At 47.5% G+C, this 140,415-nt stretch overlaps 6 protein-coding genes and 1 long non-coding RNA gene across 14 annotated transcripts; 2 read left to right on the plus strand and 5 right to left on the minus strand.

The window, feature by feature from the left end:
* Positions 1 to 3,034: 3,034 nt before the first annotated feature.
* On the plus strand, positions 3,035 to 33,518 carry LOC123653196. The gene is made up of 3 exons (XR_006742856.1): positions 3,035 to 3,186; positions 24,534 to 24,537; positions 33,468 to 33,518. It is a non-coding gene; the product is annotated as an uncharacterized LOC123653196 (long non-coding RNA).
* Positions 8,785 to 16,368, minus strand: LOC118728246 (retinol dehydrogenase 16). Of its 5 annotated transcripts, none has more exons than XM_036454552.2 (5): positions 16,238 to 16,368; positions 14,047 to 14,426; positions 10,696 to 10,954; positions 9,682 to 9,845; positions 8,785 to 9,133 (listed from the first exon to the last, which is right to left on the minus strand). In XM_036454552.2, the coding sequence occupies exons 2-5, from the start codon at positions 14,357 to 14,359 to the stop codon at positions 8,916 to 8,918; spliced, it is 954 nt and encodes a 317-aa protein (XP_036310445.1). In that variant the 5' UTR covers positions 14,360 to 14,426; positions 16,238 to 16,368; the 3' UTR covers positions 8,785 to 8,915. The 5 variants fall into 5 exon arrangements, with proteins under 5 accessions (XP_036310445.1, XP_045444098.1, XP_045444099.1 ...); XM_045588142.1 differs by lacking the exon at positions 16,238 to 16,368 and adding an exon at positions 14,878 to 14,929; XM_045588143.1 differs by lacking the exons at positions 14,047 to 14,426; positions 16,238 to 16,368 and adding an exon at positions 12,039 to 12,264.
* A 1,805-nt stretch (positions 33,519 to 35,323) lies between the features above and the next one.
* Positions 35,324 to 37,472, plus strand: GPR182 (G protein-coupled receptor 182). Of its 2 annotated transcripts, none has more exons than XM_036454547.2 (2): positions 35,324 to 35,539; positions 36,114 to 37,472. In XM_036454547.2, exon 2 carries the CDS (start codon positions 36,130 to 36,132, stop codon positions 37,327 to 37,329), a length of 1,200 nt encoding a protein of 399 aa, XP_036310440.1. In that variant the 5' UTR covers positions 35,324 to 35,539; positions 36,114 to 36,129; the 3' UTR covers positions 37,330 to 37,472. The 2 variants fall into 2 exon arrangements, with proteins under 2 accessions (XP_036310440.1, XP_036310439.1); XM_036454546.2 differs by having other exon boundaries at positions 35,325 to 35,539; positions 36,005 to 37,472.
* Positions 37,473 to 42,076: 4,604 nt separating this feature from the next.
* On the minus strand, positions 42,077 to 48,054 carry ZBTB39 (zinc finger and BTB domain containing 39). Its single transcript, XM_036454545.2, has 2 exons — positions 47,903 to 48,054; positions 42,077 to 46,584 (listed from the first exon to the last, which is right to left on the minus strand). Exon 2 carries the CDS (start codon positions 46,538 to 46,540, stop codon positions 44,399 to 44,401), a length of 2,142 nt encoding a protein of 713 aa, XP_036310438.1. The 5' UTR covers positions 46,541 to 46,584; positions 47,903 to 48,054; the 3' UTR covers positions 42,077 to 44,398.
* Positions 48,055 to 54,277: 6,223 nt separating this feature from the next.
* TAC3 (tachykinin precursor 3) lies at positions 54,278 to 62,383 on the minus strand. The gene is made up of 7 exons (XM_045587430.1): positions 62,208 to 62,383; positions 61,517 to 61,628; positions 58,466 to 58,568; positions 58,255 to 58,284; positions 58,080 to 58,133; positions 57,620 to 57,700; positions 54,278 to 54,563 (listed from the first exon to the last, which is right to left on the minus strand). The coding sequence occupies exons 2-6, from the start codon at positions 61,622 to 61,624 to the stop codon at positions 57,621 to 57,623; spliced, it is 375 nt and encodes a 124-aa protein (XP_045443386.1). The 5' UTR covers positions 61,625 to 61,628; positions 62,208 to 62,383; the 3' UTR covers positions 54,278 to 54,563; position 57,620.
* Positions 62,384 to 75,426: 13,043 nt separating this feature from the next.
* MYO1A (myosin IA) lies at positions 75,427 to 98,167 on the minus strand. 2 transcript variants are annotated; one of them, XM_036456614.2, is made up of 28 exons: positions 97,801 to 98,151; positions 96,345 to 96,473; positions 96,132 to 96,247; positions 95,793 to 95,887; positions 95,485 to 95,589; positions 95,222 to 95,268; positions 95,019 to 95,082; positions 94,718 to 94,816; positions 92,749 to 92,852; positions 92,473 to 92,620; positions 91,691 to 91,809; positions 91,526 to 91,612; positions 89,904 to 89,969; positions 89,656 to 89,760; positions 87,771 to 87,833; positions 87,406 to 87,606; positions 87,032 to 87,258; positions 86,501 to 86,701; positions 85,993 to 86,089; positions 85,376 to 85,525; positions 85,198 to 85,266; positions 84,722 to 84,796; positions 79,924 to 80,058; positions 77,112 to 77,218; positions 76,602 to 76,734; positions 76,357 to 76,509; positions 76,065 to 76,192; positions 75,427 to 75,781 (listed from the first exon to the last, which is right to left on the minus strand). In XM_036456614.2, exons 2-28 carry the CDS (start codon positions 96,456 to 96,458, stop codon positions 75,658 to 75,660), a joined length of 3,132 nt encoding a protein of 1,043 aa, XP_036312507.1. In that variant the 5' UTR covers positions 96,459 to 96,473; positions 97,801 to 98,151; the 3' UTR covers positions 75,427 to 75,657. The 2 variants fall into 2 exon arrangements, with proteins under 2 accessions (XP_036312507.1, XP_036312508.1); XM_036456615.2 differs by lacking the exon at positions 75,427 to 75,781 and having other exon boundaries at positions 76,063 to 76,192; positions 76,357 to 76,460; positions 97,801 to 98,167.
* Positions 98,168 to 101,835: 3,668 nt separating this feature from the next.
* On the minus strand, positions 101,836 to 130,690 carry NEMP1 (nuclear envelope integral membrane protein 1). 2 transcript variants are annotated; one of them, XM_036456616.2, is made up of 9 exons: positions 130,537 to 130,690; positions 120,443 to 120,561; positions 118,703 to 118,922; positions 113,740 to 113,812; positions 112,080 to 112,173; positions 110,910 to 111,024; positions 108,417 to 108,642; positions 107,091 to 107,264; positions 101,836 to 106,372 (listed from the first exon to the last, which is right to left on the minus strand). In XM_036456616.2, the coding sequence occupies exons 1-9, from the start codon at positions 130,661 to 130,663 to the stop codon at positions 106,192 to 106,194; spliced, it is 1,329 nt and encodes a 442-aa protein (XP_036312509.1). In that variant the 5' UTR covers positions 130,664 to 130,690; the 3' UTR covers positions 101,836 to 106,191. The 2 variants fall into 2 exon arrangements, with proteins under 2 accessions (XP_036312509.1, XP_036312510.1); XM_036456617.2 differs by lacking the exon at positions 107,091 to 107,264.
* Positions 130,691 to 140,415: the final 9,725 nt, after the last annotated feature.

The following is a 140,415-nucleotide window of genomic DNA, read 5'->3' on the forward strand; positions in this document are numbered from 1 at the left end:
CACATTCAGAGCCATCCTCTGTCCTCCAGCCAGTGGGTTCTCTAGAGGCTGATCTGACAAAGTAGCTCCTCTGATTTAATATTTTCCATGGGGTTGCGCTGCCACCAACAGCATGAAGGTCCATGGCCTATGCAGGGCCACACCCTCGGGAGCCCATCTTTCCAGCATCCTTCCTGCCAGGCCAGGCCTAGATGTTTATCCCTGGTGGACCCACAACAGAGGCAGGCAATCATTACTCACCTTACTTCCCTCAGTCAGAAAGCCTTCACTCTACTTTGCCTGGTTGCAAAGTTCAGTTCTTCACTCCTCAGCTCAGACCCTTCTCCATGACCCTTCCCCATTCATTGGCTACCACGCCACCATGGCTTACATGGTCTCAACCATCACAAGTGATGGCCGTACCATTTCTGTGTCTCTTGTCCCTTTCTCAGCTGTCAGAGATTCTAGGCCAGGGACAAACCTTGTTATCCTCAGACATTAATTGAGCCCTTACAGATGTGCCCAGAAGTATCTGTAGAGTTGAGTCAAATGCTCTACCCCAGTTCAAAGATTCCCTGAACTGACTATCCTGGGGGTTAAGGACATGGACTCTGCAGCCAAGTTATTCAGGTTCTAATTCTGCCTTAGCCACTTTCTAACTCTGAGTCTTCCTCAGGGACAGAGTTAGGTTAAACCAAATTTTATAGACCTGGGGCCCATCCTGATCCCCAAAAGATAAAAAAGTGCTTCCTAAGGAATGTGTGACACAAAGCAAGAGAGAGGAATCTGGAAGGAAAAGCCTCTGAAGCTGTGTGAATGAATTCCCTGGAAAAGTCCTCCCCAGAAGCACAGAAGCAGGAGGACTGAGAGAGGGCCCCTGTCCCAGCCTAAGCCCTGAAGGAGTCAGAGAAGACCTCAACACTGTATTGGAGATGCAATCCCCCCACCATACACGGACACACCCAAGATGCTGGAGACATTGACTACACTGTCCCGTGCCTATGTCACCAGGGGCAGCAGACTCAGGGTCGCCTGGACCTTCCCCAACAGGTTCACACTGAGCATTGTTATGAAGTCTTGTTTGGTCAGCCATTCACTGGGTGCCGTGGGTACAGACATGCCAATTATTCACCAGGCCCCAGAGTCCTGAGCCCAGTAGGAGTAAGAGAGCAACACTGTGCTGTGACCCTGTAGGGACAACACATGTGTGATTCCAGTTAAGTTTATTTTTTTAAGTCAACAAAAGTGTGATGCATGCTATAAGGAAAAAGAGTGTAGGAGAGGAAACAGGAACATGGTGGTTACAGGGAGTCAGAGTTTGCAAACGTGTAGCTACTAAATGGCAGAGATGGTCCTTCTCATTTTTCTGCTCCTCAGTGCCTAGTACACAATAGGCAATAAGCCCATCTTTGTTAAGTTCTTGGACAGAGTTTGAGATGAAGTAGTATTCAACACTATCTTATAGGTCTCATATAGACAGGTAGAGAGAAATGGGTAAGAGACAGTAATGAAGGGAAAACTAGAGAAGAGAAAGGAAACCAGGGTGGGGAGAGATGGAGGCAGGGAATGAGAAAAAGAAAAACCATGAATAATTCTTTTCCACACCCTGGTTGTGAAAGATACACTTGAAATTCCAGAACTAAGGTTAATAGAGACATACCTACATTGAACATCAAGAGACTAGCTTTGAAACAACCTGCATCAATCCTAAGGCTAAATATCTGCTCAGGAAGTCAAGATCATTTATGCCTGGGAATTCCAAGTTTCACCCTGGAGTGAATGCTCAGGGTAGGCTTTGGGAAAAGGTGAGGATGCTCTTGCCACACTTAGTGCAGACTGCACCCTTGGCTCCAGGGAGTGACACTGTTAGATCTCCTCTCACCCTCCCAAAGGCCATCCTTGCCCCATCTTCCCAAGTCCCAAGCCCACTCAACTTGCAGGAAACTTCTCTGGAAGAGACAGGGGCAGACACTGCAAGGATTGTAAGACCAACACACAGACCTCATTGGCAGGGGCAGGTGTTACTGCTGAAAACAGGTGCATTTGTGCTGTTGAGAGAAAAGAGTTTCAAAAGGCACACGTGTGGTGAAGGTTAAATGTGATGGGAAAAAATCTATAATAATAAAAGTATAATATGCTAATTAGACCAGACATCCTTCCAGACGGCCTTCTGGACCAAGCCAGGGCTGTGAAGGCCAAGCCCCTTGCATGAATTTCGGGCCTCGGGCCTCTAGTAAATACATAAATGTGAAGGCAAGATTTTATTTGAGGTTAAGAGCATTAAGACTAGGGCACCCTCAGGGACATAGAGGGTGGGCAGGATCTAGAAGGAACAGTCTCAGGGTTGTTGCTTCTGGATCCCGTTTGCTCCTTCCTTATATTAATTAATAACTAGCTAAAATTCTCCATATTTCCTTGGTTCACAGTAAAGAACAAGCTGTCATTCAGTTCATCCCCAGCTTGTGAGGGATGGTGGGGAGCAAGTAAGTGCTCCTCCCAACCAAGCCCTTTCCTGGACCCACTGGGGTTCCACGCCCTCTAACCAATCTGATCACCTTCCCAGTTTTTCCCAGGCTAGGCTCTGCCCCTCTGGCATCACCCTGGCTCTCACTGAGCATGCCCAGAAGGAAACACCTCCCTCTTGTGCTAACAACTTTTATTGTGCATGTCCATCATCTGGTTTCTACTGCTCACGTGCCCAGCAGAGGAATTTCCCCTCCTCCTTCCCCTGGGAATCCAGTGTGGGTGTGCAGGGCAGCACCTGGGGTGATCTTCCTGTCAGCTTTGTGGATTAGGTATCCTCAATGGCAGTCCCCTGGAGTGTGTGAATGAGTTTCTTTATGCTATAGCTTCCCTGCAAACTCATTGGAATGCTGTCCTAATATCTGCTTCAGCTTCCCAGTTTATTCAGCTTAATGTTTGATTATTAAGCTTCTTATCTTATTCCCATTTGCTTTCTTACTTATATTGATAACTAGCTAATTATGGTGATAACATAGGATTTTTGCTGAATTGTGATGGTGAAGGGGCTGGCAGAATATCAGGTGAGAGGACAGGGCGGGGCAAGGCTAATTCATGACTCCATTTTGTACTGTGGGGCAGGGCAGAGCTATCCTCCATTTTGTGTAACTGGACCCTAGCCCTCACCCAACCAATCGGGGTCAGCCAAAGCAGTGACATCATCACCCCTATAAAATCCATTGAACTGTTGAAATTCTTTCTCTCTTCTGCCACACTGTAGGCATGGGTGGGACAGAGCCCATGCTGGCATGGAATTCAGGCTTTCTGCAATTGCATCGGACTTGGCTCCCTGGTGGTTCTTGGGGATCACGAGGTCTGGGAGTAACATTTGGGAACTCATGTGGGATCCCCAAGACCCTGAGAGACTCCGATCCGGAGAGCCTGACTGGCGTGGTAAGTGTGTGTGTGTCTGTGTGCTTGTGTGAGCGCTCTGGAGGGATGAGGAAACCCCTTGGGTCAGTGGTGCCTGAAGAGGTCTAGATCAGTGTTTTTCAACCTTTTCTGGGCAAAGGCACACTTGTTTCATGAAAAAAATCACGAGGCACACCACCATTAGAAAATGTTAAAAAATTTAACTCTGTGCCTATATTGACTATATATAAAGTAATTCTCTTGAATAGGAATCAAATAAACACAAAGAAAGTATTTTATAATTACTTTATTATGAAATATTAAGTAAACAAAATAGTGAAAAAATATAAAGTTCTTGTCTTGTCTGCACCTACGGCACACCAGGCAACATCTCGCGGCACACTAGTGTGCCACGGAACAGCGGTTGAAAAACGCTGGTCTAGATGGACGCATTGCTGGAAGACCATGGGCCGGAGGATTCAGAAGGCATTTCGACCTCCCAGGACGAGGTGAGCGGCTGAGGCCAAAGTCTCTCAGGCCGGAGGGGGGTGGAGCCTCTCCCAGGGGTAGTTTTGAGTTGGGGCGTTCATGTTGGGCGCCCTTTTCTTGTTGGTTGTTGTGTTAGTGTGGAGGTCCGGAAGGGCCAATGGCAGACTTATTGTTCTAGGTAGGGGTGTCGAACTCAATCAGAGAAGGGGCCAAAATCTAAAATCCAGCCTAAATCGCGGGCCGAATGGTTTACTGAACAGTCATAAACTGTCATTGTGATGGAAACGCAGCGGAGTGCAGTGATGACAGCGTGGTGCGGGCCACATTGCAAGGCCTGGCTGGACGGATTTGGCCCGCGGGCCTTGTGTTTGACACATGTGCTTTAAAGAATGTGTTCATTTGCATTTGAATGGCTATGCTAGCCAAGAGACAAGTTTACATGTGAATGGCTCTCATGTGAATAGCAGAGAAAAAAAACAACATGGTTTAATTGTTGGATTTTGAAACTTGTTCTTGAAAATATAAAGGTTTATTAATGGGGAGTTGCTGGATGTTTGACTTGCGAGTGCTGAAGGTTTTGGGATTCGGATATGCTTAAAGAATGTGGTTTCTTGTTCAAATTAAGATCTTAGTTTGTATTTGGAATTTAAAATCTGTAATAAGGCCAGCTTTAAAAGTTCAAAGTATAAATTAAATTGGGAGAAGTTATATAAATGTGGTAACTAAAAGCCTAGAGTTAATAATTAAGAATTCAAGATATACCGTGTTTTCCCGAAAATAAGACATCCTCCGAAAACAAGACCTACTTACAGATTTTCTTCTGAGTGAAATATAAGGCATCCCCTGAAAATAAGGCCCCCCTAGGCTAAACATGAGAGATTCTGAAAGAAATGGAGTCATGGGAAATTCACCAGGAAATTCAGGAATTGGATTACTGTATTATGATGATGTTCCAGAAGATGATGACATGATTGTCATTGAATAAATGAGTAAATTCTTGATACTGTAGGATTCACAATTTGTCTGGTTTGTGTTGACAACTACTGTACTACCGTACCGTATACAGGTAATAAATTTCCTTTAATTTCATTTAACAATAAATGTGTACCATATTCTTCTTCATGGAAAAATAAGACATCCCCTGAAAATAAGACTTAGTGCATCTTTGGGAGCAAAAATTAATATAAGACACTGTCTTATTTTCGGGGAAACAGGGTATTACTTGTTTGGTATGTCTATGTTTATTAATTTGAAAGTATGAAGTTGTAACAATTGTGGTATTGTGGTCCAAAAAGTTAAAAGCAGAGACCAAATTCTAAAGTTAACTACTGTTTGTCTCAATTGGCCATTTAAGTTTGATGTGATTAATGATTACAGTACATTGTAAAATCTTTAGAAGAAATAACCTCAAGCAGAGGGGCTTTTCAGAAAATTCAGGGAGTCTGATTGCAACGTAGGGGTCACCGTTCCCCCTACTAGCAGGAGGTAAGCACCTTTCCCAGTGGGAACAGAGAGTGGACTGCACCTCCTTCGCCATCTGGGACCTGCACCATGCTCCCTGCCTCTGCCTACCCAGCATCCATCCCCCTCCAGGGGTTGTTTTGAGTAGCGGTGGCAGGGACACGGAGAAACATTCCCTTGTGACCCTCTGCCCCCTAATGAGACTGTTATAGTTATTAGTGTGACGTTTGATTTATATTTTAAGGATTTAAAACAGTGTGAGAATAATTATTTGTGTGATTTAACCCCCGGCGACTGCTTGGACACTTTTCACCGAGTTTTGTTAGGGGGCTTAGAGGCGCAGTTAGAAATTCCCCCATTCCCCTTTTTCAGGCTTATCAAAATCTGAGATCTGTATCTGTAGGAAAAATGTGGCATTTTAAATTTCAAGTGGCTGGAGGCCTGGGAACAGGGTACTGGACCTGCTCCCTCCTCCCTTGCCTTTTCTATAAGATTTGAGGTATGGTTACTATGTATTTTTGAAGGATATAGAAAGTTTAAAAGTTAATTTGAAAGGTTGTACATATGATGAAAAAGGAGAGCACAGAAAGAGAATGTACTGACAGGTTAGCTAGGAGAGGCAAACCTGTTAGTTTCCTGGTGGTCACTGGGGCAGAGCTTGACAGAGCTGATGGGACCCATTCATCAGTCCAGGGAGCCACCAGACAAACTGTCTGTTTTCCTTGGACATCAAGGACTGTGGACCGCGGAAGGAACACGTATTGGGGGAATGCAGCTGCTGAACTGGACCGAAGTGGAACAACGAGCCTTTGAGGAGCTATAGAAGGCTCTCATCTCAGCACCTGCCCTAGCCTTGCCAGACATCGCAAAGCCCTTCCACCTCTACGTGAATGAGGTAAGGGGCATTGCCAAAGGGATTTTCACTCAGACTCTAGGTCCCTGGAAGAGACCTGTTGCCTAAGATACTGTGGCAGCAGGGTGGCCAGCGTGCCTCTGGGTAGTGGCCACCACAGCATTGCTGGTGAAGGAGACAGATAAACAGACTCTGGGCCAGGAGCTGCCGGCCTGCTTCTGGATGATGGTCCAGAGGAGCCCATTCGTGGCTGCATGGAGGTGAGGCAGTACTGCCATCATCACAAGACGAGGTAGAGGCAGCGGTAGTCACCCTGGACCACACCATTTGGGCAGAGTTCTTGAACTTTTGGCCTTTATCCAGGCACTTAGATGGGGACAGTGTGCCATCCACAGAGAAAGAGGGTTACAAACTGCAACCGGAAGGAATTGGCTGAACAGAAGCAAGCCACCAAAGGACCAGATGATTGGTGGACCCTCCAGATGACAGACTGTTGGTCCCAGAGGCTCTAGGTCAGACATTAGAAGCCCAGTGACACCAGATTACCCACTTAGGTGTCACCAAGACTTCTGAGCTTCTGTGAGGCAGAGTTGCTAGAAGTACTGTCTGTGCACAGGTAAATGCTAAGCAAGGTAAGGGGGTCCCCCTGGAAATTTGGGTCCCAGGGAACTTCCCCAGGAGAGCATTGGTAGGTGGATTTTAGAGATTAAGCCACCAGCATTTTTTTAAAATAAATTTTTATTGTTCTTATTATTACAAATGTTCCTTCCTCCCCCTCTCCCCTCCATTGCTCTCCTCCATCAGGTTCCCACCCCACCCTCTGCCCTTTCCCCATCCCCCATTGTCCTCATCCATAGGTGCACAGTTTATGTTCAGTCTCTTCCCACATCCCCCTCTCCCCTTTTCCCCAAGAATCGTCAGTTTACTCGCCTTCCATACCTCTGATTCTATTATGTTCAACAGTTAATACTGTTCATCAGATCTTTTTTTTAATTTCCTTGGTTTTTAGAATCACTTGTTGATAGTTACATATTTGTTGTTCATAATTTTTATCTTTATTCACTTTCTCTTCTGAAAGAACCCCCTTCAGCAATTCATATAATTCTGGTTTGGTGTGATGAATTCCTTTAGCTTTTTTTTTTATGAGTGAAGCTCTTTATCTAACCTTCGATTCTGAGTGATAGCTTTGCTGGATAGATTATCTTTGGCTGTAAGTTCTTACTATTCATCACCTTGAATATTTCTTGCCATTCCTGTCCGGCCTGCATGGTTTCTGTTGAGAAATCAGCTGACAATCGTATAGGTGCTCCTTTAAAGGTAACTACCAAGCCACCAGCATAAAGGTCTAGTTTTTGTAGACACTTCAGATTAGGTTGAAGTATACCCCACTGGGACAGGAACTGCCTCTATAGTTGTCAGGAGATTGCTCCAGGAGATTATACCTAGATTCAGACTGCCAGTAGTCATAGGATCAGATAATAGCCCAACCTTTGTAGCCAAGGTATCTCAAAGTATAGCTCAAGCCTTAGGACAGGCATAAGCAGGACTCTAAAAAGGAGTTTAACTAAATGTGTCCTAGAACCGGTGAAAATTGGACCAATCCCTGCCCTTCGCCCTCTTATGGGCCAGGTGTACCCCCTACTGGGATGGGTCCCCCCCCACTTTTTGGGATCATGTATGGTAAAACTGGAATTCATAACCATTCCCTTGCTCAAGTCCTTACAGGCTCTGCAGTTTGCTTGTTCTACATGCACTGCCAGTGCCCACCACAGACCCTGTACCCCGGGAACTCAGTGTGGGTAAAGAAATTCACTGCCCAAGGACTCAAAGGGACACTACGCTGTTATCCTGAGCACGCCCACGGCTGTTGAAGTAGACATCACCCAGACCTACTACATGACTCCCAGCTCCTGCATGGCCTGGATCCTGGCAACTAGTGGCCTCACCTATGAGGTCCCCAGCCTGGGCTCCACTCAGGCCAGGAGGAGACTTGATGCCTGCAGGAGGGGAACTGGACTTCAGTGAGGACAATACTCATGGGAACTGTGGTACTAAGGGTCTTGGTAACTATATTTGTTGTTTATGCTGATTCTTACTCATGTTGTCAAGAACGTTTTTACTAGCCAGTGACAAAGTCCAGGGCTAAGTAAGAATAGATAACAGAACAGCGAATGCCCTAAAAGGAAGTAGGCTAAGTCAATGATTTGACTCATGCACATAAGACAAGGTGGGAATGAGAGGGCATGGCAGGGTGAGGCTAATTCCTGACTCCATTTTATACTGTGCGGCAGGGCAGAGCTATCCTCCATTTTGTGTAACTGGACCCTAGCCCTCACACAACCAATTGGGTTCAGCCAAAGTAGTGACATCACCACCCCTATAAAACCCATTGAACTATTGAAATTCGTCCTCTCTTCTGCCACACTGTCGGCATGGGTGGGACAGAGCCCATGCTGGCATGGAATTCAGGCTTTCTGCAATTGCATCGGACTTGGCTCCCTGGTGGTCCTTGGGGATCACGAAGTCAGGGCGTAACATTAAGAATATTGGAAAGAACAAGGTTCTGCAACATTAATCCCTGTCCTGCTCAGAAACCTTCCCTGGCTTTAAAGAAATGTATATTCTTTGAATCAATTATTTAATTGTACTTTAATAATAGTATTTGAGAATATGAACAAAAATGCACCATACTTCTCTCTACAGATGCAACTCCTCCCTCACACAGTACCCAATTCCCCCTATTATGCACCACAATCTTGGGTCACATGGCCTTAGCAGGTCTTGAGCTACTCAAGTTGACCAAGGCATCCACCAGGAAGGTGGGCATGTAGCTCATGGGAAGGTAGATGAGCTTGGCATCCCAGCCAGATGAGTATCGGGTGCGGGGATGGCAGGCGGTCAGAGCATGTTCCATGCAGTTCGTCACCAAGGAAAGATCTTGTGAGCACATTTTATCCAACAATCCAATTACTTTCAGGCCTGTCCAGAATGAGAAAGGAACCAGATGTATTCCCAACTCCAACCATGAAGATCAACTTACAGAATGAGTTTCTAGACTTCCTGGTCCCCTACATTGAATCTAACTAAATTCCTTAGAGGGCGCCTCTCTCCTCCCCCAGGAACAACTGTTTCACTCTCATCCACCTCTGGCTTTATTCCTAGGAACATGTGGAACACACAACTGAAGGTCTGTCTCCCAGACACTAGTAATCTAAGTGCCTGAAAGCCAGCTGCTCTCATACTCGTTAACCAGCAGTCCATGGTGTCTTTTCTCTCTGGCTTTAGTTTCATCCTCAACAAAATGAGAAGGTCACATAAGACAGTGGTGCCACATCTAACAAGCCTGGATCCCTTCCTTAGGTTACCAGTTGACAACATAGGACCACGGAGATAGAATTAAAGGTCCCATGTTTGTGGGTGAGACAGAGCACAGAGGCTGGACCTGAGACTAAGGTGGTACTAACTATGAATCTAGATTTCAGGAAAATGGTTTGCTTCTATCCCCATGAACCACAAAGCTCACTCACTGTGTGCCAGAAACCTCTCCCCATAGGCCTCCTTGACCTCTGGGCTGGCCTTTTCCCAGGCCTCTTGGAAGTTCCTAGAAATCACCGGAGTACTGGTCACAAAAGTCTTGAAGAAACCGGGCTCAATTATAGCCACTTTCACCCCAAAGTGGGAGAGCTCCCTCCTGCAAGGCAAACCAACAGAGAGCAAAGACTTCAGAGGTCTTAGAAAAGAAAACAACACCTGGGGAGAAAACCCAACCCAATAGAACACCAATATAAGATTGTAGTAGATTAATCTCACAAGTGCAGGGAGTTGTGAAGTGCAGCAGACAGGAGGTAAAAATTTATGATGATAGTATTGCCTCTCTACAGAGTTTGAGTATTTTTACGAGTATTTGCATACTTTTGCTTATAACTCTAAATCCTACCATTTCTGCTGAAAGGCACCACTTAAATTCTATCCCCTTGTATTTCTGTCACATGCAATAAAAATCTGGGCTATGCCAGTTTTATCTTTCCCATGTTCTTCAAACCGCTGCCTATTCGTTCCCACCCAGGTCAACCCCCAGCCCTCTGTCCTCTAAGGAGCTGCCTGTGGTCTCATCTCGCCCCTTGTCCCCCTATCACAGCCATCCTCAGCCCTGTAGCCAGTGCAGTCTCTACTGCTGATGTGATGAAGAAGTTCCCTGAAGAAAGTGCTTCCCTGGGCCTTCACTGACAACAGGACCCTGGAACCCAATTCCCATAGCAGTTATGTATGTGGATGGGCTGAGCAGTGAACTCGGATGAGTTCCAATTCTGCCTCAGATGCTTTATGACTGTGAGCAGAGACTGGTAGAATCAACTCCATTGCCCTGAGACCCATACAGACCTCTAGAAGATAAAAAAGTGGTTCCCAATGAATACCTGGCAAAAAGCAAGAGAGAAGGATCTGGAAGGAAGAGCCTCTGAGGCTGTGTAAAATCAACCCCTTAAAAAAGGCTTCCCCAGAAGCAGAAGAACCAGGGGAGGGTCCCTGTCCCTGTCCAATACCTGAGGGAGTCTGAGAAGGCCTCGACACCATACTTAGAGATGCAGTAGCCTCCACCAATGAAGGCCACACGACCAAAGATGCTGGAGACATTGACCACTCGGCCCTTTGCCTTCCTCACCAGGGGCAGCAGACTCAGGGTCACCTCGATCACCCCCAGCAGGTTCACGTTGAGTATCTTCACGAAGTCTTGTTTGGTCAGCCACTCATTGGGTGCCGTGGGCACAGAGATGCCAGCATTATTCACCAGGCCCCAGAGTCCTGGGCACACAGAGGGGAGAGAGGAAGACTGTGCTGAGACTGTGCAGTGAGGACAAGGCTATGGTTCCAATTCACCTTCCAACTGAGTGAGGAGAGCATGAGGAGGCAACATGGGGAGTGGGTAGAACAGAGAACTACATGCTGTCTGTAGGGTTTGGGGCAGGGCAGACCCTGTGAGCTGTGGTGACAGAGTCAGCCTTCCTCCTGGTTTATTCCTAGTGCCCACCCCGCTGCCTGGCAGAGGCGATTTGATGAGACAGGACTGATGCTGAGGAAATCAAGTGAGTCCACAGTGTGGATCACACAGAGCCATGTTCGAGTTTTCATGCATCAATGCTGTCCCCATGAGGGAAAGAGAGAGACACAGGCAGAGAACAAAGAATGAAAGGGGGGGGGGGGCAATGGCAAGATATGTACACAGATAATAATTTAATAAATAAATAAATAAAAATGGAGAGGGGGAAAAGAACAAAACCACTTTGTGTAATGACAAAAAGATAAGAGACAGTGAACACCTAAGAACACTTTGGTTGGGTAAAAAAGATATGAAATCTCAGGTGGGTGAAGTGGAGAATAGGCCTTGGTTGTCACACATCAGTGTTCTCCCCGCAGACAATGTGAATATTCACCCACATTTTCAGATTTCTGGACAGCTTCCATAGTGAGCACTCAACAACTATCATTGAGGGAAAGAGAGAGACAATGACAGAGAGATAATGAAGAATGGAGGGGAGAGAGAAAAACACACACATTGAACAAAAGACAATACTATAAATATGGCTAATATTTGGGAACACAGCTTGGGTAAAAAATACCTAAAATCCCAAATATGAGGAAACATGAACAAGTCTGTGGTTGACTTCAGGTCACTGACCTTGACACAATCTGCATCATCATTGAACTATGATCCTGCAAGAGCTCTGAGAATCCCAAGGACAGGTTCTGAGGGGGGCCCTTGACTGCCCCTCCCCTACTTCAGGCACAGACTTCACCATCAGTCCCAGAGAGTGCTACCCTCTCCTCCCACTTGTACAATAGGCCACTCTCCTCCACCCCCACAGCAGCCCCCTGGCTGATCATTTACCCAGTTTCCTGGAAATCTCTCTGCAAGAGCAAAGATAGACCTCAGGATTTAAAAATTTACCAACCAACAACCTCAGGACAGCGGGAGCAGGGAGCAGTAGGACACAGGGCAAGGGCTGGTGATGGGAATCTGTAAATATTGACCCAAAGAGTGGAGTCCCTGGCCTGCTCAGCCCTACTCTGCCCTTACAGGGGTCATATTTTTCTACCATGTATTTCCCTTCTAAGAACCAAATCCATGCACATAGTTATAGAGATTTGGGTTAAAAAAATAAAAAATAAAAAAAAAGTTTCCCAAAGCATCATTTATGTTGAATAAAATATAGAAAACAATTCCATATCATATCATAAGATACTGCTTTATAACTGGTTTTTGTTTTCTGTAATACATTGTGGACAGATCACGAGAATTCCCATTTTTCTGTTCTAAGCCTTATGGCCAATCACAAGAATTCTCAGATTTTCATTGTTGTCACTTAGAGAAAGACAGTAATGGACAATGCATTTGCTGAAATTAAAAATTACAAAAGAATTAAAAATAATTAGTCTGCTGTCATTAATAGTAAAAATAACTTTTTTATATCAATTTGATATTTTTAAACTGCTCAGTAACCATGGATATTGATGAAGAACATGATAAAATTCTGGATATATTTGTTGACAATTTATCAGATATTCCAAGTGAAGGTGATGAAAGCTTTGACAGAGGCAGTGATATGGTTATTCAATCAACAAGGCAAAAAATAGTAATTTCAAGTGATTCCAAAACTGAAAATTCTATCAATTCCATACATGACTTTGAGTGTAATTTGCGTTTTGGTTGCTGAGATAATGACTGGTCAAAATAGGACTTTCAACCTAATTTAAAGAATATTGAAGGTAATTCTGGAGTTACATTTATATAATCTGATTCTAAGAGCATCATTGAAGTCATCAACTTGATTTCTGATAATGATCTATTTGAACTATTATTTTGTCATCAATCAAACATATATTATAACCAAAATTTAGGAAAGCACAACATTTTGAAAGTAATAAATTATAAAATAGTCACTGAGAGTAAGTGCAACATATAAAATAGGTCAGTATTGTAATAATTATGTATAGTACAAGGTGGGTACTAGATTTATTGAAGGATCACTTTATAAGTCATATAAATGTCTGACAACAATGCTGTACACCTGAAACTAAAATAATGTCAACTGTAATTGATTTTTTTAATTTCTTAATTAATGTTTTTTAAGAAATTTCATTATGTTGTATAATTGTTCATCTTCTATTAATGCACAGAATAGGATACAAACTATGGACAAAATATATGTCAAAATGTTAACAGCATTATTTCTAGGTTGTGAGATCATGGGTGAGTTTTCTCTAACCCTGTGTTTTCCATATTTTCTACATTGATCATGATTTACATTTCTTAGATAAATGAAATCACTGTCTTTTTTCTTCCCCCTTAACTTGACAGGCACAATTGTAGTAAAAGAGAGAGAGGACAGAACACCTATTACATTTCTGACTTCCCTTTCTGACTCTCCTGAAATCTCAAGGTTGTCACCTGAAAATAGGTGGCATCAACTCCCTGATTGATGATTATGACTCACCAACAAGAACATGGAAATGTGCCGAGAACACAGCCCAGCTCCAGCGCTGCCCCCCAGCCACCCATTTAAGCTTCAGGCTAGTGCTCCCTTCTCCACCCCTCCTCCAGAAAGTGGGCCCTGATCTCCCCGGGGCACTCACTCAGCATCTAGACATTCAGAGACACAGACAGGAATTCTGCAGGGACCAGTTCTCCTCAGCACAGACTCTCCTCAAACTACAGAGCTGCAAAGTCAGAGGCGAGGGCAGGGGACTGAGAAGAGGCTCAGCTGGAATGCTGGGTGAGGTGAAGAGAGCTAGTATGACCTCAAGTCCTAGAAAACACGTTGGGAACCTTCCCCAGGTAGAAAGGGGCCTTCTGGTGACAGGAGAGAAGGAACAGACTGGAGAAACCTGTGTGATACCTCTGTCCCCCATGCGCTCCTTCACCCACTGGGTGGCTGCAGCGATGCTCTCTGTGCTGGTCACATCCAGGATCACCGTCTCCAGCCTGTCTGACGTCTTGCCCCTCAGTTGCTCGGCCCCCTTCTCTGTCAGACATGCAGCCAGCACCCTCAAGCCTCGTAGGTCCAGCTGCCTGGCCAGCAGGTTCCCAAAGCCCGAGTCACAGCCCGTGATGAAGACATACTTGTCCTGGAGGTGGCTCACCACCTGTCTCTCCCGGTACCTGCGCAGAAGGTAGCACAGGCCCAAGAGGATGGCCAGATACAGCCACATGGCTTTGCAGGGACAGGCGGTAGGCAAGAGTGAAATGAGAACGTGGCCAGTGTTCAGTCAGGAGGATCTAAGAACACAGGATGTAAGTTAGCAAACCAGCCTCCAGATCTCTGAAATGGAGTCCTCAAGGCTTTTCTGTTCATCTTGTTTAGTGAGTATTTGTTTGTGTAGTGCGTATGATTGATGCCCAATTTTGTATGATCTTTGGTACACTTACACCATTTCTAATAGATAACATTTCATTGCTCAAGAAATCCTTGACCTAATGATAGTTTTCCCAGCTACCTGATCTTGTTCTCCCACTCCTCCCTCTTTCCCTTCTCTCTTCTTTTCCCCATCTACCTGCCCTAAATTGGAGCCCACTATGGTCATGGTCTCATGGTCCAGAACTGTCTTCTTCCCCCTTTCCTGCTCAAGTCTGGAACCTTGCCTCCCTGATCTACTGGAGAGTTTCACAAAGAGAACGCACTTTGAATCCAGACACACGTGAGTTCAATATCGAGCTCTGCTCCACCTACCTTGTGACTTTGGCAGTGGGCGGAGCACCTCAGGTTCTTCTCACTTGGCTCAGCACAGAATTCATTCCTAAGAAAACTGAGCTCTGAATGGAAGACTAAGTTTTGGATTAGAAAGAGAGGGAAAGGGGTATCCTGTCCCCTGATGATGCAGAAGCTCTCAGGGGCAGAAAGGTGATCTGGAGACAAGAGGGTGTCTGACTACCTCAGAGGCAAAGAGGGGAAGAAGGGAATGGGGTAACCACACTCTGGGAAACTTCTCTTAGCACCTGGGAGGGTGGAAAGGAAGGACCTATGGGAAAAAGGCCTAACAGCTGCCCCCTCACTCCATGAAGACGCCCTGTCCCCAACCCTGGCCCTCTGCCTGGTGCTGAGGCTCTCCCCTGCCAGCCGCACGTGCTGAATCCTGACCCAGACCCAGACTCCAAAGGAAGAAAGAATCCGCTTAACAGGGACCAAGGCTGGGTCCATAACACCCCATCAGGGAGGCTGTAAACCCCAGTAACCACAAAGGCCTCTGTGAATTGTATGAAGGGAATAATGGGGAGGTGGAGACACCTGCCCTCTCAGGAGACTAAGGAAAGGACTAGACCCTGGGGCCCAGACCAGCTGTCCGTGAGGGACATCAGAGTGAGATGAGGAAACCATCTCATAAAAGGGGGTGGACCACCAGGTGGACAGTGACAGAAGAAGCCAGTTTCAAGCTCTGGGGCCTCCCTCACTGTCCACAGATTCACAGTTCTGACTGGTAAGCATGGAAGACTAGAGGCACTGTGAGAGGGGAGAGGTTTCCCTGAAGAAAGCAGACTCAAATGACTGGACATAAGCCAGCAAGCAGAAGAGACAGACAGGGGCAGACTCAGACTTCAGCTTTAACTCCTGTCTGCAGAGAGCTACTGTAAAGATCTGAGAGTGTTTGTCCCTTATGTTGGGAGGCAGCAGCAGGATGGCACCTGCTGGCCCTGCAGAAACCAGCCTGTCCCTGCTTCCTGGGATGACTGCCAGCACCCAGTTGCAAAACTTTCCCAAGATAATGAAGGAGGAAAGCAAGGAGGGAGGGAGGAGCCCTCAGGGAGCCAAGGGGCATGCAAACCCTGCTAAGGGGAAAATTTGTGGTTTCTTGGAAGCAACTGGAGATTTCATTTTTTATTAAACATTCCTTCAACCTCAAAGTCTCAAGCACTAGAGGCAGAGAAATCTCCCAGCCCACGTGAGGGGTGCTTCACTCTTGTGAATCCTAAGAGCTATATAACTGCTTGGGGATTGCCAGGAGTTTCAGAGTCCATCCAGTTGGGAACAATCACAGGAAGTTCAGGAGAGAGCAGTTAAGAGAGAAACGAGAATCTGGGTGACAGTCACTCACCTGGAAGCTACAGGGGCTAGAAACAGAAATCCTTCCGAAGAGTCCAAGAGACCCAGTCTCACACCAGTGAGTCTCTGTAGTAGATCTTTAACAGTAAGTAAAAGGGCAGGTCAGCTTGGCTAGGCTCCAGGGCACCACTGCTTTTGAAACCTGAGAGCTGAAAAAGAGACACCCGCCCCCTGGTGTCTCCACAGAGTCTTAGCAGAGACTTCTGTCAAAAACACCTTCTATTACTTGTATGGGTCTCTAAGAAGGGATTACATGGTACATGAAAAGGGGCTCTGGAAAAGGTATGGAGTGAGGGTCAGTTGTACAAGCTTGCTTTCAATTTTATAGGTATGCAGCCCCATTGCCTGGTTGTGGATCCAAAAATGTTGAGATGCATCCCTGCATTTAAGTGTGAAGATCCGGCACTGGAGGGGATGAGTGTTACCGGTGGAAAGTCATTGAGCCTGCACTCCTCATAAAGGTCCAAGGCAGTAATAGCAAAAGTGAGGGCAGTGTCCTAGGGGCTGTCTCATAGCATGGGTCCCAGCCCCTGATGGGTTCATCACCCCGGCCCTGGCTCCCTCCCCAATGATGGAGCCCAGGAGGAGGACGGATGGGACTTTTTGGAGAGTCTGAGGTGAAGATTTGGGCTGATTTGCATTGGATTTCCTTGTTGTTGTTCCACCTTCAGAGTTGGCCCCCTGGAGTCACAGTCCACATTTGGGGCCACTGGACCCATCTGGAGCAGCTCTGCCCCAGGTAGAACCTAGCATGAAGGGCCAAGGGTTTATAACCCCACAGTTCTCTGACACTCTGGAGAGCACTCTTTGGGGTGAATCCAAACCTTCTGAACAAACACTTTTAAGGCCAAAGTATTATGTATATCAATGATTCTTTATTTTTTCAGTTTGTTTGGTGTGCCTGTCTATGTATGTGTGTAAAGAATATTGTGCAAATCCAGAGACTGCAGATTAAGCATGAAGTTCTTGCTTGGCCTTTGATTGGGAGACATGCATTGACCTTGAGTCAGCTGACACCAGAGCTTTGAAGAATGCAGAGATCCTTGAGGATCCTTGTGGTCATCTCTGTGTCCTCAGCAGTCTCTCGTTTCACACCAAGCTCTCACTAATGTTTGAGACTGAATAGCCCTGCAACATCCCACCTCCCTCTCTGTATCACGAAGAACAGAGAGATTGTTCTACAACATGAGGTTCCCCTGAAAGCACCATATTCATGATTTTAAACCAAAGGAAGAAAACTAAGACACCTGGCAAGTACTCCCCAACTCCAATTTGTACTCAGCCCATGAATATCTTTCACTATGTGCAAATGCCCACTCTCTCTTTAGTCCACTCTCAGAAATAGTCAGAACCCTTGAGGCAAATGTTGGGGCCTCAGCAAGCACTGCAAAATTAAGGGAACTCCTGCCAAGAATACAGTAAGTGCTCAATAAAAGTTTTAGAAATTAAAGAAACCAAGATGGAAGCATAGGTAAACACCTATACTGCTCCTTCACACAACAATTTCAAAACTGCAACTGGAAGACAGAGCAGACATCGTCCAAAACCACCAAAAAGCTATCTGAGTGGAAATCCTACAACTATAAGGGAAGATAAAAGGACAGTGAGACCCATAGGAGCAGCAGAGGACAGAGATGCAGAGATCCACAGGTGCAGAAAGGTTGGACGGCTAAATAAGTGGCTGGCTTACTTTCGGCATTCAGAAAGGGCGGGCAGCAAATAGGCTGCTATCATTCTCATTCAAGAGGGAAACAAAACCTCCCGATTACACTGAAATCAGTCCTTGGTGAGACTTTGGGTACCCAGATTCATTCAGGGAGAAACCGGATTGTCTGGAAGAGGGCAAAACTCAAGAGCAGCCGTCTCTCAGAGGTGCATGCAGCTATTTCTGTGGGACAGCCTCGTAGGATGGGTCTGATGGGAAACCAAGGCTGTGTGTTCAGCCCTGAGACTCCATCACATCCAAGCTGAGCACAGAAGCTCTCCCAGCGTAGACACAGCTAATCCTCACAGCCAATTGGCCTGGAGGTCAAGTCCCCACAGTGATACTAACAACAAGTTCGAAGCTTAACTACAAGACTCACACACAGTACACAAAGAGGCATACCAAGCATGTCCACCTCTGGTAATTAGGGAGGCTGAGCCACTGGGCCCTGCTAGGACACCTAGCACACCAAGCCACCCCAGCAACTCAGGGAAGCAGTCAAAGAGGCAGGTCATGAATGAAGAAACTGGAAGAAAATAAATGACTGGATCTATAGTTCAAAACCATAGTAATAAGGTTTGTCAAGAATTTCCTAGAAAATGCCAATATATTTAATGAGACCCTCAAGGATATGAAAAAGGATCAACTAGAAATTAAGCATACACTGACTGATATAAAAAATATTATACAGAGATCTAACAACAGACTAGAGGATTGCAAGAACCAAGTGAAAGATTTGGAATACAAAGAAGCAATAGTCAACCAGAAAAGCAAAAATAAAAAAGAATCCAAAAAGTTCAAGATAGTGTAAGAAGCCTCTGGGACAATTTCAAGCGTACCAACATCAGAATTATGGGAGTCCCAAAAGAAAAAGAGAGAGTAACATACTGGAAACTTATTTGAAAAAATAGTGACCAAAAACTTCCCCCACCTGGTGAAATAAATAGACTCACAAGTCCATGAAGCACACAGAACCCCAAACAAAAAGAATCCAAAGAGGATCACACCCAGATACATCATAATTAAAATAGCAAGAGCAAAAGACAAAAAGGGAATATTAAAAGCGGCAAGAGAAAAACAGTAAGTTACCTACAAGGGAGCACCTATACGACTGTCAGCTGATTTCTCAACAGAAACTATGCAGACCAGAGGGAGTGGCAAAAAATATTCAAAGTGACGAATAGCAAGAAACTACAAGCAAGATCACTCTACCCAGCAAAGCTATCATTCAAAATTGAAGGTCAGATAAAGAGCTTCACAGATTTAAAAAAAAAAAAAAAAAAAAAAAAAACTAAAGGAGTTCATCACCACCAAACCAGTATTATATGAAATGCTGAAAGGTACTCTTTAAGAAGATGAAGAAGAGAACTGCGAAATGCGACAACAAAATAGATCACAAACGAAAGAAATGGAGGACAAAAAGCGTCTGGATATAGAGTTCAAATCTACGCTTATAAGGTTTTTCAAGAATTTCCTAGAAAAGATGGATAAGGCGTATGAGGATATGAAAAGAGGTCAACTAGAATTAATAAGGAGTCATCGAGAAATGATAAGGGATCAACAAGAAATAAAGAATACATTGTCTGAAATAAAAAATATTTTACAGAGTCCTAAAAACAGAAGGGAAGATCACAAGAATCAAGTCAAAGATTTGGAACATAAAGAGCCAGAAGACACTCCTCCACAGAAGCTAGAAGGCAAGAGAATCCAGAAAATTGAAGATAATGTAAGAAACCTCTGGGACAACTTCAAGCAAACCAACATCAGAATTATGGGGGTCCCAGAAGATGAGAGAGAGCAAGATATCGAAAACATACTGAAAGAAATAGTGACAGAAAACTTCCCCCATCTGGTGAAAGAATTAGACTTACAAGTCCAGGAAGCGCACAGAACTCCAAACAAAAGGAATCCAAAGAGGACCACACCGAGACACATCATTATTAAAATTCCAAGAGCAAAAGACAAAGAGAGAATATTAAAAGAAGCAAGAGCAAAGAAGGTAGTAATCTATAAAGGAGCACCTATACGATTGTCAGCTGACTTCTCAACAGAAACCCTGCAGGCCAGAAGGGAATGGCAAGAAATATTCAAGGTGATGAATAGCAAGAACCTACAGCCAAAAATAATCTACCCAGCAAACCTATCACTCAGAATTGAAGGCCAGATAAAGAGCTTCACTAATAAAAAAAAGCTAAAGGAGTTCATCACCGCCAAACCAGAATTATATGAATTGCTGAAGGGGGTTCTTTTAGAAGAGAAAGTAAACAAAGATAAAAATTATGAACAACAAATACGTAACTATCAACAAGTGAATCTAAAAACCAAGGAAATTTAAAAAATCTGATGAACAATATTAACTATTGAATATAATAGAATCAGAGGTATGGAAGGGGAGTGAACTGACGATTCTTGGGGAAAAGGGGAGAGGGGGGCGTGGGAAGAGACTGAACATAAACTGTGTACCTATGGATGAGGACAATGGGGAGAGGGGAAAGGGCAGAGGGTGGGGTGGGAACCTGGTGGAGGAGAGCAATGGTGGGGGGGGGGGGGGAGGAACATTTGTAATAATATGAACAATAAAAACTTATAAAAAAAACAAACAAAAAAAAACACAAAGAACCACAAAAAAAAAAAAAGAAGAAGAGGAAGAAGAACAAAAAGGTAAATATAAAAATTATGAACAATAAATATGTATCCATCAATAAGTGAATCTAAAAACCAAGAGAATAAAAAATCTGATGAATAGTATTAACTGGTGAATATAATAGAATCAGGGGCATAGAAAGGGAGTGGACTGACAATTCTTGGGGGGAAAGGGGCATGGGGGTGCGGGAAGAGACTGAACAAAAAGCATACACCTATGGATGAGGACAGTGGTGGGGAGATAAGGGAATAGGGTGGGGTCGGAACCTAGTGGAAGGTAGCTATGGGGGGGGGGGGGGGGGAGAAGAGGAACAATTCTAATAATCTAAACAATAAAGATTTATTCAATTTTAAAAAGAGTTTCAGAAAATGAAAGTCTAGGATCCAGAGGTGATTCTACTCTCCTCCACTCGACAAGTTCAGGATGGGATCTGGGCAGGGAACATGGTGTAGTCACAGACAATGGGGGCTCACAGGACTCTACAAGAGGGGACAGACACTCCACAGCTGGCTCCTGCAACCGATGCAGCAGGCTGATGGCTGTGCTTTTCACCTCTGCGTCTGTCCACAGGCTGGTGGGAGGTGGGGAAGAGACCTGAGGCATCCAGGGAAGTGTTGGGTCCTGCCAGGGCCTCAGGATTTGTTTGTCCATCCCTATACCTCATCCAGTGACTCCACAATTCTTAACAAATCCTGGAGAGGAGACAATAGCCCCTCGGCTCTCTGGAATGAAGGAAGGGATTTCACTTCCCTCTTCAAATTTCTACCCAGGTCATTCCATCCATCTGTGTACCATCCTTAAAACCCTGACTCTTCCTGTCATCTACCCACACCCCACTGCTCCCGAAGGCCACAGTTTCACTACCTGGGCCTCAGTAAAGTTTCAACTTTAAGGCAAAAATAATCAGTGGAAATCCATGTTTTCAAGACAAATCAATAACTGGTTTTGGTGTCCTTTCTCAGGATCCCTGTTGAGACACAACCTTCCAGCCAAGATTTGCTGAGTTGGCCGCTGAGGCTGATGGGTCATGGCTATGCCCCTTTTTATCTTTCCCGTATTCCTGAATCCCGTGCCTTCTGTCTCCTACCCAGGTCAACTCTCAGGCCATCTGGAGAGCTCTCTCTGCCTGTGGTCTCAACTCCTGCCCCTGCCACCCATCCTCAGCCCTGTAGCCAGTGCAGTCTCTACTGCTGATGTGATGATGTGATGAAGAAGCTCCCTGAATAAAGTGCTTCTCTGGGGCTTCACTCACAACAGGACCCCTGGAACCCAATTCCCATAGCAGTTATGTATGAGGATGGGCTGCACAGTTCCAATTCTGCCTCAGATGTTTTCTGGCAGGGCCCAGGGACAGGTTGAATCAAACTAATTGTGTGGGGCCAAACTAATACGTAGAACAGAAACAACAAAAAGGTGCTTCCAGTCCTAGCCAGGTGACTCAGTGGGTTGGAGTGTCATCCCATACACCAAAAGATTGTGGGTTCAATCTTATGTCAGGATGTGTATGAGAAGCAACCAATCAATGTTCCTCTTTCTCTCTCTCTCTCTCTCTCTCTCTCTCTCTCTCTCTCTCTCTCTCTCTCTCTCTCTCTCTCTCTCTCTCTCTCTCTCTCTCTCTCTCTCCCTCTCTCTAATAAAAACATATCCTCAGGCAACGATTTTCTTTTTTTTTTTAAGGTGCCTCCCAATGAAAATCCCTGGCAAAAAGCAAGAGAGAACTATCTGGAAGAGAAAGCCTCTGAGGCTGTGTGAAATCAACCCCTTGGAAAAGGCTCCCCCGGAAGCAGAAGAACCAAAGGAGGGCCTCTCAGTCCAAACCTGAGGGAGTCCGAGAAGGCCTTGATGCCATACTTAGTGATGCAGTAGCCCCCACCTGAAACACTCAACCTGCCCAAGACACCCACATGGTCTGGTGCCTTCCTCCCCAGGGGCAGCAGACTCAGGGTCACCTCAATCACCCCCAGCAGGTTCACATTGAGTATCTTTTTTTTTTTTTAATAAATCTTCATTGTTCAGATTATTACAGGTGTTCCTCTCCCCCAGCTCCCCTCTTGGCTTCCCCTCCACCTGATTCCCAACCCAGCCCCACACCCTTACCCCCACCACTGTCTTCATCCATAGATGTAAGATTTTCCTCCACTCTCGTCCCGCACCCCTCAGACCCCCTTTCCCCTGTGAATTGTTAGTCCAATCCCTTTCTATGTTCCTGATTCTATTATATTCACCAATCCATTTTGTTCTTCCGATTTTTTTTTTTTATTCTCTTGATTTTTAGATTCGCTTGTTGGTAAGTGTGTATTTGATGCCTTTTTGTTGTTCATAATTTTTTACCTTTACCTTTTTCTTCTTCTTCTGCTTCTTAAAGAATACCCTTCAACATAATCCTGGTTTGGTGTTGATGAACTCCTTTAACTTTTTCTTGTCTGTGAAGCTCTTTCTTTTCTTTTTTTAATAAAAATATATATTTTATTGATTTTTTTTACAGAGAGGAAGAGAGAGGGATAGAGAGTTAGAAACATCGATGAGAGAGAAGCATCTATTAGCTGCCTCTTGCACACCCCCTACTGGGGATATGCCCGCAACCAAGGTACATGTCCTTGACCGGAATCGAACCCGGGACCTTTCAGTCCGCAGGCCGACACTCTATCCATTGAGCCAAACCGGTTTCGGCTGAGCCAAACCGGTTTCAGCCTGTGAAGCTCTTTATCTGACCTTCAATTCTGAATGATATCTTTGCTGGGTACAGTAATCTTGGTTGTAGGTTCTTGTTGTTCATCATTTTGAATATTTCTTGCCACTCCCTTCTGGCCTGCATAGTTTCTGTTGAGAAATCAGCTGACAGTCGTATGGGTACTCCCTTGTAGGTAACTAGTTGTTTTTCTCTTGCTGCTTGTAAGATTTTCTCTTTGTCTTTTGCTCTTGGCATCTTAATTATGATGTTTCTTGGTGTATTCCTTTTTGGATTCCTCCTGTTTGGGGTCCTGTGTGCTTCCTGAATTTGTAAGTCTATTTCTTTCACCAGGTAGGGAAAGTTTTCTGTCATTATTTCTTCCATTAAGCCTTCAATATTCTACTCACTCTCTTCTTCTGGCACCCCAAAAATCCGGATGTTGGTATGTTTTAAGCCATCCCGGAAGCTCCTTACATTATTCTCACACTTTTGGACTCTTTTATCCTTTTGCTTCTCTGTTTGGATGAGTTTTGCTTTCTTATATTCCAGTTCTTTGGTTTGATTCTTAGGACTTGTTGATCTATAGTTGAGTTTCTGTATATTCTTTATTTCAGACTGTGTATGCTTAATTTCTGGCTGGTCCTTTTCCTTTTTTTTTTTTTTTTTTTTTTTTTTTTTTTTTTTTTTTTTTTTTTTTTTTTTTTTTTTTTTTCCTCATTAAGGTCCTTGAAGGTCTCACCAAGCTTCTTGGAGGTCTCATCAAGTTTCTCAAAGGTTTTTAGAAGATTCTTGAGTAATCTTATAAATGTGATTCTGAACTGTGTGTCATCCATTTGTTTATTCTCTTCCATCTCTCCCATTCGTGTCATGCTTCTGTGTTTCCTCATTTTGGCTATCTCCCTGTGTTGATAGAGTGGCTTTATGTGGTCACTGGCCTATAGGGGTCAGTAGACTGGCTTCCCCAATCACCTGAGGTGGTTGCTTTTGCTATATCCCTTTGTGGGCTTAGTGCACAGTCTTGGTGTAATTAAGCCTTGATTGCTGTTGGTATACTGGAGGAATTGACCTCCAGGCCAATTGTCTGTGAGGATCCGCTATGTCTATAAAGGAAGAACTTCTGCGCTGGAGACACACTTGTTTCAGTGGGGCTTTGATGCTCACTGTAACAGTCTCCCTAATGTGTCACTTATGAGTGTGAGGTATTGAAACTGAGCACTAGAACTCTGGTTTCTGGGTCTCAATGAGGTACAGTTCAGCTACTGTCTGAGGCCAGTACTGTTGCAAAAGCTACAGCGTGAACTACAGTCCTTTTCTCCTTGGATCTGTTTGCCCCAGGTTGCAATTTTGCTAAACCGCAACAGAGAGGGCCATTCATATGCAAAGTCCGCTGCTTGTAGATTGGATGTGCTGTGAGGGGCAGAGTCTCAGGGCGGAGTCTCAGGGCATCACTAGGCTGGGGCGCAGACAACAGTAATGGCTACCCGGCCGCTTCTTGGATGGTGTCCCCGCATCTCCCTGCATCTCGCACCAAGCACAGTAAATGATCTCAGCTCTGCAAGCAAGCCAGCCTCACTTTCTGACCAGATGGCAGACAGTCTAGCCTCTCCCCAGAAACTGGATTTCAGAGAGATCAGGCGCTTGTCTCTCTTCGGGTTGAAGAAAGAACCGCCCTCAGTGCGCCGGGATCCTCCGCCAGTCTGTATGGCGTCCTCGCCCTCCTACCTCAGTTTTTCAGCTCGTATGCCCTGGATTCTCCTCTTTCTGTTTCAGTCTAGATGTAGGGCTTCCTCTCAGCCAGCTTTCGTTTGGTTTAGGGGAGATAGACGTTTGTTTTATAGTTTTTCCTCGGACTTGTTGTCCCCGGTGGCTGTTTAGGAGTGTTTACCCAGCGCCATCTTTGTTTTCCACGTTCAGTATCTTTACGAAGTCTTGTTTGGTCAGCCACTCATTGGGTGCCGTGGGCACAGAGATGCTAGCATTATTCATCAGGACCCAGAGTCCTGGGCACACAGAGGGGAGAGAGAAAGACTGTGCTGAGACTGTGCAGTGAGGAGAGGGCTATGGTTCCAACTCACCTTCCAACTGAGTGAGGACATTAGGAGTAGGTGACATGGGGACTGGGTAGAACAGATAACTACATGCTGTCTGCAGGGTTTGGGGCAGTGCAGACCCTGTAAGCTGTGGTGACAGAGTCAGCCTTCCTCCTGGTTTATTCCTAGTGCCCAGCCCGCTGCCTGGCAGAGGAGATTTGATGAGACAGGACTGATTCTAAGGAAATCTAGTGAGTCCACAGTATGGATCTCACAGAGCCCTGTTTGCATTTCACACATCAGTGCTGTCCCCATGAGGGAAAGAGAGAGACACAGACAGAGAGAGAATGAAGAATGGAGAGGAAGAGAGGAACAAAACCACTTTGTATAAATGGGAAAAAGATGATAGTGAACACCTAAGAACACATTGGTTGGGTAAGAAAGATCTGAAATCTCAGGTGGGTGAAGTGGAGAATAGGCCTTGGCTGTCACACATCAGTGTTCTCCCCGCAGACATTGTAAAATTCACCCACATTTTCAGATTTCTGGACAGCTTCCATAGTGAGCGCTCAACAACTATCAATGAGGGAAAGAGGGAGACAATGACAGAGAGATAATGAAGAATGGAGGGGAGAGAGAAAAACACACATACATTGAACACAAGACAAAAGTATAAATATGGCTAATATTTGGGGACACAAGCTGGGTAAAATAGACCTGAAATCCCAGGTGTGAGGAAACCTGATGAACAAGTCTGTGGTTGACCTCAGGTCACTGACCTTGACACAATCTGCATCATCATAGAACTATGATCCTGCAAGAGCTCTTTGAAGGACAGGCTTTGAGGGGGGCCCAAGGCTACCGCTCCCCAACTGCAGCACAGACCCTGAGCCCCATTCAATGCCATTCTCCCTTTGCACTTTCACAGAAGGCCCTCTCCTCCGACTCCCCTGGGCTCACAGTTCATCCAGCTTCTTAGAAATCTCTCTGCAAGATTCAAAGACATCAAGGTTTTTAAACCACAGGCCTCAGGACAGCAGGAGTAGGGTTAGGAGGTGGCCTGGAGAGTGGGATGAAGCTGGAAGTGGGGCAGCTTCCTCATGGCCCCCCTGATTGAGACTCGGCCCTGCTCACACCCACAGGAATAGACCAGACGCCCCCTGCCCCCATGAAAAGAGGGCAGTGGGGCTGGCAAAGACTCTGAGGGACTTTGAGGGTGGGTTACATTGGACCTCTTTGGGCAACGCCCCCCCCCCCCCCCCCCGTTGCAGGCCTGGTGGAGCCCTGCAGTAAGCATCAGTGATTTGTGTCCTCCCAGAAGTACAACCATAGATCATAGACCTAAGCAGTCCACAGCCCCCTGACCTGCTGCAGAGGATTCTGGGAGGTGGGCCCAAATCTCTTGAACACCTTTCCCCGAGGGCTACAAAGTGTCTCAATGATCATTGTTTTGGGGGCAGAGAAATGACAAAACCAGAAGCTCCAGGTTAAGCCTGACACAATGGTTTCATTTTAATGAAGCAAAGTGGCCTGTGCCTGAATGGGCTAAACACGAGAACGTTGACTCTAAGCCTCCGGAAGGCAGGGACTGAGTCTCATCGTTTTGATAGTTCCAACACCTGGCCATGCCTAGCATCTAACAGACACATGAATGCTGAGGGAGATGACACTGCAATGTCCTGCTTCATCTTCCATTTTCACCTGCATTTCTTACATTGTCTGACAATAGGAGCTTCCCCAAAGCCTCCACCCCCTTCACTATATAATGAGGAAGGAGAATCAAGAAGACTTCAGTGAGTCCTGCTGACTCCAACTCTCAGGAAGTCTAAGAATCCACAATCTGTAATCAAAACGGTAAAACCTCAGGAGGCTTTGAGAAGCACTGGAGCATTCAAGAGGAATTTCTGTCCAGCACACATCAGGTGCTCAACAAAAGTTAATGGAAACTGAATAAATGTGGAGTCAGCAAGGGACTGAGCACATCTGCAGAGACCTGGGGGGAGAGTGTGGGAGGTTTGAGAGAACAAAAGGGATAGGAAACCAAAGGAGGGGGAAGAGCTGAGGCACACTGGGAGGCTGCCAGTTTCCCTGGGAAAATGGTACCCAGGGCCTTTCCAGTCTAATCTGTCCAAGTTTCCTCTCCTTAGACAAATGTTGCACATGTCCTACACACACACACACACACACACACACACACACACACACACGTATGCCCTACCTCCCCCCCCCCTTTTTTTTTATCCTAGCCACTGTCCTTGAGATGCTCTTCTAATGCGGTCATTTTAACCTTTTGGACACCATGGACCTCTTTGGAAATCTAAGGAAGGTTCTAAGCCCCATCAAAACAACTTGGCAAACAAGATTTGTATATACTTTTCAGGGAGCTCACAGACCATCTAAAGCCAAGAGCCCAGTCAAGAATCACTGTCATAGGAATTTACTGAACTACTAGCAGACAAGTAGTCAAACCTCTCTGTGCCTCCATTTCTTTGCCTTCCACAGTACCCACCTGGTTGAGTTATGATGATTAAATGAAGTGATACATAACAAGTACCTTGCCCCTGCCTGGTGTGGCTCAGTGGTTGAGCATTGACCTAGGAACTAGGTGGTCGTGGTTCAATTCCCAGTAGGGCACCTGCCCGGGTTGCGGCTTGATCCCCAGTGTGGGGCGTGCAGGAGGCAGCTGATCAAAGATTCTCTCTCATCATTGATGTTTCTCTCTCTCCCTCCTTCTCCCTTCCTCTCTGAAATCAATAAAAATATATTCTAAAAAAAAAAAAAATTAACTATCTAAAAGTACCTTGGAGCCGAAACCGGTTTGGCTCAATGGATAAAGCATTGGCTTGGGGACTGAAGGGACCCAGGTTCGATCCCGGTCAAGGGCATGTACCTTGGTTGCGGGCATATCCCCAGTAGGGGGTGTGCAAGAGGCAGCTGATCGATGACTCTCTCTCTCATCGATGTTTCTAACTCTCTATCTCTCTCCCTTCCTCTCTGTACAAAATCAATAAAATATATATATATATATATATATATATATATATATATTTTAAATAAATAAATAAATAAAAGTACCTTGGAATCCTCCCTGGTAAATGGTGAGTATCCAGTAGCTATTATTACTGCATCTCTTCCATGGCAATTCATAGTGGCATGTGGGGATGTTTTTGACCTTCTATGTAAGAAACACAACACCAAACAAATAAAAGAGGAAGCTGGTTTTGATCCATTTCAGAGAAAAAGGCTGGTCATAGTAGGACTTGGGAGAGGTATCTCAAAATCAATTCCACAATAGGGTCTCTTCTTCCTCATTACCACCTCCCAGAAGTAGAAAAGGGCCATGCTTATGCCCAGCACTTTACATGTTTTACCTCATGTATCCCATACAGTAGCCCTGTGAAGGCAGCATCGTTGTCCTCACTTTACATATAAAGAGTTGGGGACTCAGAAAGGTAGAGTGACTTGCATGATGTCACACAGCTACTATGTGGTGGAAAAAGGTGTCAGAGCCAAGTCTGGTCTCCACACAAGTGTTTACCTCCACCATGTCTTCGTAAAAGCATGAGTGAGCAGGAAAGGGCTGAGTGGTGCCAAGGACAGGGTCCCTGGGCCACATCCTTCTTTGGGGAGCCCCTTATCTGATACTGCCGGGCAGATACGGCTGCCTCCCTTACAGGGGGAAGCCGAGGCCAGGGGGCAAAACAACTTCTGTAGTCTGATTTCGCTTCTGCACTTGGTGGCCTTCGGGAGCTCAGGCTGAGCATGAGAGTGCAATTGTTGCCAAACGCCTCAGTCTTGACCTGTTCACTATCCACCTGCCCTGCCACACAAGGTAGGGTCCTAGGCCTCAAGGCCACAGGGTTGGGTGGAGGTTCCTGAGACAGCCTGCCTTGCCTCTTCCTCTAGGGTCCAGCCACAAGCCCTTAGACCCTCTGACCCTAGGAAGCTGCCTGCCTTTATCTGTGACTTACAATAATTCCTCCCTGGTACCTTCCTTCCTTTCAGATTGTTGATTATAATGTCTTGTCTACATGTTTTTTCAAAACAAAAGGGGGAGGGTGGAAGGAGGAAGAAGAAAGAGTAAGTTTCCAGGAATTGTTTCACTGCTGTCACTCCTCTTGCTTGCAGCAAAGCTGTTTGGCCCCCACTTCTTTTGCCCAGATTGGGAAGGAGCCTGGGCTCCTGTGCCTCCCTGTTACGTTTCCTTCCAGACTCTCTCTTCCCAGCTGCCCACTTCCTCCCTCAAAAAATAAACACCCACATGAAACTGCAGAGCTGTCACTTATTTCTTCCTGAGGGAGCAGATTGCCCTGTGCTTCTGCCAGGAGGGAACACCATCACCTCCTCCGGCTGCACATACACACTAGGCCATGTGAGGGCTGGGGGCTGGGTTGCAGGTGGAGGTGAGGGGACAGGAGTGGGTGATGTCGCCATACCGAGTGGAAGATTCAGGAGCACAGAGCCACCAGCCACTAAAATGCAGGCTGTAGAGGAATAGAAATGGCCATGGGTCAAAATGTGTGGTCCACGTGGAGAGAACAGAGACCAGAACTAGGGGGGCCCTAAATGGTTTGGCTCAGTGGATAGAGCATTGGCCTGCAGACTCTAGGGTCCCAGGTTGGATTCCAGTCAAGGGCATATACGTTGATTGCGGGCACATCCCCAGGAGGGGATGTGCAGAAGGCAACTAATTAATCTTTCTCTCTCATCGATGTTTCAAACTCTCTATTCCTCTCCCTTCCTCTCTGTAAAAAAAAATCAATAAAATAAAATAAAATAAAAAAGAACTAAGGAGCTGAAACCGGTTTGGCTCAGTGGTAGAGCGTCAGTCTGCGGACTGAAAGATCCCGGGTTCGATTCCGGTCAAGGGCATGTGCCTGGGTTGCAGGCACGTCCCCAGTGGGGGATGTGCAGGAGGCAGCTGGTTGATGTTTCTCTCCATCGACGTTTCTAGCTCTCTATCTCTCTCCCTTCCTCTCTGAAAAAAATCAATAAAATATATTTTTTAAAAAAAAGAAAGAAAAGAACTAAGGGGCTTGGTCCAGTGGAATCTCTATCTGTATGTCTCAAAGGCATGGAGAAGGAAGCAAAGATTCTTTTAAGACTCCTTACTGAAAAGATACATCTCCAGGCTAGAAACTGAGATGTGTGTGTGTGTGTGTGTGTGTGTGTGTGTGTGTGTAAGAGAGAGAGAGAGAAACTGCCTGAAAACTTGAAGTAAACCACATTTTATTTATTTACTTTTAATTTATTTTTTTAATCCTTATCCAAGCATATTTTCTATTGATTCTTAAAGAAACTGGAAGAGAGAGGGAGAAACAGAGAAACGTTGATGTGAGAGAAACACATTCATTGGTTGTCTCCTGCACACGCCCTAACCAGGGCCCAGGCCGAGGAGGATCCTACAACTGAGGTACTGCGTGCCATGGGCAGGAATCTGGGACCCTTCAGTCCACAGACCAATGCCCTATCCACTGAACCAAACCAGCTAGGGCTAAACCACATTTATATTCTCATAGGTCATCATGACAAATTTAATGATCTCTGTCCCAGCTCCTGGGTAATAGGAGCATCTCCTCTTGTAATGAGGTGACTCTAGTGGAATCCTGGACAGCTTCGGGATGGGGCTGGCCAGCAGAAAGAGCAGGCCTTGATTAGAAGCTGGAACTGTCAGCCTCACTCGCCATCCTACAGGGAAAGTGTGGGCTGGATATGAAATTAATAATCAAACTTGCCTCTGTGAGGAAGGCTCCACCAACTCTGAACTCTGAGGTTCAGAGATCTTCTTCATTGGTGAACACATCCACAGTTGGGGTGTGGTGCACCCCAGTTCCATGGGGACAGAGGCTCATGACCCTTCCTGACCTCTCCCCCTGGACTTTACCTGGCTGTTCATTATAAACTGGTAAAGGTAAGCAGACATTTCCCCGAGCTCTGTGAGCCATTCCAGCAAATTATTGAAACTGAGGGGCGTTTTCAAGAATCCCTGACTTTGGAGCCATGTTGGACAGAAATACGGATACCCGGGGGATCAAGTGCTTGCGACTGGCCCCTAACGTGAGGACGATCTTGGGGACGGAGTCCTTGCACCTGTGGAGTCTGACACTCGCTCCAGGTGGTTGGTGTCAGAATTGAATTAAATGATAGGATACCCAGTTGGTGTTTGGAGAGTTGGAAAGTTGGTTGGTATGGGGGGAAATCCCTACACTTAGTGTCAAAGTATTGTGAGAAGAGAACCAGTCTTTCTAAAGGAGGCTTTAAGAAAACTGCAAAATTGTCTGAGCCAGTGTGGCTCAGTTGATTGGAGCAACATCCACAACATGAAAAGGTGGCGTGTTCGATTCTGGGTCAGCACACATACCTAGGTTGTGGGTTTGATCCCAGGTCAGAGCATGTTTGGGAGGCAACCGATTGATGTTTCCCTCTCTCTCTCCCTTCTTCCTGTCTCAAAAATCAATTTAAAAGGGGCCGAAACCAGTTTGGCTCAGTGGATACAGTGTCAACCTGTGGACTGAAAGGTCTGCTAGAAGGAACTTAATTCTATTTCCTTAAGACAGAGTTGCTTGTCTCAACTCTGATGGCTCCCAACACTTGGGTTTCCCCAGCAATGGAGGAAGCCAAGCTTCCCCACAGACTCTGGCAGGCTATGGACTCCACTCAAGGCTACAAAGATTCAATTATAGAAGATAAATAAATCCCAGATACCAGGGCCTCCACTTGGGTCACCAGGAGGTGTGGCTGGCTTGCAAACCACCTCAGGCTCCTCACCTAGGCTGCCCCATGACCCAAGGGAACCCTCACCCTGATCCGGGACACCCTTCAGGGCAAACCAGCCGGCCCCCACCCATGCACCAGTCCTCTATCCCAGTGTTTTTCAACCTTTTTTGGGCAAAGGCACACTTGTTTCATGAAAAAAATCACGAGGCACACCACCATTAGAAAATGTTAAAAAATTTAACTCTGTGCCTATATTGACTATATATAAAGTAATTCTCTTGAATAGGAATCAAATAAACACAAAGAAAGTATTTTATAATTACTTTATTATGAAATATTAAGTAAACAAAATAGTGAAAAATTATAAAATTCTTGTCTTGTCTGCACCTACGGCACACCAGGCAACATCTTGCGGCACACTAGTGTGCCACGGAACAGCGGTTGAAAAACGCTGCTCTATCCTATCTAATAAAAGATAATATGCAAATTGACCATCACTCCAACACAAGGTGACTTCCCCTATGTGGTCAAAGATGGCTGCTCTCATGTGTACATAAGATGGCCACCACAAGATGGCCAGCAGAAGAGGGCAATTGGGAGGAATTAAGCCAGCAGGGAAGGGAAGTTAGGGGCAACTGAGCCTGCAGGGAAGGGCAGTTGGGGGTGACCAGGCCTGCAAGGGAGGGCAGTTAGGGGCAATTAGGCTGGCAGGGGAGCATTTAGGCATCAATCAAGCTGGCAGGGGAGTGATTAGGGTGTGATCAGGCTGAAGCAGTTAGGGGCAATCAGGAAGACAGACAGGTGAGTAATTGGGAGCCAGCAGTCCTGGATTGTGAGAGGGATGTCCAACTGCCCATTTAGGCCCAATCCTACTGGACATCCTAAACAGGCAGTTGGACATCCCTCAGGGGGTTCCATATTGGAGAGGGTGCAGGCTGGACTGAGGGACACACATCCCCGTGCACAAATTTTGTGCACCAGGCCTCTAGTCTATATGTATAAAGCTCTCGCTGGTGCAATCCTATGCATGTGTTTTAATCTGTCATTGTTGATCATGAATTTGGTTAACACTTCTATTATAGAGAAAGGGCAAATAGTGATATTAAAATATTTCTTCCAATTAATTTTTTTTCAATGTGCATGAATTCATGCAGCAGACCATTAGTGTTAAATAAAATTAATTTAAAAATTAATTAGCAAACTCAAAAAAAAAAAAAGTCCCCTCCCTGTGCCCTAACCAGTTTGGCTCAGTGGATAGAGTGTTGGCCTGTGAACTCGAGGGTCCCAGGTTCGATTCCAGTCAAGGATATATACCTTGGTTGCAGGCACATCCCCAGTAAGGGGTGTGCAGGAGGCAGCTGATCGATGTTTCTCTCTCATCAATGTTTCTCTCTATCCTTCTCCCTTCCTCTCTGTAAAAAAAATCAATCATATTTAAAATCCCCTCCCTGGCAGAGACCGGTTTGGCTCAATGGATAGAGCATCGGCTTGGGGACTGAAGGGTCCTGGGTTCGATTCCAGTCAAGGGCATGTACATTGGTTGCCGGCACATCCCCAGTAGGGGGTGTGCAAGAGGCAGCTGGTCGATGATTCTCTCTCATCGATGTTTCTAACTCGCTATCTCTCTCCCTTCCTCTCTGTAAAAAAATCAATAAAATATATTTTAAAAAATAATAATAAAATCCCCTCCCTGAATGGATAAAGAATATGTATTATATTCATGCAATGGACTATTACTCACCCATAAAAAGGAATGATGAACTGATTTATACTACAATGTAGAGAAACCTCAAAACCATTATGCTAAGTGAAAAAACCAAACACAAAGTCACACATTGTATGATTCCATTTATATTGAATATCCCTGGGCGAAATCCACAGCGGCAGAAAGCAGAATGCAGGCTGCCGGGAACTAGGCAAAGGGGGAAGGGAATGTGTGCTGAATGGGTATGGGGTTTCTTTTGGGGCGATGACATGTTTTGGGACTAGAAAGAGGTGGTAGTTGCACAACAAAATGAGTGTACTACATGCCACCGATTTTACACTCTAAAATGGTTGACATTGTTATGGGAATTTCACCTCCATTAAATATATATCTAATCCCCTCCAGTACATCCTACAAAACAAAGACCAACTCCAGGTGACTCTGCCATCTCCAGTGTGTAAGACGGGCAACCTCTGTGGGCCTCACAGGGGATAAGGAAGCCCATCCTCCCGCCCCCAGGGGCACCTCCCCACAGGGATCAAATGATTAGCTGAGGTGAAAGTGCGCTGAAAGCAGGAAGCTCTGTGGACACAAGATATTCCAACAACACAATCCATGCTGTGAGCCTCGGCCTATGGTGGAGGGAGAGAGAAGCTCAGTGATTTTCAATCTCCCACTCTCTCTCTCTCTCTCTCTATCTCTCTCTCTCTGTGTGTGACTTTCAATCTCTCTCTCTCTCTCTCTCTCTCTCTCTCTCTCTCTCTCTCTCTCTCTCTCTCAGTGACTTTCAATCTCTCTCTCTCTCCCTCTCTCTCTCTCCTCTTCCATACACATACTTCATGAGGAATACGGAGCCATGGAGAAAAGAAGCTGTTCTCCTCCTCTCCATCCAGGACTCTCCCTGAAGCTCAGTGCTGCCCCTCCCCACCCCAGATCCAGTCTTTCCTCTCTTTCCAGATTCTCAACTCAAATCTCCAAAGGAAGGCTGGGAGAATGGCAAGGTGGGAGGGGGAGTCAGCGGAGGAAGGGCCAGAGCGATTAAGAGTCTGACTGATTTTTACACTATTTTAGCCCTCCCACCCTGTCCAGTTCTGCATCAGTAGGAATGAAGACAGACGTGGGAGAGAGGAATTCCAAGCTGATTTAGAGTGGAAAACACTTGCAAATGTAAAGCATTAAACACAGATCCAGCTCCGCACTAAGCACTTCGCCTCGGTGGCTCATTTATTCTCACACACATACTCTTGTCATTTGGCTCAGGGGATAGAGTGTCAACCTGTGGCCTGAAGGGTCCTGGGTTCAATACCCATCAAGGGCTCGTACTTCAGTAGCAAGTTTGAGCCCCAGCCCTGGTTGGGTATGCGCAGGAGGCAATTAATCAATGGGTCTCTATGAGCTCTCTCCCCGTCCCTTCCACTATCTCTAAAAATAAATGGGAAAATATCCTCAGGTGAGAATTTACAAAACTAACTGAATAAATAAAGGAATTTTTTTTTTTCCCTAAAAGAGGTAAATTCGCACTGTTGGTGAGTGAGGAATCTGGATTTTAATGCTGCAGCCTGACTCCTCCCCACCACTGGCCCACTGGGTCTTTTTCCGTGACTTCCCCTCTAACTGGATTGGGGGAAGGCAGGAAAACTCCCGGTCCTTTCCCACAGAGCCTCAGCCAGTGATACTGCTTCCCGGATGAGAAGGGCAGCCCTGAGGCCGAAGCACAGGCAGCCGCAAGGCCCGCAAGGCCGTCGTCCCTCCAGCCTCCTTGCAGCTCCCCGAGAGTCCAGACCCTCTGCCTCCAGGACCGAGGTGCCCCAAGGAAACTCAGGTGAGTGCTGCCCTCTCTCAGGGAAGCAGGGAATGGGGCTTGGAGATAACTGCCTTTCCTGCAAGATCCACAGATGAGAGAGGGGGCGAGACAGAGAGAGAGAGAGAGAGAGAGAGAGAGAGAGAGAGAGAGAGAGAGAGAGAGAGAGAGAGAGAGAGAGAGAGAGAGAGAGAGGGAGGGAGAGGGCGTGCGAGCGAGAGCGCGCACGCAGTGCATCCAAAGCCCACATGACAAGACAGCCAAGAGCCTCCTGAGGAGCGGTGTGGGCGTGTGAGCGGAGGTGGGAGCAGCCAGCCCACCTGAGGCTGGAGAAGGGGGGCCTGGCAGGCTGGGCAGAGATCTGGCCTGTCCCACCACTGAGGCCCCTTAGCGACGTATCTCCGCTCTTGGGTCAAAGCTGAGAAGTAAGTTGTGTGCTATTTACTCACAGTTTGAACGTTCACTTCCCCTTTCTTGCCTCTTCAGACCCAGGATCTTTCCCCAAAGCCTCCTGGTCCCGGAGCCCTGCGACCTAGGGGACACAGAGCTGCTTTCCAACCTCCTTTCTCCTCCAGCACTCCCTTCTCCCCGCCAGGCATTTGCTGGTCCTCATGTCGGTCACGGCCAGCATGGAGGCCGGGCCCTCCGTCGGGGTCGCTGCGGGGCCCACGAGCGACCTTGGCGAGGTCCACAACTGGACCGACCTGCTCTACTTCTTCAACCACTCTCTGCCCGAGTGCCAGGTGGAGCTCAGCGAGAGCACCAAGCGGGTGGCCCTCTTTGTCCTCTACCTGGCCATCTTCGTGGTGGGGCTGGTGGAGAACCTCCTGGTGATCTGCGTCAACTGGCGCCGCTCGGGCCGGGCGGGCCTGCTGAGCCTCTACGTCCTCCACATGGCCATCGCGGACCTGGGCGTCGTCCTGTCCCTGCCCGTGTGGATGCTGGAGGTCACGCTGGACTACACCTGGCTCTGGGGCAGCTTCTCCTGCCGCTTCAGCCACTACTTCTACTTCGCCAACATGTACAGCAGCATCTTCTTCCTGGTGTGCCTCAGCATCGACCGCTACGTGACCCTGGCCGGTACCTCGCCCGCCTGGCAGCGCCACCAGCACCAGGCGCGGCGGGCGGTGTGTGCGGGCGTCTGGGTGCTCTCGGCCATCATCCCGCTGCCCGAGGTGGTCCACATGGAGCTGGTGGAGAGCTCCGAGCCCATGTGCCTCTTCATGGCACCCTTTGAAAGCTACAGCGCGTGGGCCCTGGCGGTGACCCTGTCCACCACCGTCCTGGGCTTCCTGCTGCCCTTCCCTCTCATCACGGTCTTCAACGCGCTCACGGCCTGGCGGCTGAGGCGGGCGGGGCGGCCCGAGAGCCGGCGCCACTGCCTGCTGGTGTGCGCCTACATCGCCGTCTTTGCCGTCTGCTGGCTGCCCTACCACGTGAGCCTGCTGCTGCTCTCGCTGCACGGGGCCGACATCTACCTCCACTGCTACCTGGCCCACCTGCTCTTCTTCTTCTACGACGTCATCGACTGCTTCTCCATGCTCCACTGCGTCCTCAACCCCATCCTGTACAACTTCCTCAGCCCCGGCTTCCGGGGCCGGCTGCTGAGTGCCGTGGTCCACTACCTTCCCAAGGCCCAGCCCGGGGCGGGCAGACGGGCCTCGTCTTCCTCCTCCTCCACGCAGCATTCCATCATCATCACCGTGGAGGGCGCCGGGCCCACGGCTGCGGGCCCCCACCACCCCAGCCTGCACTTCCAGGCACCAGACACCTCACCCATCTCCGCTCCTCAGTCTCTTACAGCCAGCTGAGGTGGGTCTCGCTCTCCTCCCCCATGAAGTAGAAAGCTGGAGGTGTCGGTGAGAGATTGGGGGGGGCGGGGGGGAGACGGGGGAACAGGGAAAAGGGTCAAAGTACTCATGGTCGGTCCACTGGAGTCTACCTTATACCTGGAGGCGGGGAGAGGGGGAAGGGGCAGAGAGGGATCAGGAATGGGTCCTTGGTGTTGTCCTATTTGTCTCAGTCCTTGTGTCCAAGGCAGACGCATGCACAGGAGAAAGGGTGAAATAAATAATAGAGCCAGCCGTGACTCTGGATCTCTAAAAGGCTGCACTTGCAGCTGTGAGCGGGAAAGGAGCTAAGGCTAAACAGATGCTCAGCAGAAAGCACACGCGCTGCAGAAATCACCCCGGGGGGAAGAGTGAGCTCTGCAAGAACCCCTCAAAACTTTCCTGTGCATGTGTGTGTGTGTGTGTGTGTGTGTGTGTGTGTGTGCGCGCGCGCTTGCCGATCTCCCAGCGCACCACGCACCACACAGGCTGTGGGGACAAGAGGCCAGAGGCCAAGAAAACAGAAGGTCTCAGCAGGACGTTTCTGGGCAGCAACCTCGGTGCTGTGGGAGTCCGGGGAGCGGGGAAGAGGGCAGGGTGAGGCCGAGGTCTGCATGGACACCCCGCAGCTGGCCTGGCAGGATGGTCCTCCACCCCCTTCCACCATCCAGGAAGTTCTCCATTTCCTTGTTGACACTCTCCCCTCCGCTTGTCCATCCGGCGCCCCTTCCCCCAGAGCAGAGGAGCTGCCCCAGGGTAATTGCTCCTCACAGCTCGCCCCTCTCCTCCCAGCTTTGGATCTAGGACATTTCGGATCTAAACTGGATGCTCTCAGAAACCCACCCCTGTTCCTCCCTTTCTCCCCAGACCGTAGAAAAATAACAAGAGACATCCATTCTGGGAGCAGGCCCTGGGACAGCCAGCTGCAAGCACTGACAGATGCTCTGGCCCCTGCACAGGACAGGATGCAGTAATTTCCCAATTCTGTCACCGGCCGGGGTTCTGGTATTCTTCTCTCAGTTCCCATCCTTGTACTTCTTTCTCCCGGGTGTAGTCTTTTCACGATTTACCTGTCCAGCAACTTACTTCTGGTAACACTTGTCTACCGGTAGGACGAGAAGTCCTCTTGGTCAGCGGTCGCCAACCTTTCGGACTTCACGGACCTCCAGTGGTCCACGGACCACCAGTTGGCGACCGTTGCTCTTGATAACAAGCAGATCTTCTGGAAAGGCTGTCAGTCTGGAAAACTAGGACCATGTCCACGAACTCTGGTGGAAGCAAAGCCTAAGAGCAGGTTCAAGTCCACAGGTTCCTTGGTCTCTGTCCTGTCGGTGGAGACCGGAGGGCCCAGAGACACAATCGCTGAGACCTCTGTCCTGCCCAGGGCTGTGCGTCTGGGATGTTTAACTTGGAATAAGTCATTGGCCCGGGGTGCTGTCTCCTCTGCTTTCAGAAATCTGAACCTGCATTCAGCAGATGCATAAACATGCGCTCCAATGGTGTGTGCCCGTGGGTCAGAAGCAGGGGGAAATCGGTATCTATGATCCACCTGTGCACTGGGCCCAACCTTAAAGGTTCTTAAGCTACAAACAACTGCTCGGTGGCACAGAGCTGAAGGCTTTCTGATAGATCCTCCCTTCCTCCAACTGATGGAAAGATGCAAACTCCATCTGCAGCCGGACATTCCTGAGCATTGAACCACCAATCAGCACCTGCCAAATACCCTAAGCCCCCCTACGTCCCTAATCATAGGCCTTACATGAAACCACCCATCAGCGTGTGCTGAGTGCCCTAAGCCCCGTCCCCTATCCTCCTAAAAAGTGCTTGTACCCCGGCCCTCGCTCTCTTCCGCTCCTCTCTCTGGAAGCAGCCGGCAGTGGTCCTCTTCTCTTCAATAAAGCCTATGACCTGGCATCCCGGTCTCCGGCCCTCTCCATTTCATCTTTCATTCTGGCACTTTCCACCCGGGAGAGTCCAGGGTGTACAGTAAGGGCTTCCCCCAATGCAGGAAACACAGTGAAAACTTTCTTCCCTTATGCCCCCGTAAAAACCAAGCCAGCACCTGATGCCCATATCACTGCCTTCCCTGACTCGGGCTCCAAGTTTCCTAAGAAAACCCAGTTTTATATCTGCCACATCCCAGGTTACCCGAGTCCACTTCCCCAAGGTTGTGGTCTTCTCACGGTTTCACTCCCACAACCAGTTATCTCCCTGGCAGCGCATTTCCTCAGGGCCTTGGGAGGAGGGAACAGGCAGTGCTGACGGCAGCAAGGCTGCTCAGCTCAGCACTTACTGCGCAGACGGGGCCAGGGCCAGGCAGGAGCTGAGACCAAATGGGCCACATCGCACCCTTCCCTGTCGGGAAATTATGCCAAACCTCTGCCTCCTCTGTCTGACCTGCCTCTCCCCACTCCGACGTCCCCTGTCACAGGGCATTAGATGGCACTGGCAAGACAACTTATTGCCAATTTTCAAGTCCACTAGACATTGGCTGAGTTCCACTTCACTCTCTGGGCCGACAGATCCCCTCAGGGATGGTCCCCCTGAAAAAGTTGGGTCATTGACTTAATTTCCCACTAAAAACCGGTCAAGCCCTAGCCAGTTTGGCTACGTGGATAGAGCATCGGTCTGTGGACTGAAGGATCCCAGGTTCGATTCCGGTCAAGGGCATATGTCTGGGTGTGGGCTCAGTCCCTGGTAGGGGGTGTGTAAGAGGCAGCCAATCTGTGATTCTCTCTCATCACTGATGTTTCTCTCTCGCTCGCTCTCTCTCTCTCTCTCTCTCTCTCTCTCTCTCTCTCTCTCTGCCTTCCTCTCTGAAATGAATAAAAATTTATTTGAAAAACAAACAAACAAAAACTGTCAACAAGTTAACTCTGGGGAATTCCAGCTGCAGGGAAGGAAAAGGTCTGGGAGGGATCGCTCAGGCTTGAAAAAGCCTAAATCTGCTGAGCAGATTACTGACACTCAACGGGTGACTGTCCAGATCTTCCAACTCAAGGGATGAGCATGATCACAGTAAACAGGAAAAGAACTCCCATGTCCAATTTCCTTTTTTTATTCTAAATAAAAACCACACTTTGTGCCGAACAATGGAATATAAAAGAATCAGATGTACAACGATTTTAGACATCTACTATTTGGGGGGGAAATGTTTACAAAATATACAAAACTTTACAGCAATAGATAGTAAACACTTAAATATTAGGAGGTCAGTACTCATTAATTTAATGGAAGGAGTTACACATCAACAACTGTTCTCCATTTTGTAAGAGACTTTAGCTAGTAGAAGTGGGAGGGGAGGGTGGACTGGACAAAGGAAGGGTGTTAAAGAAATACTGAAATCCAAACAATTCCATCTTCATCCTGATGTCAACTTACGATAACCACATTGAAATGAATGCTGTGTACCCTCCCTCCTCCTTCAGTGCGGGCTAGGGAAAAGGAGGTGTAACGACTCCCATATGGGCACAGATTCTCCACATAGCCTACTCCCATGGCAATAAGTTCAGTGTCCATCCATAGAGGAATTTAAATTCATTTCCACAGTAGAGTCATCTGGGAAAACAAAGGGCACAGCACGAGACCAGAAGAGGGAGAAAAATCATCAGTAGCAAAACCTCACTGGGAGAAGGTATTTAAGCCCCAAGACTTGTCCTGGAGACAAAGGGTGCTGACAGGTCAGAAGAGAAGTCAGAAAGAACTTTTACCCATGCTGAAACCAGTTTGGCTCAGTGGACAGAGCGTCAGCATGTGGACTGAAGGGTTCCAGGTTCGATTCCGGTCAAGGGCATGCATGTGCCTTGGTTTCGGACACATCCCCAGTAGGGAGTGTACAGGAGGCAGCTGATTGATGTTTCTCTCTCATCGATGTTTCTAACTCTCTATCCCTCTCCCTTCCTCTCTGTTAAAAAAAAAAAAAAATCAATAGAATAATTTTTAAAAAGAACTTTTACCCATTTTTCTGGTTCTTAGGGGCCACCTAGGCCAGAGCCCCACCCCCACCTCCTTTCTTCCCAATTAGCCATGAACTAGGCACTCCATGGAGTCTTAACATTTAGGGCCCAATGAGGGCCCAGCAGAGCCTCCCGGCGGGCAGCAGGCACAGAAGAGCCGGGATGATGGTCCCCTCCTCTGGCCACAAGCAGCCTCTCTCTTTAACCCAGGGCGCCGTCCAAGGAGCCCCTCTCCCGGGGAAGCAGGCTGAGAACAGCCTCACGCTCCGTTTAATGCTCTACCATTGCCATCGGAAAATTCTTAAACATCATTTTTAAGTAAAGGGCTTTGCCAATTACGTAGCCAGTCTGGCGTACAGAACAAGAAAAAGGAGGACACGGGAGAAGACATTCAAGGGTCAAACAGAACCTCAAAAGGAAACAGCAGGAGACAGTGCTAAACGGAGTTCCGTGACAAAATCAAACAAAGGTTGAAAAAATAAAAAACTCAAAATAAAATGAGTATCTTCCACTAGGTATCCTAGAGTGCCCTTTGCCACACGCTAGTGTTTCAAGTAAAACAGTTCAGAAAAGGGGGAGCTGGAGGCAGGGGCAGCAAACGTGACTGAACGGAGGGAGGGGTTGGGTGTGAGTCCAGGGGACAAGTGGAGAAACAGGGTTTGGTCATTGAGCCTCATGAGCTACTGACCCTGCTACATGCCTGTCTGCAACCACCTGGCCGCCCTGATCACCACGTGGCCTCAGGGGGACCAGGGAGTGCAGTGTGTTGTTTATAGTGTTTCAGGGGCAAAGTTTCAAGGATTTGCTTTTTGGTTTACTGGCAAAAAGGGAATACTTCACAGTTTCAGGTTAAGTATACAGACTACCCAGCATCCATGACGCCCTCTGATAAGGAAAAGGGTCTGTCCAGCACACTCGCTGGGTTCCAGTACCAGCTCCCTCAAATCTGGCCCTTCAGAAACCAGTCCTCACCTACCGTCTGGGCGGGATGGCTCAGGCTTGAGAAGCTTAGCAAACACTTGACGGTAGGCTTTTGCACATTTTCTTTCTTAACTTTCTAAAGGTCAGTGTGGGAAAAGGAGACGCTCTCAGAGATGAACAGTCTCAGCACTGCTCTCCTGACAAGCGTGTTTCCAGGGAAGATTCGTAAGTTGGGTTTAGATGGTGAAAGGGGGCCATGTGTACAAGTCCCTTCATGGAGTGGCCAGCAGAGAGCCATGCCCTCCAAGTCAGAGGCTGGGGAAGTCCAGGGCTGGGGAGAGGCAGCAGGTGCACCAAAGATGAAGCTTCGGTTTGCCTGTATGTCTTCATATAGTGTTCCGAGTTTAGGAGGGATGAGAAAATGTGCAAAAAGGTCCTTCATGTGACTTGGTCCCCCCAGACCGGTCCCCAGTCTACTCCATCACAGGACGGGAGGAGGAGGAAAGGCCTAGGAACTTAACAAGCCCCAACTTTCTGGTTTCTTACATCAGCTGCCCCTGGGTACATTCTGTAAGAGCCTGTCTGGGGAGAACAAAAAGAATTTGCCCTGTTTAAAGGCTTGAAACGTTCTCTCCCAGTTCTCGCCTACTTCCCACATTTCTGGCCAGGATCCTCCCGCGGATATGGCTCCTTGCTGGGGAGAAACTCATTTTCCTGAAGTCTCTTATCCAAGAGATGCTGGGTAATATGCATACAAAAATAAAAATAAATAAATATTCATGTCCAAAAAAGGCTTTGTGAGTTCATTAAAAACCACTTGCTGCCGAGTCCCACCAGGAGCAGGGTCGGGGCCTAGCTCAGGGACCCCCAGCGCTGGCCTGAGCAGGTGAGGTAGTGTGTACTGAGGTGAGCCGATGAGGACGTGAGATCAAGGGCCCCCTCAAAAGCCAACTAACAACAAAGCCCCCGGAGCTGGGCAGAAATGTCTCCCAGTCAAGGGAAGGCCCTGAACTAGCTGTCAGCCAATAGCGCCCACTGGCGGCAACACAAAGACAGATCAGGATAAATTCCAGCAGGTCAAAAGTCAACTGCCAATGCTCCTGCCCCAGTGCACAAAACAGGTTACCCAGCTGGGGCAGAGAGGCCTCCGCTGCACACCACCAGTTACTCAGTCCCTTCCATCCTGAAGGGCTTCCAGTCCATCACCCCCCTCATGGGTCTTCTCATCTACACGACAGGTCAAACACACTTCTAGGCGGGAGACAGGATATAAATTAAGGCAAGGCTGCTGCTGTCAGAGACATCCCCACTTCTCCAACAGAAAATTCACGGTGGGTGGAGGTGGCCAGAGGACGCAGAACCGACTATATCCTCCCTGTCCTCTTGGCCCCCCGCCCCCGGGAAGGCCTGACGTCCTGGGCCATCACTCCATGAAACCGTGTTTCTTTGGAATTGAGGAGAAAAGAGAAACCTCCCTTCCTGTCCATCCAGGCTGCCACTTCTGGTGGCCCCGGCCAGGATTCACCCCAAAGCTTTCTGATCTAAATAGAAAGCTCAGTCCCCAGTTTGGATCTAGCTTCCAAAAGATCTGACTGTCCAGTCAGCAGATTAGAGGCGTGGAAGAGCAACAGGCACCTCCATCCCTGTTGCCTTTTCTCTGCTGAGGGCCTGGAATGGAACCTGAGGTGAGCTGCCCTGCTGACTAGTCTTTTCTAAGCGACCACACTGCCAGACTCGCTCACGGCTGGTTGTCCCAGACGGAGGTCTGGCAGTTCTACCCACAGTGAGAACGCTCCCCGCCTCCTCTATTCAGTGAGACTGTTGGTTGGATTCTTAGCAGCATAAAACTCGGGAGGCTGGGGGAGGGGGATCTGGCTGACACCAACTACCTGATGAGATCCCAAGATCAGCCTCAAAAGAATAAAAAAAACACGGCCCTTCATGAGCAAGAACAGGTAAGGAGGTAAACATGATAGGGCCGCTGCTTCTCTGAAACAGTAACAGCTCATGTGCTATTTCTTCTTTTTTTTTTTTTCTTCTTTAAACGCAAGAGGACAGAATTCCTAGCAAGGCAGAACTGTAACTTCAGCTAGGGGTGGGATGAACAGCCACTAGGAGAAAACCGATGTCCTGGCTGCCACCTGGGGGCGCCCCCGGGCTCCGGTGGGACCCAGTCAGCTGTCCGGGCTCTTCTCCGCCTCTTTGGAATGGATGATGTACATGAAGGTCTGCTCGATGGTGAAGTCGGGCGGGAGGCTGCCTTTGTGCACGCCCACGTGCTTGCTCATGAGGTTCAGGGTGGAGCTGTAGTGGCCACAGACGGTGCAGCGGTACATGAGGGCCCCCGAGTGCGTCTTCAGGTGGCACTTGATGGTCGAGCGGCCTCGGAAGAACTTGTGGCAGACCTTACACTGGTACGGCTTCTCGCCCGTGTGGATCCGCCGGTGGTAGTTGAACTCGCTCGTGTGGGCAAACCTTTTGCCACAGACCTTGCAGCTGTACTTGCTGTTCCCAGGCTGGCCCTGCAGCGCCAGCTCCTCGCTCAGGAACTCCTCCGCTGGCAGCTTCCGCTTCGGGAGGGCGGGGTGCTGCAGCCCAAAGCCGGGCCGGGGGTCGAGGCCGCCGCCGCCGCCGCATTTGTGCTGGCTGACGTGGTAGCGGTAGGCGGCCTCCGACTTGAAGCTCTGGCTGCACAAGTGGCAGCGGAAGAGGGTGTCTTCCAGGCTTTGGTGCACGGCCATGTGCTTCTCCAGGAGGTGCCAGTCCACGAAGCTGTTGGCGCAGACGGAGCAGGAGAAGACCGAGATGCCGAGGTGGGAGAGCATGTGCCACATGAGGCTGCAGAGGTTGAGGTGGCGCTGGTCGCAGACACTGCAGGCCTGGCCCTTCAAGGTCAGATGGTCCAGGATGTGGCCCCGGACCACGTGGAAATCTTTGGCCAGCGCCTTCCCGCAGGCCGCACACTTCAGTTCCGCGGAGGCCGCCCCCGGAAACAGGCCCAGCTTCCCGGGCAGGGGGTCGCTGGGGTGGACGATGATGTTGTTCTCGAATATCCCATCCCGTCGGTGCAGCGTCAGCTGCCACTGGGTGAAGAACTTCGTCTCACACATGTCGCAGGAGAAGAGGAAAATGCCGATGTGAGACAGAACGTGGGTCACCCGGGAGTTTCGGTCCTGGAAGTGGGTCTCACACACCTTGCAGTTGCCTGTCAGCAGGTCCACGTGGTCCCGGGCGTGCTGCCGGATCAGCTGGATGTTGGGCTCGAGGACCTTCTTGCACACCTGGCAGGGCATGGCCTTGTTCTCTCGGTTGTCGCTGTCCCCGAAAGTCAGCTCGTCCTCGCTGTCATCACTCAGCTCGATCACCTCCTCCGCCGTGCCCATCTCCTCGGCGGGGTCTTCAAACTGCAGGTCGTCCTCCCCCAGGTCCTCCAGCTGGAGGTCATCCATCTGCTCGAAGCCCGGGTCTTTGGAGTGGTCGCTGTTGCTCAGACAGGAGTTGGTCCCCGTGGTGATGTCTATCGCATTGTCCGGGGGGAAGAAGCTGTTTTTGCCGAAGTCCCCGTTGCTCTGAAGCTTGTACGGCTGGCAGGAGCTTGTGCTGGTTTGGATGGCCATGCTGACCGTGCCCAGGGCTGGCTGGGCCGCCACACTGGGTACAGAGGTGAAAGGAGCAGGAGCATCGTGGTCTTCGGTCTTTGGCGGCAGTGGCTGCTGCGGCAGAGGCAGGCTGTGGTTAGAGTCACCGGTAACGTTTCTCTCTTCGTCTTTATAGCTTCCCCCAGCATCGCCAGGTAAAACATAGTTTCTCTCAGGACCGAAGTGCCCCCCGCCACCCCGGAGTTCTCCGAGGGGATGGGCGGGTTCCGCCGAGCCGCAGCCCAGGGTGCCCGCGTGGCTCTCGCCGGTGCTGGTCAGGGACTTGGCCGCGGCAGTGCCCTCCAGGTCAGGGAAGGTGGAGTGGCAGGCCCGGAGGAGGTCCTCCATGCCCAGGCGCTCGGCGACCTCGTAGATGACCCCGACGTTGATCAGGTCTGTGAAGAGCTCGGACGTGTAGACAAAGCTCAGGATCTTCTCGAAGTTGGCGGGGGTGATGAAGTCCACCACGTAGGTCCTGGCGGCATCGAGCCCGGTGTTCAGGAAGAGGTTCTGGAAGTAGCCGGCCGCGCAGGCCAGCACAGCTTTGTGGGCCGGGAAGGAGCGGCTCCCCACCACGATGGTGACGTCGCACATGGTCTCCGAGAGCCGGCACTTGTTGAGTTCCTTCAGCAGGTTGTTGGGGTGGTTGGTGCTTTGTAGTTTGATCCTCATGCCCATCTTCGCAGCTCCTGTGAAGTGGCCTCCTTGTCAGCACGGGTAATCTGGGGACAGCAAAGAGAGGAGACGGATGGCCAAACACATCCCTGCCGGCCTGGGGGTCCCCACACCTCACATGGGGAGCAGGGGGAGCAGACATGGAGAGCTGCTCCATTCTGCTGAGAGCAAGGAGAGCAAACATGACAGGACCATCACCCCGCTCCCTGCATAGACCAAATACAGAGCTGTCACACCCAGAGCCAAAACCACTGAAACAAATCGGAGAGCTCGGTCTTGAAGAGAGAGTCAGTGAGAGAGGTTGTAGGCCTCGGAGCCAAGCTAGGGGTATCCTCTCTGACACAACCTTATGCTTCATGACCAGAGCAACTGGCTCCAATGAGTTTCCTCCTAACTACAGCTGTCCTATCTCACTACATCATACACACATGTAAACAGTTAGCAAAAGCCCTTTTAGCTGCTGGGGAAAAGGTAAGGATGCTCCCTCTGCCTTTCAGTTTTCTAACGTTGCTTGTCCTTTCAGTCCCTCAGTAAACCTCCTGCTCATTCTTGAGTTCCCGTCTCTCCCTACCTGCACCACCTGCCTCCTCTCTCCTCTCCATGACCCAGAGCCATTCCGACACTGACCTCCTGCCTTCTCTGTAAGCTATGAAGTTAGAATACTTTAGAACTCAAAGGAGTAAAGCAAAGTAGAACCTAACTGTGGTATTTAGTATTTCTTAAATATGCTTGATTTTTTTTCCCCACCGCCCTTTCCCGGGTTAGATACTTATGTTGACACGAACTAAGAGGTTTACTTGCTGCCACGAGAAAACATCTAATGGTGCGGGTCAAAGGCTGGCCCCATGGCCCTCTTCCCCCTGGGAGCCCGCACCCTGAGGGGAGGGCGGGAGCACCGGTCCGCCCCCGCCCACCTCGCTCACTCCGCCAGCTCCCACTCCCGCGGCCGGGCGCCCCGGCATTGTCTGGTGCCAGCCCGGCACCCCCGGGCCCTGCGGCCACCCTCCGCCGCCGGCAGGTCGGGGCGCCGGGCGGCCTGAGCGCGGGCAGGAGGGGGCAGGCTCCGAACTTGCGAGGGGGCGCCCCCACCATCCCGGGGCGCCGGTCTCCCCCCCGGAGGCCGGCCCGGGAGAAGGCACCGGATCGGGCCGGGGCACTCCGTTCGGGGGACACGGAGCACCTCGGCCCCTCCTCCCCCAGGAGCCCGGAGTCCCCGGGGGCGGGGGCGCGGGGCCGCCGGAGGCCGGGGGCGCCGGGGAGGTGGGTCCGGCGGGGGGAGCGGGCGGCAGGGCGCCCCCGAGGGCGAGGAGGCCAGGGCGGGGGTCGCGCCCCGGCGAGGGCAGCCCTCGGCCCGGCCGCGCTTACCCGGCTCCGCGGGGCCCCAGCACCATCGCCGCCGCCGCCGCCTCACACAAAGGCCCCGGCCCGCCGTGCCCGGCCCGACGAGGAGGCGGCGCCGCCGGCCGCGGCCAGAGTCTCCATCCGCCGCGCCGCTCGCCGCGCCGGCCCGGGCCGCCCCCGCCGCCCGGCCCGCAGCGCCCCCCGCCGTCCCGGAGGAGGCAGCGCCCCCCGCCGCTCGGGCGCAGCGCCCCGCCCGGCGGGCCCGGAGCGAGGAGCGCGGGGCGCAGAGCCGCCGAGCCCGGAGGGGCTCCGCGCGGCCCGGGACCCCCTCCGCTCCGGGCGCCGGGACAGCCGGCCGCCCCGCGAGCAGTTGTGGGTGTTCCCAACCTCCCCACCTCAGTTTCGGCTTCTCTGCAGCGCTGATGCCCGGGAGGAGGACGCTCCCTCCTCCCTGCTGCCCGGGGAAGCCAAAACCCGACCCCAACTCCAAGCTCCCGTCCACGCTCTGGCCGCCTCCCCTGTTCTCTGCTCTCCTCCCCGGGACGCAGAGCTCCCCGGGCTCCGGGCCCTTCTGGTCCGGCCTCTCTCCTATCTCAGCGCGGAGATAGGAGGCCGCTGCACAAACCCCCACGCAGGCACAGGGGAGGGCACGGTGTGGATGGAGGGATGGAGGGGTGGTGGATGGGTGGATGGATGGGAAGAGGAACACACAGGATGATGCCAAGGGATCTAAGCCGGTTTGGCTGTTCAGCAATCATCAGTTAGTTTGTGTCTCCTTTCCCACAATCTGACTGACTGGTGGTAGGTTATAATGAAAGCAAGCATTCTACCAAATGCTACCAAACATGAACAGGGGATGCAAAAACCGCCCTGCAACTCCTTCCTGGAGTTTGGGGTCAGGCAGTACCAAACAGTGCTGAAAGAGGCTCAGTTGAATACATAAAGCTACCACCAAATGCCCTGAAGTGGAGCATCAGACAAGCAACAGACTCCCAACCTCCAGCAAAACTCAGACACCGGGCGGCAAGGCTTGCAAGTTTAGCCTTTCCAACCAACTACTTTAACAACCTGGAGAGAGAGGGAGAGAGAGGGAAAGGGAGGGAGAGAGGGAGGGAGGGAGGGAGGGAGGGAGGGAGGGAGGGAGGGAGGGAGAGAAGAGAGAAAACTGGGCCTAAATGGAGTCCCTTGTGCTAAAAGCACATTAACAAACCAATTGCCGTTTCAGCAATAACGAAGCTAGTTGCAGTCTCAGCCTCTCCCAGGAATGTAATCTTAACCAGTCAGTCTGGAATTTCCTGGTCAGCACTAGTGAGGAAATTTGCCTGATAGGCCAATGCCGCCCCAGAGGCTGGTAACCTTGTCTAAAACAGCCCACTCCCCCGCTCTGCGTGGCTCAGTGGTGGAGTCTGAACCCAGGAGGCCATGGTGCCATTTCCCATCAAGCACAGGCCTAGGTTTCGGGCTTGATCCCCAGGAGGGGGCCTGCAGGAGGCAGCCGATCAAAGATTCTCTCTCATCATTGATGTTTCTCTGTCTCCCTCTCCCTTCCTCTCTCTGAAATAAATAAAAATAAATAAAAACAACCCACTCTTTGCTAAATCATTTCCTTGCCCCACCCCCTTTCTGCCTTTAAATCCTTTCCTTTTCTACAACTCTCCTGAGCTCCTTTCTATTTGCCACATGGAATTGGTGGCCTAATTCATGAATCGTTAAATAAAGCCAATTTGATTGTTACATTTACTTGGTTGAATTTTGATTTTTAATGGTAGCAACCTTGCATCAAGCAAATCTATCAGCACCGTTTTCCCAACAGGCTCAGATGATGATTAGCATTTTTTGACAATAAAGTTTTCTAAAATATATTCTTGATTTCAGAGAGGAAGGGAGAGGGAGAGATAGAAACATCAATAATGAGAGAGAATCATTGATCGGCTGCCTCCTGCACGCCACCTACAGGGGATCGAGCCTGCAACCCAGGCATGTGCCCTTGACCGGAAGCTGATCCTCTATCCACTGAGCCACACTGGCCAGAGTGGCAATGAAGTATTTTTAAATTAAGGTTTGTACATCAGACATAATGTTATTGCATACTTAGTAGACTACAGTATAGTGTGAACATAACTTTTATATGCACTGGAAAAACAAAGTATTTAACTCACTTTACTGCAGTAGTCTGAAAGCAAACCCGCAGTATCTCCAAGGTAGGCCTGTATGTATTTGGTCTTCATCACTAGTCCAGGCATAGTGTTCCTAAAAACCTTGAAATTTCTTAAGCGATTGGGAGCCATAAAGATGTCTTTTGTTATATTAATGAGGCTCTGGACTGAACTTCAGGATGGCAGCTGATTGCCAGGAGAGCCAATCTTATGATTAGGTGGTTGGAACTTTCAGTCCCACCTCCCCCCACCCCTTACCCCCAACCCAACCTCCAGGGAGGGGAGAGCAGGAACTGGAGATTGAATCAATCACCAATATTCAATGATCTAATCAATCATGCTGTCAAGTGACCTCAAAAAGAGTCTGAAGGCTTTGGCTAGAAATAAATGTTAAAGAGTTATTCAAAGGTCCTAGGGTTTGCACACCAGAAACACAACGAGGCAATACTCAGAGTAGTCTGAAGAAGAAAGAAAAGCTCTAAGTTCCTACAGTGAAAAGTACATTCTTGTCCTGGATGATTTGGTTCCATGGATAGAGCATCAGCCTGTGGACTGAGGGTCCTGGGTTCGATTCCAGTCAAGGGCACGTGCCCAAGTTGCAGGATTGATGCCCAGTGGGGGGCATGCAGAAGGCAACCAAGCAGTGATTCTCTCTCATCATTGATGTTTCTATCTCTCTCTAGCTTTCCCTTCCTCTTTGATATCAATAAAAATATACATTTTTAAAACGTTCCAGTTAAAAAAAAAAAAAGTACATTCTTGAGAAGAATCAGTCTGATATTCTGAACCTCTGCATTGGTCCAAGATGGTAATTCTCAAGATGGCATAGTGGCTGGATAATGGATGTCAGGAGGTGTGGATACAGGAATATTCTATCCTTAGTCTTTTCAGGGCAATCAGAGACTTATTTGGAGGTCTGATGTATATCCAGGCATTGATGAAGGACTGGAATTTCAAAACTTGAAGTTCCCAGCCTAGTTAAAACAAGGATAGGATCATTTCCTCATGCTTCAACCTACTTGATTTTAGTAATTTAGCAGCTTAACTATATGACTTCATTTTATTCCTTCTCTACTGTATTTTCACTGATGAAAAGGGTCACACACTAAACCTGACGAGCTCAGGGGGGCCGGCATGGTGGGCCTTACAAACTCAGAGGCCTACAGGATGGTCTGAAATTAAAACGTGCTAACGAGAGGACTCTTCCCCCTCCCCACGTGGGAGTCTGTACTTGTTCTTCAATAAATTCCCACCTCTGCAATAATAATAAAAATAATAAATAAATAAATAAATAAATAAATAAATAAAGAGACTTGCTAGCTAAACTTGACTCATGGGAACAGTCATGTCCTAGGCCAGTATCTTCTTGACAAAGGTCAATCTTACCTGAATCTATGCCCTTTTTGCATCTATGATAACAAACCTTTGGAATGTCAGACTAATCCCCTTTTCCAGTCCCCTCAGGGTGAAATCTCCACCAGAACACAGAAACCCTCACTGTTACTTTGTTCTCCTGCATACAATCTCTATGTGCTGTAAAAGTTACTTTTTAACTATCCTGTGCCCTCTACTGTAAAAGAAGTATTTGTCTCTTCATTTTGGTTTGTATCCAATGTCAGAGATTTCCCCCGCTTTGCTTTCTCTCGCCTCCCTAATCTATTGTCAGCAGATTTCACATAACCCTCCTTAGGCCTCCTCCTTTGATTGTAATGAATCAAATAAAGTGTAAAATTGTCGTCCTCGGAGCATTTTCTCCACCGTTGATATTTTGCTTCCCAGAAATTGTCAGTTTGGCTCAAATAAACTCATAAAAATTCTTAGAGGTTTGGATGTTTCCTATGTTGAAACTTTGTCATCAAGTCTCCGTAAAAAACAAACGGCAGTTCAGAGAGCTCCTGGGTTGGCGGACGCTGAGGGGTTCGGGAGAGGAGAGTGCAGAGAGAACAGAGAAGCTCTGTGCCACTCTCCCCGTGCCTTGCTCTATGCACCCCTCCCACTGGCTATTCCCGAGTTATTTCCTTTTATAACAAACTGGTCACCTAGTGAGCACATGGGTTTCCCGAGTTCTGCTCTAGCAAATTAATGGAACCCAGGGCATAGGTCCTGGGAAACTCCATTCTGCAGCTGACCTGGGCCTGGATTGTCATCTGAAGTTGGGGGGCAGTCTTGTCAGAATAAGCCCTCATGGAATCGGATATCATCCCTCGGTAGCTAGTGTCAGAGCACGGCTTGCTGGTGTGGGAAAACCTCCTACACACGGGCTGGAATTGGGCTCAGAACCTTTAGGACTGAAGTCCTTTCAAAGTAAGTCACCGTGCAGTCACAACCGCACATGCGCAAAGCTACAGTACACGGAGAAGGGCTGAAAATTCCATCAAGGTCTTGTTGACCAGGTATTTGGGGGGCCTCAACCTCTTTACCTCAGGAAAATGAGGGCCAGGATTACCTCACGAATTCTCCAAGCACAAAACTGGAATCTGACTTAAAATCTGTCTCCAGCTCAGCCAGTCTGGCTCAGTGATTTATGAACCAGAAAGTCATGGTTCGATTCCCAGTCAGGGCACATGCCTGGCTTGTGAGCTCGATCCCCAGGGTGGGTCGTGCAAGAGGTGGCTGATCAATGGTTCTGTCATCATTGATGTTTCTCTCTTCTTCCTCTTCTTCTTCTTCTTCTTCTTCTTCTTCTTCTTCTTCTTCTTCAAAATCAATAAAAATATTTTCTAAATATGTTAATTAATTAAATAAAATGTCTGTTTGTCCTGGAATCCTCAGTACTGCCACCAGAGAGCAGCCTTTCTACATTTTTGCTCAGCACACGACACTCAAGTGTGAGAACCAGCTCCTAAGCTTTCGTGACCCACATAAAGTCCCCAGGCTGCACACAATTAAACCCTCTGGATAGGAGATTCTGAAAAGCCAACAAGATGACTCACCGAAGGAAGGCTTGAGGATCTGGGGTGGGGACACTCTTTGACCTCTAGCAATAAACCTGATGCCAAAGACACTGAGGTGAGCTCTTCCTCCTGCCCAGCCCTCCAGTGCAGCTACGGGTCCAAAGGTGCCCGGCCAGGCTCTGGAAGGGGAGAGCTTTTCCTGGGAAGAAGCGGCCGCAGGGAGTGGCCTCTGGCTCCGTGGCCCTCTCCCTGTGCTCCTTTGGGAGAGCTGACTGTGGACCTATATCAGGGCAGTTCAGGGGCTTGGCCAAGGCCCCTGCTCCAGGCTAAACTAGGGAGCCTGGGGACCTCCTAGGCTGTTCCATTGGGGCACAGGAGCCCCTTGGGACCGTGGGCTGATAGCTAGAACAGCAGATTAATAAAAGACACCCACATACACCTCATTGAAATGCCTCACACATGGACCTCTCAGCTGGTTACAGGCTGGTAACCGCAGCATTATAGAGGAGTCTGAAATAAGTGTTTCCCTTGCCGAAACCGGTTTGGCTCAGTGGATAGAGCATTGGCCTGTGGACTGAAAGGTCCCAAGTTTGATTCCGGTCAGGGGCATGTACCCCGGTTGCAGGCGCAACCCCAGTAGGGGGTGTGCAAGAGGCAGCTGATGGATGATTCTCTTTCATCGATGTTTCTCTCTATCCCTCTCTCTTCCTCTCTGTAAAAACTCAATAAAATATATTTTTTAAATAGTTTTTCCCTTTATGACAACTAAAGTGGCCAGTTATCATTGTAAACTCTGTGTCTGGGTCACATCTCACCCCCAGCCCCAGTGCAGAGCCCATGCTTGACGTTTGGGGCCGAACGATGACACAGCGCTAGATGCCTCCTCCTCGGTGGCTGGGTCTTTGCACGGCCTTGATCCCCGCTCCCTCCTCTAAGGAGAGTCAGATTCAGAGAACAATGTCTCCTGGGCCCATCCTAGAAATTCAGATGAAGCACTTCAGAATATGTTTATTGACCTGAAGCTCGTTTGTGAAATTCATTGAGTGCAGGAAACCGTCTTCCAAATTCATTTATCTATGCTTTCAATCACTAAATAATCTTCTGGTACTAATTGTATGAAACACTGAGTAAGGCACTGTTGGGAAAATTGCTGTGTACAAAATAAAGATAACTCTAGTTAGATATGATATATCCGTGTGTGTGTGCATATCATATGTACTTATGTATGTATGACGTGGTTGGAAGAGATAAGGAAGAGGAAAAAACACACACACCAATCCACCAACCAAACAAATACATCACTCTCGGCCATATGTAAAAATCCTTTATTGTGGAGGCGGCCAGGGGAATATATGTCAATGCCAGCTGGAAGTGGGGGGTCACAGTGCACTGTCCACAGCAGCGTTGGGTAGAGGGACGGGGAAGGAGGCTCCGCACAAGGGTGCAGGCTGGGGAGAGAAGGGAAGTTGGAGAGCATGCACTTGGGGATTAGGAGGGGGTGACGGGGGTTGTTCACGATGCAGCCAGGAGAATGGAAACAGAGTGCCGAGGACCAAAAAAGTGAAATCACATCTTCTGTCTGGTAACACTCCCACCAACCGCCAGCTGGGGGAGCAGAGGAGACGGGAGGGGCATCTGTGAGGGGGAAGGAGAGAGAACAGAAGTCATAGCACAGCTGTCCCCAGCCTTTGAACTAGAGACTAACTCTCCGAGCTGCAGGTGCTTGCCCTTTTCCAGCCGTGTCATGCTGATGCTCCTTATAAACACCTGTGCTCGTGGTCTATGGAGGCTCACATAAAAGATGCAGTGACAGCCCCAGTTTGGCTCAGTGGAGAGAGCGTCGGCCTATGGACTGAAGGGTACTGAGTTCCATTCCGGTAAAGGTTAGGAGGCAGCTGACCAACAAGTCTCCTCATCATGGATGTTTCTATCTCTCCCTTCCTCTCTGAAATCAATTTAAAAAAATATATTTTTTAAATGTAGCGACAGAAATGAAGTTTATTTTTTTATTTTATATTTTATTGATTTTTTTTAATAGAGAGAAAGAGAGAGGGATAGTTAGAAACATCGATGAGAGAGAATCATCCATCAGCTGCCTGCACACCCCCTACTGGGGATGTGCCCGCAACCAAGGTATGTGCCCTTGACCGGAATCGAACCCAGCACCCTTCAGTCCACAGGCAGATGCTCTATCCACTGAGCCAAACCGGTTTTGGCTGAAATGAAGTTTATATTATCCTAGCATCCTCATGAGCCAGGCATACAGGCAGCCCTGGTGCTGACGCTCCTCCGGCCTCACCCAGTCCGTCCTCCTCTCTCCAGAACCCCTCCCTCCCGCTTCCTGGCAGGGACAGGCCCAGAGACCACTTCCTCTTTCCGCAGTTTCACATGAATGAAATCAGATGGTACAGTGATCTTTGCTGATTCATTTCACCTAATCCCTTTAAATGCCAGCCACCAGGGACCTTGTGTCCTGTTCCTCCTGGCACCGCGCAGGTAGAGAATGCTCGGCAGCGGAGAGATTATGAAGGCTGCAATTATGGGCCTGGTCCCTCTGAAAGAGCCTGGCCTCACCAGCAAGCAGTGAAAGTAGATTTCCACAATGCACTTGTTTCTGCTATTTGTATAAAATACTATGGCAAAAATTGCACTGTAATTATCTTTATGGCTGATGCACAACGCCGGGGGAGAGGGTGCCATCCAGATATAGTTGCCCGTGTAATTATCTGGCGGTCGGCAGGATTGAAATAACCATCTAATGAGAGCAAAATGATACGGCAAGTACCATGTAATCAGTGAGTTACGATTATTATGGCTCTTTGCGCCCTCTCACCCCACACTGCACGGGGGGGCTGGACCCCGTCTCTGGGCCCAGGGAGTCTTGCACAGGCAGCGTGAGCCACAGCCAGCTCCTGGGCCTGGTGTCTCCCTCGAGACCAAAGAGTGTGGGTGATAGGAAGGCAGGCAGGGCCCCCCTGTGATAAGGGGGGGGCAAAGGAGAGGCTTCCGAGTCCCTCTCGTTCCCCCGGCTTCCCCGCCTGCCCCCGCCTCTGTCTTTGGAGCCAACGCAGCAGTTGAGCCGCTATTGCCGTGCGTGGGAGGGGGTGTCCAGGCGGAAGGCTGTGTTTTGACTGGACACTTCCCGGGGGATCACACCTGCATGGCCAGTGAGAGATCTCAGCCCACTCAGGCCTGGTGCAGCGCAGACCGCTCCGGGCGGACCCCACGGTCACAGCAAGACCCGCACGGAGGCTGTCCCGGCGCGTTCTGAACCCAGGGCTTAAGGTCCTCGCAGCCCAGCTCCGCCACGCCCTGTGCTCACCCGCCTGAGGCGGGGAGGTGAGGCTCAGGGGGCATAGTGAGGGCTGGACCCCATTCAGACTCAGCCCACGCCCGTCTCCGCGAAGGACCCAGGGCGGCTGAGGTGCGGCTCCCAGCCCCGCCCCCTTCCCCCTGAGCCTTCCCGAGTTCCTGGCGTTCCTTCCCCTCCCTCTTGGCAGCACCGCACACGGCCCTGCGATGGAGATGGAGATGGAGATGGAGATGGAGATGGAGAGGCGGAGCACCCGGCTCAGCTGCCTGGGGGCACACCCCTTCCCTGTGGCCGGGAGGTGGCACCTGTGATTACCGATGGCGATCTCTCCCTTTGGCACCGATCAGGAGAGAACGGAGTTTAAACAGCAGAGGCTGTCCATCGAAAAGCAGCAGGGGACCGAGATGAGATGAAAGAGAGGCCGTGTGTGTGTGTGTGTGTGTGTGTGTGTGTGTGTGTGGTGTGTGTGGTGTGTGTGTGGTCTGTATGTGTGTGAGTGTGTGGTGTGTGTGATATCTGGGGGGGGGGGTGTGTGTGTGTGTGGTCTGTGTGTCTGTGTGTGGGGTGTGTGTGTGTATGTGTGTGTGTGTGTGTGTGGTGTGTGTGTCTGTGTGTGGTGTGTGTGTGGTGTGTGTGTCTGTGTATGTATGTGTGGTGTGTGTGTGTGTGTGGTGTGTGTGGTATGTGGTGTGTGGTGTGTGTGTCTGTGTGTGTGTTGTGTGTATGTGTGTGTGTGGTGTGTGTGTGGTGTGTGTGGTATGTGGTGTGTGTGTGTGTCTCTGTGTGTGTGTGTTGTGTGTATGTGTGTGTGTGTGTGTGTGTGTGTGTGTGTGTCTGTGTGTGTCTGTGTGTGTGTGTGGTGTGTGTGTTTGTGTATGTATGTGTGGTGTGTGTGTGTGTGTGGTGTGTGTGGTGTGTGGTGTGTGGTGTGTGTGTGTGTCTGTGTGTGTGTGGTGTGTGTATGTGTGTGTGTGGTGTGTGTGTGGTGTGTGTGGTATGTGGTGTGTGTGTGTGTGGTGTGTGTGTGTCTCTGTGTGTGTGTGTTGTGTGTATGTGTGTGTGAGTGTATGTGTGTGTGTGTCTGTGTGTGTCTGTGTGTGTGTGGTGTGTGTGTGTCTGCGTGTGTGTGTGTCTGTGTGTGGTGTGTGTGTGTGTGTGTGTGTGTGTGTGTGTGTGTGTGTGTGTGTGTCTGTGTGTGGTGTGTGTCTGTGTGTGTGTGTGGTGTCTCGGACAAGCAGGTGCCTCTCAGCGTCGGTGTGTTTGGCAGTGCACAGGGCTGGGCAGTGTGTTTTATGCGCACCAATGCCTGCGGCACCAGAGGCAATGCTTCTCGGCAGCTGCCTGCCCACAGTCCGGCCCTCCCGCCCACCGCCCTCACCTCATTCCACGTTGGCGTTGGCGGGGTACGGGAGGCTGCCGGAGCGCGGGGCGCCCTCGGGGGTCCCCTCAGCAGGCGGGCCTGGGTGAGGAAAACAGTGTCCTTAGAGGGATTTTTCTGGGTGTGACCTTCACCCTGAATCACAGCGAAGGGCTGGCGACAGGGCAGCCCTGGAAGGCAGAGCTGGAAGGAAGCTCGGTGTGGGAGACGGGGGTGAGGGGGGGCCAGAGCCTCCCTAACCCACCCCCCACCCCCCGCCCCCCAAGGCTGCAGCAGGGCCGGCGTGTTGGAGTCCCAGGGCGGCTCCTGGGAGCCCTGCGCTGGATCCAGGCTGACCGGGTAGACAGGGCCTGGAACCCCTGAGGCTCAGAGAAGCCTGTCGGTCCCTCTGAGGACAGACACGCGGCTCCGGGCTCCCGAGTCTCCGGCCCGGCCCGGCCCCTCCGCCCCGCGCACGCACCTGGCTGGCCGTTCCTCTTGCCCATGAGCCCCACGAAGAAGTCGTGCATGTCGCCTGCGGGAAAGGCAGCACGTCCTGTGGCCGCCCGGCCGGGCCCCACGCCCTCCGAGCTCCGGGCAAGTGGCTGGCAGAGGGCCGGGGGGGGGGGGGGGGGGGGGGGGGAGAGGCTACTCACGTTTCTGGAGAAAGGACCGTTTCTTAGGATCTGTGGAAACAAGAACAAGTGTGTGGGGTCTGGAAAGGGGTGATGAGGGAGCTTCAGATCACAACTCTCCATTATTCACTGAGCCGTCCCGAAGGGGTCTCCCAGGCCGACCTAGTCCCCGGAATCCTGCCCCCCAAACCCACCCCGTCCCCCACATCCCTCTCCCTAGGCTGCTGCGTACTCTTGCTCGCCTGGCTCAGAGCCTTGAGCAGTTCATCCACCACGGAGACGGAGTTGTGGTTAGTGAGCACCTTGAGCAGCTCCTCGATGTTCGGGACCTTCTTCTGGCGGAGAGAAACGGAGGGCTGAGGCAGGGGGCTCACACCCAGGCCCCTCACTCTCTTCCCACAAGACAGAGATTTCTCTGGAGTCCATCACAGCTGACCCCGACAGCTTGTTTCTCTCAGGATTTCCTCCGGCGGGGAGGGAAGAGAAGCAGGCTCTCTCAGGCTTCGGTCTGTGGGCCCGGGGACCAGCGGGGACGCGTCAGAGATGCCCACCTCCGCCCTCGCCGGCCTGCACGTTAACCAGGCTCCGGGGGCTCATACGCACAGCAAGAAGCTCAGAAGCCCTGGAAAAGGGGACGCACCGGGCATCCCTGTAGCCGGGCCCATCCCGTTTGCCCGAGACGAAAGGCCTTCCTGGGGGGTGGCTTTCCCCGCTCACGGTGAGCAGACCTGAGCAAAACGGAGACAGTGGCCAGCTGTCCCCATGCCCCAGGGCCCCGTGAGCCTCTTCCTGGGGCCCTGCCCAGCTGCTCCCACCCCTCAGTGCGAAGGGCCAAAGATGGGGTTACCCCCCTGGGGGAGCAAGTATGGGACTGCCCTCTAGGACTCCCCCCACTCACAGGAAAGGCCCTTCCGACAGAGCAGGTGTCCTCTGATTGTGCCCCGTGACGGAGCCACAGATGGCACTCCCCCTGGGGCGGGCCGGGTGGGAAGGGGGACACCTCTGCAACCCTGCAGTCCCCCGCTCTGTGCGATGTCTGCGGGTGGCTCTTTTATTATTATTATTATTATTATTATTATTGATTTTTTACAGAGAGGAAGGGAGAGAGTTAGAAACATTGATGAGAGAGAAACATGGACCAGCCGCCTCCTGCACACCCCCCACAGGGCATGTGCCCGCAACCAAGGTACATGCCCTTGACCGGAATGGAACCTGGGACTCTTCAGCCCGCAGGCCGACGCTCTATCCACTGAGCCAAACCGGTTTAGGCTGTGGAAGGCTCTCTCCCCGTGGCTCCCTCCCACTGCCTCTTGATCTCTTTTCTTCCCCGTGGGTTTCTGCCTCAGGTTCTCTTCCCCTCGCCCCTGACCGCCCTGGCCTCGGAGCTCCAGGAAGGCACCGCTTCTCCCCCTCCTGCAGGGAACCCCAGAGTCCAAGCAGGCGTTCTTAATTGTCCTGGTGATTTATTTTCAGTAACTTGGGCGCAGCAGGTGGTCGGTGGGCACGCCCCACACCCCAGGCTACTTAGCTGCAGAGACAATGACAGTGACCATGCTTGGAGGGTCTCACTTTGAATCTCACAGGCGCCTCTCTCTCCAGAGTCCGAGGGTCCCTGGGCTGCAGACCCCACACGGAGGCACAGTGACAGGATGCGGCCACTCACACCAGCCCAGCCTCCGAGGCACTCGTACTTCCTCCCCCTTCCCTCCCCAGTCTCCCTGGTTCTCAGACCTGCAGGAGAAGGGATGGGGTAGCAATCTCTCTCGCTCGCTGACGAGGAGGGGCAGGGACTCAGAAGCAAGTTCGCCTCAGAAGAATAGGCCCAGATATCCTGCCCACCTCGAGCTGGGACTCTGGGCTCTGGACACGGTGTCCAGCCCATGTTTGGTAATCCCTATGTGTTTTTACAATCTGGTTCTTTTTTTTTTTTTTAATTAAAAATAAATTTTTAATTAAAAATGTTTTTAAATTGATTTCAGAGAGGAAGAGAGAGGGAGAGAGAAACATCAATGATGAGAGAGAATCATTGATGGGCCACCGCCTGCACACCCCCCACTGGGGAACAAGCCCCCAACCTGAGCACGTGCCCTGACCAGGAATCCAACCGTGACCTCCTGGTTCATAGGCTGACGCTCAGCCACTGAGTCAAGCCGCCAGGCTGAACCGGTTCTGGTCTTTTGAATGCGGTACAACTACTGCCACTGGGAGGCTGCCAGCCTGCGGTGCCCTGACCCGCTCAGAGCTGGAGGAAGGTTGGCCCCTCCCCGCCCAGCGCCCAGTTCCCTGGCAGCCCCTTCCCCCGACTGTCCCCACACTCTGCCCGCTGCCTGCAGTGAGATGCTAAACAGACATGAGCTGGAAACGCAGTTAGACTTCACACACTGAATTTGTAATAAGTTCCACCTCTAATCATCGTAAAAGCTTTTTTTTTGTACCAATGTAATCGCTATCGTCCCAAAACCTTAAAACGACTTTCTCCCCGTGGCCTGACAAGTTCTATTCCTTTTCTTGGAGGAGCTTTGGAAACTGGGGCCTAGCCCTTATTGTGTTTGTTTTTTGTTATTATTTTTCTATCCTGACGAAGCAGAGACCGGAGGAGGGCGAGGAGAGGAAGAGGGAAGGGCTGGGATCTTAGGACCACCTGAAGTTACGGGGTGAACGAGAGAGTTTATTCAAATTTTGAAAACAAAATAATACATGTAATTGATCAGTAAAACAGCACACAAATGACCATGTGCGGGAGAAATTCTGACTGTGTTTCATAACCTCCAGGGAGTACATAGAATCCCCTCAGCATCCCCACCTCTCACCCCCCCGCCCGCCGCCCGCCGCCCACCGACACCACCACACACACACACACACACACACACACACACACACCTCAAAGGAACAGACCCTGAACTTGAGCTGGACCATAGGGAACCTTAGACCAACCTGCCCCCACCCCCACCCTTGCCTACCCCTGGAAGTACCATCTAATCACCAAGCCAGCAGTCAATCAGACGAGTAGGGCACTTTTTATATGCAAGGTGTCAAACCTGTGCAGAGGGACAGACATCCTTTCAGACATGCCCAAGACAGTGAGCACATGGGCTGAGCAGATAAGCAGGGAAGAAACACACACACACACTCTCCCTCACCCCCCATCCCGGTAACTCCCAACCCACCGGCCGCACCTCCCCACCACCCCTTCCCCTACAGCTTTTGGAACCAGCAAAGCTGTTGCTCCCATGATGTTGCCCAGCACTCTGCCAAGGCAGGCCCAGCCGGGGGTATGCCTTACCTCTTTGTGGTCCCTATTGGGTACCACCTGCTCCTGTGACTCCTCACCGACGGCCCCGAGAGCCAGGCTGAGGGCCAGGACGGCTGCCAGCAGCAGGGCGCTCCGCATGGTGCTAAGAGTGCAAAGAGACAGGCAGGGGAGGCGGGAGGAGGACGTAAGACGAGGGAGAACACAGGAAACGTTCCCCACCAGCAGCCTAGCCAGACCCTGCCTCCCAGCCCCCGACGCTCCTGCCCCAGCCCTCGTCTGGAGAGGGTACCTCTGAGCAGGGAGACGTCCCTGGGCTGGTTTCCCTGCTCCCCCATCAGACACATCTCCCCAGGATGTGCTCCTGGCAGCAAGGAGCAAAGTGCAACAGTGCCGGGACTCGAGGCTCCGAAGGGAGAGGATGGGTTTATAGGACGTGTGGGGTCTGTTTCCTGCCTCAGCTGCAGGAGGGGCCCTGGACTCTCTTTCCCAGCACGAGGCAACCCCTAGACTGAGGCAAAACTTTCTCGTACAGAACCACCAGTCCACAGCCACAGGCTGCGAACATCACTAGCTCCCAACCCCTTTCTTCCTGCCTCCTTCTCACTGCCCAGCGCCCGGCTCCCGGATCAAAGGCGGATCAAAGGCGGCCACTTCCTCTACTTCTCCCGACTGTCCTTCAGTGCCAGCCTCAGTCCTTCCCACCTTTTCCCGCTCTGCCTACCTGTGGAGCCGCGTGGTGCCTACCGCGGGAGGGTCTAGCAGAATCAGGGAGCTGGCCGGATTACTGCCCTGATCTCCACAAAGCTGCTGCCGCCGCCGCTGTGAAGAGAGAAGCGGGAGTAGAGGGGATCTGGGAATGTGGCAGGATCAGCTCCCTGATAAAGGCTCTGGGAGGGTCTGGGGGAGCCGGGGGAGGGGCCGAGAACCACCAATCCCAGGATGGCTGGAGGGGAGGGGAGAGGCTGGTGGGAAGGAGGGCCTAGGCTGCAGCCACACACACACACACACACACACACACACACACACACCTAACTCTTCAGTGCGCTGGGGTTATCCAGCAGGCCACTTGCAATAGCCCCTCAGCGGGGCACGCTAAGGGATCATTGGTGTGTGGTTTGCATGCCTGGTCCAACTCAATAGGCGTGGTCCCTGGGCCTCCTGCTCCTCCTGTTCACGCCCCCAGCTCCTTGCCTTTTAACCCTTCGGGCAGAACAATTCCAGGGGGTGCTCCCACCCCCAAGACAGCCAGGACAGCCAGGGACAGGCCCCCGAGGACAGGAGGTGATCCCGCATCCCCTCTAGCCCTCACATCCAGTGTTCTCTCCTCAGCTGGAGGGAGCCTAGCACCTTAGTCCTCAGATCAAAGGAGGGTCAGTGCTTCTCCTGCCATTGAATGCAGAGACCTGTAGGTGTCTGGCTCCATCAACGCCTCTCCAGGACTGGTGCCTCTCCCCTCAGGCGCCGACCCCACTCTTTCCTGACTCGAGTCAGCCTGCCTTGGTTGCATCCTTCTAGAGCTCTAACTTCCGGTCCTCCTACTCTCAGAAAGGAAGCATACCACCACAGCGAGGCCAGCCTCGGTCTCTTGATTGCTTCTTTTCTCCTCGCAGTTACATGTCCCCCCTTCTCATCTGTGTCCCTGAGGCTCAGGCCCCTTCTCCCCTGACCTCTCAAGCTCCTGTTCGTGGCCCACACTGTTGAGGAGGCTCCTGCTGTTTATCTCACACCCAAGGTGGAGCCAGAGTCATGGCCAGGATGCCCAGAGACCCGGAGAGAAAAGGTGCTGCTGATGGAGATTGGGGAGCGGCCCAGTGGAAGCCACTCGTTGCTCCCATCATCTACAATGGGAGCAGGATTTACATGTTGGCAAGGTTGGCACAGAACCATTCATTTGATTTTCATTGCCACCACCATGTGAGTAGGAAATGGTCCCATTTCTCAGATGAGGAAATTGAGGCTCCAAACGTTCACATGCTCCAGGACCTACAACTCCTGGAGAAAAGCCTCGGGTTCGGGTTTTGTCGCTCTTAAGCCTCCCCTGGTCTGGGCTTTGACCAGCCAGGGAATGGCTAACTCTCTCAGAGGAAGTGGTGGCCCGCCTCTCCAAGGAGACTTGGGGGTTTGGGACCTTGGACTCTTCCACATCTTGAGGTTGGGGAGTGTCACAACCTTTTTACGGCGGAGGTTCAGGATCTGAAGGAGGGGAGGACACACAAATGAAAACACCAGACAAGAAATATGAATTTAGAAGGCATATGAATTTAGGGGCCAGGTGGAGACTTCTCTCTTGTGTTAGAAATTCTGTAACTGGTTTGGCTCAGTAGATAGAGTGTTGGCCTGAGGACTGAAAGGTGTGGTTTGATTCCGGTCAAGGGCATGTACCTTGGTGTGCAGGAGGCAGCTGATCGATGTTTCTACAATAACTCTCTTTCCCTCTCCCTTCCTCTCTGTAAAAAATCAATAAAAAAAAATTTTTTTTTAAAGAAAGAAGGTGAGCCCCCAAATTCAGGGGTCCTGATAGAACACAACACATACTTGGGAGCCAGGCAGCAAGGCAAACATCTCTACTTCTACGTAGAAGGGTGTGCACACATGGTCTGGAAGCACACGCACTCTGAGCAAGCGGTCTGCTCAGATTTATAATCCTGACACATGTGACCTGTCTCTCACTCTTGATTGGAGCTCAGGTGCACAGTCTTTCGTGATTGGCTAATCCAAGGGGAGGGGCTGGCCTTTTCTGTTTCAAGATGGCAGTCCCCAGGGGAGCTGCAGACCATGCAGCCAAAATGGCGGCTGTCTGACCTGCTTTTTGACAGAAAAGATTACTTGTTTCTTCTCAATTCCCCCCTTTCCTTTACCTAACCTCTTTTTTCTTCAAACTCGGCTGACACTCATTGACTTTCATGCTCTACAGCAGAGGTCGGCAAACTGCGGCTGGCGAACCACATGCGGCTCTTTGGCCCCTTGAGTTTTTAGCAAAGGCCCGTTTAATTAAGTTAATAACAACGTACCTACTTATAGAGTTTAAGGTTAAAATATTTTGGTTCTCAAAAGAAATTTCAATCGTACTGTTGATATTTTGGCTTTGTTGACTAATGAGTTTGCCGACCCCTGCTCTACAGTGTCTAGGACACATGTGTCAAACACAAGGCCCGCGGGCCAAATCCGTCCCGCCAGGCCTTGCAATGTGGCCCGCACCGCGCTGTCATCACTGCACTCCGCTGCGTTTCCATCACAATGACAGTTTATGACTGTTCAGTAAACCATTCGGCCCGCGATTTAGGGTGGATTTTAGATTTTGGCCCCTTCTCTGATTGAGTTCGACACCCCTAGTCTAGGAGAAGACTAACTTGCTGTTTGGTCAATGTGGTTTCAATTAACCATTGGATAAGACCCCCTCCTGCATATATGAGATTATATAACATCTTATCACTGTAATTTATAATAATTAAAGGGGTGAATGTGGACACCACCGCTCCCTTCCCCTTTCCAAACCACTGCTCTAGTGAATCGAAGAAAGGACCAGGTTCCAGCTCCGTCATCAGCTAAAGCTGCCAGGGCCTTAGTGGCTCAGGATGGTCTATCTGCTGTGTTGTCAGGGATGAATGTACACACTGACCCCAACATTACACAAATTCCTTTTTTTTCTGCCAGAATCAGATCCAGGGCCAAGCTGTTCTCCCAGGTCATCCTGTTGGTGGCATCTAGTTGTTCAGCTATTCCTTTAGCTGAGTCTGGTTATAGTAAATATAATTAATCTAACCAAATCCTTACTTACAGTGGGCCGCCAGCACAGCACAGACTCAAGCTCTGCAGCAATCTCATGCCTAGCCTTAAAGTCACCTGGCACTCCTCCCGGAACCCCGATGGATCTGTGAGTGTATAGGGATCAAAGGAGCCCCCTAGACTCCCTCTCCTCTTCCTAGTTGTCTGTCCATTGAAAAAGGTTTATGATATGCCAATGTGAAAGGGATAGCCAATTATATCAGAGCACAAGTTCCACTCATTTGCTGGGCACGGCCGCAAGTCAGGGTCCCCCATGACACCACCAGACATCAGCACGGGGTATCGACAGTGCAGCATGATGGGCTTCTGAGGGTACTTGGGCATTTACGTATCCGAATAAATTTCTCATAAACTCCAAGCACTGTTCCCCCCCTTGAGAGGCAGGAGGTATAGTTTACGTCGGAGGACAGGCCAAGTCTTTGAGGGGGAGAGGAGGGGGGGGTGGGGGGGGGTGGGGATCTTAGCTCTTCACCTCTGTTGGTGGGAACAACAGGGCAAGAGTCTCATAGGAAGCGTTTCCCCAGGCGGTTTCCTCCTGACACAGGGCAAGCACCCATTCCATCCTGTTCCTGTCTGAGGTCCATCTGAGTAGAAAAGAGACCACTTGAGCCTCTAGCCTTCCTGCTGCACAAGCATAACAGTAGCTTTTATGAGGGCACCTATACCTATAGAATATTTAATCCATTCCACCCAGGCATTCGTTCCCTTATATCCTACTTCTATTTGCATGGTGGTGGCAGTGGTCTATGGGATTTGTCCTGTGATATCTACTCCTAAATCTAGTCCTAGCCAATCTTTTTTACCTAAAGGCTAAAATATCCAAGTCATTCAAGTTATCTATAATCAATAACTTAACCTGGTAAGCATCATCCAGATTATACACATTTCTCCAGCCCACATTTGTAAGCCTGAAACTTGTCAGATCCCTAAAGCAAATAGAGCCCAGTACATGATGGTTATTAAGACAGCTCACAGTTTTTGTTGTTGTTCTTATGTTTGTTTGCTTGTTTTTTACCTTTAAAAAAATATATATATATATTTTTTTTTACAGAGAGGAAGGGAGAGGGATAGTGAGTTAGAAACATTGATGAGAGAGATACGTCAATCAGCTGCCTCCTACACATACTGGGGATGTGCCCACAACCAAAGTACAGGCCCTTGACCGGAATCAAAACTGGGACCCTTAGGTCCACAGGCCAACGCTCTACCCACTGAGCCAAACCGGTTAGGGCATAGCTCAGTTTTTAACATCAGTTTCAAGGGGACATGTCCTGATATGGCAGTTCAGGTTGTGGTATGTCCTCCCTTAACACATGTGTGATGGTTCCAACCTTGCTCTGCAGTCTTAACAGCAGTCTCTGTGGTAAACAAGACAGGAGGGTTCCAACTTGCTTCCCTTCTAAATCTGGATTAGAACAAACTTTGTCTTCTGGTCTATGGTGATGAACTGGAAACTCAAGAGGGCTTTGGGTCAGAAGGCCTTCTAACCTGAGAAAGATTAGAGTAGAAGAGATACCCAATATTTAGTTCTTAAGAAATTGGTCCCTAATTTCCATTGAAGAAAGATCTTGAGGCATTCTAGGGCCTATTGGAATTACCTACAGCCAATTCTAGGTAAAACAAATAAAAATAACAACAACAAAAAAAACAGATAAACAAAATACTTTTCTTATTTAATCAATTTTCTTTTTAACATTTCTTTCTACAAAATTCCTATAACTTCCACAGGCATTCTTACAACTTTCAAAACCATTTTTACAACTTCCAGAAATAACCACCTTCTTTTTCCTTCAAAATGCATAACCATGCCTCAGTCCTTCCATTAAGTATTTCTATTCTAATATTCTTGTTTTCTGTCATACCATTAGCAACTTGTACAGTTGCTTTAAAATGTATTAGAATTCTTCATTCTTAGAAACCTTAATTTTTCAATTACTAAAAAGTAAACAGCCAGCATTTCTTAGATTAACACTTATGAACATACTTTAAAATGAACTTTTACTTTCAAGAAAATATACCTTCAACAAAGTACAAGAGATCTTCTGTGATGAAAACTAAGAGCAGGCAAATTAAAACGTGTCTAGCAATTAATGTTTCAGTTTTAAATATATATATATATTTAGATGTTTATCATTTAACCCAGCAGGGCTCCAAAGCCTTTAAGTTAATTAAGACTTTGGGGAAATTATGTCTAGGCATATGAGGCTAGAGAAAAGGCAGGGGAAAGAGGGAGCAGTCTGTTCCCAGGCCTCTAGCTGCTTGGATTAAAACTGCCAGACTTTTCCTTAGAGATAACACGTTAAGGTTACTGCTGTGACTTCTGTTTCTGGGTCAGCCTTTGCCTAGGCCACTTGTTTTAAAATTATGTTAGTTTTCTGTTTTTGCCTTTCTTATTTTTATGTACATAGATCTTCTAAGCCTCTTTTAACAGCTTTTCTACACGTCTATCATTCCAGTTCTCTACCTTTGTAGTTTTCTTGAAATGTCAGAACGACTATTGGTGACAAAATCTAATTTTTAATATTTCTTGGCCCAACAGGTCCTCAGGGTCTGGCCCAGAGTACTTTCTCATTTGATCTTTTAGTCCTGGACCCTTCTTTAGTCAGAAGATCCTTCTCTGCTTTGCTGAATGCTGAAGGCCTTTTTTAGGTTCTGAGACCCTCTGGGACTCCTGAGTTTGGAAATCTTACAGCTGCTGAAAGTGCAGCCGAGCCAGCCAGGTGCTCCCTTTCCCAGGCAGCCACAGCTGACTTCCAAACCATCTCCCTGGTCACATAGGGAAGGGAAGGCAGGACAAGAGTCTCATTCCTGCCGAAACTGGTTTGGCTTAATGGATAGAGCATCGGCCTGCGGACTGAAGGGTCCCAGGTTCAATTCCAGTCATGGGCAGGTACACTGGTTGCGGGCACATCCCCAGTGGGGGTGTGCAGGAGGCAGCTGATCGATGACTCTCTCTCATCGATGTTTCTAACTCTTTATCTCTCTCCCTTCCTCTCTGTAAAAAAAATCAATTAAAATAAATAAATAAATAAATAAATAAATAAATAAATAAATAAAAGAGTCTCATTCCTGTCTGCCCTTATTTTCTTTTAGGCATTTTTTTTTAACAGGCTGGCTCCTTCCTCCAACAGAGAGCACAGTCATTCCCTCTTAAATGACTGGACTTTCATTATTAACATATTTGTAATTATTACTGAAAAGGCTTTATCCAAATTCTTCATTTTAGTTACAAATATTTATTATATGTTAACAACTTTGACATTTTAAAGCCAATTACTACCTAAAGGATTTTCTTGACCAATAACCAGGATTGCCCTTTCTGTTCAAAGAAAGGTCATGATAATCTGGCTGGGAGTCATATGCCCCTGAGCAAGAATTGTGCCTTATCAAGGAAGCATTAATCTTGTTACCCAATCCAGCCTGTATAGCTTACTTCCTTGTGTAATTTCAAGTACATTGTATTGGTCTAATTTAGTTCAAAAATATTTCTTTTTAGGGAGAGAGTAGATCTTTGTGTCACCGCAGAGCCCTGGAGATGTCACAAATCCGTCTCTCAGTTAAATTCTCGAAATATTACATTTGGAAAAGCTGTCAAATATACCCAATTTAAAGATTATTAAAACTTAAACTAGCCGAGACCGGTTTGGCTCAATGGATAGAGTGTCAGCTTGGGGACTGAAGGGTCCCAGGTTCGATTCTGGTCAAGGGCATGTACCTTGGTTGCGGGCATATCCCCAGTAGGGGGTGTGCAAGAGGCAGCTGATCGATGACCCTTTCATCGATGTTTCTAACTCTCTGTTTCTCTCCCTTCCTCTCTGAACAAAATCAATAAAATATATTTAAAAAAAGAAAAAGAGAAAAACTTAAACCAGTTGTAACATTAAAGATTTGGTCTTTGACCACAGAATTAATTCTTTTCAAGTTGGCTATTAAATTTTTTATATTTTAGTAACGTCACAAATACGATATTCAAAGAGAAAACACTAGGAGGACATGCCTACCACTCACCCATCTCCTTGCTGCCCTACCCTCAAGGGCACAGGAGCCACAACGTTGTGGCTGCTTCATAGCCAGCCTCAGTTCCGCCTCGGCTGGCCTGCACAGGTTTGTGACATCACAAACAGGCACAGGACACCTGCTTCCCTTCCTGGTCCTGTTCTGGTCCCTGTCCCTGTCAATACCAACGCTGCCAACTGGATGTTTAATGGACATGATGTTGAGTGGGGTTTTACAAATTTCTCCAACCTGCCAAGTTCGGCAAGTTTAGCCTCCCTTTCTGCCGCTTGGAAACCTGTGGACTTTTGCTCAGAGTAAAATGTCCTTCTTCTTCTTCTTCTTCTTCTTTTTTTTTTCCTTCCCTTCCACTTTGCCTCAGGTGGGGAAGATAATGATTTGTTAGGCTTAGAATTAGCTGGCCTATGTTTTCACTTCCCTGGGTTGCACATTCACAAATTTTACACTTTTAACCTTAGAATCTTAAATTTTTAACCCAGCACAGCAAAATCATAAATCAGGAAAGAGCAAATTAAAGTCCCTAAAAGTTAGCCAAAATTGCATCACAGACATACAGACAGAAATCTCACTAAGAGTTTCTGGCGGGCCAACACCCTGCCAGGGAAAGCAGGATGAATCTCCAAGAATGAGGATTCTTGGCAGCTGCTGGGATGTCCTGTAATCTGTCATGTGTTCAGCCTCCCCACACATAACTGGGCTTCCCCAAAGTGGGACTTGCTCCATCTTTAAGCAAATTAAACAAAAAACATGGAGACATAAAACATCAACAAACATTCTCATATAGGCAACACACAACACTAAAAGTTTACACCATGAGCAATGTCTTCTGTCCCTGGTTCCTGAACTTGCCTCCCCAGAATCTCATCATTCTCCCAATGAACTATTTCAGGGGAATGTAATTCCATAGGCCTAGAATTTTTGTCTCCCATCCTTGGCAGGTCCTTTGTGACTATGTACTCAACCCCCATGTTGGAGGTTTCTCATACTCCCTGAGATGTGCTTCATCCCCCTCTGGCTGTTTCCCTTGCAGGAGAACAAAACCACAGATCAGAACTCTACACTCGCTTTATGTCCAAGACACATCCCAGTCACATATGCCTGACCTCTGAAGATACCCGATCACCAAAATAGTACTCAATCCAATTTCCCACCGTGGGTTATGCATGAGGTTACCTGATTGCCCTTCCTTCGTTGCTGGCTGACTTCTTGATCCCGAGCTCCTAGCCTGCCCAGGGGTAATGGCTGTCCCTCCTCACCAACGTCACCACAACTTGGCAACGGGGCACACCTCCTCAGGAGAGGGGTTCAATGTCCCTGTGATGATAAACAGTATCGGACGAGCCCCAAAATTATTAGAAATAAGGTGAGCCCCCAAATTCAGGGGTCCTGAAAAACACAGGCAGCAAGGCAAATATCTTTACTTCTACATAGAAGGGTGTGCACACCTGGTCTGGAAGCACACGCATACCAAGCAGGTGATCTGCTCAGCTTTATAATCCCTGATGCATGTGACCAGTCCCTCACTTTTGAAAGGAGCTCAGGCACACAGTCTTTCATGATTGGTTAATTTAAGGGAAGTGGGTGGCCTTCGCTGTTCCAAGATGGTGGTCCCCAGTAGAGTTGCAAACCATGGGGCCAATATGGCAGCTGCCAAGTTACACAGGCCAAAATGGTGACTGTCTGAACTGCTTTCTGACAGAAAATATGACTTGTTTCTTCTCATAGAGACATTTCTCTTGGATAGGCACACTGAAACCTGGCCTTATCCACTTTTTTTTTTTTTTTTAATATATTTTATTGATTTTGTACAGAGAGGAAGGGAGAGAGATCGAGAGTTAGAAACATCGATCAGCTGCCTCTTGCACACCCCCTACTGGGGATATGCCCGCAACCAAGGTACATGCCCTTGACCGGAATCGAACCCGGGACCCTTCAGTCCCCAAGCCAACGCTCTATCCATTGAGCCAAACTGGTTTCGGCCTTATCCACTTTTTATTCAATTTTTAAATATACAACTTGCCCTCAGTAAAGCATGGCAAACAGGTAACAGACAAACCATCTCTAAGGTCAATAAAGATCAGTAAACATCAGTAAAGTCCATTTGCTTTGAGGTTATCAGATCAGGAAACTGTTTTGAGCCACCGCTGTGTCACCGTAACAAGAGTGCATGGCATTAGCCCTGCTAATTGTCCAAGGCCCATCAGCCTTCCGTGTTCGTTGGTGCACTCTCATGATAGTATCGACAGTGGATGGCTTCCCACAGGGGGGAGAACCATAGCTCTGTTGTGCATTTACTACAAAGCCTCCTGCTCACCAACACCTTCCCCAATCACCCTATTTGAAATTCTACCATTTCATACTCCATATCGCCCACCCGTTTCTTTTCTTCATGCACTGACTACATCCAACATGCTAAATATCTACCCCAGCCTGCACCAGAATGGCAGCATCATAAGGGCAAGGACTTTTGTCTGTTCTGTTTGCTTTGGATCCCTAGCTTCCTAATGTTTGGCATATAATAGGTGCTTGATAAAATTTTCTTTATTAAACAAAAAAGAAAGCTTGAGCCCAGCTTCTTGCATTGCAATTCACGATGTGGATCCTCCATAGAGGACTGTGCAGTGCAGTTAGGGTCCAAAAATGTGTAGCTCCCACTCCCGGCACCCCACCCACCCTGGGACTTGGGTCATATTAAAAAAAAAAAGTCATTCTGGCTGCACAGGGCCCCACCCATGCTCACCCCTGAGTGAGGGCAGCAACTGGGTCAAAGCCCCTTTATTATGTGGAAGGCTTATGGAGCCTCCTCCAAAGCTAACCATTACCCACCTGACAGGGTCAGGACCATTTGGGAGCCTTTGATGGGATGGGGGAGGGAAGAGGGAGGCTGTTGTCGTGTAAATGGTGACTGGCTCATGTCTCTGAGAAGCCCAGGGGCTGCGCTAATTGGACCTCGCCATCTCCCACCCGTTCCCTCCCATCAATCTGGAGGAGGTCCAGGCAGGGCGGGCTGGAGAGAATTGGGAATGCAGTTAGAAAGTCAAAGCCTCGTGGGTCCCAGCTCTGCATCAGCTGCCCTCCCTCACCCACCCATCCAACCCTGCCCCCAAGCCCTGGCACCAGGGAAGCTGGGCTTCAGCAAAGGTTCACCATGAATAATGTCCTTTGATGATGTAGCGTCTCCCGGAGTTCGGCAGGAGCCAAGGGTGGGGGCAGCAAGGGAATGGCAGGAAGAACGGATCACCCCTTGATCTCCGGGATTAGCAGGGACTTGAAAGAGGTGATGAAGGAGGACATCTTTGGGGGTGCCCGCCAAGCAAAAATGTATCGGGGGCTTTGCTAGAATTAGACAATGTTTTATTCAAGGGTCTTAAGATTGCTAATTGAAGAGGAACAAAACAAAACACTTCCAGTTTAACACCCAGAGTGTCCTGAGGAAAATAGTTGAGAGTTCTTATAGTAAGAAGCACATTCTTGAGAAAAACCAGTTCTGCATTCTTAGCCTCTGGATTGGCCCAAGACGATAACCCTCCAGATGTCCCGTGGTCTAGATAAGGTGGTCTGGACATGGGAGCGTTCTTCCCTAAGCTCTTCCGAGGGCTGTCTGTAGGAATTTTTTCTATCTCCAGGCATGGATGCATCACTGAAATGTTTAAGTTCTCAGGCTAGTTAAAATAAAACAAAATCTACTCCTCCTGCTTCAGCCCATTCTGATTTAAGTAACTGTTAGCGTGGCTATGGTGACTCCATTTGGTTTCCTCCCTCTTCTCAGATGCTCAGGGCAGGCGGGAGGCTTCATTTTGCTCACAAATCACACGCAAATGGCATGTGAAGTGGGGCTGCGGCTACAGAGCACCGAGGTGCTTTTTCCGTTGACCACCATTCTTTATTTGAGCCACATCTCAGATGCTGTTACTGGCCTAGGGGGCAGGGTCCCACGCAGGTCCTCCCTCTGCAGTTCCCTCCTTCACTGCTGGGCAGGGCTGAGGGTGAGGCCAGGAAAAGGTGTGAGCAGTTGAGCAGAGATGAGGCAGCTTAGTTGGCTGTTCCCAGGGGGTAGAGGTGAAGGCCAGCTCAGCACGTGCTTATGTACACAAGGACCTGCATACGCCCACCACATGCACAACCTGGCTGCCCCCCTGGAGGGGTGCTTTGAGTAGGGAGGAGGGGCCGAGTCCATAGGGGACACTGGCTGGAGATACCAGTGAAGAGTGGAGCTCTGCAGCCAGGAGACAGCGGGGGGGAGGCCACCCACAGAGCAAGGGTCTCACAGAGCCCTCCGAGCCTGGGAAGAAGTGGTGGAGCCGGAGGCTGAGTGAGAGCTGGTGTGAGCTGTGAGATGCTGGAAAGGAGTCCTGGGGAACTCCAGGATGGTTAGTGCCCCTCCGAGGCGGAAACAATTAGACTGAGAATGCTGGGCTGGCAGAGTGGGTGGGCTCAGGGCTGCAGAACTCCAGGTTCTCTCAGCACCAGGGCCAAGTGGAGCCTCTAACACAGCGGGGAAACTGAGCCCCTATTGGCTTCCGAAGGGGAAAACACACTCCTGGGCTCCACAAAAGAAGACAGGCAGAGACAGAAGAGAGGAAGAGATGGAGAGTAAAGAAGGAGAGGAGCCCCTCCGTCCATCCATCTGATTGAGGGGGGACAGAGGGAGGACAGGGATCCTGGTCCCTCCCACGCCCTCCACCCCCAGCCCAGGAAGCTGACAGCGCCTTCAGCCCCGGGGACAGGAAAAGCAGGGTAAAGAGCAGCAGCTGCACATTCTCCTGAAATTGCCTCTGAAATGACCAGACACTTCATTGGAAAAGTGGCGACAATGTGGGCCCTGGGAGCAGGAGATGAGGGGAGAGCGGGGGCGGCCAGGCTGTGGCCACCACCCCCGCAGTCACAGGGGATCGCCTCCGTCTGATTCTGAGAAGTCAGGGATGGAGGGAGGTGCTGGAGGTGGCAGAAGATTGGCCAGAGATACCACCACCATCACCACAACCCCCCCAATCCCCCTCTGGACACAGCCCCTCACCCTGGGTCCTATCTCAGCTCAGAACACGTGGCTTGTGCTCCGAGAGCAAGATTACCCTCCAGGCAAGAAGAGAAGTGAACCGGTCTCCTGAAGCATGATTGCCTGGGACCCCCAGCTGCCTGCAGGTGGAGGGAAGTGGGGAGGAGGGAGACCTCGGCTTTAAGGGGCAGTGAGCTCAGTGGTGAGGCAGGAAAGGCAGAGGCTGTGAAAGGAAGGGGGGGGGGAGGGGGGAGAAGCAGAAACAGAGGCAGCCGTTTGTACCGGCAGAGCACAGACCTAAATTTTACTGCGAATACAGGAGCTGCTTCTTCCCTGAAGGCAGACACTGGGCTGGGAGAAGCTGAGACCAGACAGTCTGTGAGGAAATACATAGGAAGGGACAGGGGGTGTTTAAAGCATTCTACAAAAAATCATGTCTTAGTATTAGTCAGAGCCCACAGCGGGAGCGGGGACAGTGCGATGGTGTGAGACAGCCGGAAACTGAGAAAAAGTGAGGATGACACAGGGAAATAAACGAAGACGGGAGGGAAGGGGTCAGTCAGAAGGACGGGGGACTCGGGGAGGGGGGAGCCTCCCTGTCAAATGCCACCAGCTGAGGCCCCAGCTGCGGACACTGATTACCAAGACAACCGCTGGCAGCAGCCTGGCCTTTCTGGTGTTTGGAAAGGAAGGGGGTGCCAGGCTGGGGCAGGTGTGATGAGCCAGTGCTGAGCCTGGGGAGGGAGGGGTCTGGAGCTCCTGGGTACAGGGGCCCTGCGTTCCCCAGCTCACAGGAGCCCTCCATCCTTGGGCCTCAACCTCCAAAGGATCCCAGTTTTTGCCAAGACGGGGATCCTCACGTCTTCCCACCGGGGACATTCTTAATGAATTGGCCGCTGGCCACCTGGGACCTCAGCCCCCGCCCCCCGCCCCCACAAGCTCTCCTGCCTCCCCACCCAGACACCCAGAGCTCAGCCGGTCAAGGGCCCAGAGATGATTCCCTTCTTTTCCATTCTTATTACCTGCGTTCGCGGCTCCAAGGAGCTTGAGGAAGGGGAGGGGGAGAGGGCAGAGGAGCGGGGTCTCAGTACACGCCAGTGAGAAGATGGGAACAGCAGCGCACCCACACGGACCACGCCTTGGGGAAGTCACTGTTTTATTAGTGGGCAGGGAGGCGGAGGGTGGGAGGACGTTTGGAGGGAGGACTGGGATGGATGGTCTGGGAGAAGACAGGTCCTCTTCAAGGGCTCTTCAGGCTCCAGGCACCACCTGACCAGAGGGTTAGAGATGAGACCCTCCCACAAAGGTGGGGGTGGGGCTGGTGCTGGTCCAAGAGGGAGGACCTGCCGTCTCTACCCGCGGTGCCACCGCCTCACTATACAGTCACTTCCAGGCCATGACTCCCCTTCTTTTTGCAGCTGAGCTTGCCACTCGCATTACCCGCCGGCCCCTGGATGACCTTGACAGTCACATTGCCCTCCTTGAATCTCAGTGAGAACCTGGAGACGGGGAAGAGACAAAAGGCAAAGCTAGTGCCCCCATCCCTAAGCCCATATTTTTATGATGGTCCCCCCTTCCCTTCTTGAGGCAAATACACCCCCCTCCCCCAGCCCAGTTCAGAACACTTAAGACTCCAGAGACACGGGTGGGGTGACTGAGACGCTCCTCCGAGCCCCGCCCTGACACAGTTGCTTCGCTTCTGACCCTAACAATTTCCCGGTCACAGTGACCAGCAGCTTCGTCATCTGCCCACCAGCCCCTCAGCCCGGCTCAGGGCCTTACTGCTCAGCCACGGTGACGGGGAGCTGCTTCTGCGTGGTGTCCAGCACAGCGCGGTACATCTTGGTCAGCAGCTCAACCACATGCTCGCTGACCAGCAGGAAGTCCCCCTTGGATCCCACAGATGATATCTTAGGAAGGAAAAAACAGCAGGGAGGAGGGTCACTTTTTCTCCTCGGGAGATATCCAAGGCCCAGAGAGGAAGAGGTTGGGGCCCCATCACCTCCAGCCCACCCCAGCCCTGCGATGCCCACTCCCTTCTCCAGGGTGAGACCGGCCCCCTCCCAGCTGATACCTCACTCAGATGCAAGCCAAAAAGCCCGTCCTTGAAGCTGGTGACGGACACCCCGGCCACACTTTCCAGCCCAATGACAGTTTTGGCCTGGGACTTCTTGCTGTCTGTGAGAATCACATGCCCCTTGGTCAGGAGTAGAGTTCGAGAGGAAGTCTAGGGACAGAACAGGAAAGGGTGAGGAAAGGTGGGGTCGCCCCCACCCTTCCAGCCGGGAGGCGTTCAGGCGTTCGGGATGCGGCCTTCACCTTGCCGTTGCCACGATTGACCTTCCTCACGGTCTCTGCCATCAGAACGGGCCCTTCCTCCCCGCTTGCCAGCTTCTGCAGCTTGGGGTTCCCTCGCAGCCCAACATAGTCCCCGTGGAAGGGAATGGGAACGCTGAGGACACACAAGAAGCACGCGGTGGAGACAGAGCCCTTGGCATGGTCCCCAGGGCCCTGCACCTCCCCACGCTGCATTCCCATCTTAGTCCTCCAGTGCCCCTTCCCCCACCCACCACCACATCCCCTATCTCAGGGATCCTCCGAGCACGGTCCAGGACCAGCATCCGTATCCCCTGGCAACTGTTAGAAAGGCAAATTCTTAGGCCCCCACCCAGAGCTTCAGAATCGGAAACTCTGAGTGGGTGGGGTGGGGGTGCGGCAATCTGGGTGTCATCAAGCTTGCCTGGTGACCCAGGTGCACCCTGGAGTTTGAGACCCGCCGCTCTGTCCCCCTGCGCTCGATGACACTGACCGCAGGGTCAGAGCCCTCACCTCGGGGGGTACGCAGCCTTCTTGCCCTTGAACAGCTCGCTGGCGCAGAGCTTCTCCCTCAGGAGCTCTGCCTGCTTCGGGGACAGCTGGTCCCGGAACTTCTTGCACTGTGAGTGGGATGGAGCAGAAGCTATGATCATGGAGGAAGGGGGCAGGGCTGGGACGGGAGGGAGGGACACTGAGGTGTGGAAGGAGAGGGCCACACCCTGGAGAAAAGGACAGAGGGAAAAGAACAGGCACTAGACACTTCAGAGAGGGAAGAGGCTGGAGATGCATTAGGGAAGACAGTGCTGGAGATGCATTAGGGGGACTGAGGATGGTGGGGAGGGATGGAAATAACAGAATATCAACGCACTGAGGGCTGTATGCCCAGCACAGGCCCATTCCCAGACAAGGCGCTCAATAAGCGTAACCTGAATAGAACACTGTGCTAAGTGAAATAAGCCAGACACGAAAGGACAAATATTGTATGGTTCCACTTATATGAGGTACCTAAAACACAACTGGGTGCCACATAGTGACATTTCAGTCAATGACGAACTGCATGTGCCGTGATGGTCCTATCCTACATAATAAAAGGGTTAAGATGCAAATTGACCCTAACAATGGAACGATCGGAACGACCAGTTGCTATGATGCACACTGACCACCAGGGGCAGATGCTCAACACAGGAGCTGTCCCCTGGTGATCAGTGTGCTCCCACGGGGGAGATCTGCTCAGCCACAGGCTGTGAGGGCAGTGGCGGTGGTGGGAGCCTCTCCCGCCTCCACGGCAGTGCTAAGGAGGTCTGACTGCGGCTCACAGGCAGCGGGCCTAAGCCACACTCGGAACTGCCTGCCAGAGGGAGTCTGACTGCCTGACCCCCCGGGGAGTGGGCCTAGCTGGCAGGTGGACATCCCTCAAGGGGCCTTGGACTGCTAGAAGCCACAGGCTGGGCTGAGGGACAGCCCACCCCCCTTCCCGAGAGCATGAATTTTCATACACCTGGCCTCTAGTAAGATTATAATGGAGCTGAAAAATTCCTATCACCTTGTGACAATGTATTCATGGGAACACCATAGCACATGCATTACTCATGTGTTTGTGGTGATGCTAGAGTGAACAAATCTACTGCACTGTCAGCTGTATAAAAGTATAGCACATACAATTATGTACATAATACCTGATAATGGTAATAAACGACGATTATGTTACTGGTTTATGTATTTACTATGTTATGCTTTTAACTATTTTAGAGAGCACTCTACTTATATTAAAAAAAAAAAAGTTTGCTAGCCCTCCCTGGTTTGGCTCAGTGGATAGAGCGTCGGCCTGCTGACTGAAGGGTCTTGGGTTCGATTCCAGTCAAGGGCACATTCCCAGTAGGGGGTGTGCAGGAGGCAGCCAATTCATGATTCTCTCTCATCATTAATGTTTCTATCTCTCTTTCCCTTTCCCCTTCTCTCTGAAATCAATGAAAATATATATTTTTTAAAAGTTTGCTATAAACAGTATGCCACATTACAACAGCAGCAGCCTCTTATATCTCATGTTCGTTGCATCTCTTAATAGCATCATTTTCCCATGTGCTTGATTTAATCTCATGTTGTTTTGTGCGGTAACATGCTGTATGAACTGTAGCTGGGAGCAATAGGCTGTACCAAATAGCCTAGGTATGATGTAGGCTACTCCACTGATGTTTGTGTGAGTGCACTCTATGGTGTTCGCACAGCAAAATGCTTAACAATGCATTTCTCAGAACGCATTCCCATTAAGCACTGTCTGACTCTAGGCAAATTCCTAGAGTAGGCTCGAGAGGGGGAAATGGGGGTTATTGCTAACTCAGTACAGAGTTCAGTTTGGGATGATGAAAATAGTAAGGAGATGGATGTGGTGATGACTGCACAACAATGTGAATGTGCTCAAATACCACCGAACTGTATACTTCAACATGATTGAAATGGTAAATTTTGTTTTGCATATTTTAAAAATATATTTTATTGATTTTTTACAAAGAGGAAGGGAGAGGGATAGAGAGTTAGAAACATTGCTCAGCTGCCTCCTGTACACCCCCCACTGGGGATGTGCCCGCAACCAAGATATATGCCCTTGACTGGAATAGAACCTGGGATCCTTCAGTCCGAAAGCCAATGCTCTTTCCCTGAGCCAAACTGGTTTCGGCTTGTTATGCATATTTTATCACATTTTAAAAATATATGTTTCTATTGATTTTAGAAAGGAAGGGAGAGGTGGGGGGAGAGAGAGAGACAGAGACAGAGAGAGAGAGAGAGAGAGAGAGAGACAGAGAGAGAGAGAGAGAGAGAGAGAGAGAGAGAGAGAGAGAGATCGATGTGAAAGAGAAACATCGATCTACTGCCTCTCACATGCACCCTGACTGGGGATGGAGCCTGCAACCTGAGTATGTGTCCCAACTGGAATCAAACCAGTGACCTTTCAGTGCATGGGATGTTGCTCAACAAACTGAGCCACACCGGCCAGAGCGACTATGATTTTTTTTAAAAAGATGTTTTTATTGATTTCAGAGAAGAAAGGAAAGGGAGGCAGAAACATCAAGGATGATAGAGAATCGTGGATTGGCTACCTCCTGCACACCCCTTACTGGGGATCAAGCCCACAGGCCGGGCATGTGCCCTGACTGGGAATCAGACTGTAACCTCCTGGTGCACAGATCGAAGTTCAACCCCTGAACCACACCGGCTGGGCCACAATTTTTTTTAAGAGAAAAGGAGTGGAAGAGGGAAAAGAAGAGAAAAATCAGAGGGAGAAAATAAAAAAGGAAAATGAGAAGAGAAGTGCCTGGGCCTCACTCACCTTCCACTGGTGGTGGAGCAGCTGCAGCTCCCGATTGGCTGTGGTGAAGCACTTATAAGGGGCTTCTGGCCACTTTTTGTCCAAGACACTGGTAGACGGCAAATTGTTCTTCAGCCCCAGCAGGAATTTCTGTGCCTGGATTGGAAGCAGGGGAATTGGGAGTGCGATGAGGAAGACAGGCCCTGGACAGGCAACACCTCAACCTGGTATCCACAGTATTTTACTCAGAGCCCACCTCGTCACAGATCCCCTGCATGGCGCTGGCACACCAACCACACTGGACTCCTCGCCGCGCCCTCTGCCCAACCCATGCATCGCCACGCTGTGCCTCCGCTCATGCTGCTCTCAGCTCAACACGGCCAGCCCAGATTCGCCCCAACCTTTCCGATGCCGTTCCAACCTCCCGATCCCTTGGCCCAGGGGAGCCCTCCTTTCTTTGGAGCCCCTAGTACTCTGTACTTCTGGTTTTGTACTAATGTTACTTGCATGGAAATCTCTCTAGACAGTTAGTCTCCAGGTCTTGAGCTTTTTCCCCCATTCAACATTTATTGAGTGTCCGTTCTGTTCCTGGCACTGTTCTAGGTATGGAGACACAGCAGTGAACACAGCGAAGTCTTTATACTCCCTGAGGTTACTTTATACTGGGGGTGGGGAAGAAGGCCTCTCACAGCAACTAAACACATATAACGTAATGCCAGTTCATTACATATGCTGTGATGCAAAAAAGCGGACCTGAGACAGGTAGTATATTCCAGAAACAGAAAGAAAGCCAGAGTGATGGAATTAAATTCAGTAAAAGGAGAGAAGATCAGAGAGATGGTTGGTCAAGGACAGATCCTGGCGGGCCTTGTTGACTGTGGTGAGGACAGAGGCCTTCATTTGGAATGCAACAGAACACCACTGGAGGGCTTAAAGGTCAAGAGTGACATAACTCGACTTAATTTTTTTTTTAATATATATATATTTTTTATTTCAGGGAGAGAGATAGAAACATCAATGATGAGAGAGAATCATCGACTGGCTGCCTCCAGCACGCTCCCCACTGGGGATCGAGCCAACAACCTGAGCTTATGCCCTCAACGGGAATTGAACCTGGGACTCTTCAGTCCCCAGGCCAACACTCTATCTACTAAGCCAATCCGGCTAGGGCTTTTTAAATATATTTTTACTAGAGGCCTGGTGCACGAGAGGGAGAGGCCCCTCAACCCGGTCTGCACCGTCTCCAATCTGGGACCCCATGGGGGATGTACAACTTTCTCTCGCAATCTGGGACCACTGGCTCCTAACCACTCGCCTGCCTGCCTGCCTGATCACCCCTAATCCCTCTGCCTGCCTGCCTGATCGCCCCTAACCACCTCTGCCAGCCTGATTGCCCCTAACTGCTCCCCTGGTGGCCTGATCACCCCTAAACAACTTTGACTTGCCCTGAATCCAAGACCCAGGATTCCCTCCTCTGGCCAGTTGCAAGCTTCCCTCCCTCTGGCCGGCCACAGGCACCCAGGACCTAGGACAGCTTTGCTGGGGCCGGCCTCAGTCGCAGGGGACTATGGATGGGTGGCTTTGCCCAGGCTGCAGCCACAGGCACCCAGGACTGCAGGGCAGGGGGCAGCTTGTCCCTCTCCTGGTCCATAGCCTGGCTGGTTCCCATTCCTCTCTCCCCAGTGTTGAGTGTCTGAGCAGTTCTGGTGCGAGGGAGTGAGGGCATGATGACCATGTGCATATTAGCTCTTTATTATATAGGATGGATTTCAGATAGGAAGGGAGAGGGAGAGAGAGATAGAAGCTTCATTGATGAGAGAGAACCATTGACCAGGGATGGTTCCCCAACCCCTAACGGGGATTGAGCCTGCAGCAACCTGGGGCTGTGCCTTGACAGAGTCAAACCCGTGACCCTTCAGATGGCAGGCTGATGTCTATCCACTGAGCCAAACCAGCTAGGGCCTGACTTAAAATTTTTTAAAATTTAATATATTTTCTTATTCTTGTTTTGAAAAATTTTAAACGTGCATAAAAGTTGAAGAAAACATTACAATGAATATCTGTATATTGTATACCCCTCATCTAAATTTACCAATTGATAATGTTAACATCTTGCCCTACCTGCATTCTCTCTCTAACATATGCCCCTGCATACATTCAGATGCATATACATATACGTATATACAAATCTTCATGTCACATTAGCCTAAAGTAGGTTACAGATATCATAACATTTTCCTCTAAAACTTAAGCATGCATCTCCCTAGGGCTGGGACATTTACTTACACAATCACAATTCCATCACTATACCTAAGAAAATTAACATTGATTAGACTTATTAATCCAACAGCAATGCACTCAAATTTCTCCTAATGTCTTTTATATACTAAAAATGTCCTTTTCAGCCTGGTTGGCTTGGCTCAGTGGTTGAGTGCCACCCTATGAACCAGGAGGTCCTGGTTTGATTCCCAGTCCGGGCACATGCCCAAGTTGCAGGCCTGATCCCCAGTGTAGGGTGTGCAGGAGGCAGCTGATCAATGATTCTCTCATCATTGATGTTTCTCTCTCTCTCTCCCTCTCCCCCTTCCTCTCTGAAATAAATAAAAATATATATTTTTTTAAAATGTCCTTTTCAGCTTTGTTTTTATTTTTCCTGTTTCAGATCCAGTCAAGTTTCACCCATGGCATCTGACTGTTTTTAATCTCCCCCAATCTAGAACCAGAACTCGTGAGTCTTTATATTTCAGGGAGCACTCAACACCCTTTTCATTTATGGGATAGAATTGTTGAAGGTATGGAAAATTATTTGATCTTAAGTACTTCAAATTTTTGGAATTTTGTTGTTGTTATTCCTCACATGAGGATATTTTTTTTCCCATCGGTTTTTTAGAGAGTTGAGGAGAGGGGAAGAGAGAGAGGGAAACATCGATGTGAGAGACATCAATTGGTTGCCTCCCACATACACCCGACTGGGGCTGGGGGACAAACCAGCAATCCAGGCACATGCCCTTGACCAGAATTGAACCTTCAGTCCACAGGCTGACATTCTAACCACTGAGCAGGCCAGGACCAACTTTTTGGCATTTTTATGAAAACTTTTTACTAAGACATTAGGTTTAAAAAATTAAAATAGAAAAATGCACAGCACACAGCATATTGCTCTAGGAGCTACCCAAGTTTTTATATCTTCCACTACAAAGATTTAGTGAGCTTGGTCTCATCACCCTGGAGTCTCTGGTCCTGGGTCTGGTTTGATTCACCTCAGTAATCATCTCTAAACAATCCCCCATGTTCCAATTAATGTGGAGCCTCTGAGGGGGGTTTTTCTTTCTTTCTTTTCTTTTCTTTTCTTTTTTTTTCTTTTTTTTTTTAGATCTAGAAAGTTCTGCCTTTCCCTAGGTAGCCCTCCATTCCCAGGTCTACCGAGGGCCATGTATGCCTGGTCACCCAGGCCTCTATTGGGGGAAAGGGGCAGGCAGTTTTAGGCAGTTATTAAAACTCTGGAGTCAATAGTTTGTATCCCAGCTCTACCATTTACCAACTGTGGGACTCCTAACAAGTTATTTAGCCTCTCTGGGCCTTAGTTTTTAACCTATAAATGGCCTACTTCTCAGGGTTGTTATCACATTAGAGTTAATGCATGTAAAGAACTTAGTGCATAGTTAAGTTTTCAAGTAATAGTAGGTATTATGCTAGTATTGGTATTAGCTATAGGCAAGACAATTGCAAAATATAGACTAGTCAGAAACACGGGGGAGTCCATGCCTAGTGACTCTGCATGCATTCTTCTTAGGGATCTGAGTTAGTGAAGTTCGCATCTAACCCCAGCAGCTCCTGAGGTGATATTTAGCAGGTGCCTGATAATATACAGGTGGAAGAAGAAAAAATAAAAAAATAAATAATAAAAGAATGAGAAAAAAGAAGAAAAAAGATGGGAGAGGGGCAAGTCATAAGATAAGAGCAAAACCAGATGACAGGTCTCAGGAATGCAGTTACGCAGTAAGAGAGCAGGAACCCTGAGAGGCAGACACGGTGGAGCCAGCTGAGGAGAGACGGGCTGAGGCGGCCTAGGAAAATGGAGCTTTCCTGAGGGGTGGGAGGAGGACAGGATGAATGTTCAGGGAGGCAATGGAGAGCCTCAGAGCCCCTATTCCTTCAAAACTCAAATCAGTGGAGGGCAGTTCCAATTTACCGCAGCCCTCTGCCTCAGACCTCTGCTCTTCTCCTACCCTCTGGCCTTCCCCACGGTTTCCCGGGAAGTGCTGCTCCCTCCCTGTCCAGTTTCCCTCTGACGTGTCTCAGCAGCACCACTGCTTTCTACCCCCGTCTCTGTCCGTTTTCCTCTCACTGGAAACTGCCCATAGTCTGAATGTCCAGGCCTGGGCCTGGCTTCTTCCTGACCTGAGTCCTCCACAATTAAGATCCTTCCTGAGGCTTAATTTCAGGCTCAACTGCTATAGTTTCAGAAGAGATAGAAGGAAAATATAATTCCGTCACCTTCACCCCAGCTCTAAAATAGATTTGTTAATCCTATGTGTCCTCAGTCTGTCTTCAATGAGGCTCAGCTCCTCGCCTACTGTCAACCATCCGGCCGTCTCTTCGTGGGTGTACTGGGACCCCTTCCTACCACAAGGCTGCCTGTCCTGTCCACTCCCAAATGTGCTCTGACTCTGCCCCTGGGCCCTGAGACACGCAGGTTAAGGAAGCTCTTGGGAGGGGAAGCGTTGAGTCACTTCTTCTCAACCCTCACATCTTTCTCTTTCAAACCTGTCCCTCCATCCTCAAACCCCCACTCCCGCCCTCAACACCCACCACGTACCAGGCTCTTGTAGATGAAACTTGACAAGGTGAGAGCAGCCCCTGACCGGAAGTATTTTCGGTAATCCTTGCGGGCCTGGCAGGGACATACAAGAAAGGAGCCAGAACAAAGATCGTTAGACCTAGAAGACAGAGCACAGACCTAGAAGAGGTTCTACTCCTTCCAGCCACACAAAGACCAGAGAAAAATAGAGAGCGGAGACTACGGCTGGAGAAGGTACTCAGATAAGTTGGCAATGAGGACACTCAAAGTAGAAGGTAGAGCCACACATATGTATGAGTCTTCTCAGCAGGCAGCCACACTCCCAGACACACACGGAGCAGCCCCAGAAATACCCGGACACAGACACGCCATTGCACAGAGGTATGTCCGAGGTCCAAGGAGGACTTGCTTCCTGCTCCTCCATCCCCCCAGCAGCTGGGACAATTCAAAAGGAACCACGTGTGGAGAGGGGACCCCTCGCCCCTTTCCATTACCTTCCACCCTCTCACAAAAGCCTGGATCAACAATGCTGACGCCTTCATCTTTCCATAGCGCTGCTTTTGCTGTGGGAAACAACGGGCCTGTTAGAAAAGGCCTACCTCCTGAACCACCTCTCCCGTTTTCCACTCTCCTCATGGAGTGAGGGGAAGGGACGTTGGGGGTCACTGGTACCTTGGTGCCCCGAAACCAAGAGGAAATGAGGATCTGACTCTTGCGCATCTGCTGGTAGTGGGTGCGGCAGCGCCAGCCTCGGTAGATCTTCTGTATGAGGGTGGCCAGCTGCTGGATTCTAAGGCGTCTCTGCTCCTCCAGGAAGAAAAGCTGTGGAGAGGGGAAAGGGGGAACCGAGAAGCTGGCCTCGGGGAACAGCGCTCTCTCTTCCTGCACCCGCAGTACCAGAGGCTTCCCAGCCAGTGTTTTATTTGATCATTCCTTTGTCCTCTGAGTTCACTCATTTATCTACTAATTCATGTTAACAAGCTTCTACCACACACTAACTTTGTAGCCGCTATTATGCTAGGATTTGGAAACTCAGATACATTACCCAGACCCACAAGGGGTCCCGCTTCAAGTGGAGGCACTCCAAGGGGGCCCTGCAAGCACACCTGATCCCAGGGCTCTCAGTCAGGGTGGGACCCCAAGGATCAGTCCCGCAGAGAGGAGACCTCCTCATCCACTATCCGTTCCAGGTTATACAGTAGATGCTCCCTTCCCCACCCGGCCTCTCATGCAGATGAGGTTTCCAACCCTTCCGCCCCCGCCGAATACAGGGGCACTCTCCAACTCACCGTATTGGGGCTTTTAATGAAGATTTTTGTCTTCCCAAAGGTAATCTCCTCTGAGGTGCAGGTGGTCAGCTCCCCCAGGATCTTCTCCACCCCCTCCCTACGAGAGCAAATGGGGAAAGCTGCCAGGGAGGGGACTCCACCTCTCCCCTGATCCCTTCCACGCTGGGAGAAGAGTTCAGGGCTTGAACAAGAAGACTTCACTGCCAACATCGGTTTGGCTCAGTGGATAGAGTGCTGGCCTGCGGACTCAAGGGTCGCGGGTTCGATTCTGATGAAGGGCATGTGCCTTGGTTGCGGACATATCCCCAGTAGGGGGTGTGCAGGAGGCAGCTGATAATGACTCTCTCTCATCGATGTTTCTAACTCTCTATCTCTCTCCCTTCCTCTCTGCAAAAAATCAATAAAATATATTTTTTTAAAAAAAGAAAAAGAAAGAAAAAAAGACTTCATTGTCTCTTCTCCCACAATGTTCCCTGCACTGCCTTCTCCACTCCCCACGGCGTCTTACCGGTCTCCCCCATTCCAGCGAGGCCAAGTGCTCCGGCTCAGCAATCGGTACCTTTCCAGGAAGGGCCTGTACCGCTGGCGGAAGGCATAGCCCGCCCGGCGCACACGCACGTTCTCTAGCAGTCCCAGGTACCGAGTCTGGGTCGCCACCAGCTCCCAGGAGAACTGGCCTCGCTTTTGATGCTCGTTGGGCTTTATGCACCTGGTGGGAGGGAGCACAAAGTTCAGGCTTCAGGAGCCTCACCTATGCCAGGGTGACCCGTCCTGGTCTCTACACCCCATTCTGCACACATTACCCTTAGGTGAGTATTTCAGAGGAAGTGGTCATGCTGGCCTTTCCAGTGTCACTCATTAGTATGGTCCCCACCCAAATTTAATGCTCTCCCTGCTTCAGGACTCTCACAGCTCCTAGGGCTCTGTTTTCCCCGAGAAAAGGGCCTCTGGTACTCTTATTCCAAAGACACCTCCCCCTGACATGTTCTACAGCATGCAGATGTATGTAGCATGTTTCCCCATGTGCCCAGTACGTCACCTGATATAGTTGGGGTTCTTAGCATAGAGGTTCTTCATGAGTACGGCCACAGAACTCTTAAACTGGGCCCCAGCAGTTGGGGGGCGTTTGTGAGATGCCTGCTTAGGATCACCTTCAGGGAACAAGGACCGAAGGAGAGGGTGCTTGGCCTTCCACATGGCCTGGGACAAGTCCCGGAAGAGTAGGTCGTTATTCTTGTCAATGAAGCCGTTCACGTTATAGGTCACCTGCGGAAGAACATCTATTGGTCTGGAGAGCCCATGACCTTGTCCCAACACTTGGCCCTCCCAGTTGCAGATCCTCCCAATTCCTTCCCTGCTGCCCTTGGCCTGTGTGCCGGCCCTTGCCTTCACCCTCCAGCCCCGCCATATCACCTTGCCCGCGTAGTGGCAGATGCGGAAGCAGCTGAGACCCATGGTGTGGTCATACTGGCGCTGGGCATTCTGGGTGACTTTGCTCTCGTAGTAATCGTGCTTGGAGAAGAGCTGGTTCAGCTTGGCTAGGAAAGTGGTATCACTGACCACTCCAGGCCGCAGGCACTCCTCATCCAGCATGGCCAGGATACCTCGCTGATTCTGGCCAGGGGAACAATAGCAGCCCAACCTAGACCTGGTCCTCTAGGATGTCCCCATCCTCTGTCCACTCACCCTTTGCCCTTTTACCACCCTCGTCAAGTGGGGAGAGGGGAGGGGATGGATGTCCAGGGGAAGGTCCCAAAGATAAGAGAAGGATAACTCACATGCTCAATAAGGTTACAGATAATGCCATTGTCAAAGTAGTCCACCTTTTTCCATGGGATGCCCTAGGAAGGGGAGGTGGAAAAATTAGCTTTGACCAGGGAGCAGGTCTAAGACAAGTCTCCAAGGACCCCACCAGACCCAGGCTCCCTTTCACCTATCCCACAGTGCAGAGGGGTCCTTGGTATGGTTTCTATCTGTGTCCCCATCCCGCCAAGGTTCGTGGAGAGTTTGTGGTGTGGGTAGAGGGATGCATGGGAAAACCCAGAGCAGCAGTGAGGGGAAATCCATGTAGGGAGCCCTGTGGGTGCTGTAGGGTAGAGAGGGAAGTGCAAGCTGCTGAGTAAAGACTGGGTAGAGATTACCCAGCTCTGGGGTGGGGATCCTTGAGTATATGGAAGAGCAAAGGGCCACACTACTCTGGCAACCAACTACAGAACCAAAGCACGTATGTGAGTTTATCATCAAGCAACAAAGCTTTCTGTGCTTTAGGAATTTGCTGGGCATCAGGCCTGCCAGCAGGATACCTCCTGAGCCCACCCCAGGTCCAGATGCAGCAGTTCAGGTCATTCCCAGGCGACAATGAAGCTGTTCATGGTATAGGTTATAGGGGAACAAGCTTCTCTCTCTCTCCTCCCTCTCAGATCTTCAGGAAATGCAGAGTGGAATTAAGTTGCCCTCCCACTTCATTCCAAAAATCTCTTCCCTGACTGAGTAAATGAGTTATGATAGTTATTATAGCACCTTTAATAGACCGATACAAAAAGATCGCTTGTTAAATTATGAAAGCAAGGTGTAGAAGAAGGTGTATTCACTGCCTATAGATGGGAAGGAAATCGAGGAGGCTGGGGTCAGGGTGGGAGAGAGGCCTTTCCTTATACACCTTTTAAGCTTTTTGAATTTTGTAGCACAGGAATATATTATCTATTTGATCATTTGAAAATAAATATAAGCCCTGGCCTGATAGTTCAGTTGGTTAGAGCCTCATCCCGATACCTCCAGGTTGCAGGTTCAATCCCCAGTCAGGGAACATAGAAGAAACAACCAACAAATGCATAAATAAATGCAACAACAAACTGACCTCTCTCCCCTGTCCCCCTTCCTTTAGCCTTTCTCTCTCTCTCTCCATCTCCCTTTCTCTAAAACTCAATAAATAAATATTAATTTTTTTTAAATAAAAACATCCAAATACTGTTAAAAGCTTCTCTGTACATTGTTAACACAGTGCCTGACATTCTGCCACAACAGATTGCTGAGTGCTCACAGGGAGCATCCCTGGGAGGATCTTGTGAGTGAGACTCAGCTTTCACACTTTGGAGGGAATTAATTCAGGCAGAGAGCTGTCTGACACCTAGTACTAGAGAGAACGGCTGAATAGGGGCAGAAGTGTGGAAACCCTGAGCCTCGGGCACTTCTGGTGAGGAAGTCTGGGGTCAGCGTGCTACAGAAGGGGAAGAGATGTAGAACGTCCGAGCCTGGAGGAGACCGAGGATTCTGAGGAGTTAGAGAAGAGCACAGAAAGGGATGTGGTTGGGTGCTGAGCCCAGGAGAAAAGTCCCTTCTAAATGTGGCTCGCCGTGTGCCATCGGCCAAGCACAGCTGTCACTTCACTCTTGTCATGACTCTCCCTTACACACACACACTATTCTATCAAGCCACCCCGTTCCTGGCCTGGCCTAGAGTATGGGAAGCTGTGGGAGATGGAGAGCAGAAAATCAGGGCTTCTGGGTGATGCTGGAATGTTCAGTTGTTCAGGGAAAACGTTCTGTCCTCCGTGTTCCCACGAGGGAACAATCGAGAAGAAATTGTGATCAAGGAGAAAGAAAGACCTGGCATGTGCCTAGAAGTCATTTAAGGGAGAGAAGGTGGGGAGAAGGCTTAGTTTACCTCATTCTTATATTCCTCTTGCTCCTCTTTCAGTGTTAGCTCTATGAACACCTGCTGTAGCTTCTCATTGCAGTAGTTGATCACAAATTGCTCAAAGCTATTGTCCTAAGGGAAGGCACACAGATTAGAGAGACCAGCTCCGCCCAAGATACGTCCTTCCTCTCAGCCCTGCCTCCCCTCTCTCACATCCCCTTTGAGCCCATTCGCCTCTAACCCTAGGGGACTGCAGTTGGGCAACGTTGTCTTACCTCCAATATTTCAAAGCCATAGATGTCCAGGACCCCCATGACCTTCTTCATCTCCCCAGTGCCCACCTGAAGAGGAGGAAAAGGTAAGTGTGAGGACGGGCCCTTCTACAATGGATGTGAGGATGGGGGTGATGGGAGCAAGGGGCAAATAGAACTCGGGTGAGCCTGACCAAGCAGGACAGGAATTGTGATTTATTCTCCTTTCTCTTCTAGATGCTGGAGGATAAGCAAAGAGAGTGGAAAGGAGGTAAAAGAAGATGCAAATAGATTCCAGGACATGCTCCCATGGTGTGAGGTAGAAAGACATTGAAATCCTCTCAGAAAATAACTATCTCTTAGTTTGTTGAGCATTTTTTTTAAATCTATATTCTTATTTCATTGATTATATCATAAACCTAAAAGGAGTGATTATTCCCATTTTACTGATTTAAAAAATCAAATTTCAAAAGAGCTAAGCATTTACCAAACCTAGAGTCAAATCCCATGTTACCCCACTACCCTGCAGTAATAGCTTTTAAATGGATGGCACTTTCATGTACATAATCTTTTTTTTTTAAATATATTTTATTGATTTTTTACAGAGAGGAAGAGAGAGGGACAGAGGGCTAGAAACATTGATGAGAGAGAAACATCGATCAGCTGCCTCCTGCACACCTCCCACTGGGGATGCGCCCACAACCAAGGTACATGCCCTTGACCAGAATCGAACCTGGGACCCTTCAGTCTGCAGGCTGACGCTCTATCCACTGAGCCAAACTGGTTTTGGCCATAATCTTTTAAATAATAGTTCTATTTTTATTTAATTCACATACCAGAAAATGTACCCTTTAAAGGTATGCCAGTTGGTGGGCTTTTAATGTATATTCAGAAAGTGTACAACCATCACCACTACTAATTCCAGAGCATTCATCATCTCCACCCCCCCAAAAGAAACCTCGTACCCATAACCATTAGCAGTCACTCCCCAATCCTCCCTCCCACCCCCAGTCCCTGATAACCACTGATGTACATCTCATGTCTATGGATTTGCCCATTCTGGGCATTTCATATAAATGGAGTCATTCAAAACGTGGCCTTTTATGTCTGGCTTCTTTCGCTCAACATGTTTTCAAAGTTCATCCATGCTGATTATGTACCAGAAAGTCATTCCTTTTCATGGCCAACTAATATCCCATTGTATAAATATACCACATTGTATTTATTTATTCATTTATCAGTTGATGGACATTTGGGTTGTTTCCACTTTTCGGTTATTAAGAATAATGCCTCAATTTGCTTGGATATATACCCAGGAGTAAAACTGTTGGTTATAATAACCACGTACAGAATTTTATCTCATCCTCACTAAACCTGTGAAGCAGGTAGGCATTAATGTTTCATTTTCTAAATCAGGAAACTGTGAGGTTCAGAATCTTTGTGAAATTGAAAGGCCACACGCTGGTAAGTGTGTATCCAGATAGCCAAAAAGCCAGTGATGTTTCCACAGTCACACACTATTGGAAGACACTGTACACTCTTCCCCATTGTCCTTACTCTGTTCATCTCAGAATCCATGGTACAGGCTGGTGACCAGGGTAGAAGTGAGGGCAGTAGAGTGTTGAGGGAAGAAGGCAATCTCTCACCTTGATGCTCTCATTGATTCGATTCACTATCCAGTTGAAGAGACGGCTGTAGATGTTCTTAGCCAGGGCATCCCGGGCATACTGCGCCTACAGGGCAAGGCCAAGCTGGTTGTGTGGCAGCCACAGAACAGACTCAGAATCAGCCCCTCCCACAGGGCCCCTTACCTGAACAACGTTCAGTGCAGTGACCACCTTTTCTTTAGCGGTCGCCATGGTCCTTGAGCACAAAGCTCTCTCTAGTTCCTTTGAATCCAAACCCATCATTTCCCCAATCTCCTGAACACCTGTGTGATAAGGAAATACAACAGGGCCTGAGAGAGGGCCTTCTCCCAGGGGAGGGAGGAAGCAGACAAGTGAAGCTGCTGGGAGACTGGTGTCCCTGGGCCCTGCTGGAGCAGCCCTGGCATCCAGTTCAGAACATGGCTTTGAAGGAGGTCTGGGGAGGAGGAGAACGGGGAGATCTTGAACTTTTCATGCATTATCTACTTTAATATGAAAATCTCCTGAAATAGGTGAGACTCGGAAAGGTCTCAGAACCTCTGTCTACCAAACTTCAAAACCTCATTCCAATGTGCCTTACTGGGAGTTCTTTTTTCTTTTTTAAATATATTTGATTGATTTTTTTTTTTACAGAGAGGAAGGGATAGAGAGCTAGAAACATCAATGAGAGAGAAACATCAATCAGCTGCCTCCTACTGGGGATGTACCCGCAACCAAGGTACATGCCCTTGACCGGAATCAAACCTGGCACCCTTCACTCCACAGGCCGATGCTCTATCCACTGAGCCAACCCAGTTTTGGTGGGAGTTCTTAATGAGTATGTTTGGGGAAGAACTCAGGAGCAGGTGGAGTGGGACTAAATCAGAGTAAAGTTAGTTATACTAGAGATGGTGGGAGAACAGTAGGAGATTCGGGGAGCTGGGTGGGACCTCAGCAGGGGTACAGACCTCTCCCATCAGAGATGCCACTTGCTGATATCCCATTGGCCTGGAATTCGTCTGACAGCTCTACATTCCCCAGCTTCAGCACCAGGGCCGTCACTTCTAGCACCCATCGAATCTCCTTCTCAGAAAACCCAATCACAGTCATTGCACTCTTAGGGAGCAAGCAGAAATCAGAAGTTAAACTGTGGTGCCAGTCCAATGCCTCCCTCCTCAAAGCCAGAGCCTGGGCTCCGGGGATGGCTTAAGAGCTCAGCCCCCCCCCCCATCCTGGGCACCCACCTGCACAGACTGGAAGTTGGAGGCGTCGTCCATGCCATCCACTCTGGACACCTCCCGGTTCAGATAGGCATAGCCACCGGTATCCCGCTCGAGCTTCAGGGCCTCTGGGAGGGACAGTGTTTGGGGAAATGTCAGTGCACAAGCTCTCCAGCCTTGACCTTCACAGCCCTAGCCCTCGGTGGGACATTTATTTACTCACAGAAGCCTTTTTTTGTTTGTTTGTTTCTTCCCTTGCCTCCTTTATTTTGGGATCATTAATTCCTAAACTACGCTGAATTTTTAAGTGGTATTCAGGGTTTAGGTGCTTGTAATTATTGGGGTTTTCTCCCAACTTTTATGAAGGAAAAGCTTCATTTTATTCTTCTCCCCCATCCTCAGAGTTCTGAACAATAAAGCCAAACAAACCAATCCTCTACACTGCTCTGGTCTCAGTGACTCTGAGGATAAAGGGAAGGAAGGAAGGGTAAGCACATACCTCCCACTCAGCCTTGCGGGAGCATTCGTTACTTGTTTATAAGCTCTGACAGAGTGCCAGGTGCTATGTTCCCAACCCCGACCCGTCTCCTGGAAGGGTCTCTGGTGTGTTGGGGCTGAGTCCAATGGCTCTCCACGTTCCTCTGTGGCGAGTCTCTGTCCCAGCCCTGATCACGGGGGCTAAGTTATGTTTTCTCCCCACAAAGAAACATCTTGTGTGTTGGGACTGTGTCTTCCACCTTCATAATCTGTATACCTGGAACTTTTGGCATGCAGGAACTTGGTTCTTTTGAATAAATGAAATGGTCAAAGCTATTTACCGGAGATGGGAAGGAGTGGGTTAATCATGGAACTTCAGGGATATCAATGATCTGTTATTCAAATGATCTGAGATTCAGTGAGATCTCTCAAACTAAAATTTAATGGAAGCTTCTCCCAAGACACAATTTTGAGGCCAAAGTGTACTACACAGGAACGACTGAACACAGAATGAGTCAGAAAGGCCCTGGGATGATGATGAGTCCTGCCTGGACTCAATTTGAACCAACGAGTGACAGAACCAGAACAAGGCACTGGTGCCTATGATTCAGACAAATGGAATACAACCAAGACTATTAACCCAGGAGGGAGATCAAACCTGTGGGGGACCTGAACCATAGAGCTGCCAGAGGAAAAAAGGAATTAGGTACAAGTCCAGCACAGAATAATCTGAAACCAAAGGGAGCAGATACCCACAGTGCTCTCAGCTAGAGGGTGGACTGACAGGGCCTTTGGTCTCACTGGACCCTGTAGTGATGCCAGGACAACATTCAAGCTGGGATGGGCTCTTCCTCGGGACAAGGCAGCTTGCCCTATTCCTTCTGCTCCTACGCACATCCGCAAGGCCTACTGGCACTGACCATACTGCATTGCAGTGTATCTGTTCACACATCTGCCATCCCTAGGAGACTAAGTTCTTCAGGGACAGGATCCATGTCTTACTCAATTCTATACCCCTAGAGGTTAGCACAGTGTTCGATCATAGTAGGTGCTCAAGAGATGTCTGCTGAATGAATGAATGAATGAATGAATGAATGAAACCTAGATGGAACTGTCTAAGAAGAGGAGATCAAGGACAGGGTCCTGGGTGAAACAGATGTAGACCAAGGACAACTTCAACGAAAGCTCAGTGAAGGTTCAACATCCTGCTGAACCGTCAGTAACATCCCTTCAGTTGAAGATAGGAAAGGATGAGAGATGGAAATGAGTACCATTTTTGAAGCCTGATCAGGGAAAGAGGAACTCAGGCAGGACAGAGGAACACAAGCAGTAAAGAGGCAACAGAGCTTATTCCTAGCAGTAAAAGCCCACAGAGGTCCCAGGATTTGTTCCCAACAATGGTGGGTGAGAACAGATGAGGAATGCGGAAGGAGGAATCTGAGGGGCTCCAAGGAAGAGGCTGCAGGGACCCAGAGGGGACTGATGGCGGCTGGGGGTGTTCGGGGCAGGCACATACTCAGCAGCTGTGCATCTGCCCCAGCCAGTAGCTGATAGAAGATGTGGAAGTTCCTTTCTCCTTTGAGCTGCTTCACCACTCGGGATTTCTCAAGCAGATCTGGCAGAAAATTAGAAAAGAATGTTTTGCAGATCTGGAAGATACCTCAGCTTCCCTCTAATTCTGCCCTCATCCCTGACATCCCTAGTGGTTAGGAAGTCAGGTGGTCTAATATTCCTTCTACCCACAGTAGATTAGCAGAAAGGGACACCATGGGGCAGGTGGAAGGGAGAGGCGGTAAGCAGAATGGGGAGACACGTACAGTTTGTGATGACGCCACCGAGGGGGGATCCCTTGAAGTCAAACTCAATATCCATGTATTTTCCCTTCAGGGGTCAGAGAGAGAGAGAGGGAGACAGACTTTGCTTCCTTCTCTTGTCACCACCCTGTCCAGGAAGGGTCTGTGGCACATTCTTCCCTCTCAAGCTCCACACCCTCTCCTCCCAGACTGAGATGTTCACTCACAAATCGAGAGGAGTTGTCGTTGCGGATGGTCTTGGCATTGCCAAAAGCTGCAGAGATGAGGAGAGGGGCAGTGAGGGGGCTGAGGGGAGAGGAGGGACTCTCGAGAAGGAAAAGGAAGAAGGCCTCCCAGTCATTGTGCCAATCTCAGATTTTTCGGGCTGAATGAGGACAGTGGTTTGGGAACAATGGGAGGGTGACTAGGGCTGGATGATTCTGGGGCTGGCCGGGCGAGGGGTACAGAGGGCAGAGTGGGGCATTCTCACCCTCTAGCACTGGGTTTGACTGAAGCAGCTGCTCCTTCACCAAATTCACCTGCTCCCCTTTCCCGCAGACGGCCGCCACGTAAGACATCACCAGCTTACTGGCCTCTGTGCAAGAAAACCCTCACGTGGATCCCCACACCACCCTCCGTAACTTCTCTCGTCCCAGCACCTCAGACCTTCAGAGTCAGGAAAACCAAGAGGGAACTCGGGGGGTGGGGGGGAGGACGGGGGCAGGGCTAGCCCTGGCTGGGAGAGACAAAGGGTTCGTTCCAGAGGGGACCGCACAGCTCTCCCAGCAGGCGCCTCACCCGTCTTCCCGGCTCCGCTCTCCCCCGTGATGAGGATGCACTGGTCTCGGTCCCGGGACGTCAGTGACTGGTAGGCCATGTTGGCCAGCGCATAGCTTGGGAGGAGGAAGGAGGTAATTATGGCTAATGTGGGGTCCATCCAAGACACCACATTCTCTCAATCCCCAGCCTCCATGTCATCCACCCTCTAGTTCTAAGGAAGTGGCAGGTTAGGAAGGGGGCTCCAGAGGGCCAGGGGCAGAAGGGCAGCTAGAGGTCTCCTCTAGGAGGAAAGAGAGAAGGAATTAGGATGTCTCCTCATCAGGATCGTTGTCACCTTCCCTTGGTCTCTCTACTCACATATGGGGCTTCAGCTCATAGAAGGTACATTCCTGGTATTTGGCAATGAGCTCTGGGCCATAGATGGGCAGCTGTTGGTAGGGATTCACGGAAATCAACACGTTCCCAATGTAGGTCTATAGCCAGGGAAGAGAGTGGAGGAAAGGAGTGGGGGGAGGAATGGGAGCATGTGGACGCTCTGGCCACCACCGTCGGGGCTCCACATGCACTCACATAAATCTCTCTGTTCTCATAGCGCAGCTGGAGGTTCTTGAGCATAGACTCTTCCTCCAGGGGTTCCAGGAGCACGAGATCCTCCACCCCGACGGAATCTTCCCGGAGGGTCATGTTGAGGAGCTGATCCTGGGGGTAGGAGGGTGCTCTGTTGATGTCTGCTCACCTTTAGAGACCTGTTAACTGAGAGGCAGAAGGCAGAAAGGACGAGGAGAGCCTTCTTCCCCCAGTTCCATCCCCAGAGAGAGTCCCTGACCTGGGAGAGCCCCTAGACCAGTGCACGTTAACTGTGGGAGGAGGTGGGGTCAGGGTTGGCAGGAACGAAGCAGGGATGGGACAGGATCCCTGCCTCTGACCAGCAGGGTAAGGAAGGCATAGCACCTAGGGAAGCACATCCGTGCTTGTAAGAGAGGGGATGGAGGACAAGATAAGCAAAGCTTTGCCCACAGCCAGGCACCAGAAGCTCTCTCCTCCCTGCACGGAGGCCCTGGCCAGCGTCTAAACTCCCTGATCACTGTCCCAGCTCTCCTCAACTCCCTACCTCCCACAGCCCCTACTTCAGTCACTCAACCCACCCACACCCATTTCAAAGGTTCTCCCAAAGGTGTCTCTCCCCTCTCATTGCTACAGTGAGATTCACTTTTTAAATGGGGGCCAGACGAGGTGAAGAGTTGGAGGACGGAGTTGGGAGTTCCTCCATAAGAGACTGGAACACCCCAAAGAAAATCAAAGTGAGCTTTGTCCCCCAACAAACTAGTAGCTTTCAGGATCTGTGGGTGTGCCTACACTTCTGTCCCCATTTTTCTATTTCCAGTTTTCAATGAATTCCTATAACCTGGCCTAGACTTTGTCTTTGGGGGACACATCCAGCTTTTTAGTAGGACACGAACAAGGAGGAGCAGAGTGGGAGAAACAGGGGCCTGGGCCCACTGCCTCGGTCAGAGCAGCAGGCACATGGTAAGTGTCCGCTAAGGAGGAAGCCCAGCCCTCCTCGGTTTTTCCTGTGGGAATGACTAGGTGGGGTGGCCTGGTACAGAACAGAACCATCTGTACAATGGTCAATGCCACTCCCCACAGGAATAAAGGAGCCGTAACCTCCTCCTCTCCCGCATAGCTGAGCCTGCGGGGGGGGGGGGGGGGGGGGGGGGGGGGAAGAAAGCAAGCATGAAAGCTTGAGCAAGAAGGAGATACAGCTGCCTTCTTCCTTCACTCTGCTCTCCCGAAGCTCCAGGAAAAGAACACCACTGTCCCTTTGAACACAAATGGTTAAGTAACTTGACAGGGAAGGGGGAGAAGCAGAAGCAGGGCTGGGAGAAGGCATCTTTAAAAAAAAAAAAAAATTAGACTTGAGGGAAGTGGAAATATGACAGGTTGGAGGTAAGGCAGGGGAAAAGGAAGTCAGCCTCAGGTGGGTACCCCAAAGCCCAACAGAGGAGCAGGTCAAGGCTAGACTCACCCAACACTGGAACTAGGGTGTAAGTTCACTGTTCCTTGGAGGCTGGTGGATGAAATCCCTGTTCAACAGGGAGGGGGCATAGGATGCCCGCCCAAGGTGGAGAGGTGGCTCTGTTAGCAGGAGCTGTCCATGGTGTTGGAGAGGCCAGGAAAGAAGCTGCCCTCCTCTTGCCAGTGTCCACCGTCCTGACCTTGTCTGTGCTGCCTCCTCCAGCCAGGGCTCCTTGTGTCGGTCAAGCCAGAAGAAGCCGAGAAGCCGGAGACGGAGACGGAGACGACTGCTCAGCACAAAGTCCAAGGCTGTTCCTGCTGAGGGTGTGGTTCGCTTAACCCTTCACAGGCCTGAAGCCCAGAAGGGAAACGGTAGTCACAAGAAAGCACCTGTGGTAGGAAAGAGTATCTGGCTGGCCTTAGCTGAGCAGCTCGAGTCGAGTTCTTGTGCCATTGTCCCAAAAATTTGGAAACGAGGACAGGAGTGGAATGTACAGCCAAGGATAAGCCTTCCCAAAGTCAGGAATCTGTCAAGGAGGAAGGTAGGCTTGGGTATCCTCCTCAAACCCACCCTTCCTATCTTATTATTGAGTCAGGGGTTGTCAGTGACATGACTTTAAGAACTAAGAAGACAAAATACCCAAATTCCTCTTCACCCCCTCCCCCTCATGAATCAGACCCCGTGATTCAGATCTAAAAACTAAAGTTAGTAATAGTGCCTGGCATTTGTATAGACATCAGTTTCATTAAACTCCCACCTGTATCATCACATTGAATCACACCGCCCTGTGAGGCAGGCAGTGCAGATATCCCATTAAAAGAGACAATGAGAGGCAAACACTGAGGCTCAGAGATGACAGTGCACCCATCGCTCCACAGGCAGACCCACAGACTGAATGCAGCTTCCTGACCCCAAGTCAGCCAGGGGTTCCAGCCCATGTCCTGGCATTTCTCATTTTAACCCTTCTGTGCTAGGATACTGAATAAAACCTTGAGACAATGTTTCCTGGGCACTGGCCCAGCTGGAAATACCTGCCTTCAATAGTAAGCAGCTTATAAATCCTGTTTTCCAGGGTACTCCTCACCCACCCGGAGAAAATCCTGAACAGCAGGCTCCCTCTGCCCACCATTCTCCCTCCCAGGCATGCACAAATACACACTTAGCTGAAGGCACAGACTTGATCCTCCAACTTGCAGCCACAGCTGCTTGGTTCAAGGTCCAAACATTATTGCTTTGCAGAAGCATTCTGCAGGAGCCTGGCCCATCAGCAGTCCATTATAAACCTGCCCTTTCATAATTTATTGATTTACTATATATATGTGAGGAGGGTGGGGGAAGGCAAGGAGAGAGAGAAAAGGCTGAGTGGAAGTGACATCAGAACATAATCCCCAATACAGGTAGAGCAGTATCAGTGTCAGAGACAGAAATGACTACAGATTCCCTATTACAGAGGACACGGATGAACAGACCTAGTGTGATAAACCTTTCTCAGGATCACGCCATTGCAAACCTGGCAGAGGTGGAACCAGAAAGAACCCAGGTCTCCTGTTCTCCAGGACAGGAATCTGCAGCCACCTACAAGTGGGGTTTACGTGTGTCCACCCATTCATTCATTTATTGAGTGCCTACTATGTACTCACAAGAAAATCAACTTTAAAATGAGATGGCAACCTTAGACTTAGAAACAATGGCATAAACGTCACAAGCTAGGGTTTGTCTAAGACCTAAGATGAGTTCTCTGAACATGGAAATTTTGAGTGCTAAAACTAGGAACATTCTAGGCAAAATGGGGAAAGTGAGTCACTCTAAATTAACAAGGTATAAACTACACCTCCATGTCATCTGAGATGCTAAGATCTGTTAAAGCATTCCTGAGGGGAAGATGCATGGGGGGTTGTGATCTCGTTTCGCAAACAAAACTGAAGCAACTGGAACTTATTGGTCTTCTTCCTCTGCCTCCAAAATCACCTTTCTCTTTCCCCCCATTAACATTTCTTGTCTGTCTCTGGCTGAGTGGCTTGGCAGGTTGGAGCATCATCCTGATATGCCAGGGTTGTGGATTCAATCCCATCAGGTCATGTTGAAGAAGCAATCAATGTATGTATAAATAAGTGAAACAACAAATTCGTGTTTAAAAAAATCTTTTTTTGTCTGTGCAGGGGCATGAGGGAATTATTGGGGGTGATGGAAATGCTCTATATCATGATTGTGAAAATGATTACATAACTGTCTCCATTAGTCAAAATTCAAACCTGGTGAATTGTATTATATATAAAATTGGTGTGGCTCAGTTGACTGGACATTAACATTCCATGCACCAAAAGGTTGCTGGTTCAATTCCAGGTCAGGGCACATACCCGGGTTGCATGTTTAATCCCCAGAAGGAGGTATGCAGGAGGCAACTGATTGATGTTCAGCTCTCACAGAGATGTTTCTGTCTCCCTTTCCCTTCCTCTCTCTCTAAAAATTAATTAAAAAAATAATTTGTTTTAAATTACACTTCAATAAAACTGGCAAAAAAGGGAAACTTCCAAAGTATTTAATGCAGATTTCTGACAGAGTTTGGAAGCAAACCATCTGATTAAACTAATTCACATTTATTCATTTTCCCAGAGATATTCATTTTTTATTTTTTTATTTAATATATTTGTATTGATTTTAGAGAGGAAGGGAGAGAAACATCAGTGATGAAAGAGTCATTGATTGGCTGCCTCCTGCACGCCCCCCACTGGGGATCGAGCCTGTAACTCGGGCATGTGCCCCTGACCGGAATCGAACCTGGGACCTTCCATCTGTAGGCTGATGCTCTACCCACTGAGCCAAACCAGCAAGGGAGAGATATTCATTTTTTAAAAGATGTTATGCAATAAAAACACAGTTTTCAGATATGGCGAAGACATTTATTTGGTGGGCAAAGGGTCTTCTTGACTCTCACAAATTATCTAGTGTCAATTAGTAACACTGACCAAGTACTTAGTGTGTGCCAGGCAACAAAGTAAGTGCTTTGCATTCTTACTATTCAAAGTGAGATCCACAGACCAGCAGCAGCCGAATCACTTGGGAACTTATTAGAAATGCAGAATTTCGGGCCCCAATCGGGCTTACTGAGTCAGAAGTCTGCATTTAAATAAGCTCCCCAGATGTTTCCTGTGCATTTTTAAAGTGTGAGAAAAACTGGTTTAAACACCTTATCTTTTTTTCTCTCCTCCCTGAAACCTTATGATGAAGTATTCCTGGAAACTGTGCTTTAAGTTTTTATTAATTTAGCCATTAATGATCATCTATGTCTCTCATTTACCTAGTACAGTTATAGAAGGCAGAGGAAAAAAGATGCCATTACTGTGCATGAATCTACATAAATTTACATACAGTATGCATCCTGTTTTCTTCCTTTCACCATCTTTGAAAAATGGACAATGGGTTTCTATGTAATCTGAATAACTAAAAAAAGAGTAGGCAGGTACAGAATTAATGCAAATGTTCTAACAGATTCCCAGAGCAAAGAAAAAAGCCAAGACATAAAAATAGAAGATTCAGATTCCCACTGCAGAAGCTGGGCCTAGACACAATTGGTTTTATTCCATGCCCCCTAATGCTCACTACAGCCCTACTCCCTCTTCCATCCCACACAAAGTTTTTGGCAGGCATTTCACAGCAGGATCCATGAGTCTGCCCCTCATCCCAGTGGAAATTAAAACAAATACTTTATATCATTTTTTTAAATTTAAAGAACTGAAGCACAGAGTAGCTCCCTGGACCAGGAATAACCTATATATTGTTTTTTATGAGACAGCACAATAGTACAACCTGCTACTTCCGTAAGAATAGCCTTTAGAGATCTGGCATCTTGGGAAATCATCCAGCCCGGGGATGAAAGTAGAGCAAGAGATACCCAAGATGGGCAGCAGTGGCTAAGAAAGAAAAGGGAAAATAGATGGCATGCAAATGATCTCATTAAAAAGATGAAACTGAGGAGCTAATTACTCATTAACTAAAAACAAGAAATCCAAACTAGAGAAAGTACATGCTCATTAAGAGAAACCAATAGTCTAAAAACTTTATTAAAATTGGAATTACTTACAAACTGTACAATAAAAATGAAAAAATATATAATAAAACATTGACATTTTTTTCTTACAGAAAAGAGTGAAAATGAGACCCATGGCAAAGAGCCATCCCTGATAATTTTGTTCCTTTCAAACATTTATGAATATTTATTTTAAATATAAATAAAAAATATTTTAAAGTAACACTAAGGCATTACCCACAAGCTAAAACCTACCCGGTGACTCATCACCCGTTATTTCACCATCACGGGAAACTGAGGCAATTGCAGGCTGTAACAGCTCTAATACATTATGAGTTATCTATTATGTTAACATAATAAAAATGTTGTCCATATACTAGTAAAGTTCAGAGAATGTGATTTCACCATTTTCAAGTTATTGTCAAGAGTGTGAAGAGAAAGATGACACACATGGGCTGGGGCATGGAACTCCACTGTGTGCCGCTCCCATCCTCACTAAAGCTGTGCGTTGACATTCCCGTGAATTTGCATTGTTTATTCCCAGCAGGCTCCGGCTTCCATCACGTAAGGCACTGAAAACCCTTTTGAAGGTAGTAACCATGTAGAATCCAACTCAATAGTAACTGAGTCCATAAGCTAAGTTAGCAAGAGACACCATCAGATTACAATTGCATAGGTTTCCTTAAAAAAGTCATTTATGCTACATCAAAACAGAAGCAAAAGGTCGTAAGTGCATTTGCCTTGTAAAATGGCTATTTTTATGCGTATTACTTAGTTTCTGTTCCTGTGTAACATGAAGGCATAATAAATCTGTCAAACTGTCCGCTCCTTGGTTCAGATAAAATTCTTGGCATTTCAATATAGGTTATTATCTCATATGTCAGACCTAAGTCCAAAGGAATACAAGAAGGGCATTTAATTTCCTTTCCTCCTACTTCAACTCTCACCACTCAATTCAGAGAAAAGTTATGAGTACGCAGCTAAGAACCATTTTTGTGCAAGCATCCATCTGAGCCCATCTTTTTTTTCTTTTCTTTTTTTCTAGAACAACAAAAAGATTGAGGACAACTGCATAATCCAGCCCCAACCTTTTATGGATATCAGGGCCTGGGGTGACTATCTGGCCTATTTGAGTTCTTTTATTAATCACATCTCTATCATCTATGCTCAGTGGAGATTAGATTGAAGGGAACATAGTCAATGAAGAGAGGGCTGGGGCCTAGAGTGGGATGTATTAGCACAAAATGAAACATTGGAACTAAAACAAAACTATTACCAGTAAAATACCCTTTGTACAAGATATAAAATTCATGAATTTGGGGGGGGGAGACATAAACTAGTTTTGGTGAGATAAAGTGGCTGACAGAAATTTGTTGGAAGATATCAAAGCTACTAAATTTTCCGTAGTTTTGGTCATTCGTTTCATGGAAGTACTCTAAGTGGGAAAGTCAAGGGGAAATATTTTAGGCCATTCGGCTCTTATATTAATGAGGACATGCTCTACCAACTTGGTCAGGCTGATGAGAGGCAACAGATTTCGAATGCCGATGAGTCCCTGGGCCCTAGGACCAATTTGTAGCTTGATATTTGCAGAGCAAAATGCTGACATGGCAGCAGACGTGGTTCCAATGTCCAGCTCACTTCATAGTTATCCCTTCAAGCCTCCTTGATGAGATCAATCTTACAAGAGATGAGACTGCTGAAATTGCAAAAGCTGTAACTGCCAGAGAAAATTAAATGGGGGCTTTAAGTAGAGACTGAGCCAGTACACTAAGTGGCGGAGAGGGAGACAAGAGCAGCTTCTAAAGGTTTCCTAAGTTCAGCAATCTCCAGGCACGCGGGAGCTCGGAAGCATCTGGGGCAGAGCCACACAGGCAGGCAGGGCAAGCACACGCAGCACACCCAGGCCCCGTCCTTCACTATCCGAGAGCAGCTCTCATGCTGCCGGACCACTGTCATCTCCGCTGCCTACCGCTAGGTCTCCAACTACCAGACAGGAAGTAATAAGCTGAGTTCAATTTTACTCACCCTAAATTCAAACACAGTGAAAGTAACTGGTCTTGAGATGGAAACTTAATTTCACAAGGAGTTTACTAAACATAAAGAGAGAAATCCTTCCCTAACTCACATTGCTTTCTCACTGAAATGAAGACATTAATCAGGAAGTTACCCTGGAGCAAGCTACCACGCTCCCTACTAGCTATTTGGAGACAGAGAATCAACTATTTGTACAGCCGAAGTGCTTCTTCAAATCAACTTAGGTTCAAAAAGCCTAGGTCTCAATTTCTGTAAATAAGGACAAAAAAATAGTATACTCCAAAGGTCTTAACAGTTCATGTACATAACTCACAAAGGCATTAAGGTTTCCCAATATAGAGCTCCTTTACTCGGCAACTTTAACCGACAGCATCTGCCCCAACACTGCTTATTTTTCACTTTTCATTATGTCTATTTGCTGCCACTGAGGTACTTGTCACTTTGAGACAGTTTATGGCTGTGGGAAACGCTGCTGGAAATAATCACCTGGAGAGGAGGCTCAAAACTGACATTTTGGAAGGTAGTAATGGAGCCCAGGGTCTTTCAAAATAATCTGCTAAATGGCTGGTCTGAAGGAGTCATGAAGACTTTTTAACAAATCATCTCCATGCTCATGGTAATCCAGGAAGTCTAATGCTGTGCTCTTACCATCAGCGCTATCTTCCTGGATAGAGTAATTATAGCTTTTTTCAAGGTACGAGGGTGAAGATCACAAAGACAAAACCAGCTAATGACAGAGACGTGGAAAGTCACTCCCTCATAAATGGCATTACTGATTTATAGGGGTATTTTCCAATGGCAAAAGAATCTGAAACTAATGCCACTATAATAAAAGGCCACATAAACCTCTGGTCAGAAATGAAACGTTAAGTAAGTATATAATAAATTCATGGGAAAATGGTCTAGCCCTGGCTGGGTAGCTCAGTTGATTAGAGTGTCATCCCAATACACCAAGGCTACGTATGAGTTCAATATTTGGTCAGGGCACAGACAAGAATCAACCAATTACCACACAAATGAGTGTAACACGAGTTGATGTTTCTCTCTAAAATCAATTTTTAAAAATGTATATATGATCCATCTTTAAAAAAATATGATGCTGATAGTTGGAGCATCCAGAGGCATGATTAACTGAAGGTCTATTTTCTAGCAATGCAAACAAACTGTAGGAGCTACATAACTACATCTTGTATGTTGTATCAAGAAACTTCATTGTTTTAGGGCTTACAAAATTAGCCAGAGCTCATTGGGGGGGGGGGGGGGGGGGGGGGGTTACGAAAGACAGAAAGGAACAGGAAGAATGAATAGACAAAGGAAGGAAACGAAAAGGAGATAGTTTGCTAATTCGACAGCAACTCAAAGATATGTGACTCACTGACAAAAAAAAAAAAAAAGGAGAACCTATAAAAACCATTTAAATTCCCTAAATAAGATCACTTCTCCTAAATAGCAGGAATAATGCTAAAAACCAAGGGGAAGAGACTATAAGAAATGAAACAAACTCCGAACTGTACATACTTCACAGGTATGGGAACAGACCCTTCGTAAAAGGGCAAAGGGAGCTAGGAGGAATGAGAAGGAAAGAATGCAAATTTATTTTTAAGATGGAATTGAAAGCTGAATATAATAAAAAGCCCAACACACCTCCCCTACAAAAGAGCCAACAGGCATGTTCCTAAAAGCAGGACTCAGAATATCATGTATGAGAACCCAATTCAAGTCAACACAACAGCTTCTGGGGCTTTAATGGATAATCATATTAATAAATACGTAAGGGCCTAAGGGGCTTGTCACGAGGGAACACTTGCTGATTCTGGAACAGAAGTTTTAAGAAATTAAAATTACAAATGTCCACTTAAATAAGACAAACAAATAAAAATCCATTTTCCTCTTTAAACAAGAATTATTCTCAAGTCACTGGAATAAAAGTAGAAGTGAAAGAGGCTTAGATTTGTGGGTTTCTCTCTGAAAAATACAACCCAGATAACAGTTCTCACTTCCGAGTGCCAATCACAGTGGTAGAAGTACCATGACTAATCAACTTCCAAAAGAGGAGCTAGAACGCTGTGCTAGCTGTGCTCATCCAGTATCTTTGGAAACATAATAGGTGAGCTGTCTGCTTAACCAAGGGGAGCATTCAGTACCCCATTCCCCAGGGATCTCACAAATACCACCAAGGCCATTTCCAGAGGGAAGCCTACTCAGGCTTCTAATTTCAGTGGGAGAATTCCTGCAGTATCTCACTCTGTCTCAAGCTGAGAAGCATAATGCACAACATATGCGACATGGACCTTCAAGGTACCAAGCCAGTCCACATAAAAATAACTGACTTCTTCCTAAGTCAAAAAGTTGTTCTGCATGACAGTGGGGTACCGAGAATCTGTGTCCTCCTCCTCAGAGGATGTTTCTTCATAGATCTCATCCTGGGCAATAATGCTCCCTAATCCATACTCCTGCTCATGGACAGAAACTTCATTTGGTGTGAGGTGAAAAGAACCTTCCACAAAGTCAGCAAATCTGGAAAAGAGAAGATAATATTCATTAGGAACCTTCTGCCCTTTCTATTTTTATTTCAAAATAAGAATAAATTTTGATCTACTCAAATTACACTGACTAAAACAAGAGACAAGGAGAAAAGGAAAGTTGGGGTCATAGGCCAACATCCCCTGCAATCTCATCCTGCTTAATAAGCACTAGCCTATCCTTTGTAGCTATGGAAGTGCCAAGGTTCCTTTAGACACCTGTAATTCTGATAAGAAAGGATTAAGGGTCATTACACATTCATTCATGTTTATGGTCCTATAAATTCTATGCCATCAGGATTCTAAGTTGAAGCTTCACATACTCACTGGTATAGTTGCTCCCAAATAAAAAGGAAAAAATAATCCCACCCCTCTCCCCTGAAAGCAAACAAACAGAAAACACCACTCAAAGAGTAATGCAATACTATCAGAAGGGACACTTGACATGTACTGGAATATGTACTTGATATGTACTGAAGGGTACTGGAATCTTCTCACGTCTATGCTACAATCAAAGCTAGAGTAGATAGTTCCTGGAGGAACTAAAACACAGGCTCCGCTTAACATATGATTACATAACGTTCCTCTTGACTACTAGATGAACAGGAAAGTAAAGCCATAAATACAAAATTATTACCTAGAAGTATGATCTGTTAAAACTCAAGGTCACAGTCACTCTGAAAGATGCCTGGCATACCTGGCCAAGAGTTTACCTCTTTGGAGACTGGATTCGAGAAACAGTCTTCCAAGCAGAGCAGTCTGGACTGTTACAATATTCTCGAAGCTCCTCTAACGCCTTTTGAGTTTCCACCTCTCCTTGTATCCGATACTCTTCTTCTGTCAGGAGACGAGGGGGGACAATCTTTTCTGTTGCCTTACACATCTTTCTGTGCTCACCAAAATAACACCATGAATCATTAATCAGTAATCTACATGTACCCTTACCTCTATCTCCCTTCAGTGGGCCAGGCATACAGCAGAGAGCCTGACCTTGACTTCAGAGAGGAGGGGAGAGGGAAAGATAGAAACATTAATGATAAGAGAGAATCATTGATCAGCTGTTCAGCATGCCCCACAATGAGAATTGAGCCCGCAACACAGGTACGTGCCTTGACCAGGAATTGAACTGTGACCATGCTTTAGTTATAATGTACTCTTGACATGTCAAACTATTAGTGACAAGTCAGAATAGTCAATTATTATTCACTAATATGAGTAAATTCACTCATTTGCCAATAAACGATAAAGTATTTATTTTCCAAAAACTGGAAAAATGACCAAAAATGATGTTGTAAAACTGTGGTTCATTAACTTTGTTCCCCAAACTGAAGATATCACCCTGGACTATCTGTAACAGAATCACCATTGCAACCTGAGACCATTCCATATTCACTACGCAAGGTGAATCACATCTTAAGACTATGAATTACATCTTAAGACCAGTGTGGCTCAGTTGGTTGGGCATCATCCAATGGACTGAAAGGTTGATGGTTCAATTCCTGGTCAGGGCACATACCCGGCTTGTGAGCTCTATCCCCAGTAGGGGACATGCAGGAGTCAGCTGATCAATGTTTCTCTCTCTCTCTCTTCCTCTCCCTTCTTCTCTCTCTACAGAGCGTGGGGGGGGGGGGAGGGGGGGGATCATCAATTAAAAAAAGAAAAAGAAAAAAGGGGAAAAAAGGACCAAGACTCCCAGAGCAATCTGAGAGCCAACGTGAAATACTCTGAAACCATGTAACTGGAGGCATTTGATATAAAAGTAATATACTTTGCCCCATCTAGTGGTGACATGAACACATCACACTTTAGTGGATACAACACATCACACTTTAGTGGATAAAATAACTATCAATATAAAAAATGCCTATAGAGAGCTAAAAAAAAAAAAAAGAGAGAGACTCAAGAAGGACAAACTCAGAAGCAATAATACAATAAATTTTCATTAGCAAAGAGGCTCTCAGGTCAACACTTTTGTATCCTTTTGCTGCGACTCTATCAACACACTGTACATTTCAATAGTTACATCGCCTTTCAGTCACCTGTAGGTTATGTACAGCCACCGAATAGGGTACTCCAGGTTCTTAGTACACAGAGCAATGATGATAATGGCCAAAGCAATCTTTGGTATCTGGATGCCAGAATACATGAAACAGAGGCCCATCAGCTGCAAGGTCCAGGTCAGCAGGTTGATACTTCGTTCATTCTCCAAAGGCCCAAGCTTGTAACAGACTGCAAAACTCATAAATCCAACTGCGAGGACATAAGCTACGAGAAGAGTTAAAAGAAGACAATTGTAAAATAATTTGTGTGGGGAACAGCAATAAGTGACTATATAGTACCGACTGAACCAGGAAAATAGACAAGATCATTACTCAATTATCATACATTTTGCTATTATTCAGATATCTTTATCATTTTAAGCTTCCATCCTTCCTTTTATCCCTAATTTATCTGCATCAAATGAAGCACTACTACACATTGAACAACTCTAGAATAGTCTTGTTAAAAAAAAAACAAAAAAAACTATATATGGTCTAGTGTCAGCCCAAGGATTGAAGGGTCCCAGGTTTGATTCTGGTCAAGGGCACATACTTCAGTTGCAGGCTCGATACTTGGCCCTGTTCAGGGTGTGTGGGGGAGGCAACCAACCCATGTCTCTCTCACATCGATGTTTCTCTCTCTGTCTCGCCACCTTCCACTCTCTCTAAAAATCAATGAAGATTATTATGCTAAGTGAAATAAGCCAGTCAGAGAAAGACACATAGCACATGATCCCACTTATATGTGGAATCTAAAGAACAAAATAGGTCCAAAAGCATGAATGCCTGGAACAGACTGACAGATCTCCGAGAGGAGGGAGGTTGGAGGGATAGGAAGAAGTTAAGTAAAGAACTTATATGAATACGAGAGGCCCTGTGCACAAATTCGTGCATGGGTGGTTGGCCGCCAGCTCCAAGGAGGGAGATGGCCCTCAGCCCACCTGGGAAAGGGGCCACGTCTGCCACCACCCACCCCCAGTTACCCATCCCAACCAGGGGTCTGAAGGCCCTGGTGGGGTTGAGAGAGGAGGCGATGGTCACCGGACCGGGCGTGGAAGGAACAGACGCTGGCTGCCAATGCTGCCCCACCACTGCGTGGTCCCTGCATCCTCCCATCCTCCTCCCCTCTCTGCTACACTGCCACCACAGTGGGTGGGTATCCCCCAGGGAAGGGAGAGGATGAGAGTGAGACAGACCCTCGTGTTGAAGGCTGACTCAAAAGATGGCAGTGAGGGAGCTGCTCTGCTATGTATGAAACCCCAATCCAGAAGCAGATAGTCTACAAATGGTTTACCACCAGGGGCCGATGGGGGATAGTCAACTGGGGGGGTGCAACCTTGGGATGTTGGCTGTGGGAGTGCACTGACCACCAGGGGGCAATGCATGTGTTAAGTACCTGCCCCCTGTGGCCAGTGCAGGTCAAAGCAACTAGTCGGCTGGTTGTTCCGGCCATTTCAGTTGTTCGGTCAGAATAGTCGCTTAGGCTTTTATATATACTAGAGGCGTGGTGCGCAAAATTCATGCACAGGGGAGTGTCCCTCAGCCCAGCCTGCACCCTCTCCAATCTGGGACCTTTAGAGAGATGTCCAACTGCCCGTTTAGGCTCTATCCCATGGATTGGGCAGTCAGACATCCCTTTCACAATCCAGTACTGCTGGCTCCCAACTACTAACCTGCCTGCCTGCCTGATTGCCCCTAACTGCTTCTGCCTGCCATCCTGATCACCCCTTAACCACTCCCCTGCCAGCCTGATTGACACCTAATTGCTCCCCTACCACCCTAATTGCCCCTAACTGCCCTCCCCTGCAGGCCTGGTCCCCCCCAAATGCCCTCCCCTGAAGGCCTGGTCCCCCTCAACTGCCCTCCCCTGTGGGCCCAGTCACCCCTAATTGCCCTCCCCTGCCAGCCTGGTCCTCCATAACTGCCCTCCCCTGCAGCCTGGTCCTCCCAACTGCCCTCCCCTACTGGTCTGATCGCCCACAACTGCCCTCCCCTGTCAGCCATCTTGTGGTGACCATCTTGTGTACACATCAGAGCAGCTATCTTGTGTGTTGGAGTGATGGTCAATTTGCATAGGATAGAGATGCACAGCCCATAGACACAGACACTAGTGTGGTGAAGGCCTGGGCTGGGGCGGGGGCTTGGTGGAGGGGGGCAAAGGAAGGGAAAAAATTGGGGACATCTGTAATACTGTCAACAATAAAAATAAATACTTAATTATATTAATAAAGTCAATTTACAGTTTTTCAGAAAGATGCCTATCATATAAAGAAAGGTGTACTTATCTACAACACAAATTAAAGTCTTCTTCCGAGCAGCATCATTTTAATTTAAGAGAAGGTAACAACTCTAGAAGAGTTAGAAATAAGTGAAGAACTATGATTTTTAAAAGTTAATAAAAAGGCATGGACTATTAAACTCCTAAAAGTTAATTTCATTAACTAAAATAGCCTATAAACATATAAAAAGGAAAGCAAAACCAACAATACTTACTTAAAAGATATTGCCAGTAGGCCCTCCAGATCTCTTGTAAATTTTTAAAAACTAGTTGAATGAGATATAGCGAAAAGGACCAGCCTCCCACCAGGATGAAATAAATGGGACTTTTCTAAAACAGAGTAGAAGTGAAAGCAAAAAGTTACAAAAGATTTCCATACATAAAAGCAAAATGAAACTATGTTAAAAAAAAAAAAAATCAAACTACTGAAAAACACATCTCTGACAAACATTTCCTATTAAAGTGGTACAGTCTGCAAAGGATACTGGGAAAATAAGATGCTAAATAACTTAAAAGCCTAACTATGTAACTTGCAAATAGGAAGGAGACTTTAATCCCCCACTAAGCGCAGAATCTATACTAATAAAAGGGTAATATGCTAAGTAGACCGGGTTGATCAGATGTCTTCCAGACATCCCACTTCCTCCCTTACAAAGCCAGTGTGGAGGCCAAGGCAGAGGCAGTTAGGGGCCATCAGGCCAACAGAGGTGCAAGCAGTTAAGCGAGATCAGGCTGGCACAGGGAAGCAAGCAGTTAAGAGATAGCCAGGCCAGCAGGAGGGAGCAAGCAGTTAGAGGACGACCAGGCCAGCATGGGGGAGCAGGCAGTTAGGGGCATTATAAGATCTGTGCAGGGGAGCAGGCAGTTAGGGGCCAATAAGGCCGGTGGCAGGGGAACAAGCAGTTAGGGGCATGATCAGGCCTGTGCAGGGGAGCTGGCAGTTAGGGGCCAATAAGGCCGGTGGCAGGGGAACAAGCAGTTAGGGGCATGATCAGGCCTGTGCAGGGGAGCAGTTAGGGGGCGATCAGGCAGGCAGGCAAGTGGTTAGAAGCCAGTGAGAGGGATGTCCGACTGCCAGTTTAGGCCTGATCTCACAGGGGTCCCAGACATCCCCAGAGGAGTCCCAGATCGGAGAAGGTATAGGCCGAGCTGAGGGACAACGCCCCATGCACGAATTTCATACTCTAGGCCTCTAGTTTTAAATAAAAATGGAGTTTATGTGTAATCAGGCTCCAAGTTTCATCATGGTACCTTTCTGAATCAAGGAAGGAGTAGGACATTGGCTTAGATATCAATGCAAATTTCACTGATGCTAAATTAGTTTAAAAAAACTAACTTTCAATTATCCAGATTCATCTTAACCACTTGAGTATTCTGCTACTTACCTTGGGCATAAACTTGGACAGCATGAAAATAATGATTAGCAGAGATGCCACAATTCCCACACTCATCCCAGTGGAATAGTAGAAGATTTGGCTTCTGCAAAGAGAAAATGTATTTCATGACTATGTGTGTATTCTTCACATATGGCATTGTTTCAACTAGGACAACTATCCTAGTCAAAAGATAGAAAAAAAGTTACAAGATTAGAGCAGGTATTTACCCAAAACTTGAAGTCAGAAAACTGAAGAAACTGGAACAATATAGTTACTCCCAGATTATGAGGATTAGTACCAATGAGGTCCCCTCAAGTATATCCCAATAATAAACCTCTGCTTAGTCTCCCACTCTCATCCCCAGCATCTCTCCCAAGCCCATTATTTATAAGAGTCTTTCTTTTGAGCCAAAGCCGGTTTGGCTCAGTGGTAGAGCGTCTGTCTGCGGACTGAAAGGTCCCAGGTTTGATTCCGGTCAAGGGCATGTACCTTGGTTGCGGGCATATCCCCAGTAGGGGGTGTGCAAGAGGCAGCTGGTCAATGTTTCTCTCTCATAGATGTTTCTAGCTCTCTCTCTTCCTTTCTCTCTGTTAAAAATCAATAAAATATATATATATTTTTTTTTAAAAAAAGTCTTTCTTTTGAGTAACCGTATACCATCTCTGGGAGAAAGAAGGGACAATACTGCACTTGTGAGGACTGTAACTGAACTGATCACCCAGAAGGATAAACGAAACACAGGGCCTAGAACAGAGCACTCTCACTCCTGTTCCAGGCTCTTTCTATCGATCATTACTCCCTCACTGAGTTTCTCTTAGGATCTCCAAAAAAGGAACTTCCACCACCCTCACTCCAGCCCAACTTCAAAATCCAATTGTTAATCTTTCATTCACTACTCCATAAATACTTTTTACTTGTACACAGTTACTGTTGATTCTATCTTTGTTCAATGTTTGCTTTTTTCTCTCTTTTCTTTGTATTTGTACAGTTTCACTTAGCTTACCTAGTAAATTCCTAAAGGCAGGAAATGAATAAGTGGTTAATGTTTGTTTATTTCTGTATTCAAGTACTTTTAAAAATTATCCAAACAGCCCTAACGAGTTTGGCTCAGTGGATAAAGTGTCGGCCTGCGGACTGAAGGGCCCCAGGTTAGATTCCGGTCAAGGGCATGTACCTGGTTGCGGGCATGTCCCCAGGAGAAGATGTGCAGGAGGCAGCTGAATTGGTGTCTCTCTCATCGATGCTTCTAACTCTCTAGCTCTCTCCCTTCCTCTTTGTAGAAAATCAATAAAATATATATATTTTAAAATTATCCAAGCCCTAGCCAGCTTGTCTCAGTGGATAGTGTCAGCCTGTGGACTGAAGGGTCCCAGGTTCGATTCTGGCCAAGGGCACATGCCTGGGTTGCGGACTTGATCCCCAGTAGGGGGTGTGCAGGAGGCAGCTAATCAATGATTCTCTCTTATCATTGATGTTTCTATCTCTCTCTCCTTCTTCATTCCTCTATGAAATCAATAAAAAAAATATATATTTAAAAAAATTATCCAAGCAGATAATGGCCTAGCCATAAAGGTCCTGGAAAAGGAAATGGCAGCACTTGAAGTTTTTACAATAAAAGTCAAGGACAGGTCTGAATCTCGTCATTCTGCACTCTAGTCTTGGAACTTACCTGCTCAACAAGTCTCCACAAAAAAATAATGTAAGTCCAAGAAGGAAAACGAGAAAGAGTTTGGGATCAAATCCTGAAATAAATAGAGACTTCTGTTTAATAGGAGAACCAAACAGTTAAAAGTACGGTATTATAGTAGTCATCCGCTGGGGGATAAGGCCCAAGACCCCCAGTGGAATCTGAACCGTGGATGGTATTGAAGCATAAATGTATTTTTTTATACAAAAGCAGCTATGATAGTTTAATTTATAAAATAGGTACAGTAAGAAATTAACAACAACTAACAATCAGATTATAACAATATATTATAATAAAAGTTATTATGTAAACGTGGCCACTCATTTCAGGGCTCCCTGCTTGAAGTCTTAGTTTAGGTTCAATGTTTCGTGGTGCAACACACATTCATCAATTGCAACATGTTTTCTGTTAGGTCTTCCACCCATAAATGTAATGCCTTTTTCATCTTAACTAAGCACTCACCATGCACCGTGCCTGTAACTTTTGCAGTTTGACTTGTGACAGCAAAACTACCATGGGGAGATCCAAGATGGCTGCGCCCAGGTGAACACCTAGCTGCAGCCGCACACAACAATTTCAAAAAAATACAACTAAAATATAAAACAGACATTGCCCAGAACTACAGGAAGGTTGACTGACTGGAAATTCCACAGCAAGAAGCAAGGAGAAAACCAGAAGGAGGTGCGGAGGAGCTGGAAAAGCCCAAGGTACGGAGATGCGGCGCGCGGAGAGGACGGAGCCGGAGAGGAGGGAGGCAGAGTGCCTGGCGGGCATTCCCTAGCGCACAGGTGTCAAACACAAGGCCCTCGGGCCAAATCCGTCCCGCCAGGCCTTGCAATGTGGCCCGCACCGCGCTGTCATCACTGCACTCCGCTGCGTTTCCATCACAATGACAGTTTATGACTGTTCAGTAAACCATTCGGCCCTTGATTTAGGCTGGATTTTAGATTTTGGCCCCTTCTCTGATTGAGTTCGACACCCCTACCTAGCGGAAAGGAGATAAAACTCCGACTGTGCTGGGCCCCTGACTGCTCTGAACCCCAGTTCTAGGCCAGACCCCGGGGACTCAGGCTCAGCCATAGGGAGCCGGGCTGTAAGGCGGAACCCCGGGGAAGCGGCGAAAGGAGGTCCCGGCGGCGAGCACATTGCGCGCAGAGAAGGGACGGTTGGCTGTGCCACGGGATTGCCCTGACGGGAAGGAGACTGGGGCTCCAGACTGCTCTGAACGCCACCTCCAACTCCACTACCAACTGAACTGAACCCCAATACCGGGCTCATTGGGGGAGAGCATAGACTGTTTGGCAGCAGGCGAAAATCGAGGGCACCTTTCTCTCAGAGGCGCCGGCAGCGAGCACTGAAGGACCTGCATAGGGCGGGGCTGACGGAAGCCAAAGCTGCAGGCTCCACCCTGAAACCCTGTCCCATCTGTAACTGCGAAATGCGACAACAAAATAGATCACAAACGAAAGAAATGGAGGACAAAAAGCGTCTGGATATAGAGTTCAAATCTATGCTTATAAGGTTTTTCAAGAATTTCCTAGAAAAGATGGATAAGACCTATGAGGATATGAAAAGAGATCAACTAGAATTAATAAGGAGTCATCAAGAAATGATAAGGGATCAACAAGAAATAAAGAATACATTGTCTGAAATAAAAAATATTTTACAGAGTCCTAAAAACAGAAGGGAAGATCACAAGAATCAAGTCAAAGATTTGGAACATAAAGAGCCAGAAGACACTCCTCCACAGAAGCTAGAAGGCAAGAGAATCCAGAAAATTGAAGATAATGTAAGAAACTTCTGGGACAACCTCAAGCAAACCAACATCAGAATTATGGGGGTCCCAGAAGATGAGAGAGAGCAAGATATGGAAAACATACTGAAAGAAATAGTGACAGAAAACTTCCCCCACCTGGTGAAAGAATTAGACTTACAAGTCCAGGAAGCGCACAGAACTCCAAACAAAAGGAATCCAAAGAGGACCACACCAAGACACATCATACTTAAAATTCCAAGAGCAAAAGACAAAGAGAATATTAAAAGAAGCAAGAGCAAAGAAGGTAGTTACCTATAAAGGAGCACCTATACGCTTGTCAGCTGACTTCTTAACAGAAACCATGCAGGCCAGAAGAGAATGGCAAGAAATATTCAAGGTGATGGATAGTAAGAACCTACAGCCAAAGATAATCTATCCAGCAAAGCTATCACTCAGAATCGAAGGTCAGATAAAGAGCTTCACTAATAAAAAAAAGCTAAAGGAGTTCATCAACACCAAACCAGAATTATATGAATTGCTGAAGGGGGTTCTTTCAGAAGAGAAAGTAAACAAAGATAAAAATTATGAACAACAAATATGTAACTATCAACAAGTGAATCTAAAAACCAAGGAAATAAAATAAAAAAAATCTGATGAACAATAGTAACTGTTGAATATAATAGAATCAGAGGTATGGAAGGGGAATGAACTGATGATTCTTGGGGAAAAGGGGAGAGGGGGACGTGGGAAGAGACTGAACATAAACTGTGCACCTACGGATGAGGACAATGGGGAGTGGGGAAAGGGCAGAGGGTGGGGTGGGAACCTGGTGGAGGAGAGCAATGGTGGGGGGAAAAAAGGAAAGGAACATTTGTAATAATATGAACAATAAAAACTTATTTAAAAAAAAAAAAACTACCATGGATTTCTTTTCCTTCTTCACAATTTCATGGATAGAAGATTCATTCTTACCATTTATCTTAACAACCTCAGCATACAACATTCTTTTTCTTTCCTTATTAAGCCAATAACTTTCATCTTTTCACTTAAAGGAAGCACTTCACAGCTTCTCCTTGGTATATCCAAATTACTCTGGTGCTTTGGGGCCATTATTAAATAAGCCAAGGGTTACCCGAATACAAGCACTGAGATACGGGAACAGTCAACAATCAATCTGATAACCCAGATGGCTACCAAGTGACCAACAGGAGGGTATACAGCATGGATACATTGGACAAAGGGACAATTCATATCCAGACGGGACAGTACAAGACTTTATCCTGCTACTCAGAACAGCATACAATTTAGGTAACTGAAACCACAGAAAGTGAAACTATGGATAAAAGGGAATTATTGGGTAGAATAAAAGGCAATGCTGACATTATTGGTCAGCTAATAAAATAAGTACAAACAGTCCATCTAAATAGCATTACAAATTCCACACAAAGCTGGGACACCCTTCCAAAGAGAAAGGGTAATTAGGTCTCTGTCTAACCTGTACTTCCCTGAAGATCTTATTTTTATTTTGGCTACCTACACCAAGGCTAAAAGAAACCAAGCTGCTTTGGATAGAGCCAGGCATAGTGGCATCAGCACTTCATGCAATTGCCCACAAGAGGTCTCCACCACTCTGGCTTTCAAGTCTTAAGTCACTCAGGCTTGGATTTAACAGATTTGCCTAGAACTTTGGATCTGAGCCCTCTGTTGTTCTCTAACTGGCTGTTCTTCTGGCCCAACACCACCATTTACTTCCCTTCGCTAACAATCACTGTGTTGGAAAAACCTGCATTCAAACACAGCTCACTCAGGACCACGGGGCCCAAGCAGAGGCCCCTTGGGGGCATACCAGACCCTCCCACAGCCTTCAAATTCAAGAGCTGTGTCTAAGGGAGATCCACAAATGGAATAGGATTAAAAAAAAGATCAGTAAATGCAAAAGAAATACAAAAAACAATCAACAATAAAAACAACAGGCCAATCCAAAGAACTGTGTAACCCTGGGGCAATTAGAAGGCACAAACTATTTTGTAGCAAAACCCGAGAATGTTTCCATTACTCACAACAACCCAAGACCCCTGGTGGTAACCAGGGAGAGACCACAAGTCACAGAGAATTCAACAGGATAATGATCCACCTCCTCTGTGAAACTTTCTCAGACATTCAGAGAAGGGAGGGCTTCTCCTATGTCTGAATAAGCCTTAAATTGCAGTGATCTTCATATTTATCATTCCACAAATACTTTTTACTTAAGAAGTACTAATATTCAGTTCTGCCTTTCTTCAGTTACATATATATCCTAATATATAAAACACCAGGGGCCATTACAACTGAAACAATCAGACGGACAACAAAACAGCAGCCTGCCTGGGGCAAGCAGGTCAGCGGGGGGGGGGGGGGGGGGGGGGGGGGGGGGGGGGTCAGTAAGAAGCGACCAGGCCAGCGAGGGTGGCAGTTAGAGCAATCAGGCCAGCAGGCAAAGGCAGTTAGGGGTGGTCAGCCTGGGGGGGGGGGGGGGGGGGGGGGGGGGGCAGTTAGGGGCAATCAGGCAGACAAGCAGGTGAACAGTTAGAAGCCAGCAGTCCCAGATTGTGAGAGGGATCCCAGATTGAAGAGGGCACAGGCTGGACTGAGGGGACCCCTTCCTCCCCCACCCTCCCCACCCCACATGTGCAAATTTCATGCACCAGGCCTCTAATATATATTTATAATATATATATATATAATTTCAGAGAGGAAGGGAGAGAGATGGAAACACATAAATGATGCCTTAGTCGGCTAGGACTCCAGTTTTTTATTATTTACCGTTCATGTCTTCAAATGTAGACCTGTACATTTCGGAACACCTATCCTTGTCTAGAAGTGCCCAGAAGGCAGGAATACACTTTAAACTCTGAGAAATCCTAGGAATATCAGGTCAGAGCCATTGGGAAGATTAAGAATGTGTATCTTCACAATTCTAGGTAAGGAGGTACTTACAGTGATCTAATGTGAAGTCCCACCTCTAGGCCTAACGGGCTTCCTGTGGGGTGGAGCCTCTCTAAACTGTCTGCAGAAGCAGGGAACTCAGGTTATAATCAGAACCAAAATGGAATTATCTTGGGCCGACTTCTCTTTCTCACTAATTATACCCTCCAAAGTTCAGTCCCTTCTCACTATAGAATCCATCATAAAAACACAGGTGAGACTTACTGCGGGTCACAGTGACACTGTACTTGGTGTCTTCCTCAATAATCTCAACTTTGAGGCAGGTTTTTGTGCTGTATAGTCCCACATTAACATAGGTGTCATTCAATTTCTCTTTTAATAAGAAAGAAAAAAAGTTCCAGATACTAAACTGCTCCAGCTCCTTCAGCTTCTCCTCATTCTCCACCTGGGTGACTCGTACCAGTTTGGAACTATTTACCCGAACCTGTAACACAAAATAGAAATGAATTTTTCACAAATAGAAATTTTAAATTAACACAAAACTTTAGAGTAAATATCTAAATCAGAAATGGCACTAGTTTTCCACAAGGCTTACAAGAAATATAAAGATGCAGTGGCTAAAACATAATTGGACAAAAAACATTGCACATGGTACAGAGAGGCAGCTGTTAGAATGTCTTATAGTTAACATGATCTGAATCTATTAGGCCTGAACATAGGGAGAAAAAAAGACTTCCACAATACAGCTATTTATAAGAGATCATACAAAGCCAGGGCCTAGAATATTAAGAAAATTACCAGGCATAAACAGCCCCAAAAAGGTTTCCCATAATGACAGGCTGAGAAATTCAACCCTTTGTCACAAATCACTGATTACGGGTACATGTTGGTTATAATTTGCCCCAGATGGAATATGTCTTTTATATCATACAATAAAAAAAGAGAATTTAAAAAACCCACAAGCCCACCCTTATGTTTTTGATGTGAACAACAAATGCCCTTATTAGTAACTATGCTTATGAGAGTAGTACCATTTTCAAAAGGACTCATTTTGTTCAATCACTATTACAGCCAGACACTCTTGCTTTGCCAGGCGCTTTAATGGTGTTATGAAATAAATGAGACCAAAGTCATTCATTCTATTGAGGGGAAACTTTAGTTCAGGAGGCTTATGAAACATCCTGTGCAGAATAAAAATAAGAGCAGCAAGGCAAAAGGTTTACATCCTGACAGACACACAACAGTTTCCAGGCCAAAGAAGGTATAAGGCCTTTAAAAAGAAAAGGATGTGTAGGGTGTGTGTGTATGTGTGTGTGGAAAAAGAAAAGGGCAACAGAAGAAAGAAGTTTCTTTGGGAAAAGGAAAAGTTTACCTCAGAGTAAAGTATTATAAGCTACTTAAATAAGCAGAGAGGAACATAAAGTAAAAAAAAAAAAAATGCTTATTGATGAAAACACAATTCAGGATAATCTCAACCCTGCCACGGTTGTTAATAATACTTTTTAAAAACTTGTGGGTAGCCCTAGCTCAGTGGTCAGCAAACTCATTAGTCAACAGAGCCAAATATCAACAGTACAAGAATTAAAATTTCTTTTGAGAGCTGAAAACCGACTTCTGCGCTTGGGCACAAAGTTTCAATCGCACTGTATGTGCGAGCTTGCAAGAGGTATTTTATGGAAGAGCCACACTCAAGGAACCAAAGAGCCGCATGTGGCTTGTGAGCTGCAGTTTGCCGACCACTGCCCTAGCTGGTTTGGCTCAGTGGATAGAGCCTCAACCTGTGGACTGAAGGGTCCTGGGTTCGTTCTCCAGAAGGGGGTGTGCAGGAGGCAGCCGATCAATGATTCTCTCTCATCATTTATGTTTCTCTCTCCCTTCCTCTCTGAAATCAATTTAAAAAAAAAAAATTTTTAATTATGTGCGACAGAAAAAAAGTGTCCAAGTGCTCACTAACACACAAACATTCACAGAAGCTGCCCCTGCCAGGGGCCTCCAAATTATTACCTGTATCCGTGTCCATATATCATGCCACTTTGGGATAAGCACATTTTCATAACAGAATTGTTGGCTGGTATTCATAGTATAAACTTGAGATTCCTGAAGCATGACCACATTAAGTTCAGCTTTAGGCAAAGAAAGAAAATAAGAATTAAATGTAACAGAACAAGTTAATAACTATTAATTCATTTCATAAAGATTTAAACTGACCACTTTCTTAAAGTTGGGGTTAAAATGTCAGTGACTGAGAAACGATAACTGAAATGAGAGAAATAAGACAATCTTATTTCTAATTTTATTTAGATACTACAGTCATTAACCCAGAATAAATAATAACAAAAAATAACAAAAGCTACTATTTAGTGTTAAGACAGACAGTATGCAATCTCATTTAACCCTCCAGTCAAGGGCACATGCCAGGGTTGCAGGTTCAATCCCCAGTAGGAGGTGGCCTACCAATGATTCTCTCTCATCATTGATGTTTTATCCCTTTCTCCCTCTCCCTTCCTCTCTGAAATATATATATATATATATAATTTTTTTTAATTTTTTTTTTTTTAATCAATGGAGGGATTAAAATCAATGGAGGGTTAACAAAAACAAAAAAAAGTATTTGCCCAAAGTCATACTAGCTTAATTGAGATTCACACCCAGGTCCTGTTTCAGGTAACCACATCCTGTAATTTTCCTCTATCCCTTTCCCAGGTAGGATGAACAGAATTGGCAATGTTATATATATACTAGAGACCTGGAACACAGATTCGTGCAACAGTGGGGTCCCTCAGCCTGGCCTGCACCCTCTCACAATCAGGGACCCCTCCAGGGATGTCGGACTGCCTGTGGGAATCAGGCCAAAACCAGCAGCCTGACATCCCCTGAGGGATGCAGTAGTGCCTGAAGCGGCACACTGGGCGCTGCGCCACTCCCATTCACCGGGGCCCTGCTGTGCCAGGCGGCTCAGTAGCACTGAGCGGAGGAGGCCTAAGGCAAGAAAGGCTACCTGCCACTGCAGCTGTATTCACCAGCCATGAGCCCTGCCTCAGTGAGCTGCGCTCCTGCTGTGGGAACGCACCAACCACCAAAGGGCAGCTCCTGCATGGAGCATCTGCCCCCTGGTGGTCAGTGCCCATCATAGTTACCGGTTCCTTAGGATTTTATATATACTGTAGGTATGTATAGTATTTTAAGCAAAACTAAAAAGATTGCAAAGTTGCTTTCTTCCTACTGTTGTTTCTAGTTTTAAGAATAGCCAATGAATATATGCACTGCTTTTGGTTTTACCAAAACAGAACATTCTGCCTCTCAGAAATTCTGTATTCAATCTCAGTTAAAGTTTAAAAGTGACCACACTCTCACATTGGTCATGGTTCGATTCTTGGTCAGGGTACATGCCTAGGTTGAGGGCTTACTCCTCAGTAGGGGGCATGCAGGAGGCAGCTGATTGAAGTTTCTCTCTCAGCACTGATGTTTCTCTTTCTTTCTCTCCCTATCCCTTCCTCTCTCTAAAGTCAATAAAAACATATTTAAAAAAGTAAAAGTGACCACTCTTGCCCAGCCCTGGTGTGGTTCAGTGGATTGAGCGTTGTACCTTGCACCAAGAGGTCACCAGTTCAACTCCAGTTAGGGCACATGCTAGGGTGGCCTGTTTGATACCCTGGTGGAGAGTGTGAGAGAGGCATCACAATCTACGTTTCTCTCTCTCTTTCTACCTTCCTCTCTCTATAAAAAAATCAATTAAAAACCTGTTTGTTTTTTTTAAAAAGTAACCACTTGCTGAAACCTGTTTGGCTCAATGGCTCAACTGAACTAAAAGGTCCCAGGTTCAATTTTGGTCAAGGGCAAGTACCTTGGTTATGGGCACATCCCCAGTAGGGGGTGTGCAAGAGGCAGCTGATCGATGATTCTCTCTCATCGATGTTTCTAACTCTCTATCCCTCTCTCTTCCTCTCTGTAAAAAATCAAATATATATATATTTTTTTTTCTTTTTTATTTTTTTTTTAAGTTACCATTCTGCACAGCTGGGTATTGAGCATTGACCCAGGAACCAAGAGGTCACCGGTTCGATTCCCAGTCAGGGCATATGCCCGGGTTGAAGGCTCAATCCCCAGTGGGGGGTGTACAGGAGACAGCCAATCAATGATTATCTCTCATCATTGATGTTTCTATCTCTCTCTCCCTCTCCCTTACTCTCTGAAATCAATAAAAATATACATTTTTAAAAAGTGACCACTCTTTCGTGTCTACCCATTCAAATTCTGCAATCTACCTTCTTTACCACAAAACATTTAAATAACTTATCCTTTGAATTCTATATTGTACTTAGCAATTTATTAAGTGCTATTTTAAGTAGAAATGTAGTTATCTCTCTGGGTCTTAATATAAAAGTGAGCAGATTTAAATAAACTAAAAACAAACACACACAAAACCCATAAAAACAAAATCCTCATCCAAACATTAGGAAGCCAAAGTTACACATAAAAAAAGGCATTGAGGGCTGAAACCGGTTTGGCTCAGTGGATAGAGCTTTGGCATGCGGACTGAAGGGTCGCAGGTTCGATTCCAGTCAAGGGCATGTACCTTGGTTGTGGGCACATCCCCAGTAGAGGGTGTGCAGGAGGCAGCTGGTAGATGTTTCTCTCTCATCAATGTTTCTAGCTCTCTATCCCTCTCCCTTCCTCTCTGTAAAATCAATAATATTTTTTTTTTCTTTTTTTTAAAGGCAATGATGCCCACCAATCCAAACTTGTTTTAGGGTAAAAGCTAAGACTAATTTTGAAGTTAAATTCAGTCTTAAACCTAAATATAGGAGCAAAAATTATAAAACTTAATAGAAAACACAGGTACCTTGGATTATGCAATGGTTTCTTATATATGACACTAAAGCATAGCAAAAATGAAAATAAAAAATAAATTAGACTTCATAAACATTAAAAACCTGTGTTGTTTTGAAAGTACAACCCACAAAATGGGAGAAAATGTTTACAAATCATATATCTGATAAAGATCTATTGATAATATCTAGAATACATAACAAGACTAAACTCAACAACAAAAAGAGAAATAACCCCATTTTTTAAATGGGCAAAGGACCTGAATAGACATTTCTCCAAAGAAAACATACAATGGTGAAGATGTAGAGAAAAGGGAACCCTCATGCAGATTGGTGCAGACACTATGGAAAATACATTGAATTTCTTCAAGAAATTAAAAATGGACCTGTCTTATGACTCACTTCTGGATATTTATAAAAAACCACACAGCCCTAGCTGGTTTGGCTCAGTGGATAGAGTGTCGGCCTGCAACTGAAGGGTCCCAGGTTCGATTCCAGCCAAGGGCACATGCCCGGGTTACGGGCTTGCTCCCCAGGAGGGAGTGTGCAGGAAGTAGCCAATCAATGATTCTCTCCTATCATTGATGTTTTTATCTCTCTCTCTCCCTCTCCCTTCCTCTCTGAAATCAATAAAGAAGTATATTTAAATACACACACACACACACACACACACACCAAACACTAATTTAAAAGAATATATGTGCTTCTATGTTCATTGTAGCGTTATTTACAATAGCCAAGATATGAAAGCAACCCAAGTGCCCATCAGTATATGAGGGATAAATAAAGTATGGTACACATATACAATGGAATATTACTCGAACATAAAAAGAAAGAGTGAAATCTGCCGAAACTGGTTTGGCTCAATGGATAGAGCGTCGGCTTGGGGACTGAAGGGTCCCGGGTTCGATTCCGGTCAAGGGCATGTACCTTGGTTGCGGGCATATCCTCGGTAGGGGGTGTGCAAGAGGCAGCTGATCAATGACTCTCTCTCATCGATGTTTCTCTCTCTCTCTCTCCCTTCCTCTCTGTACAAAATCAATAAAATATATTTTAAAAACAAAAAAAGAGTGAAATCTTATCATTTGCAACAGCATGGACAAACCTACAGTTTATTATGCTCAGTGAAATAAGTCCATCACAGAAAGACAAATACCATATGATTTCACTTGTATAGAATCTAAAGAACAAAATAAACAAACAAAACTGAAAAGACTTATAGACACAGAAAGCAACTTGGTGGTTGCCAAAGGGAAAGAAGTTTGGGGGTCGGGTGACAGAGGTGAAGGCATTAAGAAGTATAAATTGGAGTTACAAAATAGTTAAAGGGGTTGTAAGTAGAGCACAGGAAGTATAGCCAATAATATTGCAATAACTATGTCTGGTGCCAGTTGGGGTACTAAAAAGATTGAGAGCAATGTGTAAATATATGATTGTCTAACCCCTAAGCTGTACAACTGGAACCATAAAATTGAAGGGAAAAAAATAAGATATACAAATGACCAAGAAAGCACATAAAAAGAATCACTCAAACCACAATGAAATACCACTTCACACTAACTAGGATGGCTATAATCAAAATGAGGACAATAACAAGTGTTAGAGAGGATGTGGAGAAACTGAAACCCTCAGACATTGCTACCAGGGATGTAAAATGATGCAGCCTCTTTGGAAACAGTTTAGCAGTTCCTCAAAAAGTTAAACACAGAGTTATTATATAACCCAGCAATTCCACCTCTATGTATACACCAAGAGAAATTAAAACATAATGTTCACACAAAAAGTTGTACACACATGTGCATACCAGCAATATCCTAACCAAAAAGTAGAAACATAAAAATTAAAATTAAAAAAATAAAAATAAATTTTAAAAAACTGGAAACAACCCAAATGTCCACCTATTGATGAATGGATAAACAAACTTGGTATAGGTATATGCATACAACGGAGTATTATCTATACTAATAAAAGGGTACTATGCTAATTAGACCGGACATCATCCAGACGTCAACTTCCTTCCAGACAAAGCCACAGTGGTGGGGACAAGGCAAAAGCAGTTAGGGGTGATCAGGCTGGCAGGGGAGCAAGCAGTTAAGGGTGATCAGGCTGGTGGGGAAGCAAACAGTTAGGGCAAGATCAGGCCAGCACAGGGGAGCAAGCAGTTCAGGGCGAGACCAGGCTGACAGGGGAGCAGTTAGGGTTGAGATCAGGCAGGCAGGCAGGTGAGCGGTTAGGAGCCAGAGGTTCCAGATTGCAAGAGGGTGCAGACTGGGCTGAGGGCCCCCACTTCCCCCCACTCCTGTACCAATTTTGTGCATTGGGCCTTTAGTTCAGCCATAAAAAGTACTGATACATACTAGAATATGGATGAACCTTGAAAACATTATAATGAGTGGAAGAATACAGACTAAAAAAAAGGGCCACATTTTTAATTATTCCATTTATTCAAAATGTCCAGAATAGGCAGATCCACAGAAACAGAAAGTTGATGAGTGTTTGCCAGGGCCTGGGAAGAGAAGAATGGAAAGTGACTGCTAAGGTGTGTATAGGGTCTTATTTGGGATGGGTGAGAATATTCTGGAATTAGTGGTGATGGTTGCATAACTTTGTGAATATACTAAAAACCACTGAAAGGCTGGATTTTATGGTATGTGAATTATATCTCAACTTTAAAAAAAAAATCAGTCTTGATATTGTAGGGGAGAAGGTCTTCCTTAACTCTCTTAGAGACCTTGGCTGGGCCTGCAAATTAAACTGACAAAGTAAGAAAATCAACAAATTAATTTTTAAGTGATACAGAAGCCTTCATAAGGAAATGAGGACCTCAAGAAACCTGAAAATTATGTACTTTTTATGCTGGTTTGATGAAGACTGGACAATCTGAAGGAACATGACAGGTAAATGTGGTAAACTAGGCGAGACTGAGCAAGGCCTGTTTGTTAGGATTCATAGTGTCCATCCTTCATACACAGGATGCTCCTTTCTTCCAGGTTTAGAGAGGGCATCTCTCACATGAGTGTGTTTGTTTTTTAACCCTCACCCAAGGATGTTTTTATTGACTTTAGAGAGAGGAAAGGGGGAGAGAGGAACATTCATGTGAAAGAGAAACATCAATCAATTGCCTCCTTTAAGTGCCAGGACCAGAGATCAAGCCCACAAACTAGGTATGTGCCCTGACCAGGAATCGAATCCACCACCTTTCAGTGTATGTGACAATGTTCCAACCAACCGAGCCTCCCGGCCAGGGCTCATATAAGGATTTTATGGCCTGTTTCAGGGAAGAAGGGCAAAGTAAGAGGTTCCAGTGACCTTCCTGCTTCTGCTGCTTTCTCAAACTCCCTCAGATTAAAATATTCAACGTGCCAACGTACTATATCTTAGAGTAGCATGTCCTAAACCCCATCCACCAATTTCTTACTAGGAATTATCCCAATATTAACTTGGATTTCCTCCAATCCTATCTTTCATAAAATGAAAACTTTTCAAAGTCCTGTTGACATTTGTCTAACAAATATGCTAAAAAATATACTCATAAATATGCTAAAAGAATACACTCATCAACAGTTTATTTTATTGAGATTGTACAAAAGGTTATATAAAGTTTAAAACTACTGTATTTACAAATTTAAAAAAACAAGTTTCACACTTATTAACTCCTTCTTTCCCACAGCACCAGGTAATATAATGTATCACTAACATATGTCAGTTGAAACAATGCCAAGAAAAGGTAACAATGTTTTAAAACTAACTTTAAAATTTTCCAATGTCATTTTCCTAAAGAAGTAAAACTTTTGCCCAGCTTGTGTGGCTCAGTGGTTGAGCATCGACCTATGACCCAGAGTGACAGTTGGATTCCAGGTGGACTCCCAGTCAGGGGCACCCGCCCGGGATTGAGGCTTGAGCCCCAGTGGGGAGCATGCAGAAGGTGGCCGATCAATGATTCTCTCATCACTGATGTTTCTCTCTCTCCCTCTCCCCCTCTCTCTCTGAAATCAATAAAAAAAAAACCACAATTTTTTAAAAATAAAACTTTTATAAGCAGCAACATGTTTTATTTATTTTTAAAAATCTATCTTTATTGATTTTAGAGAGGAAGGGAGAGGGAGAGACATAAACATCAAAGATGAGAATCACTGATCAGAAACCCCCCCCCCCCCCCCCCCCCCCCCCCCGCAGGTCCCCCCTGGGGATCGAGCCCACAACCTACACAAGTTGTCAAAATGTTCATGTTAAAACCTGTGCTTCTGCCTAAACCGGTTTGGCTCAGTGGATAGAGCTTTGGCCTGCGGACTGAAGGGTCCCGGGTTCGATTCCCGTCAAGGGCACATGCCCTGGTTGTGTGTACATCCCCAGTGGGGGATGTGCAGGGAGCAGCTGATCTATGTTTCTCTGTTTCTCATCGATGTTTCTGGCTCTCTCCCTTCCTCTCTTGAATAAAAAAATCAATAGAATATATATATATATATATATATATATATATATATATATATACATACACACACACACACACATACACACACACACACACACACACACACCCCGTATTTTTCGGACCATAAGACACTCCGGACCATAAGACGCACCAGCTTTTAGAGAAGGGAAATGAAGAAAAAAAGATTCTGAAACAAATAGTGTGCTAAAATATTTTATGTGCATTAAAACCCAACATCACAGTCATAAACACATGTAATCAACCCTGTAAAGTAAACAGCAGCATTTAGAACCATTTTAGAGCCAGGCAAGCACACAGAGACCACACAGAGCCGGGCAAGTAAAAAAACTTTTTTTTTTAAGTATATGTGTAGGCTATATTTGGACCATAAGACGCAGGGACTTTTTCCCCCCACTTCTGGGGGGGGGGGGAAAGTGCGTCTTATGGTCTGAAAAATACGGGTGTGTGTGTGTGTGTGTGTGTGTGTGTGTGTATATATATATATATATATATTTAAATCAATGGAAAAAATATCCTCGGGTGAGGATTAAAAAAATTAACTAGCACCTTAAGTCAGTGAGTTTAGCAAAAGATTATTCAATGGGATGCCTGGGGCAACTGACTGGAAAATAAAATCTATCTAGATCCTCACTTCACACCAAATACTAGTATAAATTAAAAAATAAAATAATTAAATTGTACCACACAAAAAAATACAATCAATTCAATTTGAAGAGCTCTTTAAGCATGAATGAAAATAAACCTAAATAATAAAATCAGCCGAAACCGGTTTGGCTCAGTGAATAAAGTGTCAGCCTGCAGACTGAAAGGTCCCAGGTTCGCTTCCGGTCAAGGGCATGTACCTTGGATGTGGACCCATCCTCAGTGGGGGTGCGCAAGAGTGGGGGGGCAGCTGATCGATGATTCTCTCTCATCGATATTTCTAACTCTCTATCCCTCTCTCTTCTTCTCTGTAAGAAATCAATAAACTATATTTTAAAAATAAATAAATTAAATTAAATAACTGCATAAAAAAGTAAATCATCTATTTAAAAAAGGGGGCAGCCTGGCTGGAGTGCTGTTGGTTGGAGTGTCGTCCTGTGCACGGAAGGGTTACCTGTTGATTCCCAGTCAGAGCAGGTACCTGGGTTGTGGGTTCAATCCCAGTCAGGGCAAGAGCAGAAGGCAAATGATCAGTTTCTCTCTTTCTCTCCTACCCCTCCCTCCCCCACTTCCTCTAAGCATGTCCACAGGTGAGAATTTTAACCCATTGTATGCCATAAATGTCTGTAGACTCAAGCGATGGAACTTTCCCACATGCCACGAGCCTGTTTTAAAAAAATGTTTTCCCTAAGTGGCAGCCCTGACCAACTTGAAAATCATTTTTCTTAAGAATTTTCAGCTGAAATAATTCAAAAACACCCGAATTGTAATATATTTATTTTTATAATATCCATTGCAAACTGATTTTTCTAATTAAATTCAAAATTTCGCCGTGTGTGGGGATGGTTTCCGTTTTGGATGCATGGCAGTTAAGTGGTTAAAAAAGAAAAAGAAAAAGGGGGGCAATAAATAAACAGATTATAAATATATTTATAACCTTTATATGTAAAAAACTTTATACAAGTAAGATTTTAAAAGTCCACAAAAACCCCAATAAATAAAAATCACAATAGGCCAAAAACAAAGGACAGAAACACACTCCAAACGATTCAAAAGTGGAAACAAAATATTAAATACCTAATAACAGTTGAAATAAGCTTACAAATAATGCAATAAATGCTAGTTACATTAAGAAGCCATTTTCAATCTATCAAGTTAGCAAAGGCACTGTCAAGTAAATATCGCTGATCGTGGTACAAACTGGCACACCTTTTCAGTAAAGTACTTTAGCAAGGGTCGTAAATATATTTTAGCTATTGACCTAGTAAATTCATTTCTGAGAATCTATCCTAAAAATATATCAAAATGCAATAAAAGTTATATACAAAGATATACATAAAGTGTTACCTAAAATTAAAAGCTAAAAACACCGCTAATGTCCAATCAGGAGAAACACCACAATTATGCAACCAAATGTTGAATTCATAAACATTAAATAGGTGATCTATCTATAGAAGTAACAATTGCAGTTATGAAGAATTTTAAATTCTAGGTTTTCTGAATTAGAACAGAAAAGGAAAATTTTCAACTCAGTCCAAAGCCAATTATCCAGTAGTAGGTATCAAATAAATTTGCCTGAGGAATTAAATTTCCACAAGAAACCTATTCATGCTGAATGGCGCTTGTATCTGTTTTTTTGTTTGTTTTGTTTTGTTTTTTATGGGAATGTAACGGCTTCAGGAACCTTCCACAGGGCGTGTAGGGGCCAGGACCTTACCATTAGACTCTAACGATTAGCGAGAGATTACTGCATCTCAGCCAACCGTGCCGTGGCAAATCCCACACTCAGAAGGTGCTGCTAATGTGCTGAGTGAATGAGATGCTCCCTTTGCAGTGGCAGCTCTGCCTACCCCGAATGGTTCTCGCGTTTCCCTCTTTTTTACCAAAAACCTCGAGGAGGCCCCTGCAGCGGACGCAGCTCCAGGAACCGCTACCCACCCAGTTGGGGCCTCCCTTCCTGTCGCCACCAAAAGGCTCCAAGCTCCTCCCCACTGAGGGCACCCCCACCCAGGCCCTGGTGCAGTACCCGCGCCCCTTCTCCGACCACCAAGCTTCGTTCTCCCCGTAAGCCCGCGCCCCTCGGCAGAGTAACCCGCCTCGCCCGGGACCGCTCCCCACTTTTCTGTCACTCCCTCAGAACCAGCCCCCTTGACAGCTGCTGCCCCGGGCAGTACCTGAGCCATAGACCAAGCATCCGGAGAGAACCAGGAGCAGCCGCACTGCCCCGCCGCCCCCGGCCCCCCAGCCCCGGGGCCCGGCATCCACTGCAGGAGAGACCGCCACTTTCATGCCTCCCGCCATAGTCGCCTCCCGCCACCGCCTCCTCACGTGTCTCTCCCCAGCAACTAATCCCGAACAGGCAGGGCCAGCAGCCAATCCCCTGCAAGACCCGCCCCATAACAACCAATTGGCTGGGAGGAGCTTCAAGCTCTCAGTTCCCCGCGATCCTATAATCCCGCCTATTAGAAACTGATGCGAGAGGGCGGGAGCAGCAGCTCTCAGCCTATTAGAATTCGTTTTTAGCAACGGCGACAGGAAGATCCCACCCCTTAACAACATGCTTCCGTCTCCAGTTTATTTACAACTGGTGCGATTGATGGTAAGCTTAGCCAATAGAAAATCAGAATGGGCGAGGCCTCCTTGACCGAACTTGATATTTCTGTGGAAACTGTTCTCAAGTTCCTTCTGTTTTCTTTCTTTTTTATCACGATCTTTTTGTTAAGAGAAACTTATAACTGAGAGATCTTTGTCAGTGGGGCCTGACGGGGCAAGTTTTAAAAGATGACTGTGGGCCGAAACCGGTTTGGCTCAATGGATAGAGCATGGGCTTGGGGACTGAAAGGTCCCGGGTCGATTCTGGTCAAGGGCATGTACCTTGGTTGCGGGCACATCTCCAGTAGGGGGTGTGCAAGAGGCAGCTGATCGATGACTCTCTCATCGATGTTTCTAACTCTCTATCTCTCTCCCTTCCTCTCTGTACAAAATCAATAAAATATTTTTTTTAAAAAAAAAAAAGATGACTGTGTTTTCTAAGGTCCTAAGTTATTTAAAACAGAAGTCACGCACACAAAAAAAAATGTGTTGTCAGTGTGTTATAGGAATAAATATTAGCATTTTAAAATATAGTCATAGGATAATGTTTTGAAGTGAAATAAATGTGTGGATTAAGAGAAAGCTTTTTATTCCTCACATCTTGTGAGACAAATATTACCTCCATTTAAGAAGAAGGCAAGGCAGCCCTGGCACGGGTAGTAGCTCAGTTGATAGAGCATCCTCCTGATATGCCAACGTGGCAGGTGTGCCCCCAAGTCAGGACACATATAAGAATCGACCAATGGCCAGAACCGGTTTGGTTCAGTGAGCGTCGGCCTGCAGACTGAAAGGTCCCAGGTTTGATTCCGGTCAAGGGCATGTACTTTGGTTGCTGGCATGTCCCCAGTGGGGATGTTCAGGAGGCAGCTGGTCAATGTTTTTCTCTCATCAATGTTTCTGACTTTCTGTCCCCCTCCCTTCCTCTCTGTAAAAAATCAATAAAATGTATTAAAAAAAAAAAAAAGAAAGAAAGAAAGAAGAAAGAATCAACCAATGAATGCATAACTAAGTAGAACAGCAAATTGCTATTTCTCTCTCTCCCTCCCTGCCTCCTTCTCTTTCTCAAATCAATAAAAAATAAAAAAAATAAAAAATTTAAAGAGAAACCAAGGCTAAGAGAGGCAAAAGAACTTGCCCAAGATTGCACAGGTAATTGGGCTGGACTGTGTTAATTGGGCTGGACTGTGTTTCCAACCCACGTCTTAACACTACAAAGCCTGAGTTCTTTCCATCCATCAAGCTGCTTCCCATTAAATGATTTCACACAGTGTGGGCCTAGCAGAGTGTACATTACAGGTGTTCAGTAAATATTAGTAGAAATTGAATCATCTTATTTTTAAAATATTTTTATTGATTTTTAGACAGAAAGGAAGGGAGAGGGAGAAAGAGAGAAACATCGATATGAGAGCAGAACATTGATCATCAATTCGCTGGCTGCCTCCTGCACACCCTTACCAGGTTCAAGCCCAAAACCTGGCATATGCCCTGACCAGAAATCAAACAAGCAAACTTTCAGAGCATGGGATGATACACAACCAACTGAACCACACTGGTCAAAGCAAAGCATCTGTTTGTTTGTTTTTAAGAGGAGCTGATAGTGGTGGTGGTGAGTAGGAATACTAAAGATGATAGAACTTAATTAATTGGAGAGTAACTCAAGGAAGGAGGTAACTGCTGTGGTTTGTTCAAGCTTTCAGAATGGAGGAATATTTAAAAAGTCAATATGGGCCAAAACCGGTTTGGCTCAGTGGATAGAGCATCAATCAGCCTGCGAACTGAAAGGTTATTTTTTAATAAATAAATAAATAAAATAAAATAAAAAGTCAATATGGGACTGAGCCATGGGCAAGACTTTCTCTACCCTCATAAAGAAAGTCAAGCCAAAACTGGTTTGGCTCAGTGGATAGAGCGTCGGCCTGTGGACTGAAAGGTCCCAAGTTCGATTCTGGTCAAGGGCATGTACCTTGGTTGTGGGCACATCCCTGGTAGGGGGTGTGCAAGAGGCAGCTGAACGATGATTCTCTCTCATCGATGTTTCTAACTCTAGCCCTCTCTCTTTCTCTCTGTAAAAAAAATCAATAAAATATATTTTTCTTAGAAAGAAAGAAAGTAACTAAGTCAAGGCCACCCCTGAGACAGTGGTCACTCTATGTTTCATACACACAGTCCTTTGGCTGACCTAGAGAGATCAATATCAACAGTAATAAATCACATTGATATTAGTATCCTTGATAGCATATGATAAAAATGGCATTTTTATCTCTGTGGTTTTCCTCCCTCAAACCCATAAAACTAATATAATCATGAGAAAAACATTAAACAAATTCTGATAGAGAGGCATTCTACAAATATTCCTCAAAACTGTCAAGTCATCAAAAACAAGGAAAGTCTAAACAGCCAATAGGAGCCTGAGACATGAGAACCAAATCTAATATGGTATCATGTATGGGATTCTGGAACAGAAAAAAAAATTACATAGAAACTAAGGAAATCGCCGAAACCGGTTTGGCTCAGCGGTAGAGCGTCGGTCTGGGGACTGAAAGTCCCAGGTTCGATTCCGGTCAGAGGCATGTACATTGGTTGTGGGAACATCCCCGGTGGGGTGTGTGCAAGAGGCAGCTGGTCTATGTTTCTCTCTCATCGATGTTTCTAGCTCTCTATCTCACTCCCTTCCTCTCTGTAAGAAAATCAATAAAATATATTTAAAAAAAAAAGAAAGAAACTAAGGAAATCTGAATAAACTACCAATTTTTAGTTAATACAATATATCAATACTGATTCATTAATAGTGGCAAATATACCAATACTAATCCTATCTAATAAAAGGATAATACACAAATTGACTGTCACTCTAACACACAAGATGACCGCCCTCATGTGGTCAAAGATGGTCACCCCCATGTGGACACAAGATGGCCACCACAAAGATGGCCGCCACAAGATGGCCAGCAGGGGAGGGTAGTAGTGGACAATCATGCCCACAGGGGAGGGCAGTTAGGGGTGACCAGGCCTGCAGGAGAGGGCTGTTGGGGGGACCAGGCCTGCAGGGGAAGGCTATTAGGGGTGACTAGGCCTGTAGGGGAGGACAGTTGGGGGGGACCAGGCTGGCAAGGAAGTGCAGTTAGGGGTGACTGGGTCAGGAGGGGAGGGCAGCTGGGGACAATTGGGAAGGCAGGAAAGCAATCAGGCTGGCTGGGGAGTGGCTAGACTGCACATGTGTCAAACACAAGGCCCGCACCGCGCTGTCATCACTGCACTCCGCTGCGTTTCCATCACAATGACAGTTTATGACTGTTCAGTAAACCATTCAGCCTGCGATTTAGGCTGGATTTTAGATTTTGGCCCCTTCTCTGATTGAGTTCGACACCCCTAGGCTAGAGGGTGACCAGGCTGGTAAGCAGAAGCAGTTAGGGGCAATCAGGCAAGCAGGGAGCAGTTGGAAGCCAGGCCTGATCCCACTGGATAGGCAGTCAGACATCCCTCGAGGGGTCCCAAATTGGAGAGGATGCAGGCTGGACTGAGGGACCACCTCCCCCCTCTGTGCACGAATTTTATGCACTGGACCTCTAGTATAATAATAATAGTGGAAACTGGATATGGGGTACATGGGAACTCCCTGAGCTATCTTCTCAATTTTTTTGTGAACCTAAAACTTTAAAAATAACTTGTATACACACACACACACACACACACACATTTCATTTCCTACTAGGCCCCAAATTCTCATTATTCAGAGCTCACACTTTAGTTTTGACTAACGACCAGAGAACCAGGGGACTAAGTCCAGGTTTGGGAACTAATTCCAGATCACTGACAACTGACTGCTAAAATATAAAAATGACTGGTTATCCATAAATACTTCACACCTGACCATCTGAATGAATTCTGTCTGTCACTTCACACACAAAAAATTTTGGCATTGTTTTAATAATGAGGACACTGCTCAAAACTTTGAGAATAATTTTCAGAGTGTATAGCATACATTGCAATGAATATTCATTATCTGCAGGTGGATCTGATTTATGTAAATAACCCAAAGAACTCAAGCCAAGATTGATGAGTAAATGGGTTGGGAAATCTGGATAGCAAATGTGTTTCAGAATTTTTTTGAACTTTAGAAAGGTAATATGGTGCATACAAAATATAGTGCAACAATCCCAATGGGGTCTGGGACAGTACCCTGTAATTGAACAAATTTGTATGTCTGCAATGAGATATATAAATAGTCACACTGGGATAAACCTGTGTAATAAGCAAAAACTATAAATTATCTCGTGTAAGTTTAGCTCAGGTCTACCACAAAATAAGTTCAGATAACAAATTAGGGTTTGTCATCAAATGAGTTATGAAAAACTTGGTTTTCATAATTTTTTTTAATTTAGGGAAAGGATTGCAAATGGTATTTGATGAAAACAATTCCCAAAGTTTTGGGAAGGAACACTCTGTTCTATTTACTCCATCACCCAAGCTAGAAGCTCAAGAGTCACCCTAACCCTTCTCTTACCCCAACCCCTTAGCCACTCAATCACCAGATCTTATTAATTTTAATCTTTTGAAATCTGTTCTTTCCTCTCTATCTCATGCCAGTAATTTAGTCCAGCACCTTTCAATTTCTCACACTTAATTTCCTGCAAACTGGCCTCTCTAACGTTTTTGCACCCAAAAAACTCTTTCTCCACACTACTCCTAAATGCAGATCTGACATTTTCACTCCCATATGACAAAATCTTTGTGATTCCTCAGAATCTTCTGTGATCAAGTCCAGGGCCCTTAGTATGATCCAAAACATAGGTCTAAAGAAACAACTATGGCATGCTATTCAAAGTTTGTTACCAATTTGCAATGGAAAAAAAAAATTCAGAAATTAAATGTAAGCCTTTAGAAACTTTTACAGCAATTTGAGAGAAATTTTTATTTATTGAGGCTAATAAAAATAAAGATTTTATTTTACCTTTGTGTATTTTATAGAAGTAGTGAATAACAGATTGAAATTTTTTTTTAATTGGCCCTTTACTATAGTTTTTTTTTTAAATATCTTTTATTGATTTTTTTACAGAGAGGAAGGGAGAGAGATAGAGAGCTAGAAACATCGATGAGAGAGAAACATTGACCAGCTGCCTCTTGCACACCCCCTACCGGGGATGTGCCTGCAACCAAGGTACATGCCCTTGCCTGGAATCGAACCTGGGACCTTTCAGTCCGCAGACCGACGCTCTACCACTGAGCCAAACCGGCTTCGGCCCTTTACTATAGTTTGAGAAGCCCTAGTCTATAATTTTTGTTGTTGTTGTTAGTCCTCACCAAAGTATATTTTTTCAATTGCTTTTTAGAGAGAAAAGGAGGGAGAGAGAGAGAGAGAGAGAGAGAGAGAGAGAGAGAGGGAGAGAGACGGAAACACCAATGTGAGAGAGACACATCAATTGGTTGCCTTCAGGCACCCAGACCGGTGGAGAACTAACCTGAAATCCAGGTAGCCTGGGTCAGGAACTGAACCCCCGGATCCGTGGGGGCGGACACCACTGAGCGAAGGCCCTGGTCTCTCATCTTAATGAAATGGCCTTGTACACCTCCCTTGGCTCCTTTCTTACCACCACCATCCCCATCTAGCAACACTGAACAATTTCTAGTTTCTCAAACATATCATTCTATGTCATACATCCATGTAAGTATACATTCGCTTTCTCTGACTTGATCATTTCTTCTTCTTCTTCTTCTTCTTCTTCTTCTTCTTCTTCTTCTTCTTCAATTTCAGAGAGGAAGGGAGAGGAAGAGATAAAAACATCAATGATGAGAGAGAATCATGGATCAGCTGCCTCCTGCATGCTCCCCACAGGGGATTGAGTCCACAACCCAGGCATGTGCTCTTGGCCAGAATCAAACCTGGGACCCTTCAGTCAGCAGGCTGACGCTCTATCCATTGAGAAACCAGCTAGGGTGACTTGATCATTTCTTTATCCTGGAAATCTCCTATTCTGAAACTAAAATCCTAGGCTGCATCATCACCTCCTCCTTTAGATTTGTTCCTCACAACCCCGGGCAGAATAGGTCTCTTGCCCCGTATCCTTCTGCCACTGTTTATACCCCTACTGTAGCACTACGTTGTAATTATTTGTTTAAATGTCTATCTCCTCTACTAGTCTATAAGCTCTTAAAGGCAGTTACTTGGTCTTTGGAGGAGTGATGCAACTCTTGTAAGATGACTAAATTGAAGGAACACTCCTTAGACTACAATTTTAATATGTTACTGAAAGAGGGAAAAAGGAAGATCATTACTTTATGTTTATATTTTTCTATTACTAGCAAGGATTTCAACCAAATCTTTAGCACCTGGACATGCATTAATTTACCAGAATAGTGAACATTTTAGAAGAACAAGGAGCCAAAGTTGTGAGATTCACTGGAAACTTAAAGAAAGAAGGAGACAGGCACGAAAAACAAGTATCTCCACTTAAAATAGTTTTGTCCAGGTTCAGCTCCCTTTGAACTAAAATCTGTGTCTATTGCCCTTTACAAAGTTGCTCAGGCCTGGAAATAGCATCATCAACTCATTCATTTCAGAGGGCCCACCAGATATGACTTACCCAGGTGGTGTCCTAGGCTGAGGGTGAAACAAGAAACTATACCCTGAGTGGCCAGACTATTATGATCTCTGAAAGCATAATAATCTGGCCAATCAGTATATATCCTATATAATAAAAGGCTAATATGCAAATTGTCCCCTTGACGAGGAGTTCGACCAGCAGGCAGGCTGGCCAACCGCCCATGTCCCCTACCCCTGGTCAGGCTGGCCGGACCCCACCCATGCACGAATTCATGCATCAGGCCTCTAATATATATATATATGTATATCTATATATCTATATATCTATATATCTATACACACTGAGTGGCAAGATTATTATGTGTTCAGAGATCATAATAATCTGGCCACTCAGTGCAATTTAATTGTGTACAGTTAAGGCCACTGAGAGATGGGAGGAATTAATTCTGCCTGGAGTAAGTGCAAAAAGGAAAGGGTCCAGGAAGGTGACATTTGAACCAGACCTTGCTGAGTGAGCTTGCTTTTGCCTGGTGAAACTTGGGGACAGGGAGAGAGCGAGCAGCGCAGTCCACTAGATGAAAATCTATAGGTGCCTAGGAATGACAGTCCTTCTGGTTCAAAATGTCCTCCTCTTTTACACACTCTCTTCACAATCTTCTTTCCTTTTCTTGGGGAAAAACTGGGACTGAGATACTGTTTTCCTTCCTGGAAGAGTCCAGTGTTGATAGGTAATTAATTAGCCAATTATTTATTAATAAGCTATTTATATACACTGTCAAATGGGATCTGAAGCTCTACGTGCCTCTGAGAACTCTGAGGTAGGGGTGGGGAGAGCAGGTGAGTCAGGTAGGGAAGGGGTCCTGAGCCACCCCCGGGGCAATTGGGCCCATAAGAGAAAAAGAAATGAAGATCCTGTATTTGTCCTGCCCCTTTTTGTCATCTCCCCTACTCACTCCCCGCCTCTTATCTTTGTTTTTCTTTCTTTTTTCAATATATTTTTTGGTTTTTTTTACAGAAAGGAAGAGAAAGGGATAGTGAGTTAGAAACATCGATGAGAAAGAATCATTGATCAGCTGCCTCCTGCACCCCACCTACTGGGGATGTGCCCACCGCAACCAAGGTACATGCCCTTGACAGGAATCGAACCAAGAACCTTCAGTCCACAGGCTGAGCCAAACCGGCCTCGGCTCTTTTTCTTGCTTCTCATAGTCTAAGCCTTTCTGCCTCTCCTTTTCCTAAAGACTGGAAATTCCTTGTTCTCAACGGAAGGGAGTAGGAGGGGTGTGGGGGGCGGCAGGAGTGGGAGGGAGGCGCAGAACAGACGTCTCAGCAGCTCTGGCTGCCTGGCCTCTGGCGGAGCTTGACAAGTCAATGGTGTTTCGTGGGGTTTTTTGTTTTGTTTTTTAACGTGCATATTTTTAAATCCACACCTAGGGGCTCACACACAAACCTAGGGAGACAGAGACAAGGACACGCACGTAGGTGTGAAGAAACACACACATACACTACCTCAGGTGCAGAGACACAAACTGGCAAAAGCATCTTACATTTGCTCAGGGTTTTACAATGTACAAAGTTTTTTTTTTTAATGTACGTCTTCTCATTTGGTCCTCAAGACAAGCCTGAGAAACAAAGATACATCGCTCAAGAGTTTCACTCTCACACGCAGGCTCGCACCAGACAGACCCCTTCAGCCAGCGTCCCCTAGGGGAGGGGCAGTCCCGGCCCGCGGCTGCTTCTCTCCTCCTCCCCGAGCGCCGAGAGCCCGCCCCGGGGCCGGAGAGGGGAACCGGCTCCTCTTTCCGGGGGGCGCCCAGCTGGTAACGGCCCCTGGCTTCACGCCCCGCTCCACCCCCCTCCCGGGTCCAGCGTCTCCCCCCGGATCCGGGGGCGCAGCGCCGCCCGCAGAGGCCGCGTGGGCGGAGGATGTGCGTCACGGGGCGCGTGGGCGGCGGGAAGGAGGAGGAGGCACGTGGAACCCGCGGCCAGTGGCTGGCAGCCCGGGCTCCAAAATAAGTGAAGAGGAGTGGGGGAGGGGCGCCCACACAGCAGAGGGGCTGGGGCGTGCCCCTCCAGTCCTGGGATGGGAGTCGGGACTCAGCTCGGTCCTGTCACCCACCCCACTGTGTTTGGGGCTAAGTGGGATGGGAAAAAGAATCTGAGCCGCTGAAATCCTCCCCATCCCACCGATGCACCCCTCCTCTCCTGCCCCCAGCGGAGACCAAGGTTCTCGGCCCGAATGTGGACCCAGCCTTCCGCCCCCGCCGCCCGCGCCCTGCCCGGCCACTCAGAAGCGTGGGGGGGCGGGGCGGGGCTGAGTTTCGGACTTGGGGGAACTTTGCCTCTGGCTAGTCTATTTGCATCCCGCTACCCCCCCCCCTTCCTGCTCCTCCCCCTTCCTTTCCTGGGGCCTAGAGCCGCAGGGCCAGGCTGAGTCCCCGCCTGTCCATCCGCCCCCCTTCTCCCCCCCCCCCGCCGTGGGCGGGAGTGTAATGGGAACCAGATGGGGCTGGGAGAAATAAGGTGGGGGAAGGGTGGTGGGCTGTGAAGGGGGGTGAGGCTCCTCGCAGGGAGCCGCGTGGCTCTCTCCTGGCCCATCTTCCCCTCGCCTCCCCGAGGAAGTCCCCTGATAGGCGTCCCCAAGTCCCAGAATGGTTGTCCTCCAGGTCCCAGCTTTGCCGCACACAAATCCCCAGGAGTAGGTCCCCATCCTCAGAAACAGGGTGCGACGAGTGGAATAAGGCGGGGTACCCCTCCCATCCCCGCCTGACCTGTGCGCTCACAAAACCCAGCGCGTCCAGTAAACGCGCCTAAGTGGCAGCTTCTACAGTAACCCGCCCATTCCTGTTCCCAAACTTCAGCAGGGCCTGGAGGCCGGGGTGGCGGAGGCCTGAGCTTCACAGGACTCTTTGGGGTTGGA

This window comes from Pipistrellus kuhlii, unplaced genomic scaffold (genome assembly GCF_014108245.1).
Source record: "Pipistrellus kuhlii isolate mPipKuh1 unplaced genomic scaffold, mPipKuh1.p scaffold_m20_p_3, whole genome shotgun sequence".
In the NCBI taxonomy this organism is placed as follows: Eukaryota; Metazoa; Chordata; class Mammalia; order Chiroptera; family Vespertilionidae; genus Pipistrellus; species Pipistrellus kuhlii.

What these genes read in the sequence shown, in the direction of transcription:
- LOC118728246 (XM_036454552.2), bottom strand. Translation starts at nt 14,359, where the DNA reads ATGTGGCTGTATCTGGCCATCCTCTTGGGCCTGTGCTACCTTCTGCGC. An exon ending in GCCTTCTCAGACTCCCTCAG is followed by an intron (nt 9,846 to 10,695) that starts GTATTGGACAGG and finishes TTTGCCTTGCAG; the next exon opens with GAGGGAGCTCTCCCACTTTG. An exon ending in GGAGAGGTTTCTGGCACACA is followed by an intron (nt 9,134 to 9,681) that starts GTGAGTGAGCTT and finishes CATTCTGGACAG; the next exon opens with GCCTGAAAGTAATTGGATTG.
- TAC3 (XM_045587430.1), bottom strand. Translation starts at nt 61,624, where the DNA reads ATGCGGAGCGCCCTGCTGCTGGCAGCCGTCCTGGCCCTCAGCCTGGCT. An exon ending in TCTGAGCCAGGCGAGCAAGA is followed by an intron (nt 58,285 to 58,465) that starts GTACGCAGCAGC and finishes TTGTTTCCACAG; the next exon opens with ATCCTAAGAAACGGTCCTTT. An exon ending in CAAGAGGAACGGCCAGCCAG is followed by an intron (nt 57,701 to 58,079) that starts GTGCGTGCGCGG and finishes TTCCTCACCCAG; the next exon opens with GCCCGCCTGCTGAGGGGACC.
- ZBTB39 (XM_036454545.2), bottom strand. Translation starts at nt 46,540, where the DNA reads ATGGGCATGAGGATCAAACTACAAAGCACCAACCACCCCAACAACCTG.
- NEMP1 (XM_036456616.2), bottom strand. Translation starts at nt 130,663, where the DNA reads ATGGCGGGAGGCATGAAAGTGGCGGTCTCTCCTGCAGTGGATGCCGGG. An exon ending in TGTCCAAGTTTATGCCCAAG is followed by an intron (nt 111,025 to 112,079) that starts GTAAGTAGCAGA and finishes ACTCTGTTTTAG; the next exon opens with AAAAGTCCCATTTATTTCAT. An exon ending in CGAATCCAGTCTCCAAAGAG is followed by an intron (nt 106,373 to 107,090) that starts GTAAACTCTTGG and finishes TCTCTTTTCCAG; the next exon opens with ATTTGCTGACTTTGTGGAAG.
- GPR182 (XM_036454547.2), top strand. Translation starts at nt 36,130, where the DNA reads ATGTCGGTCACGGCCAGCATGGAGGCCGGGCCCTCCGTCGGGGTCGCT.
- MYO1A (XM_036456614.2), bottom strand. Translation starts at nt 96,458, where the DNA reads ATGACCCTCCGGGAAGATTCCGTCGGGGTGGAGGATCTCGTGCTCCTG. An exon ending in TGGCATCTCTGATGGGAGAG is followed by an intron (nt 91,810 to 92,472) that starts GTCTGTACCCCT and finishes CTTATCACACAG; the next exon opens with GTGTTCAGGAGATTGGGGAA. An exon ending in TCTGTAACCTTATTGAGCAT is followed by an intron (nt 87,607 to 87,770) that starts GTGAGTTATCCT and finishes TCCCCTGGCCAG; the next exon opens with AATCAGCGAGGTATCCTGGC.